Here is a 144,179-nt window from a genome sequence, read left to right as displayed (position 1 = left end):
CCACAAATTATGTTCTTCTACGTGTCTGACAATTTTGTTCTTTATTATAGTTTCAACCAGTTTGCTGGGAACTGAAGGCAGGTTTACTGGCCTGTAATTGCTGGGGTCATCTCTGGATCCCTTTTTAAAAATTGGCGTCACATTAGCTATCCTCCAGCCATTTGGTACAGAAGTTGATTTAAATGATAAGTTACAGACTACAGTTAGTAGTCCTGCAATTTCACACTTGAGTTCCTTCAGAGCTCTTGGGTGAATAACATCTGGTTCTGGTGACTTATTACTGTAGTTTATCAATTTGTTTCAAAACCTCCCATAATGACACCTCAATCTAGGACAGTTCCTCAGATTTGTCACTTAAAAAGAAGTCAGATAGGGGTCCAAAAAAGCCATTTTGGGGAAGCTCTGAGAGAATTTTTGAAGAGACTCTGAGTCTGGCAGATTGCTACATCTCTGCTTTTATTTTGAACCTACAAATTCTAATTTACCTGTAATGTATTTTATTTGCTTTAACCTTGCTATAACTCTCATTATTTTTTCTAATTAATAAATCTTTAGTTTTAGTTTACTATAGGATTGGCTACAGTGTTGTCTTTAGTGAAACTAGGGTAACTGACTGGCCCTTTGGGGTTGGAAGTAAACTAATTTTGGTTTTAATAACCTTTCATCATAAATTCCAGTTTGTGTGGGTGGTAAAGAGAAGTTACAGATCATAAAAGGACTGTCTGTGGCTCCATGGTAAAACCAATATTGTGATCCAAGAGAACATCGGTTCCTGGCTTGGTGAAATCTAATGATAGAATATACCACCTGTCTGAGGTGTCTACCCTGTTTTCTGAAAATCTGACCGGAGTTTGGCACCATTGCAGAGGGAATCTAGTATTTCATGGACCACACCCAGTTTAGATGCATGCCTTCCATTTTTTGATAGCCTTAGCTTCAAAATCCTTCTTTTCAGTTACAGTGTCCTTCCATTAACTTTAATCGTCCACCATTGCCTTTCTATGGGTCTTCCTGTGCTGGGTGCTTGGAATTAATTTTGTGCAAATAACTAGCCTGGGAAGTGCCCCTCCCTGTCTGATTGCTGTGAGGTAATGTAGTTGCACCCTTGTAACAATTATAGTGTTCTACACAGCTATACGTGCATAAATTCAAAACCATAGTCTGCATATGTATCTCCTAATGACCATCAAGTTCATTACACTACACACTTTAATAAAAGATCTTACTTGACATATTTATACACAGTAACATTGTATATAACACATTGATTCAATTACTTATTCTTTGGGGTTCAGACTCCCATTCTATCCTTAGGAAGTTTGGACCCTGATTGAGACACGGGAAGTAACTGTCCCACTCTCCTCAGCACTGGTGAGGCCATTTTTGGGTGCCACATTTTAAGAAAGATGTGGGCAAACTGGAGAGGGTCCACAGAAAGGCAACAAAAATGATGATAGGCCTTAGAAAATTGATTTATGAGAAAGGGCTTAAAAAAACCTGGATATGTTAAGGCTTAAGAAAAGACTGATAAGTCTTCAGCTTCATTAACGGCTGTTGTAAAAAGGATGGTGACTAACTGTTCTCCATATCCACTGAAGGTAGGACAATAAGTAATGGGCTTAAGCTGTAGCAAGGGAGATTTAGGCTAGACTTAAGGAAAATCTTTCTAGCTATAAGAATATTGGGATAGGCTATCAAAGAAGGTTGTGGAATCCCTGTCACTGGAGGTTTTTAAAAACAGGCAATCGCCTGTCAAGGATGGTCTAGGTATACATGGTTCTGCCTCAGCATGGCGAGGATGGACTGGATGACCTGTTGAGGTCCTTTCCAACTACATTTCTATGATTCCATAGCTCAGGCCATGGAGTTTCACCCAGTAATTCCTACATCAAACCCATAACTTTTAATTGTGATAACGCGTATCTTTTAGAAAAGCACCTAGTCTTGATTTAGACTCCAAATGTCAGGGAATCCACTACCTGTGAGGCAGGCCAGATTCTCTGGCCTGACTGGTAAGACCGACATTGACATTCAGCTTTTGTAAGGTGGTTGTTAAAGCTTGATTTAACCTTTAATGCAAACTTTTATTAATATGCTTTTATTTTTAAGATCTAGCTACCACTGCTACAAATCTTTCAATGGAAGTTTCTAAGAAGCACTGTATTAAAAGAAATGTCTATTTCTTTTTGTGTTGTAGTATAACTGGACTGTAGTTAGCCTCCTACTGTGGGTGGTGTTAAGGAGATTAATTGTTTTTAAAAATTAACCAAATTTTGCTGAACATTTTTCATGTTTATGTGGAACTGACAAAATTCTTACATTTGCTGGTGTTCAATATTGAGAAGTGAGGAACTGCAGAACTCCAAAACAAAAAAATCCAAAGGGCAAAGTATTTTTATAATCTACAAGCAAGGCCTAGAAATTGTGAATATCATTCAACCCACTGAAAAAACTATTGCCACATCCAGACAGAAAAGTAATAAGTCAAGTTGATTAAAAAACAAAGTAAAGTGTAATTGTGACAGAATGCACCCAGGTTTACAAGCTATACACTATTACAACAATCTTTGTACAAAGTATGCCTTTTTAAGGTATCATTTAAAAACTCATAATTTAGTCATGAGTATCATCCTGATGAACTATGTGTGGCAACATTGTATGTGAAGTTAGATTCTACTGTATGGTATTATTAACACCTTACAAACAGAAGTTGGCAAACAAGTGTGTCTCAAACAAAGGGATGCTCTGCTTAATTTGCATCTAAGCAGTAAACAGAATCATCAAGGAAGAAGGGAAACAAAAGAAGCTCAAATACATGAGGAAAAAGCAGCAGGGAACATCCATCCTCATAGACTTTTGGTCTCCTGGTGCCCAGCTAGAAATTTTTTTCAAGAGCGGGATTGAAACTATAAAGAGGAGGAACAAACAGCTCAAGCCACCCGCACCCCCCGCCCTCTGCCCCATACCACCACCCATTGATTCACTGCACCTGAAGTGACGAAGTAAGTAGTCGTTGGACTGGGGATAGGGTTCTGACCTAAGAAGTTTGGTCAGTAAGACTGCTGAAAGCCTGTGGTAATGAATTGAACATAATTTGTTATGATATGTGCCAATTGCATTTTAGCTTTATTTTTTCTTGTAATCACTTCTGACTTCTATGCCTCATTACTTGTACTCACTTAAAATCTATCTCTTTGTAGGTAATAAACTTGTTTTGTTGTTTTATCTAATCCAATGTGTTTAAATTGAAGTGTCTGGGAAACTCCATTTACGGTGGTAAGTTGTGCTCATATTATTCCTATTAAAGAAATAACAGACTCCATATAAACTTGTACTGTCCCAGAGACATACATTTCTGGGAGAAAATGTAAGACTGGTGGTGTGTTGGGGTCACCCTGTGGTATAACAAAGGCTGGTGAGAGCCAGAGTGTAACCCAAGTGTGGCTGGCAGGCTGCAGTTACACACAAACTCAGGGTGTGGCTTGCATGCTCAAAGGCTGTTTATGAGCCACGTGGGAGCTACTTCAGCAAGGCATTGTAAGGCACCCAAGGTGTCATGGTATAATTCCCCACTCTGAACCTTAGCATCCAAAAGATGGGGTACCAGCATGAATTCCTCTAAGCTCAATTACCAGCTTAGAACCTGTAGCGCTGCCACCAACCAGGAATTCCAGTGCCTGGTACACTCCGGTCCCCACAAAATCCCGCCCAGGGACCCCCAAGACCCAGACCCTCTGGATCTTAACACAAGGAAAGTAAACCCTTTCCCTCACATTTGCCTCTCCCAGGCTTCCCCTCCCTGGGTTACCCTGGAAGATCACTGTGTGATTCAAACTCCTTGAATCACAAAACAGAGAGGACAATTCACCTTCCTCCCTCCTTCTCTTTCCCCCTCCCAGACTCTTCCTGAGAGAAAGTAATACTGGCACAGAGAGAAATCAGCCTCTCTCTCCCTCTTCCCTCCTTTCTCCCCACCAATTCCCTGGTGAATCCAGACCCAGTCCCCTGGGGTCTCACCAGAATAAAAAAACAATTAGGTTCTTAAACAAGAAAAGCTTTTAATTAAAGAAAGAAAAAACAGTAAAAATTATCTTTGTAAATTTAAGACGGAATAAGTACAGGGTCTTTCAGCTATAGACACTGGGAACACCCTCCCAGCCTAAGTATACAAGTAGAAATTTAAAATCTTTTCAGCAAAATACCAGTTTGAACTCCTTTCAGTCAAGTGCACATTTGAACTCCTTCCAACCAAATACACATTTGCAAATAAAGAAAACAACCATAAGCCTAACTCGCTTTATCTACCTAGTACTCACTAGTCTGAACTTATAAGAGCCTGTATTGGAGAGATTGGAGAGAAACCAGGTTGCACATCTGCTCCCTCTGAGCCCCCAGAGTGAACAACAACCAAAACTAACAGCACAACACAAAAACTTCCCTCCCTCAAGATTTGAAAGTATCCTGTCCTCTGATTGGTCCTCTGGTCAGGTGACAGCCAGGCTCACTGTTCTTGTTAACTCTTTCCAGGCAAAGAGATATGAAGCACTTCTGTTCTATTAACTCTTACTTTTCTGTTTATGACACAAGGTTACGGAGCAAGGGTGGCACAACTGCTCCTTAGTCTAAATTGTACCCTGCTATGTCACAGTAATCATACAAAGGGTCTTGCTTTATTTCAGAAATAAATTTCAGAAATAGCTAGCGGCAGTCTGGTGTTTCAGTGTTAAAGTATTAATCTGATGTTTCAATATCAAAAGATCCTACTTTAGTACTGAAACATCAGCCTATCTGCTGCTGTTGTGCTTCTTGTCAAAATAAGTAAAGCCAGGTTTTTGTTACATTTTAACTCGTACCTGGATTGTCTTTTGGGTATAGAGGAAATTTGTAGGAGGAGATTACCTTTAGTTTTATTTCCTTAGACTTTTTATATTTGGCATAAATTTTATATCCATGTTTTCAACAAATATAGTGCTTGCAAGCAAACCTCCTAACAGATCGCTGTAATGCAATGGTTTTATGTTTATTTTAAGATGATTTTAATGCTGTGATATCTGGCCATGCTGTTTCTTATGGAAAGAGGAAAAAAGAAGGAAAAAAACATAATGAAAGATGCTGTTGGGGAAACTTTTTCCTGTTCACTGGCTTGTGACAAGCATTTTCCAGATAGGCCGTCAGTGGAGAAAAAGAAAGCGGAACAGTGCAGCTTGCAGGATTTGTTGTAACAGAACACCTGACATACAGATGGGCTAAAGCAATTTAATGTAAAATCTATGGTGGTGTAGTTTCTTGGTCAGCTACAAGGGCAGTTCTGTTGCACAAATAACTAACTGCACAAAGTATCAGTTATCTTTTAAGTTGCTTTTGATAAGAGAATATTTAGAACAATTTAATAAAGAAAACTACACCAAAACAGCTCCTTGTCCACTCCACGCACACACACACTCTCCTAATAGGCTCAGATCCAGCTTTTTTCCTTTCCCAGGATCATACAATCCAAAAGGCAACTGATCCAGTGCAGGCCTACTAAGCAAGGAGAATATGCGGTGTGAACCCATGCAAGGGGTACAGATGTCCTTATGTGCTTTGGAGAAGTATTTTATGGAAGTTTTATCAGTTCTATTCCTTTCAGGGAGTTAGAAACAGCAGCCACTGCACAACATGAAATCAATTAAATCAGAGTTGTGCATACACATCTGACACTGTTCTGTCAGAAATCAACAGTAGACCTTGCTATTTAGCTGTTGGTCAAGCATCTTGAAATATGTGTAAATGTTTAGATCTCGGATATTTATAAAACGAAAGGGTATGATTTTTTCACTTTCCTGTGATTAGTGTATTCATGTATACACATGCAAAGTGGGCGTCAAAATTATTTTACGCCTACTCTGCACTCATTTAAATGACTACACAACTAGTAGGGCAGCAGATAATCAGGTGTAATGTCACTTGTCATCTGTAACAACTGGAAGCATTTGACTAAGGATGGTGGGAAAGGCAAAATTCTGTGACTAGTGATTTGTTTTCAAATAAATAACATTTCTACTTTTTTAGCTCTATCCTCCAAAGTATTGGCAACCCCCCAGCTTTGTGTCATCTGCAAACTTGATCACTATGCTTACTATACCTACAGCCAAGTTGTTAATAAAAACCAGACCTAGAACAGATCCCTGTGGAATCCTACTTGAGATCTCCCTCTAATCTGACATCATTCCATTAATAGTTACTCTTTTTTTGCAGTTGTTTAACCAATTATATATCCACTTAATGGTAGTTCTGTCAAGCCCACATTTCTCCAGCGTATTTATCAGAATGTCATGTGTAACTGGGTCAAAAGCCTTGCTGAAGTCCAGGTATATTTTGTGCATTGCATTCTCCCTATCCAGCAGATCAGCCACCCTATCGAAGAAGGAGATCCAGCTGGTTTGGCATGATTGTCCTTAGTAAATCCATGCTGGCTTCTAGTGATTACCCCTTCATCTTCCAGATATTCACAAACTGAATGTTTCATTCCTTGCTCTAGTGACTTCCCAGGTATGCAAGTCAGGCTGGCTGGTCTGTAGTTTCCTGGCTCTTTTTTTCCCCTATTGAAGGATGGACATTATGTTAGCCCTTCTCCAGTCTTCTGGGACTTCTCCTGTCATCCATGAGTTTGTAAATATTATTTCTAGTGGCTCTGAGATTTCTTTAGCTAATTCCTTCAGTACCCTCAGGTTAATAGCATCTGGCCTCACTGATTTAAATTCATTCACATCGATTAGAAGATCTCTGTCATGTTCTTTACTTAACCCAATCTGCATCCCTTCCCCTTCATTGTCTATGGTAACTTTGCTAGTCATTCGGTAACATGTTCTTATTTTTGCGAGAAGATGGAAACAAAGTAGGCATTGAGCAGCTTTGCTTTCCTATCATCTTCTGATACCAGCTCACCTTCTCCATTGAGCAGTGGACCCACACCATCCTTGATCTTTCTTGTTTGTCTGACATATCTGTAGAACGCCTAACTGTTGTCTCTAACATTCCTTGCCAGCTGTAACTCATTCTTTGCCTTGCTTTCCTGATTTTCCCCCTATGCGCTTGTGCTGTTTCCATATTTACTTTCTTTGTGACATGCCCTTCCTTCCATTTCCTGTATGTATCTCTTTTGGGTTTTAGGTAGCTAAAAAGCTTCTTGTGCAGCCACATTGGCCTCCTGTAGTTTTTCTTCTTTTCCCTCTGCATCAGAATAGCTTGATACTGAGCCTCTAGTATTACATCTTTTAAGAACTGCCAGCTCCCTTCAACTACTTTTCTTCCTAATTGGTCTTCCCATGGGACTTTGCCTACTATTTCTCTGAGGCGGCTGAAATCTGTCTTCCTGAAGTCCTTATTTTGCTGTTCTCATGTCCTCCTTTCCTTAAGATCTTGAATTCTATCAGGTTGTGATGACTTCTTCCCAAGTTCCTGACCACCTTCACTTTCACAACTAATTCAGCCCTATTGGTCAAAATGGACTACTTGTTTCCTCAACTTTCTGAATCAGTAAGCTGTCCCCTGTACATGTTAAGAATTTGCAGAACGTATGATGTTTTGCTGCAGTCATCTTCCAACAGATATCAATCAAGGAAGTTAAAATCCCCCATTAATACTAGCTCCTGTGTGTTAGCTAATCTTGTTACTTCCTTGTAGAATGACCCATCTGTTTCCTATTTCTGATTTGGTGGTCTATAATAGACCCACACCCTAGCATCGCTACTGTTCTTTTCCCTTCTTATTGTCACCCAGAGACTCTCAGTAGGTCTGTTGCTCACTTCCCTTTGGCCCTCGCAGCAAGTGTACACATTCTTGATGTACAGTGCAAGACCTCCTCTTTTTTTCCCCTTGGACAAGCCATATCCCTCAGTGCTGGTACTCCAATCATGGGAATTGTTTTATCAGTTCTCTGTGATGCCAATTAAGTCATAATTTTCTTCATATACCATGACTTCCAGTTCATCCTGCTCGTTCCCTATACTCCTTACATTTGTATACAGGTATCAAAGATATTTTGCAGACTGCCCTGTTGTTTTTCTTTTTGCCTTTTTAATACAGCTGTGATTCCTAGAACCTTCTCCAGAAATTAGCCCCTTCCCCTTGTCTTCACTACTAGAGCCTTCATTAGGTCAGCTTGCAGCCATTGCAGTAATTACTGCACTGATGCATGTCCACGCTACCCTCCTTGGGTCAGTGGTGCGCATCTTCACCAGGAGTGCCCTCACCAACCTGCGAGGGGCAGTGTGGGGAGCTGAGAGCCCAGTCTCTCAGCTCAGCTGGCAGCTTCCTGCTGGGAGCCCAGCTACACAAAAGGCTCCCAGTGGGATTCCCCGCTTCCCATTCTCTGTTCCCCATGGGGAGCTAGGAGGAAGTTGTCTGGGGCTTCTCACCCTGGGGGGCAGGGTCCACCTGCCTCCGCATTTTGATTCCATCCCTCTTTCTCCTCCCCACTGGAAGCTGGGCAGCCTTGTCAATTTCTTGGCTCTGAGCCAGGAAATTGACAAGACAGGCCCCAGCTCCCACCTGGGAGTGGGGGAAAGGTGGGGAAGCAGCCTGGGCTTCTTGCCCCGGCTCCCTATGTGTAGACACTGCGTCACCCTAACTACACTGATGTACGTCCTACACCTCTCATGGAGGTGGAGTTATTATGTCTCTGTAGTAGTGCTCTTACATCGGCCGGAGCAAGACTGTAGTAAAGACACTCACATAATTAGGTCAACGTAAGCTGCCTTTCATCAACCGAACTGTGTAGTGTAGACCAGCCCTCTGAGTATGACTGTGAAAATACAGTGGGTTGCAGCCTGCTGTGCATATACATGTTACATGCATTTGTGTAATGTTGGACAAATTCAACTTCATTGATAAATTGCTATGTGCTCGTCTCTGTTGTATTTAGTGACAACAACATACTTTATCAATAGCATTTTAGTCGCTTTTGATGTGTTTCTATAACTGTAATTTAATGTCAGTATAGTGATAATAAAAGAACCGTCCTGTTTTTAACGCATCCCTTTAGAAAGATATATTTGCAGAAAAAAAAGAAGAGGCAGGAAGAAACAGTGAGTCAACACAGGATACCATCTGTTTTCTCACATAGTGTTCTGTATCCATGTTACATGAAAAATGATCAACTATTTAAATAAAAATATTAATCAGACAGGTGGATTGAACTGTCCTTTTGCATAGGGTCAATGGGGGGATATGCTTGCTCTTTATAGGGGGGATATGCTTGCTCTTTATAAATATATCAGAGGGATTAATATTAGGGAGGGAGAGGAATTATTTAAGCTTAGTACCAATGTAGACACAAGAACAAATGGGTATAAACTGGACACTAGGAAGTTTAGACTTGAAATTAGACGAAGGTTTCTAACCATAGAGGAGTGAAGTTCTGGAACAGCCTTCCAAGGGGAGTAGTGGGGGCAAAAGACATATCTGGCTTTAAGACTAAGCTTGATAAGTTTATGGAAGGGATGGTATGATGGGATAGCTTAATTTTGGCAATTGATCTTTGATTATCAGCAGATAAGTATGCCCAGTGGTCGGTGATGGGATGTTGGATGGGATGGGATCTGAGTTACTGCAGAGAATTCTTTTCTGAGTGCTGGCTGGTGAGTCTTGCCCACATGCTCAGGGTTTAGCTGATCGCCATATTTGGGGTCAGGAGGGAATTTTCCTCTGGGGCGGATTGGCAGAGGCCCTGGAGGTTTTTCGCCTTCCTCTGCAGCGTGGGGCATGGGTCACTTGCTGGTGGATTCTCTGCAGCTTGCTGTCTTCAAACCACAATTTGAAGACTTCAATAACTCGGACATAGGTTAGGGGTTTGTTATAGACATGGATGGGTAGGGTTCTGTGGCCTGCTTTGTGCTGGGAGTCGGACTAGATGATCACATTGGTCCCTTCTGACCCTGTAGTCTATGAGTTAATGATTTAATTAATGATATTAGTAAAATTCCATTCCATTTTAGTTACTGAACTAGCTTTTTTAAGGTTTTTTTTGCTTTGATCAAGTCTACCCAACAAAAAAGTTTCATGTATATATGCTGATTAGAAAAATGATATACTTGCTGCATTTGTTTTAATCCTTTGAAAATATCATGGGGTGGTGAACTAACTGAAAAGAACACCTATAACACGGATGAGGCTAAGCTATTTCCTTTGCTAGAACAATTCTGAGGAGAATCAAGTTCCAGGAGCCCAAAGTGCATGCACAATCATATTTTGAACTCCTGTACAGAGGCGCTGACTTCTTCTGGTGCCGGTGGGTGCTCAAACCCTCCTCTGCCCCTTGTCCCTCCCAGACTCCATCCCTGCCCACCCCCTCCTGCCCCCCTTCCAACACCTTCCTCAAAGTCTCCCCCAACTCCACCTCTTCCCTGCCTCCTCCCTGAGCGCACCACATTCCTGCTCCTCCCCCTCCTCCCAGACCTTGCTACAGCTGTTTGAAGGCAGCAAGTACTGGGAGGGAGGAAGAAACAGAGACAAAGATGCTCAGGGGAGGAGGAGGAGGTGAGGTGGTGGGGCGGGAGGGGGAGCTTGGCTGAAGGTGGGTGCAGAGTACCCACAATTTTTTCCCTTTGGGTGCTCCAGCCCCGGAGCACCCCTGGCGTCGGTGCCTATGCTCCTGTATAATCTCTAGTGAGTGGTGACTCATGTGGATGAAGTTTATTTTGTGGTCACAGCTTGGAAGTGTTCTACCATAGGTTTTTTCCTAACCTGGTCCCTATTGTGCATATGTAACCCACACACCTTCTCGGTGTGTGTTCTGTCCCATCTAGTGGCACTGAGACATCTTAGAGAGAAAGATAAAAATGAGTGTGCTCTGCAATCTTAGCTAATAGCTAGTTGGCTTTTAGCTCATGTGGTAGAGGCTCAGGCACTAAGCTCCAGAAATCCCAGGTTCAATCCCACTTGAAGACAACTGGTGTCTGTTGGTGTTACACATGCACGCACCCATATGTATGAATCAACTTTCAGGATTGGGGCCCCAGTTTCAACCACTGTGAACACTTGGTAAGTTTGCACCATAACAGATTTATTAATCACATGCCTAAATACCTTTAGAACCTTGTCAAATCTTCAGTTATGTGCACAAAGAATCAGAACGTATTTTATACACATTAGTTCTTTGAGAATTAATTTTGTGACATGGAATTAAAGAGCAGAAGGAAAATAAATTAATGGGAGAAAAAGAATCAAAAGTTTGATTTCTGTCAACACTCAAAAAAATTGGATAATTTGTATTGTTATTTTCATGGAATGCCAGTATAATAATCAAATTGCAGATCTTGAAGAGCTTTTCAGTTCCAGTGTTAATGCGGTTGACACGCTGTCCATTGGGATGTTCAACCTCAATCTAGATAAGAACTATGTGATTATCTTACAAATCTTGTGTGTAACTTCAGTATGAATGCTTTCAAAAGAAGAACTTAAAGGTCAGTTGAAAACTGCACTGTGTAGAAACAAGTATGTTCACTAGAAGGTAATCAATAAAGTCACTTTAGAGACATTCTGTTGGATCAACCAAGCACAAAACATCTGCGCTGGAGGTAACAGCTGTTGTACTACCATTGAACAAAACCATAAAATGTCACTCTCATTTGGCTTTGCTAATGAGTGAAAATGGCTGCACTAAGGGGGCAGTCTATAATGATCAGTTATCACAGAAGCCTGATAGGAGAGGTGGAGTTTGTGTGTATAATTAAAATTACTCTCAAATTTGAAAATAATATAAAAATGAAAAGACATGTACAGCTGAAAGTGTTTTCTTTTAGATACAATTTATTTTGCAGCTAAGCTGAGAAACTGTTATGAAGTGTAACTTTCCATCTGTCCCTTTTATATAATTTCATTTTGTAATATAAAGTGGAAAGACTAGGTGGGAGGGCACTTTCAATTTTAAGTTTGAATTGCAACTAGTTTCTACTTCCTTAAAATGTGCTTTTGGCCATATAGTTTTTAAAAAAGATAGTAATCTCTTTTGCACTAATTTCAAAAGTTTTTCATATAAAGAATGACAAAAAGAATGATGATTCAGCATGTTAACTTAGTATAGAATTATTCTTTGAAAAAATGATTCAGCTGACCAGTGCCTATGCATATCCACAGCTATAATGGTTTTAGTGACAAAATAAATTTTACTCCTTCTCACTCCGGTTAACACTACTGTGATTTTTATTACTAATTTGTATTAACATGGTGCCTAGGAGTCCTAGTCATGGACCAGTACCCCATTGTGTTAGGCACTGTACAAACACAGAACAAAGATTCGATTTTGACAAATAGGGAGGAACTGGTTGAGAATTTGAAAGTGGAAGGCAGCTTAGGTGAAAGTGATCATGAAAGGACTGATTCTAAGGAATGGTAAGAGGGAAAACAGCATAATAAAAAATGGATTTCAAGAAGGCAGACTTTAGCAAACTCAGGGAGTTGGTAGATAAGTTTTCCATGGAAAACAAGTCTAAAAGGAAAAACTGTTCAAGAGAGTTGGCAGTTTTTCAAAAAGACTTTATTAAGAGCACAAGAGAAAACTATCCCACTGTGCAGAAAATATAGGAAGAATGGCAAAAGGCGACTCTGGCTTACCAAAAGATCTTCAGTTATCTGAAACTCAGAAAAGACTCCAACAAAAAGTGGAAACTAGGTCAAATTACAAAAGATTAACATAAAGAAACAGCACACACATGTAGGGACAAAATTAGAGAGGCCAAGGTACAAAACAAGATTAAACTAGCTAGAGACATAAAGGGTAACAAGAAAATATTCTAAAAATACATTAGAAGAAAGAAGAAACTAAGGACAGGGTAGGCCTATTGCTCAATGAGGGTGGAAAAACAATAATAGAACATGTGGAAATGACAGAAGTGCTAAATGACTTTTTAGTTTCAGTTTTCACCAAAAAAATTCATAGCAATTGGACAGCCAACTTAATGAATGCCAGTGAAAATGATGTAGGATCAGAGGCTAAAATAGGGAAAGAAAAAGTTAAAAATTACTTAGACAAGTTAGAGACAATGGATTTCAGGAAGGCGGATTTTGGTAAGCTCAGAGAGCTGATAGGTAAGGTCCCATGGGAATCAAGACTGAGGGGAAAAACAACTGAGGAGAGTTGGCAGTTTTTCAAAGGGACACTATTAAGGGCCCAAAAGCAAGCTATTCCGATGGTTAGGAAAGATAGAAAATGTGACAAAAGACCACCTTGGCTTAACCACGAGATCTTGCGTGACCTACAAAATAAAAAGGCGTCATATAAAAAATGGAAACTAGGTCAGATTACAAAGGACGAATATAGGCAAATAACACAGGAATGCAGAGGCAAGATTAGAAAGGCAAAGGCACAAAATGATCTCAAACTAGCTATGGGAATAAAGGGAAACAAGAAGACTTTTTATCAATACATTAGAAGCAAGAGGAAAACCAGGGACAGGGTAGGCCCACTGCTCAGTGAGGAGGGGCAAACAGTAACGGGAGACTTGGAAATGGCAGAGATGCTTAATGACTTCTTTGTTTCGGTCTTCACTGAGAAGTCTGAAGGAATGTCTAATATAGTGAATGCTTACGGGAAGAGGGTAGGTTTAGAAGATAAAATAAAAAAAGAGCAAGTAAAAAATCACTTAGAAAAGTTAGATGCCTGCAAGTCACCAGGGCCTGATGAAATGCATCCTAGAATACTCAAGGAGTTAATAGAGGAGGTATCTGAGCCTCTAGCTATTATCTTTGGGAAATCATGGGAGACGGGGGAGATTCCAGAAGACTAGAAGGGGGCAAATATAGTGCCCATCTATAAAAAGGGAAATAAAAACAACCCAGGAAACTACAGACCAGTTAGTTTAACTTCTGTGCCAGGGAAGATAATGGAGCAAGTAATTAAAGAAATCATCTGCAAACACTTGGAAGGTGGTAAGGTGATAGAGAATAGCCAGCATGGATTTGTAAAGAACAAATCATGTCAAACTAATCTGATAGCATTCTTTGATAGGATAACGAGCCTTGTGGATAAGGGAGAAGCGGCGGATGTGATATACCTAGACTTTAGTAAGGCATTTGATACGGTCTCGCATGATATTCTTATAGATAAACTAGGGAAGTACAATTTAGATGGGGCTACTATAAGGTGGGTGAATAACTGGCTGGATAACCGTACTCAGAGAGTAGTTATTAATGGCTCCCAATCCTGCTGGAAATAAATAACCAGTGGGGTTCCGCAGGGGTCTGTTTTGGGACCAGCTCTGTTCAATATCTTCATCAACGATTTAGATGTTGGCATAGAAAGTATGCTTATTAAGTTTGCGGACGATACCAAACTGGGAGGGATTGCAACTGCTTTGGAGGACAGGGTCAAAATTCAAAATGATCTGGACAAGTTGGAGAAATGGTCTGAGGTAAACAGGATGAAGTTCAATAAAGATAAATGCAAAGTGCTCCACTTAGGAAGGAACAATCAGTTTCACACATACAGAATGGGAAGAGACTGTCTAGGAAGGAGTATGGCAGAAAGAGATCTAGGGGTCATAGTAGACCACAAGCTTAATATGAGTCAATAGTGTGATACTGTTGCAAAAAAAGCAAACGTGATTCTGGGATGCATTAACAGATGTGATGTAAACAAGACACGAGAAGTCATTCTTCCACTTTACTCTGCGCTGGTTAGGCCTCAACTGGAGTATTGTGTCCAGTTCTGGGCACTGCATTTCAAGAAAGATGTGGAGAAATTGGAGAGGGTCCAGAGAAGAGCAACAAGAATGATTAAAGGTCTTGAGAACATGACCTATGAAGGAAGGCTGAAGGAATTGGGTTTGTTTAGTTTGGAAAAGAGAAGACTGAGAGGGGACATGATAGCAGTTTTCAGGTATCTAAAAGGGTGTCATCAGGAGGAGGGAGAAAACTTGTTCACCTTAGCCTCCAATGATAGAACAAGAAGCAATGGGCTTAAACTGCAGCAAGGGAGATTTAGGTTGGACATTAGGAAAAAGTTCCTAACCGTCAGGGTAGTTAAACACTGGAATAGATTGCCTAGGGAAGATGTGGAATCTCCATCTCTGGAGATATTTAAGATTAGGTTAGATAAATGTCTATTAGGGATGGTCTAGACAGTATTTGGTCCTGCCATGAGGGCAGGGGACTGGACTCGATGACCTCTCGAGGTCCCTTCCAGTCCTAGAGTCTATGAGAGTCTATGAGATGTCTTCAAGTCACCAGGGCCTAATAAAATACATCCTAGAATACTCAAGATGCTGAGGAGATATCTGAGCCACTTGTGATTATCTTCAAAAAGTCATGGAAGAGGGGAGAGATTCCAGAGGACTGGAAAAAGGCAAATATAGTGGAAATCTATAAAAAGGGGAATAAGGACAACCCAGGGAATTACAGACAATCAGCTTAACTTCTGTATCTGTAAAGATAATAGAGCAAATAATTAAGCAATTAATTTGTAAACAGCTAGAAGATAACAAGGTGATAAGTAAAAGTCAGCATGGATTTGTCAAGAACAAAGTGTGTCAAACAACCTGTGACATTCTGTACCTCAGGGGAACACCCAGCACCCTGATGTTCATCCTTATAAAATGATTGTGTGATATCTAATGCAAAGTTTGTCATGTTGGGTGTCTTCGGAAGGCTCTTGATGCACTGAGTATGGTTGTTATAGTGATGTTATAGTAATTGTTGTTACAGTAATGTTATAGGTTGTAGTTTCATGTATATAGTTCTGAGGCTGAAAATGTGTCCTCATGGCTTAAAACAGGTCCAGGCAAAACTCTTCACGAGCAGAGGGGCAGTTCACACCTCATCAGGGCATGTATGGGACAAACCCAGCCCAGCCTCACAGGAACAAAGGACACTGGCCGAGGCAGCAACAAAGGATCTGTTGGACTCTCGAGTGAGTCACCTCCCCTTCCTTTGGTCAGTTTGGAACTACGATGAGGTAATGCTCACCTGACTCGGGGGGGGGCAAAGCTAAGAGGGAAGAAAGGACATGATAAAAGGGAGAGATGTTTGCTATGCTTTTCCTCTCTTTTCCACCTCCATCTACAAATATCATCACCAAGCGACTGAAGCACTGAACAAAGGGGAGAGCCTGGCTGAAGGGCAACCAGCCAGCCTGTGAAGAGAATCGTCTAAGTTTGTATGTGCATTGAAAGTGTTAAGATCATCTTAGAATGAGTTTTGATTTTATTTCATTTGGCCAAATCTGACTTGTTGTGCTTTGACTTAGAATCGTTTAAAATCTGTCTTTGTAGTGAATAAATTTGTTTGTCTATTGTTCATGAAGCAGTGCATTTGGTTTGAAGTGTGTCAGAGAATCCCCTTGGAATAACAAGCCTGGTGCATATCAATTTCTTCGTTAAATTGAGGAACTTATATAAGCTTGCAGCGTCCAGCAGGCATAACTGGACACGGCAAGATGGAGGTTCCTAGGGTTGTATCTGGGACTGCAGATATTGGCTAGTGTCATTCGATTGCACAATCCAAGAAGCAGCTTACATGCCAGAGGCTGTGCGTGACCAGCCCAGGAGTGGGGGTTCTCACAGCAGAGCTGGGTCCATCTGGCTCCCAGAGTCAAGGATTGGAGTGACCTAGCAGATCACCAGTCCAGATAACACCAGGGGAACGTAAAACCAACCTAATAGCTTTCTTTGACAGGGTAAGAAGCCTTACAGATAGAGGGGAAGTGGCAGATGTGGCATATCTTGACTTTAGTAAGGCTTTTGATACAGTCTCACATGACTTTCTCATAAACAAACTAGGGAAATAGGACCTAGATGGAGCTATTATAAGATGGGTGCATAACTGGTTGGAAAAGTGTTCCCAGGGAGTAGTTATCAGTGGTTCCCAGTCATGCTGGAAGGGCATATAATGTGGGGTTCCTCAGGGATCAATTCTTTTTCTGTTCAATATCTTCATCAATAACTTGGCATAGAGAGTACACTTATAAAGTTTGCGGACAATACCAAGCTGAGAGGGGTTGCAAGTGCTTTGGAGGCTAGGGTTAAAATTTGAAATGGTCTGAAATAATGAAGGATGAAATTCAATAAGGACAAATGCAAAATACTCCACTTAGGAAGGAACGATCAGTTGGACACATACAAAATGGGCAATGACTGCCTAGGAAGGAGCACTGCAAAAAGGGATCTGGGGGTCATAGTAGATCACAAGCTCAGTATGAATCAACTGTCTAACACTGCTGCAAAAAAAGCAAATATTATTCTGGGAGGCATTAGCAGGAGTGTTGCAAGCAAGACACCAGCAGTAATTCTTCCACTCTACTATGTGCTGATTAGTCCTCAAATGGAGTATTGTGTCCAGTTCTGGGTGCCATATTTCAGGAAAGATGAGGACTAATTGGAGACAGTCCAGAGGAGAGCAACAAAAATGATTAAAGGTCTAGAAAACATGACCCATAAGGGAAGTCTGAGAAAATTGGGTTTGTTTAGTCTAGACAAGAGAAGACTGAGGGGGGCATGATAATAGCTTATAAGTACATAAAAGGAATGAGGAGAGAGAAAAATTATTTTCCTTAAAGTGGGAGGACAGAGCAAGAAGCAATGGGCTTAAATTGCAGCCAGGACAGTTTAAGTTGGAATTAGGAAAAACTTCTTAACTATCAGGAGAGTTAAGCACTGGAATAAGTTGCTTAGAGAGGTTGTAGAACCTCCATCATTGGAAATTTTTAAAAGCAGGTTAGACAAACACCTGTCAGGGATGGTCTAGATCAGGGTTCCCAAACTTGGTTTGGGGCCTGTTCAGGGTAAGCCCCCGGCGAGCTATGAGACATTTTGTTTACCTGAGCATCCACAGGTATGGCCACTCACAGCTCCCAGTGACCGTGGTTCACCATTCCTGGCCACTAGGAGCTGCAGGAAGTGGTGGTCCGGCCCATGTCACTTCTCGCAGCTCCCATTGGCCAGGAATGGTGAACCAGTCAACTGGTCTAGATAATACTTAGTCCTGCCATGAGTGCAGGGAACTGGACTAGAAGACTTCTCAAAGTCCCTTCCAGTCCTATGATTCTATGAAAAAGATGGTACCTGCCCCAAAGGGGCGTATAATTTAAGAGACAACAGGTGATACAGACTGATATGATAGTACAGGATGAGGGAGACAATACTGATCAGCATGATAGGCAGTGATCTCTGTACTTCTGCAACTTAAATGTTCTCAAGTTATTGTAAGCATCATGAAAAATGATCATTTTAAGGAGGAATTTGAAGGTGATTGTCACTAATTAGAGCAAATGCACATGTGTTTCCCCTCACTGGTTCAGTGAGGGCACCTATGGCAATTTAAAACCCATGCTTTAATCCAAAAATCTTCTTGGTTGTCTCTGGAGAATCCAGTGTGAATGAGTACATGCACATCTCCTCATGGAAGATGGAAGTTGCTTCAAAGCTTAACTGAGTAATTTCATTAGCATCACTCCCTCTCTACTTGAAATAGTGTATACAACATACACTGTAGCAAGGCCTGGCCGGGAGGAGCCCATGCTATTAAGCTTCCCAGGGACTGATGGCCCCGATCAGGTAGGACCAGAGGGGGAGATAGGAAGTAGCCCGGGGGCAGCTGACCCCAGTCAGACTGCAAGTATGCCGGAACCAATGTCAGTGTGTTTCGGTCAGGATTCCCCACTGACCGTTGACAGCGTTAACTGCTGCTAGGGTCCTGGGCTGGAACGCAGTGGAGTAGGTGGGCCTGCGTTCCCCCTGCCCACCCTACCCCGGTGGCAGAATCCCCCTCTCCCCAGCCTAAGGAGGCCATCAATGCCTGAACTAATAACTGCTTGACCCTGAGTCACAAGGGTCTGAGCTAGTGTACCTGTGGGTTTGGTCCCCCGCCCGAACCAAGGGCTGGGCCCCCTTTGACTGTGCCACTGCTCGGTCCTCTCTACATGGCCTGAGCTGCCTGAACTCATAACTTCTTGGCCCTGAGTCACAAGGGTCTGAGCTAGTGTACCTGTGGGTTTGGTGCCCCGCCCGAACCAAGGGCTGGGCCCCCTTTGACTGTGCCACTGCTCGGTCCTGTCTACAGGGCCTGAGCTGCCTGAACTGATAACTGCTTGGCCCTGAGTCACAAGGGTCTGAGCTAGGGTACCTGTGGGTTTGGTGCCCCACCCGAACCAAGGGCTTGGCCGCCTTTGACTGTGCCACTGCTCAGTCCTGTCTACAGGGCCTGAGCTGCCTGAACTGATAACTGCTTGGCCCTGAGTCACAAGGGTCTGAGCTAGTGTACCTGTGGGTTTGGTGCCCCGCCCGAACCAAGGGCTGGGCCCTCTTTGACTGTGCCGATGTTCAGTCCTGCCTACAGGATCCGAGCTGCCCGAACTGTTGACCGTTCAACCTCGAGGGCAGAGGCCCTCAGACGACGCGTAGCGAGGCAGTGTGGCTCCCCTCCTCCCCAGGAAGGGTCGAGCCCCGGCCGCGCACCATCACAACACACAATTACCTTTTTAATACATTGCTTCTGAACACTGTAGTCCCTAATTCAGTAAGGATTAATTTAACTCAATAAAGCTGGTCTTAATTCCAAAAGGCTTGTACAGTATATTGTCAGTCTGTCACAGTGATAATCAGGTAGCTTTATGGATATTTACAGGGAGAGCCTTCTAAGCGTATGGGGCAGCATGGGAGAAAACATGAAGATGTTTGTTTGCAAATTTAACTAGTGGTCAGTGGAGGCTGGCGAAATCTCTCTCTCTCTTTTTCTCTCAAATTGAAACTATTCCACTGTATATAAATAAATAATCATTGGAGCAGGGGAATTGAGTGATGGTTTTCCTACTTCCCCGGTGGGGACCCTAACCAGCAGGCTATAAAGTCATTCTCACTTACTCTCTCTGGCCCAATGACTATTTAAATACTTATACAAAGTGAACATCTTCAACAGAAGAGATTGAGGGAGACCCACATCTGAACCTCCCATAGCTCAGTGGCATGGCCATTCTTCTCAAGAGTGGGAGACTCCCTGTTTCAATCCCTTCTAAGCTGAGACAGGCATTGAATTTGAGTTTCCCATATCCCAAGTGAGTGTTCTATTCTATGTATGGTTCTACACCACGCTCATCATCATAGCCTCTGAGCATAGATTTATCCTGAGCAAGGACGTGAAACACTGAACAAAACATGAATTCACAGAGCCTTGTAAATATGCAAAATATGAAGATATTAGAGAAAAGAAAGTAGGGAAGTTAGCAACATGTGACAGACAGCGTGTATGTGGTGTTTGAATAGCTCATGGTCTGTATGGAGACCAGTTCCCAGAAAATAATGAACCAGTCATAGGGTGCATGACCAAGAATAAAGGGCACATGTGGCAGGTTGTTTTAGAATGTGTTTATAAGCTAATTAATGATATTGTACTTGGAGTGTGGTATGCCCTTGGCTTTAGTCTAATCAACTCAGCATAGCTTTGCTGGATGCCGAATAAAGGAATCTGAGTGATGAAATGAGAGTTAAACTAAATTCTTGGGGAACCAAGTGGAAAAGGTCTCGGGAAACCCCAGCACTGGGTGCCTTTCAGCAGTGCATTAAGCAATGTGACTAAACATCTGTCATGTGTTTCTTCTCTCAACTTCTCCCCAGAGGGAGAAGCATGTGTAGTGGAGTTTCTTGTCTTGGTAGTTTTTTTTTATTTGTTAAACATGTTGCTATGTGTTTCTATTGGAGAAAACAAGATCAAAGAAATGTGCTTTGCCCTTGGAGCAGAAAGTGGTGAGGTTTGTGATGGCCCTTAGTTCCTGGAGGACTTCATTCCACAATCTTGGATCAGTCCCCAGAGAAAGTGTTGTCACATGCACAATGGGCCCTACTCTTATTGCTGAGCGTTCCACTGTGCCAGAGGAGGGAAGTTGTCAACAACAGTCTTTGTCCTAGAGTTTTAGATAGTCTTTTAGGTAACAGGGCTCAGGCCATGGAATACATTGAAGATAAGATCAAAATCTTGAACTTTATTTGATATTCTTTGGGGAGCCAGCGTGGAGTGTAGAGGACGGGCATGATGTGTGCACGGTAGCCTGTGTTGCTGAGAAGATGTGCTGAAGTGTTTTGTAGTAGCTGGAACGTCATAAGCATTGAAAGTTTCATGCCCAGCTATTCTGTACTGTTGTAGAGTTGATGAAGGCATGAATGACTGAGGCCAGGTCTTTGTCCACCAGGATGCGATGGAGGCTCCTAGCCTACTGGAGAAGATAGAAAACCTGTTACTTGCAGCCACTGCAAGGTGAAAGCTCAGCATTAGTGAGGACTCCAGGAGTATTCTTAGGCTATGGACTGAACTGACCAAGTGTGGATGTGGATTTTCAATCAAAGGAGGCTGCAAACTCCTTAGAATCCTTTTCTCTGTCCACCGGTGTCATCTCTATTTTTCTTAGGTTCAGCTTCAGCCAGCTGTTATTTAGCTACTGGGCTAAACTTTATAAGGGAAGCACGACCACCATTACCACGTCTGGCTGGATTTTGAATGGGGCCCAATCCAGTAGGGGCACTCAGAGCATGCCCTGCAGTAAGGTAGGTGCTCCTCTGCCTATCTTCCCCCTGGTCTGTAGATCACACTGATAGATAGGTGTCTGGCTGTATAGAGTGAGGGAGTAATGTGCATGCCCAGGGGGAGAAATTTAGGTGCCTAGGGAATTCTTTTTAGCAGAAATATAGGTGTAGAATGAATTTAGCCATGTACCACGTTAGGTGGGAGCCGAGTGGGGGTTTTGCGGATTGGAATGATGTTTAGAGCTGGGGTTTAGATGCCCAAGCACCTTTGTGGATGTGGGTCCTGGAGCCTACCCAGATGAACTTAAAAGCTCATGGATCCCGTGTGTGGGACAAAATACAGAATTCTGGTGAATGCTTAGCAGGGAGAGATTGACCAGAATTGTAGTGTGTGTGAACACATGTGTATCAACAACCTTTTACCCTCTGATTAAATGCCAGCATAAATGATTTGTGTGAAAGATATGTTAGGACTCTTAGTTTCTCTCCTCAAGATCATGATGCCAAAAATTATTGTTTATGTTACATCCATTGATGGGCACTTCTGAAAATTATCCCCATACTCTATGACCAGGAATAGCCTCAATCCCATTTTCAAAAGTGATTCAAGCATTAGGAGCCATTGACTTTCACTGAAACCAAGGCTCATGTGTGCCTAAGTCATTTTTGAAAATGGAAATTAGTTTTGCTCATGGAATAATAATATTGGCACTTATCATTGATGTCAGTTGTGCATACATATTGCAGGAAAAATATGGTCCTTATGCAGGCAACAACATATCATCAGCCTAAGCACTTTGCAGTAGGAATTAGGCATCATGTAGGAGGGGCCTGTACTGTGCTGCCTTATCACTACATATCAGTTATTTCGTTTCACATTTTAGTTCCTTTAGAATTCTTTTGTTCTGGAGATTTAATGCGCTCATTTTTCTCAAGATGCTTTCTGGTCTCTTCCTTAGAGACTTCAGAGCCAGATCCTCATACATGCTCTGGCCCTATTGTGCCACTGTAGGAATTATTATTATTGACCCACAAGAAGTACCACCAATACTCATTTTATTTCAGTGGTGGGTATGGAGCTCTTATGTAATCTAAGAATACTGATCTATAAAGATTTTGTGAATACTGTATGGGATCTGGTCAGTGAGTTAGACTTTCCTGGATGACTGTATTCTTCTTTCGTATGGATTGGTAGGTAGCAATAATTACAAATTTATATTTAAGTTTGATAGCCAGCACATTGCTGCAGCAGTGAGACAGTGAATGACCTTCAGGCCCCCGGCAAAAGAACAAAGGGGACATTCAGATATGCTGGTCTCCATGGTTTGTGCCTGGTGACCACAGTCGCATACAGGTGTTTGCCTCATTTTCCATTTAAAGAGGGTTTGTCCACACCTCCCATGGGATGTCCCGATGTGATTCAATCTGCACCAGTCTTCCCTACATAAATCAAAACCAGTGGTTCCTCAACAGGATCAACAACGAGCTGTTTGTTCTGTGTGATCAAAGTGCTCCATGTGACTCTCCATTGAGCCTCAGCATCAAAGTTGTGTGTAAGGATATTGATACAGTTCCATAGAGGGTTGCAGGATTTTAATCTTGTCTTTGGTGGGTTCTGCAGGTCATGATGTAGTGGGATCCTCATATTTCCACTGACATGATTAAGAAAATGAGATGTTGAGCAGCTCTTCTAATCTGTGGAGGCTAGATGTGCAATAGGACTGAAAGCCAGTCAACTGGAGTAGATTTGAGTGTCCCCGACACTACGCCCATAGCATTTTTGGTTGAGTGTCAAGGAGTTTAGTTTCAGAGTGATAGCCGTGCTAGTCTGTATCAGCAAAAAAAACTGGGAGTACTTGTGGCACCTTAGAGGCTAACAAATTTATTTGAGCATAAACTTTCGTGGGCTAGTACTTATTCTAATTGCTCTAAGGGTGCGGCTATACGTTTACTAGAGCAGCAGGCTAGACTTACAGAACGTAGAAAAAGAAGGGATATTGTTGACACTCTGCTGCATGGTGCTAACACTGCAGCGTCAGCCTGGACTATATATAAAACGCAGGAACATGAAAGTCATCTGGGACAATTAGACCAGGCTCAGGGGTTTATTTCCGGGGCTCAAATTACTGAGGAGAAGGCCGGTATAGGCGCACTCCACACTATTTCGGCACTAAGCGTTGTTACCCAGAATCTACTTACACAAATGGTTCACCAGGTTGCTACATCAGGTAAGGCATTGCAGTGGGACCAAGCGTGTTCAGAAGTACAGGACTGTCTCAATACTATCCTTTTCTCCTTACGCAAGGACCTTGAACAGCAGCGCTGGCCCACTGCCCTTACTAATACATCGGGTATACCCCTCGATTTGTGGCCATGGAGGCTTACGTGGAAGTTCTCTACATGGAGATGTTGGCGCTCACAATGTTCCTTCCGGGCTTATGGACCCGTGAAAGGATTTTGGGCCCCCACTTACCGCATCCTTCCAGGCCCTTGGGGTGGTTGTTTGTGGGACTGGGTAATTCATCGAGATGTTTGGGAAATTAAACCCCCTGGCGGTCCCAACCGCTTCTTAATTGGTGCCCTGGCTATAACCCCTGACCTTTGGATAGGTCTAGGTGATCTTTGGACCTACTGGCCTTTACAGCCCCCACAGCTGCAGTGTTCCAGAAAACTACACCCAGGGGAGGTAGTAACTGTTCATCATCGAGTATGTTGGGAAGGTCTTGGTACTTTACAAGACCTAGCCTCCCATGACCTACTATCTGCTATCAGCAGTTGCGTTCATGTTAATTCCTCAATCATACACGATGTGGCTTTTAATCTCCACACCAGCTCAGGTACTCACAACATTTACTGGCCCGCAGAAAAGGATTATCAGGTTTATCTAAAATTTCGGGTTCCCTTCAACTGGACCTCTGTTGTGCCCGACCGATTCCACTCATTGTTATCCCTCCTACCAGACATTCGATCCATTTCACATTTACAAACCCAAATTCACTATTTAGAAACTGTTTACCAGGAAGCTTTGAACGCTCTTCAAACGGTTCATTTAGTCTCTACCCTCTGTGTTAAAGGTGATGTTCTGTGTCAGTTCACAAAAAGTTTTCAGTCACCCCAAAAACACCCTTGGTATGTATGGCTTCTTTTCACCATTGGTACAATTGCCTTTGTATGTATTTGCTGTTGGTGTTGCTGTAATTGCTTGTCACATTGTACTTGCCCTAGTACAACTTCCCGTTCTTATCTCCCACCACAACTGGTCTCTATTAACCCTGTTAGACCTGAATCATATTTCACACCCACCAATGCCAGTGATGATATTTGTGTTACTTTCAGGGCCAACCTCCCTGCTAGCGTTCAAACTCCCTCCAACACTCCCCAGGAAGGTAATCCAGACCAAGAAACAGTGGATCAGCAACTAATTGAACAAATCGCACAGGAACTCATAAATATTTCCGACATTGATGAAGTGTTTGCTGCTGTGGGGGACCCATTAGCAGCAAACAAAGGAGGGAATTGATAAAGAAAGCTGACCCCAGGCCCAAAAGCCGGGTCTTAATCAAGCTAATAATTATATCAAGGCCTTAGTCCTCAATTATACTAACACGTAGCAAAGTAAGAAAAGTTGATTTTCCACTAACCCTCCTGAGGCTCACTCTCTGATTTTACTGCACACTATTATCATAACGCTATTTAATGTTGCTAAATAAGTAAATGCTGCTATATGGGGTTATACTGACATAAAGTCCCTGAAATAACCCATCCATCACTGCCAAAAGATTAACAGCTGTCGGGTCATTATAGTTTATCAAATAGCTCATGCAAGCATAAAAGATAACCCCTAATAACTTGGCCAAAAGAACAAACAAGTATTTTTGGACCCAAGTTCCTCAAAATTTGCTTGACAAAACAGCTGCTCAAACCGCAAGAGAAGGATAACCGGGGTGCCAAGGTCTTGGCGATAGAAGGAGCTTCCTAAAAGGAAGTACAAAGGAACAGCTTGGCCAGTTTTAGCTCTTTTTGCAATAATTGTTTTGAGAACATGTCATGTATCACCCAAATAAGGTAATGACAGATGTACAAGCTCATGTGATAATTTGCGGTTTTAGGCTTTATAAACACAGGTATCTCTGCTGTAAGGTAGAGCGACTTCCCCTTGCTAGGGGGCTTTGTCGTCTCTCCCTGCATATATGCTTGTATTCTCTGATTAATCAATAAAGGAGCCTCAGGCTGTCTGATCAACTCAACTCGTTGGTGGTCCTTTCCACGACAGAGTAACAATAGGGGGGAAAAAATTAGCATGGGGAAACATCATAGAACCTAATCACATCAATCACACTATCAGAAGCTTATTCACCTGCACATCTACCAATGTGATATATGCCATCATGAGCCAGCAATGCCCCTCTGCCATGTACATTGGCCAAACCAGACAGTCTCTATGCAAAAACAAAATGGACACAAATCAGACGTCAAGAATTATAACATTCAAAAACCAGTTAGAGAACACTTCAACCTCCCTGGTCACTCAATTACAGATCTCAATGATGCAATACTCCAACAAAAATACTTCAAAAACAGACTCCAATGAGAAACTGCAGAATTGCAATTAATTTGCAAACTAGACATCATTAAATTAGGCTTGAATAAAGACTAGGAGCGGACGGGTCATTATACAAAGTAAAAACTGTTTCCCCATGCTAATTTTTCCCCTATTGTTACTCACACCTTCTTGTCAACTGTTGGAAATGAGACATTCTGATTATCACTACAATTTTTTTTCTCCTGCTGATAATAGCTTACCTAATAGCTCACCTTAATTAATTACTCTTGTTACAATTGGTATGGCAACACCCATTTTTTCATGTTCTCTGTGTATATATATCTTCCTACTAAATTTTCCACTGCATGCATCTGATGAAGTGGGTTTTAGCCCATGAAAGCTTATGCTCAAATAAATTTGTTAGTCTCAAAGGAGTTTAGTGTGATTGCTGTGACACCACACTCGTGCACAATATTCAGCTGCAGAATACACCAAGGAAATTGTTGCGGTTCATAAAGTCTGTGGACTGGAGCCTCATGATATTCCAGACAATTTTCTGATAAGCACAACTCAAGACCTGACCTATCTTGAGGTGTTGTGGAAAGGTCAAACTCCAGTCCAGTGTAATGCCAAGATATTTTGGATTAGCCTCATGACTGATGCTCTCACCGCAGAACTGCACATCGTTTGGTATTAACCATTTTATTCTTCATATGGAAAGCAGTAACCATGGTTTTTTGGGGGAGGGGGCAGCTAGGCCTAAGTTTTCGGTATTGGAAATAATCAGCCATTGTGCTAAGATCTCAGGTTAGGGTGCAGCTGATGGTATGGAGGATTGTATGCTGAACAGCTAGGGCAATATCATCCACATACATTAATTTCCTTGACTCTGTTCCTGGTATATCCCTGGTGTATAGATTAAAAGGTACTGGGATCAGGATAGAGCCCTGAGATATGCCCAAGTTAAGAGTTCTTGGTCTACTGATCTTGTCATTAAGGTGTACCTTAAAGCGATGGTCCCCAGTCATTGCCACCAGGAAGCGGATCGTTCGCTGGCAGTGAATGACTCAGGAGACCTTGAAGAGGAGGCCCTGACTCCAGACAGTGTCATATGCTGAGGACAGATCAACAAGGGCAATTCCTACCTTCAACTTATGTTGGAATCCTGCCTCAGTGTGGCCAGTAAGTGAAGCGACTTGGTCACAGCAGTTCTTCTTCAGGCGAAATCCTGCCTGCTCCACTGGGAGGATGTCTTTGATGCTATCAGACAGTCAAAGGAGCAGCACCCATTCCATGGGCCTTGCTGGTGGTTGAGAGAAGAGAGATGGGGCAGTAGCTGGCTGAGTCCTCTGGGAGTTTTCCAGGCTTCAGTAGGGCAACCACTGGTGCTTGTCGCCAGCTTGTTGGCATTTCTCCAGGTCTATGCATGGCAGTAAAAAGTGCCACCAGTCCTTCCTGTGCCCGGTTCCCCAGTTTCCTGAGAAACTTTAGAGGAATGCCATTAATCTCTGCAGCTTTCCAGCTTTTTGTTTCCAACAGCGTAACATTGATCTCCTCAACAGAATATGGAGAGAAGAGTGGGGATTCCTTCAGGCATTGTTGAAGGTTTCTGCGGAATTCTCACTGGACCTCCTGAGGTGTAATCTTGTCCGTTGGCATCTTGTTGTTAGAAGGAAAGGCACCAGCATTTGATGTCATGTTGCTGAGCATTGTGTTACTGACTGGGATCCTCAATGTTGCTGCAAAAGAGCCCATGTCTTACGGCTCAAAATCAGGGCTTTCAACAATCTCTTTCCTCTTTCCAGGTGCACCAAATTCAAGGACTCAAGCAGCGCAGTGGCATTATTTGGGTAGCTGCTCTTTTCATATTCCCTCAAGAGAGACTTCTTAGCAGTTGATTTTAGGATGTTTGTAAAATGACCAAAGTTTCTAGGTATCGGTTCAAACTGTAGGATTCGAGATTCTGTTTCTGAAGTGTAGGCAGGCCAGTCAGCCTTGTGGAAATGCCAGCGCAGGCTAATCTGGAGGATGATTGGCAGATGTTGGCTATGCGGAAAGTGACTCAGGATGGTTCTTGTTATGGCTAATGGGACATGGGCACTATTATGGGTCACAAAACACAGGTCAGGGTTGTGATCCGTTGTCCACCTTGTAGACCGAAAATATCCAGATTGCTTCAAATCATAGAGCAGGTGGAAGTCTTTGAGGGGGGCATTCTGTGATCTGCTCCCTGGCTGTGTCATTTGAGCAATATCCCCAGTCTTCATGACGGCTGTTAAAGTCGTCTATGTAGATGGCTGGATGACGAAGGGAAGGTAAGATGGGATCAGGCTCCATGATGCTGGATGTCTTGTGTGTATTTACTATAGTAATGACCCTAATTCTAGCTATGTTGATCTCTCTTCCACTGGTCAATGATTCTTCCAAAACTTCCACATCCTCTAATCCATTTCGCATGTACACTGCTAACCCATGTTTTGGATGGTTGACAGCAATGATTTTGATATAGCCATAGATTTTATGTCTGGCAGCTTTATCTTCTTCTTTCACTTGTGTTTCTTGAAGGGCACAATGTCAATGTGATAGTTGTTAAGGCAGGGTCCTCGAGAGGTAATCCGCTTTTTCCCTTGGCATCCCTTCTGCATTAAGTTGGTATATTCACAGGACTGGCCCAACTGTTCTTTTTTGGTCCTGAAAGGTTGGTTTCAGGAAGTATAATTGTTGCTATGTTCACTGGGAGGTCATTAAAATGACAGCCAGTGGCCCATTGACGACATTGGTATGTGGTGGATTTGCACAAAACACAGAGCAGAAAAAAACACCAGCACTTAACAGAAGCACCATGTGAAGGTTGCTGCCTTGCTCCCGATGACGATATTGATCTAACTTAATAGGGAGCTGCTGGATAAACAAGCAGGAAAGGAACATAATGATTCATAAATAGGAACATTGCAGCATACACTTGAAAGTGCTGGGAGTTAACAGATGAAAGGGTTGCAAATAGTTAAAGGGACTTGTTCTCTGAGAATAGAGATGATAAAAAAAACAACTGAGTAGCTCCTGAATGAGACAGAGTGAACTGGCTTGTGAGTTAGGGGAAAAGACTCTTACCCAGATCCTAGAGGTTTGGAGTGCCTGTAGGAAGCTCCTCATGTGGAACATAATAATACATCTGGCAAGCTAGACATGCATAGTTATAGGCTTTTAAGGTGTCTCTTCTCTGAAATGTTTTTATTCAAAGAAATACTTTACTTTTGGAAAGACTGGTCACTGGGTATCACTGATCACATCTCAAAGAAGGAAAAGAACTTCAGGTGCTGAACATATATCAGGCCTGCTGAGATAATCATGATTAGTGCCCAGGGACTGCAGCCCAAGGCTTGGTCTGAGTGAGGGAGAATCGTATGATTCCATCCCAAAGGAGGTGATGGCATGAGACCTGATGGGAGGTGCACTCACAATGACCAGTAGGGATTAGAGGTGCAGTTCACAAAGGAACTATGACAATAACTTTCTCTTAAATTACTGCTTTTTAAAAACAATTATTTGAATTGCTCCGAAGTGCACAAGACTAAACAAATGACTTAAATAATCATATTGCTGTAATCTTTGTCTTTCTGTTCCTCAGGTCTGCTTTACTATTTGCTGCCGTCACTATTGTGCCATGTCTAACATATAGATGCTAATACACTCTTCAGTGCAGGGCTAGGTCTTTCTATCTCTTCTGTAAAAGTTGCAGCACAATTTGAATGCTATAAAATGCTGGTTAGTTTAATTATATATAACAGCTGCGAATGCAGCAAAAGTTGTGAAAAGTGCTAAAGCTCAAGGGTTGTAGGAAGCACAAATAACTGTATTTCTAGACATTCTAGCCCTTTGTGCCTTCGAAAATGTCCTCTGAAACAATACAAAAAGACCACTGGGTAAGCAAATATTGTGGCTTAAAGAATAAACTAAAATCGTGGGCAGCAGTTGGAAACATCTGTGGCTGCTAATAGAAAAACTAATTTCACTATAAAAAGAGCAAGTCCAAGAGAAAAAGAAATGTCCTCGTACTACAAATGAGTTAAACAAAAGCACGTCAGTGTTCATCAGGGCTGTGGTAATGAAGAAACACTTAAGATGTTACTAGGTCCTTTTCAAACCCACTCATAAAATCGAGATAGCAAACAGAGCTGAATGACAGTCCTTAAAAATGAATAACAGTGAAATTAAGCAGTGGCTTTGGTTTTGTTGGATGGCAGTTTGATACCCTGTAACCCAGTATCAGTGACAGCAGCTAGCTCTTAATGAAGACAAAAGGCTTCCCAGGAATACCCAGTTGACATTTTAAGTTTCATAATAAATCAGCTCAAGGAATACAATTTCAAGTGAAAACCCAATTCAAATATCACTGCCAGTAGTTAATCCCTTAGCAATACCCAGTGGAGCAACATAACTAAATCTCAAAAGCACAAAATTAATGCCAAGCCATAACTCTTCATCTTTTGGGAAACTTAATGATAAAATGGAACCCATGGATGCTAAGGGAATGAAGGATTGAACCCACAGTCACTGAGTCATCAACCAGCATTCAAAGCCTTAATGACCCAGGCTGAAATGTGAGCTACAGATTTACGCAAATGACACATTTTGTTGAAAAATCAAAACCTGGAAAATTTCAACCAGCTTTAGGGTCAGATCCTCAGCTGGTGTAAATTGTCATGGTTGAGGACGTGCCCCTTAATCTAGATAGGCCCCCTTAGTATCTGAGCATCTGATCATCTTTGATTAATATATCCTCACAACACCCCCGTGAGGTAGGGAAGAACTATTATCCCCATTTTACAGGTGAGGCACAGAGGGGCTAGATTAATGGGAGTTAGGTGCCTACGTGTTTTTGAAAACCCCAGTAGGTGCCTATCTACCTCTTTAGGTGCCTAAATTCATTTAAAAATCTGACTCTAACTTATTCTAGGTCACATAAGAACATAAGAACCATCATACTGGATAAGACCAAAGGTCCATCTAGCCCAGTATCCTGTCTTCCAACACTTGCCAATGCCAGGTGCCCCAAATGGAATGAACAGAACAGGTAATCATCAAGTCATCCATCCCCTGTCACCCATTCCCAGCTTCTGGCAAACAGAGGGTACATCTTCACTACCGGCCATAGTGGTGGGCAGCAATCAATTTCTCAGGGATTGACATATTGCATCTCATCTAGACGCAATATATCGATACCCGAACGAGCTCCTGTCGACTCCGGAACTCCACCAATGTGAACGGCGGTAGTGGAGTCCACAGGGGGAGCCGCGGGCATCGATCCTGCGTCGTGAGGACGATAGGCAACTCGATCTAAGATACTTCGACTTCAGCTACTCTATTCACGTAGCTGAAGTTGCGGATCTCAGATCGATTACCCCCCCAGTGTAGACCAGCCCAGAGGCTGGGAACCCCATCCCCACCCACCCTGGATAATAGCCATTGATGGACCTATCCTCCATGAACTTATCTAGTTATTTTTTGAACACACAAGAAATCTGCTCACAGCAGGGACTTGAGCCCAGGCATCCAGCTTCCTTCCTGACCACTGTATCATTCCTCCTTAGGGATGTCTACACTGCAATTAGACACTTGCAACTAGTTCATGCTGGCTGACTTGGGCTTGGGCTGCTGGGCTGTTTAATTGAAGAACAGACTTTCAGGCTCAGGCTGGAGCCCAGCCTTAGGAGCCTGTCGGGGGGGTGGATTCCAGAGCTCAGACTGCAGCCTGAGCCTGGAAATCTACATTGCAATTAAACAGCCCCAAAGTCTGAGCCCCACAAGCCTGAGTCAGCTGGCACAGGCCAACTGTGGATTTGCACTGTAGATACACCCTTAGTGCCCAAAGCCTAAACAGAACCAGCAGGTTTCCTTTTCTTTTCTACATTTATCTATTAACATTTGTGTATGTGTATTCCTTTTATGCCTGTGTAAATCTCTGAAGAGCAGAATTAAGCTGTGACAACCAGTTTTAGTTTATATGTATAAAGGATGTGCACTATATTTAACTACTTCCAGCAAGGAATTGTTGTTGTGAAGGTCACTTTTACAGGGGATTTACCACTCTTCTCAGACAAAGGGATTTTTAATATTTTTTTCTTAAGTGACAGGTTGATTTCTCTCCCTTCCCCTTTGCTTGTGTATGCAGTTAATACTAAAAAAGATTTTTGTAAGGTTGCTTCACCCTTTTTCCTCTTAGTCCTTTTGCCATAGTAAAACATCAGGAAAACCGCAAAATGCTAGGTGCAATAAAACTAAGATTAAGATCAAATTGATTTAAATCTTCTATCCTACTGCAATACACCATACTAACGGATGGCATTTATAGAAATGACAATTCAGTACAGAGGAAGATAAAAAGGGTCAGAAGAGTGTATCCAAAAAGTCTTTTTTGCCTCTGGTTTTGTACATCTGCATCCACAATGTCTCTTTTAACATGTTGGATTATTGCGACAGAAAGATTGAGTATTAAAGTACAGTAGAACCCCGATTATCTGACCCTCCATCATCCATCTGTCTGTATTAACCAAACAACCAGCACCCCCGGGTCCAGAGGCTGGCGGTCTCTCCTGTGGCTACCAGAGGGTGCTACAGCCTTGCATTTTCCCATTCTCCAGTTTATCTACATTTTTGATTATCCCATCTGGGCCCAGTGCCAATTAGATAAGTTAAACGGACTTCTGCTGTTCTTGCATTTGAGAAAAGAGTATTTCCTTAGAAATGAAGGCATCACCAATAAAGCAGGATTGCACTTATAGTCATAATTGACCTTTTCTGTTTTTTTGTTCACTTCAAGTAGTCTGAAGTTGTGTATTGTTCTTTCTATTCATTCTTTATTAAAAATCGTACATTCTTTATGCTAAATCAGATACACTTAGAAAATAATCAAAATCTTCCTGTTAGTTTGCTGAAAGCAGCTTCTCTGAATCCTGTGGCACCTTATAGACTAACAGACGTTTGGAGCATGAGCTTTCGTGGGTGAATACCCACTTCGTCAGATGCATGTAGTGGAAATTTCCAGGGGCAGGTATATATATGCAGGCAAGCTTGAGATAATGAGGTAGTTCAATCAGGGAGGATGAGGCCCTATTCTAGCAGTTAAGGTGTGAAAACCAAGGGAGGAGAAACTGGTTCCGTAATTGGCAAGCCATTCACAGTCTTTGTTTAATCTTGAGCTGATGGTGTCACACAAACTTCGATGCCAACTCTGCCCACATATCTACACCAGCGACACCATCACAGGACCTAACCAGATCAGCCACACCATCACCGGTTCATTCACCTGCACATCCACCAATGTAATCTACGCCATCATATGCCAGCAATGCCCCTCTGCTATGCACATCGACCAAACTGGACAGTCGCTACGGAAAAGGATAAACGGACACAAATCAGATATTAGGAATGGCAATATACAAAGACCTGTAGGAGAACACTTCAACCTCCACGGCCACACTATAGCAGACCTTAAGGTGGCCATCCTGCAGCAAAAAAACTTCAGGACCAGACTTCAAAGAGAAACTGCTGAGCTTCAGTTCATCTGCAAATTTGACACCATCAGCTCAGGATTAAACAAAGACTGTGAATGGCTTGCCAATTACAGAACCAGTTTCTCCTCCCTTGGTTTTCACACCTCAACTGCTAGAACAGGGCCTCATCCTCCCTGATTGAACTACCTCATTATCTCAAGCTTGCCTGCATATATATACCTGCCCCTGGAAATTTCCACTACATGCATCTGACGAAGTGGGTATTCACCCACGAAAGCTCATGCTCCAAAACATCTGTTAGTCTATAAGGTGCCACAGGACTCTTTGCTGCTTCTACAGATCCAGACTAACACAGCTACCCCTCTGATGCTTCTCTGAATAACTCTCCTAGTGCCATCTTTATTATATAGAAACCAGACAAAGAGAAAGAGGCAATTCTTTAGCCAATTCCTTCTTAGGGCCCAAATCCTGCAAAGCATTTAACATGTGTTTAAAATTTAAACGTATAAGTAGTCCCTTTGAAACAGTGGGACTAAGCAGATGTTTAAAGATGAGCATGTGCTTAAGCATCTGTAGGACTGGGACCTAATGAACTCTAAAAAATAAACTTAACTTAAATTTTATAAATGACAGTGTGATGGTCTGTGTCTCTGTATTCAATTCTTGCACACTATTGTAATAATCCTTGTACAGAGCATGCCTTGTGAGGTGTTCAAAACCTCATAATTTGCTGATTATTGTTGTCCTGGTAATATATGTGTGGAAATATTGTATGTAAAATTATGAGTCCACTGTACGGTGTTACTAAAACATATTCCAAGTCTGGGGAGTGGTCAACCCAGTTTTTCAGAGACAAAGGGAACACTGATGCCTCGGCCAGGTGTAAACAAGGTCAAATGGGCCATCACTGGCTAAGTGGATATTCACTGGCAGGAAAAGGGACATGGGTGAAAAATTTGCACCTTAGCAAAAAACAGCATGGAGTCCCCATCCACACAGTCTGCCTGTTGCCATGTTCCCAGCTGAAGATGCAGCAAAGAGTCCTGTGGCACCTTATAGACTAACAGACGTTTTGGAGCATGAGCTTTCGTGGGTGAATACCCACTTCGTCAGATGCATGTAGTGGAAATTTCCAGGGGCAGGTATATATATGCAGGCAAGCTTGAGATAATGAGGTAGTTCAACCAGGGAGGATGAGGCCCTGTTCTAGCAGTTGAGGTGTGAAAACCAAGGGAGAAAAAACTGGTTTTGTAGTTGGCAAGCCATTCACAGTCTTTGTTTAATCCTGAGCTGATGGTGTCAAATTTGCAGATGAACTGAAGCTCAGCAGTTTCTCTTTGAAGTCTGGTCCTGAAGTCTTTTTTGCTGCAGGATGGCCACCTTAAGGTCTGCTATAGTGTGGCCGTGGAGGTTGAAGTGTTCTCCTACAGGTTTTTGTATATTGCCATTCCTAATATCTGATTTGTGTCCATTTATCCTTTTCCGTAGCGACTGTCCAGTTTGGCCGATGTACATAGCAGAGGGGCATTGCTGACATATGATGGTATAGATTACATTGGTGGATGTGCAGGTGAATGAACCGGTGATGGTGTGGCTGATCTGGTTAGGTCCTGTGATGGTGTCGCTGGTGTAGATATGTGGGCAGAGTTGGCATCGAAGATGTTTCTCAAAGGAGAGAGAGGACTACAAAAAGGAGGGGCAGACACCCCAATGGATCTCTCCCTTTCTCTCTGCCGGTGGCATTCATGACACCTGAAGAACAAAAGAAGCAGCACTGGCCAGGCAGGATCCTGAGTGAAGGACGTTCAGCCAGTAGAACTTCTAAAATGTGGTGAGAGAAGCTGTGCTTTGGATTAACTCCAGTTTTTGTTAAATTAGGAATTAATTGAATTTAACTTTTATTTTCTCTTAACCATTTCTTTCTTCTATACCTCATTACTTGTATTCACTTAAAATCTCTCTATAGTTAATAGACTTATTTTATTTTATCTAATCCAGTGGGTTTAAATTGAAGTGTTTGGGAAAATCCATTTGAGATAACAAGATTTGTGCATATCGTTTCCTTTAATAAAATGATGGACTTTATATGATTTTGTTTTGTCCAGGAGAAGGTTGGGCAGTACAAGATATACACTTTTGGGGGGAAAAGTCTGGGACTGGAAGTATGTAGGGGTCACCCTGCAATAAACAAATCCAATATGCATCTGGCAGGCTGCAACTCACACAGACATAGCTGGGAATAATTTGCATGCTGGAGGCTGCTTGTGAGCAGACCAGGCAGACTTCTTAGCAACCACTTAAGTTTTGAAGAGCCAAGGACTGGAAAAGAGCTAGGAACCAGAAGATCAAAAAGACTATCCCAGTTTAAAAAGGGGTCCTCCTATCTCTTGAGTTTAGGTAGTTATTCAGGGGGAACCTGACTCAGATACTGATGAGGTATCTGCATAAATTAGGCCTGCATAGGTTACCATCCGGGAATGGTAACCTGTTGCTTAGCAAGATATACATGTTGTGACAGAATGCAGCCCTGTATTCATACCCTGTGCACCACTGCAATAATCTTTGTACAAAATATGCATTGTGAGGTATCACTGGAAAACTAATAACTCACTGGTCAATAACATAATAGTGAAGTGTATGTAGCAACATTGTATGTGAACTTATGAAAATAAGTTGCAATCACGACTGAAATGTGGCTAATGGAGAAGTCTGGGAAGGGGATAAACCTGTTTGTCTTGGAGAAAGGACAAGCTCTTACTTCTAGTCAGGTGTCATCAAAGTTGATGATGGACAATCAGCTATCAAGTGACCATTCTTTCCCAAGGAATTGAGGCAGGAACCAACTGATAGGCATTTTAATAAATAATGGCATGGAATTTCTTTCACTATGAGGTGAGATTCCATGACTCCATGCTTATCCTCAGGAAAATGCATTTCAAAGGGGGACTGGACTATAAAGTGAGGGGCAAAAACACCCATGGTTTCTCTCCCTCTTTCACCTAAGAAGACAAAATAAACAGCCATTTTGACTTGGAGAGAGATTTTGACCTGAAATTTGGTCAGCCCTGTTGCTGAGAGCATGTGGTAAGAATTTTATCTTGAACTAAGTCTAAGTTAAGTTTTAACACTAGAAAGCATTTTATCTTTAATGCCTGGTACTTGTAATCACTTAAAATCTCTCTTTTGTAGTTAAATAAATGTGTTTTATTCTTTAATCAAAACTAATCCAGTGTTTGTGGTTCAACTGGACTGCGTAATCATAGAATCATAGAATATTAGGGCTGGAAGGGACCTCAGGAGGTATCTAGTCCTATCCCCTGCTCAAAGCAGGATCAATCCCCAACTAACTCATCCCAGCCAGGCCTTTGTCAAGCCTGACCTTAAAAACCTCTAAGGAAGGAGATTCCACCACCTGCTTAGGTGATAACTCCATTAACAGTAGCAAACTGTTGGGATATCATTCCCTTAGAGGGCAACAGACCTAAAATATCTGAACTGACCAGGAGAAGGCTGGACACAGGTTTTAAGGAAGATTCAGAATAGGTAGGGTTGGGGTCACTCTGCAGGTAGTAACCAAGGCTGCTGAGGTCAGCCTTGCTGGCAGGCAGCAGCTATACACAGAAACTCGGGTGTGACTTGCATGCTGTTTGTGATGAGTCCAGGTTAGGAGCTATAGCAACAAAGCATTCTGAGGAATCCCAAGTTGCAGGACTCGTAATGAAACAGCACCTCACTAGTCTAGATTGCACCCCAGAATATCATACATGTAGATAGTTGTTTTAAAATTCTTTTTCTCCAAGAATTTTGTTCCTGTTGCTAAAATATTTTGTTATAATAAGGCTGTCTGATCATTGCAGCCCACTGGTCAGATCTCCTGAAGAAATGAATGGCAGGTGGATGAACTCAGCTGGACCTACTGGGTCAGCATGGTGGATACAGAGGGTACTATAGCCCAAGACCTGGTGGCAGAAATCATGGGATTGTACTGTAAGAAAGGTAGAGGCATAAGGCCTAGCATCTGGGGGGGGGGGGCAGAGAGTTTCAGGGTACACTCAGAGACCAGAAAGAGGACAGAGGTGGAGCTAGTCCTGTAACCATGAGTAGTCCACTTAAATTTGTAAGTTGGACCAATCATCAACTATTTTGCAGATAATTGTCTCAGTGCCTGTACTTGCACTTCAAGGCCACTGTGACATGATTTGGCAATGATTAACTATCTATGGGTAGAGAGTGGTACTACGGAAAAGGATGTGGGGTTTATAGCGGATCACAAATTCAATAACGGTGCTGTTATAGAAAAAGCACAGGTAATTGTGGCATGCATTAAGAGTCTCATATGTAAGATGTGGAAGTAACTGTTCTGCTCTGCTCGGCACAGATGAGGCCTCAGTTGGATTTGGCGTCCAGCTTTGGGCACCACACTTTAAGAAAGATGTGAACAAATTAGGGAGCGGGTCCAGAGGAAGATAACAAAAATGATAAAAGTTTCAGAAAACATGACCTATGTGGAAAGGTTGGATCTGTTTCTTCAAGAGAAGAGAAGGCTTCAAATATGTAAAAAGTTGTCATGACAAGGACAGTGATCAATTGTTCATGTCCACTGAGGGTAGGACAAGAAATAATCAGCTTAGTTGGCAGCATGGGAGATTTAGGTTAGATATTAAGAAAACTTTCTAATTATAAGGATAATTAAGCACTAGAACAAGTTACCATGGGAGATTGTGCAATCCATGTGCTTGGAGGCGTATAAGAGGTTAGAGATTATGGTTTAGCAATAAAATGCATATAGAGAATAATGAAAGAGCTCTCCAAAGTCGGGGCCTAAGAGACCATAAGGATAGTGGAGATGTAAATGGAGAGAAAAGGGAGGTGTGAGAGAAAGAAGAATGAGAAGAGTTTACATTTTGGGGAGGCCCAGTTTGAAATGACAGCTGGATTACTGCTTGAGATGTGAGATGGGATGCAGGGGAAAGAAGATTGGAGAAAAGAAGTGGATTTTGGCAATCATCAGCATGGAGTAGGTAGCTGAAACCATAGACAGATGAAGTTGCAGGGGGAAAGAGAAAGTAATGGGATAGATAGACGGCTTTGGGGAAAAATAGAAGGGGAGAGAAGCTATTATAAGGAATACTTAGAAATTGCATAGAGTCTGATTGTTCTTGACTTTAGAACAGGGGTCGGCAACCTCTGGCATGTGGCTCACCAGGGTAAGCACTCTGGCGGACTGGGCCAGCTTGTTTACCTGCCGTGTCAGCAAGTTCGGCAGATTGCGGCACCAACTGGCAGCGGTTCACCATCCCAGGCCAATGTTCTCTGAATCATCACAGGACAGCTTCTTGCTGACAGTGGTTGTTGGTCATGTGTCACTCTCCTAGTGTAGAAAGAGCCAAAGAGATAGCAAATCCCACGTCAGCCGCAAAGCTGGACATATTTTCAACAGGTACGTAGAGATTGTGTTATACTATTAGTAAGGTGTACTTGTTTCTAGATGTGAGCTGAACAAGATAGGTGAGAGAGAAGCAATTCCTTACACTTACTAGAGCTCAATCATTTTCTCTCACTTCTTTTGCATCCATATTTCCTAACTTATGTTTTCAGTTCTCTCTCTCACACACACACACACAAAACCCCTCCCCCTCCTTCTTATCCCCCCAACCCTTTCTCTGACTTAAGCAGACTGAAGGAGCATATTCTCAGCTGGTGTAAAACATGCTAGTTGCAGTGATTCCATTGGAGGTAGGCCGATGTATGCCAGCTGAGGAGCTAGTTGTGAAGGTGTGTACCAACCACACACTAGGCCAGACGGGATTAATGAGAGCATGTGGGCTTAAACAACCTCCTTTCCACTACACCTGGAGAGAGGAATTTAAAAAGCACAGTCCAGTTCAGGTGGGGACTGACCAGGAAGGGGAGCAGATTGATGGCTCCCACTCAATGAGAGAAGCCTGGCTGGAGTCAGGATGCTGAGTGGGACTGCTGGCAGACAGTGCTTCCTGAAGGAAAGCAGGGCTGCAATGCGGAGCCCAAGGCAGTTGGGAAGGAGAGTGGGAGGAAGTCAGTCTACTACAGGTTTTCCATGCTGCTGAAAGGGCCTGCAGGTAGCAGAACTTATGACTCCTGCTAAGTCAGGGACTGCCCTACCAGGCAAACAGAGAAACCTCTTCTTCAGCAGAGCCAGCTGGGTTGCAAAAAGTGCTAAGAAGCTCTGCAGTGACCCTGGGGAAGAGGCTGAAAGAGCAGCTGGTATGCTATGAGCCTGGGAAGAGGTTATGGCAAAGGTCCATGATAGTGCCAGGTAGGTAGTGAACCAGGGAAGCAGCAAAGGGTCTGTGGGAGTCAGGCTTGTTAAATGGCCCCAAACCAGAACCCAATGGAGAAGGACAGCCTGGATTCCTCTGCCAGCCCACTGAGGAAGTAGAGCCAACCTCCCCATGAGAGGTAAAGATTCTTGAAACTCCCTGGTCCAGGGGTAAAGGCTAGTGAGTCAATTGTCAGACCAAAGGCCTAATGTGATGCTGATGAGTGATTGTTTGTATTATTGATTCCATCTGGAAAGGTGGGGACTATGTGTGACCTGGTCGGATGGCCAAGCTGTATGAAGAAGCAAACTGAGACAGGGCCAAAGCAACTGTTAGCAGGTACCAAAGAAGGTAAGCCTTCTACACCAGACCCAGCCACAAGGTGGGAAGCCAGCTAGTGAGTCACATGCTTGTATTGATCAAAGACTTTCTTTGTGGATATCTATTGTATTTCATAGTTAGGCACAAAAATGTACAAGAGTGAAAAAAGAAGAGCTTTCAGTTAAACTAGACACAGCTATGGAACCTTTTCTAGGCCACCATGGTATGTTTACAGGGGAAAAGCAAGCAATACGTAGTGAAGTGATATCTAGATTTCCTGAACAAAAGCAGTCTAATTCTCCTATGAAGTGACTGGGTATTTTTTTATGTTAACAGCTAAATATTTACATAGCAAATACCCTGAAACTGTTACTGGGAGAGCCTGGCTTGTTAAAAACAGCAACTCATTTTAAAGCAAATCTTATTTATTTATCTGGATTTTTCTATATTTAGTAATGGCTAGCACATGTTTAAACCAATGCCTAGTCAATTTCATTTGTAAAAGGAACTTAGTTTCTGAACTAGAATTTTAATCTAATATACAGACAATGGATGATGTGTACAGATGACCAATAGAGCTAAACAAAAAAAAAATCGCATGGCTGAATAGATAATTAAATTGAATTCATGACATCTATCCTTGACATTATCAGTATTTTAAATGTCAAAGATTTGATGGCCGTACTGTGGCAGGCCTAAAGGTCAAAATTTGTGAAAAAAATATTTGCTGCTTACAGTAGGTGACATTAACATTCATCCCATCTGCCAAGTCTCTCCCACCCCCTTCCTTGGCCTAGCACCCGTGGCTCTAAGCATAGCCAGCATTTCTGTTGTCCCAAGGTGGGAGTTTTGGGAAAGCCCAGATGTGAAGTCTGGATGAGGGGCAAGCTGCAGACTGAGATCTGAAACTCTCAGCTGGATGCCTTGAAAGACTGTAAAGGCGTCACTAAAGATGTTTTGGGTAGTTCCAAAAGCTGTGTGTTTTGACTCTAAAATCCTTGTTTTCATCATATTCTCCAGGATAGACATAATCCTTGGTAGATGTCTCCTTGCTGTAGAGTGTGTTCTGGGTACATAAGCAAAATCAGAAATCTATATGCCAGCCCTCTTTAGCGCTCCTGGCAGTGACAATGCTCTCAGTGCAGGATCTGTTTAACCATTCTAATAAGGGTGGGGAGGTGGCATGGGTTTATGTAGAGCTCACCAGTATGTGCACAGAACCTTCTCCTGCAAAAGTCCCTCCAGACCTGCTGCTGGGAGGCTAAAGTAAACAGAGGATGGTGCATGATTGCAAAAGGAACACCCAGGAGGTCCCAGATTCTCACGTGCGTTAACTTGCTCTCATGGTTTTTCCAGTTCCCCTCAGGCTGTGCTTGGCAAATCCCAGTGCCCACCTTTTTCCACATCCTATCTGGAGGAAATCGAGGCCTTCGGACACAGCCAGGTAAGAGAATGCACTCAACCTACAAAGGAGAAAACATCTTGAGTGTAATCCTCTCCGGATGGAGATGGGAGATGTGAAGTGGAAAGTAGGGGGCTTCTTTAAGGATCATCATGATGGGACAGATAACAACAGCATATCCCATTGCTGACGTTATTAGGATGTGCTGAAAAGATGCACACGCGTGTTTTATTTCAAGGCTTTTCCACCAGAGGTAGGTCCCCGTCCCCGACCAACATTTTCAAATGTGGCTGCCTAAAATTAGTCCCAACATTGGTATAAGCACATAACTTCTGTTAGGTGCTGAGCACTCCTAATTCCCATTCATTTCAGAAGAGCTCAGAAACATGCAGTGCATGTTGGGTGCTGGGCTCTTTTGAAAGCAGGTGCTGAACTCTGTACAGGAGCTGAGCTCTTCAGAAAATCCAGCCTTCCTTGCGAGGGAGCCACCTAGCTATTCCAGCCACAGCCTTTTACGAGGTGGCATTTTCTTTAGGAGATTGAGCATTGAATATCTACGGTTTAATTTCCACTGGCTTTCTTCCTCAGTACAGGTGGGATTTATCTCTTGTGAAAGAAATGTTTTAGCTCCTCCCTCAGCCATGACATCATGTCCCGTCTTATAAAAGAAAGTGAAGATATAGGTACATTTTGGACTGTTTCTTTTTGAGAGCTGTGAGGCAGGTTTGACTAGTGTTCCCCTTTCTCCATTACTATTATCTTGATTCCTGTGTCCCTTAAAGGTCTTGGATCCTATGTAAGGCAGGCTAGCCTGGCTCTGACATTCATGCACATTTACTTGGATATTTGGGGCCACTGCCTGTAATCTCAGGATATTTACAGTGCGATAAGATTTCTTCCTAAGTAGAATATAGACTCTGTCAGTGCTGTCCTTTGCTTACTGGCTTTTGCATGCTCAGAGGCAAATCTTTGAAATGGGAATCGCTGGTAAGCGATTTTGGTCTCTGACTGAGAAGCCTGGTATGGGGAATCCCAGCTGTCTGTTGCTCAGTCCCATTATTTGGTCATAGAGGCCAGTAGGCATTCAGGAAGGATTAGCTCCTGGTGACATATTAAAGATGTTGATTCACGTCTTAGCAATTCTTCTCCTTTTAATGCTCAGAGACACCCCTCTGCCCCAAGGTCTCCAAACCCAAAGTTGTCAGAGGCCAATTCCCTGGGCAGTGTCCACCAAGTACTAGAGAGGGACTTTCTTTCACATAAATTGCTTCTCCAAAATTAAACGTGTCACTGTAGCTGCTGATCCTGGAGCCCGTATTCTTATAACACATAGTTTAACTCACTGTTTATGCACACTGTAGGCGGTCTGCACAGAACTGTGCATGGCTAACCACCCTAGATTGTGCATGCTCAAACTGTATCACCTTCTAACGGCAGCTGTATTGTTTGAATTAGGGATGTAAACTATGGAATGGTTAGACGGTTAACCTATAAGTATTCGTCTCACTGTTCATATAGTGCAGTTAATGCTGGGGTGAGCGGTGTCACATGATGGGATGGGGCTGCAGAAGCGGAACTATCCCAGCCTCTGAGTTCGAATGTTACTATGACAACTCGGTTGTCACCGGCCAGGAAGGGAAGGGAGGGGACGCATGAGGCTCCACCCAAGCTGTTGGTGGGACCTGATGTGTGAGCGTGAGAGTTTGCCAACCCCCTCCCCTGCAGGGAGAATCCCTATGACGGGGAACAGGGAGAAGCCTCCTTCCTGAGGCAACGATTGGCCAGGGAGAAGGGGCACCTGCTGCAGGGGGTCTGCTTCATGGTGCCACAGCCTGTCCCTGCCCCCCAACCGCACAGTTCAGATGGCTGCAGCCCATACCCCTCAGGAACCTCTGTGTGCTCAGCACGAGTGTGTCTGGGCACCCAGCCTCACCGTCCCCTTGGCCTCCCGTGGCTGCCATACAGGCTGGGGATCACTACCTCTATTTGCATGCCGCCTCCTCCTGGCCTGTTAGCCGTGTGTCTGCAGAGGCTTTCAAGGGACCCAGTCAGATCAAAAATACTATATATTGAAAGCACAGATCTTCACTTGGGTGCCAGTACTAGGCCAGTGTGGCCTCTGAAAAGTGACAAAGTTCATATATATGAGAGGTAGATTGTGAACTTGTTAACGATTAAATGGTTAACCTATATAATTTTAATAGTTTAAATAGGTACTTTTAAAAATGATATTTACATCCCTAGTTTGAATCTTTTCTCCCAGCGTCATTAGCATTTTAGATATGACATTCATTACAAAATGTTTCTTACTGTCCCTGAAAAGGGATTTCCCCTCATAACAGCTATCTTATAGAAGCAGAAAGCAATGCTGCAACAGGAAATAGTAAACAAAATCCAGTGTGCTGAGAGTTGTGGTGACACATTTCTGAATTGGATGATGATAAACAACACAACCTCAGAAATTTCCATCTGACATCCATCTTGAACTAACTGTCACGTTTATTTCTTGGCCTCAGATTTACTGGCGTAGAGGGCACTTAGCGTCAGTTTCTGGTTTTCTTATACTGATATAATCTGCTGGAACAAATGTTTTGAAAAGGTATTTTAAAATGTCTGTTAACCCTGTTGTGGGAGGCAGCTGCAGCTCTGAAGACAGTAACAGAAACACCCTTTGACCCTCTAAGAGCGGCAGGATAAAGATCTTTATCTTGGAAAATGACCTTTTTACAGTCATAACATGAACCAGATGAGTAGGAAAGCTTTGGACATTGATGATGAATGAGCCTTTTCTAAGATTTCCAGAGCTCGCAGTCTCTCTGTTACTAGAGCTTTCACATTTCTCCTATCTGCAATGGAGGCAGCCACGTTGTGGGTAAACAGTTTTTCCCTTTCACGCTCTCACTCTGTGTGATGACTTTCCCTGTCAGTACTCAGGAAGTGGAACAAGAATTCCTCTTGCTTTCAGCCTCCTCTGTACGTATACCCCATTGCCACCCTGGTACTCCCCCACATATGTGCTCTCCTATCTCTGCTCAAGAAGGAAAACAGGAGCTCCTCTGCAGATGGTAATTGCATCCTTATAGGAAGTGTACAATGAAGCTTGTGATTCTTTATTTTATCTTTCAGGTGCCGGAGAATCCACTAATCGATCCCATGACTGACGACACATTGTGGGCAGAATGGCTACTCTTTCAATTCTCAGCCAGTGGTCGAATGTAACTCGCACAGCGAGACTTTGTATGGTGATCTGCAGTTCTCCGCTGATTGTCTCTTTCTGGCCAAAAGAGGCAGTGAGATAACACAGTGTAGTTAACTGAGAAAGGAGACCTTGTCTAATTGTTACCAAGTTCATTTTGGCTACAGTTTTATTAAGAGTTTTAATAATAATACACAAAAGCAATGCTCCCTGAGGTTCTTGCAGCTCACAGGCTTTAACTGGGATAATGTGAAGCTGTGTAGCCTGTTGCAAGTATTTAGTGACTGGGTGTATGGAAGTAAAATTGTTCGGGTCACCCCATATTCATAACTGGGGTGTATCTGGACGAGATAGTTCTGGGTCCATCTGTTGTTGTTGTTTAATGAAGTTGTGTAAAAAGCCCATTATTTCAAAGGGAGTAAAACCTCAGAAATGTCATCTGCAGTGTAGATGCCCTGTGGGTTTGTTAGGGCTTGAGAATTTGGGACCCAGCTGAGTCTCAGTACAAAGCTGCCTCCTGCTGCCTCTGCAGTTCACCTCTGCTGGGAATTCTGGGGCACTCCAAATCCCATAGTGCCACAGATCACACAGTCTGGAGCACTATAGAATTCATAGCACCCAACAAAACTTTATTAGAGAGGATGAGATGGGGAAAACCAGATTGTCAGGGCCGAGTAGCAGGTGGACTTTGAATTTCGCATGAAGGTCAGAGGAGTGGAGAGGGTGGGGACATCTGAACCCTTTCAATTCACACTGAGAATTCCCAAGTCCAGCTGGACAGGAGCTCTGCAACTGGTCTTAATGGTTGCCTTTCCCACAGTCTGCAGAAGACTGAAACCAAAGACCTGATTCTCTACTGTCTTGCTCTTACACCTGTACAAAGTGAATGTAGAACGCTGCCATTTTCATTGGGTAGCATATTACATTGACTTTGCATTTATTTTATAGGTGCAAATGACTGCTTGAGGTGCAGGCAGTGGAGAAGCAGGCCCTGTATGTCCCCAAGTATCTTGCAAAGCAGCTTTTGGGTTGTGCAGCCCCAGATTCTGTCTGACTGCAGAAGTATGTGGTCCTAATAGAAATTGGTAACTGTATTCAGCTGAAGTTTAATACCTGTATTTTGGGCAAATATCTGAGGCTCCTCACAGCTCTGATCGGGGGAGTACACTGCTAACAGTTCCTCTATCCAGATAATTTATCCCAAACCAGCCTCCAAGCCGTCTGCTTCTGCTCCCTCTCCATTGTGTTTTTTTGTTATATCACAGCTCAGGAGCCCTGCGCTTTTCCTTTTATCTCACCCTGGGGCTAGAAAATGGAAATTGTGAGAGAAATGGGGTGCGGGGGGGGATGTTTAATTTGCTCCCAGGCTTAAAAACACTGAGGGGTAAATCATTGTTTAGCTTTTTAAGTATTTACCACAATTGTGTATATTTTTAAAAAAGATTCTGGCTCACAAAAGAGGATCCTCCCTGCCCAGAGTCCAGGCCTGGGGTTCACTGGTGGATGTGTTGTAATGAAGGAAGTTTGCAAATAAAGGTTATGAATGACATCTCTCTCCATGGTTCATTTTCCACAGAGTAGAATATTATGTGGTTATAAAAAGACTTTTAAAAAGCATAATTCCACCAGGCGTCATGCACATTTGTGGTGTGAACCTGCTATTGCGGGATATGCAGGGAGCTTTCTCAGGAGTCCATCTCTGTGGTCCTTACCTAAGTCTCAGTACCTGCTCTGGCATTTGATCACTTTTCCTAAGGTGGTTTCCAGACCTTTTGCATCTGAGAGACTTGTGTTTGGAGATTGTTGTTTTTTAACGAGAGGGATTTAGATTAATTGGAATGTATATGTGGTCAGGAGGGGAGCAGTCATTTGATGTAGTGGAGGCAGAGGGCCTCTTTCAAGTCATTTTGAAACGTGTTCTTCCTATCATACCAGACTGGTTTTGTGCTGTCATTTTCTATACTGACTGGCTAGTTAACCCATCCCTTCCATGTGTAGAACAGTCTTGCAGCATGGAAGGGCTGCCACAGGACACTTGTCATTTGTAAAAACTACACAAATAATAAAATGCAGTGAAGAAAATGCTGGTCCCTTTAGAGAGCTGATGTTTCAAAGCAAGTCTCAGTCCTGCGTCCTTCTGCCTCCTAATTGGGTGTGGCTCCTGGTCTGCCTTTAGCAACAGAGACAGATATATCCATCTCCTTTGCAATTGACTGTAGCATGCTGTTGGGGGGTGCAGGGCTCCAGGTAACTGGCAATATGGTGTGGGGTCGGAAGTTTACATTCTCAGGCCTACGACTGCCTTTCGAGCTAAACAATATGTTCCTTTAAAGTTAGCATGAGTACATGTAATCATTTATCATTATCTTGTGTTCTTTTGTTTATGGTACAAGATGTAATTGATCAAATGCGGGGGGTCAGTAGTATGGGTTAAGGATATAGTTAATTAAAAGATCCGGTAGTTAATGAATTGTAAATGATGAATTGTAGCACCTGTGAACATCTTTGTAAACAAGTAAGGTATATAAGACATGGCAACGGATAGTGATTCGTGCATGATCAGAGATTTTACATCTCCTTGCACCTTATTTGACTCAAATAAAGATACTTGCTTCTCCACTCCGGTGTGGTCATTGGGGATACGCACACCGGGCAAACGAACCCCAACTGTTGCCCCCTGCAACAATGCTGTCGAGCCATAGCAACAGTGGAAGATGGCTCTGTCTGACAGATACACTGCACTGTGATCTCAGTCACACTGGTGTCAAATCCAGAGTTGAAATGGACTTCTGTTTCCATTCATGAGGGATCCTGGTAAATGTAGAGCTAGGACACCAGAGAAGGTATTTTATCACTTACCCTAAGAGAATAAGTTTCCAATGTCATTCTCTATGATACAGTCATTCTGTGGTATCTGATGTATATACATGGAACCATGGAGGGTTCCATGTCATTGTTACTGAAAAAGCAGCAAAGAATCCTGTGGCACCTTATAGACTAACACACGTTTTGGAGCACGAGCTTTCGTGGGTGAATACCCACTTCATCAGATGCAACTAGTGGAAATTTCCAGGGGCAGGTATATATATGCAAGCAAGCTACAGATAATGAGGTTAGTTCAATCAGGGAGGATGAGGCCCTGTTCTAGCGGTTGAGGTGTGAAAACCAAGGGAGGAGAAACTGATTTTGTAATTGGCAAGCCATTCACAGTCTCTGTTTAATCCTGAGCTGAAGGTGTCAAATTTGCAGATGAACTGAAGCTCAGCAGTTTCTCTTTGAAGTCTGGTCCTGAAGTTTTTTTGCTTCAGGATGGCCACCTTAAGGTCTGCTATAGTGTGGCCATGGAGGTTGAAGTGTTCTCCTACAGGTTTTTGTATATTTCCATTCCAAATATCTGATTTGTGTCCATTTATCCTTTTCCGCAGAGACTGTCCAGTTTGGCCGATGTACATAGCAGAGGGGCATTGCTGGCATATGATGGCATATATTACATTGGTGGATGTGCAAGTGAATGAACTGGTGATGGTGTGGCTGATCCGGTTAGGTCCTGTGATGGTGTCGCTGGTGTAGATATGTGGGCAGAGTTGGCATCGAGGTTTGTTGCATGGATTGGTTCCTGAGCTAGAGTTACTATGGTGCGGTGTGAGCCAGGGACACATGGGGGAGCACAGGAGCGACAGGCCCGGAGTGGGGGGCTGGTGTAAAGGGGAGACTCCATGTTAGCCCTTGGGATCCTGATACCCCCTTGCCTGCCGCCCAGGCCTGGATGGGGCCATGCTTTGGCCCTCCAGGCTCTGCTACACTGCTGGGGGCGTGGCTAACACAGTGGGCGGAGCCCTTGGGAACCAGACCCCTGGCAAACAGCTTGGGGCAGGCTGCAGGAAGCTGTATCTGGAATCAGTTCTGGGACAGAGGTAAGGGCAGCTGGCTGGGGGCCTCTGGGAGAGGCCTGGTCTGAAATGCAGGGCTGGTGCTGCCTGCTCCCCAGCTGGTTTAAAAGCTTCCCTGGAGGAAGCAGCCCTGGTAGGGGTCTCTGGTTCTGGCTCCACACAGGGGGCTGAACCCATGACAGCTCCAGCCCCACATGGCCTGAGTCTTGTCTTGGGGGGCGCTGGACACTGTGTAACACTGGCAGGGCTGGAGCCAGGCGGCTGTGGGAGATGCCAGCAGGATGGGCTGGGTGCTGGGGGAAGATCAGCCTGGATTACCTGTCCCCAGCTGGGCCTTTGGTCCGAGTCTGGATGGGCTGGGGTGATTCTCCTGAGGGACCAGCTGGCTTCTGCTCTCCCAGCACCACCTGGTGAGGGGCAGGGGGTTGGAGCGAGCGAGTTAGGGGCCTGGGGCTCATGGGCTGTGCTTGTATAGGCCTCGCCCTGGCTTGTTGGTGTAGCTGGCCGCTGGGCTGCAATTCAGTCAATGCTGAAATGTCAGGGAATGTTCCAGGCACCCCCGGCTGCTCTGGGGGCACATGGAGCCCTGCCCCTGCCATCTCTTTAGCCCACCAGAGCTCCAGCTGCCTGGGCAGTTGCCTAGAGCTCAGACTGGCTGATTGCACCCATTAGCCCCTCGCAGGATAACAGTAGCTGGCCCATCCTCCTGCACACTGAATGCTTATCTCCCCAGGGTGGGGGAATGGGGGCGTGGCCTGGGCACACCCTACTCTGGCTGGGGGAGGCTGGTGTGGAGGGAAGCGGCCTGGGGGACCCAGAAATCTGAGAATGGAGGTGCACACAGACACCCGGGTCTGGGAAGGGGGGGTGCAGACAGCTGCTGGCATGAGCCTGGTATGGGAGGGAGCACGCAGCCCACTGTCAGGGGGAGTAGTGGGGAGTCCCTGAAATAATAGGGGGCAGGGAAGGGGGCTCCTGGAAGGAACGAGGAGATGCATGGCACCCCGGTTTTGCATTGAGCTCTGCGGCATGTGGCCCCCTGGCACTTTTCTGAGGGCATTAGCACCAGCACCTGCAGGCCTCTGAGCAGCCAGCCCCTGTGTGGGGATGAGAGTTGTGGGAGGCAGAGATACCTACGTCCAGGTTGGACTGCTCCCGGGAGGGCTTAGGGGGTTCATGGGGTGCACAGATACCTAAGTCCAGGCTGTAGGGGTCCCGGGGGGGGTTAGGGGGTTTGTGAGTGTCTCAGATACTTAGGTCCGGCCTGTACGGTTCCCGGGCGGATTAGGGGGTTCCTCTGGGGCACAGATATATACGTCCAGGCTGCAGGGGTTGCGGGGTGCTCTTGGGGGTTTGTGAGGGGCACAAATATTGACGTGGAGACTGGAGGTGTCCCTGGGGAGCTTAGAGGGTTCATGTGGGGCGCAGAAACCTACGTCAGGCTGTAGGGGTTCCTGTGGGGTTAGGTGGTTTCTGAGGGGCACAGAACCTATCTCCAGGTTGTAGTGGTCCCTGGGTTGCTTAGGGAGTTTAGGGGGTGTCCAAATACCTATGTCCAGGCTGAAGGGGTCCCTGGGGGTCTTAGGGGGTCTTCAGATACACAGATACCAATGTCCAGGGTGTTGGGGGCCCAGGGGTCATAGGGGATTCAGGGGGCATAGATACCTTTCTCCAGGTTGTAGGGGTCCCTGGGGGGCTTTGGGGTTTGTGGTGGACCCAGATATCTACGACCAGTCTGGAGAGATCCCTGGGTGGCTTATGTGGTTTGTGGGTTGTACAGATACCTACTTCCAGACTGGAGGGGTCCTGTGATACTTATGTGATATGTTGGGGGGCAGAGATAGCTACATCCAGGCCGTAGCAGTCCCGGGGGGGCTTAAGGGGTCTTATGAGACAAAGATACCCACGTCCAGGGTGTAGGGGTCCCAGGGAGCTTAGGGGGGTTTGGGGGGCACAGATACATACGTCCAGGCTGTAGTGGTGCCAGCGGGGATAAGGGGTTTTCTGAGGGGCAAAGATATCTATGTCTAGCCTGCAGGGTTCCCTGGGGGGCTTAGGCGATTATTGGGGGGCACACATACTTAGGTCCAGTCTGGAGGGGTCCCAGGGGGGCTTAGAGGGTTGTGGGGGATAAAGATACCTTTGTTCCGGCTGGAGGGGTTCTTGAGGGGGCTTAGGGGAGTTCGTGGAGGGCACAGATGCGTACATCCTGGCTGTAGGGGTGCAAGGGGGCTTAGGGGAGTTCATGGAGGGCACAGATACCGACATCCTGGCTGTAGGGGTGCAAGGGCGCTTCGGGGGGAGGGATACCTCAGTGGTTTGAGCATTGACCTGCTAAACTTAGGGTTGTGAGTTCAATCCTTGAGGGGGTCACTTAGGGATCTGGAGCAAAAATCAGTGCTTGGTCCTGCTAGTGAAGGCAGGGGGCAGGACTTGATGACCTTTTGAGGTCCCTTCCAGTTCTAGGAGATAGGTATATCTCCAATTATTATATTATATATTATAGGCTTAGGATTCCTATGGGAAGGACACTTGGAGCTAGGGTAAGAATTCCTATGGTTAGGGCTTTCCACCTGAGTGTAAGGGTTCCTAAGGGTAGGACACTTGGAGCTAGGGTTAGGGTTCCTATGGGTAGAGCACTTGGAGCTAGGGTTAGATTTCCTATGGTTAGGGTTCCCATCCTCGGGTTAGAGTATCTAAGAGTAGGGCACTTGGAACTAGGGGTAGGGTTCCTATATGTAGGGCAATTGGAGCTAGGGTTACAGTTTCTAAGGGTAGGGAACTTGCAGGTAGGGTGAGGGTTCATAAGGGTAGGACATTTGGAGTAAGAGTTAGGGTTTCCACAGCTAGGGCACCCCACCCTAGGGTTAGGGTTCCTATGGGTAGAGTTTCCTGCCCTAGGGTTAGGGTTGCAAAGGGTAGGGTACTTAGAGCTAGGGTTAGAGTTCCAATGGGTAGGGCTTCCCACCCTAGGATTAGGGTTCGAAAGGGTAGGGTACTTGGAGCTAGGGTTAGGGTTCCGGAGGGTAGGGCACTTGGAGCTAGGATTAGAATGCCTATGGGTAGGACTACCGGCCCTAGGCTTCTGGTTCCTATGGATATGGCACTTGGAGGTAGGGTTAGAGTTTCTAAGGGTAGGGCTTCCTACCCTAGGGTCAGGGTTCCTAAGGGTAGGGTACTTGGAGCTAGAGTTAGGGTTCCTGTCGTTAGGACACTTCGAGGTAGGGTTAAAGTCCCTATGGATAGGGCACTTGGAGCTAGAGTTAGGGTTCTTATGGGTTAGGCTGCCCACCCTAGGGTTAGGTTTCCTATATGTAGGGTACTTGGAGCTAGGGTTAGAGTTCCTATGCCTAGGACATTTGGAGCTGGGTTAGGGTTCCTATAGGTAGGGCACTTGGAGCTACGGGTAGGGTTCCTAATGGGTAGGTCTTCCTGCACTAGGGTCAGGATTTCTATGGGTAGGGCACTTGGAGCTAGGGTTAGGGTTCCCATGCGTAGGGCATTTGGAGCTTGGGTTATTGTTCCTACGGGTAGGGCACTTGGAGATAGGGTTAGGGTTCTATGGGTAGGGCATTTGGTGCTAGGTTAATAGTTCTAACGGGTAGTGCACCCTGACCTAGCGATTGGGTTCCTAAGCGTAGGGTACTTGGAGCTAGTGTTAGGGTTCCTATGTTTAGGGCTTTCCTTCCTAGGGTTAGTGTTCCAAAGGGTAGGGCACTTGGAGCTGGGTTAGCGTTCCTATCATTAGGACACTTCAAGTTAGGGTTAGAGTTCCTATGGATAGGGCACTTGGAGCTAGGGTTATGTTTCCTATGGGTAGTGCTTCACTCCCTAGGGTTAGGGTTCCTATGGGTAGGGCACTTGGAGCTAGGGTTAGGTTTCCTATGGGTAGGGCTTCACTCCCTAGGATTAAGGTTCCTATGGGTAGGGCACTTGGAGCTAGGGTTAGGTTTCCTATGGGTAGGGCTTCACTCCCTAGGGTTAAGGTTCCTATAGGTAGGGCACTTGGAGCTAGGGTAAGGGTTTCTATGGGAAGTGCACCCCGCACTAGGGTTATGGTTCCTAAGGATATGGTACTTGGAGCTAGGCTTAAGATTCCTTTGTCTAGGGCACTTGGAGCTAGGGTTAGGGTTCCTGTGCAAAGGACGACTCGCCCTAGGGGTTTGTTTCCTAAGAGTAGGGTAGTTGGAGCTAGGGTTTGGGTTCCTATGGGTAGGACTTCCTGCCCAAGGGTTAGGTTTCCTATGGGTAGGGCACTTGGAGCTAAGGTTAGGGTTCCTAGGGGTAGGGCACTTGGACTAGCATTAGGTTTCCTATGGGTAGGGCACTTGGAGCTAGTGTTAGGGTTCCTATGCATAGGGCTTCCTGCCCTAAGGTTAAGATTCCTACGGATAAGGCACTTGGAGCTCGGGTTAGGGTTCCTATGGGTAGGTGACTTGGAGATAGGGCTAGGCTTCCTAGGGGTAGGGCACTTGGAGGTAGAGTGAGGGTTTCTATGCGTGGGGCTTCCCACCCTAGGGTTAGGTTTCCGAAGAATAGAGCACTTGGAACTAGGCTTATGGTTCCTATGAATAGTGCACTTGGAGCTAGGATAAGGGTTCCTATGGGTAGGTTACTAGGAGCTAGGGATAGTGTTCCTATGGGTAGGGCACTTGGAGCTAGGGTTAGTGTTCCTATGGGTAGGGCTTCCCACCCTAGGGTTATTTTTCCTATAGGTAAGGCAGTTGGAGCTATGGTTAGGATTTCCATGGGTAGGGCATTTGGAGCTAGGGTTAGGTTTCCTACGGGTAGAGCTTCCTGCCCTAGGGTTAGGGTTCCTATGGGTAGGGCACTTGGAGCTATGTTTAGGATTCCCATGGATAGGGCATTTGGAGCTAGGGCTAATGTTCCTATGGGTAGGGCTTCCCACCCTAGGGTTAGTTTTTCTATAGGTTGGGCAGTTGGAACTATGGTTAGGATTCCCATGGGTAGGGCATTTGGAGCTAGGGTTAGGTTTCCTACAGGTAGGGCTTCCCGCCCTAGGGTTAGGGTTTCTATGGGTAGGGCACTTGGAGCTACGGTTAGGATTCCTATGGGTAGGGCTTCCTGCCCTAAGGTTAGGGTACCTAAGGGTAGGGCTTTTGGAACTAGGGTTAGGGTTTCTATGGGTGGGTGATTTGGAGCTAGGGTTATGGTTCCTATGGGTGGGTCACTTGGAGCTAGGGTTAGGGTTCCTATGGATAGAGCTTACAGCCCTAGGGTTAAGTTTCCTTTGGGTAGGACACTTGGAGTTAGGGTTAGGGTTCCGATGGGTAGGGCACCCCGCCCTAGGGTTAGGGTTCCTAAGGGTAGGGCATTTGTAGCTAAGGTTAGCGTTCCTATGTGTAGGGCTTCCCACCCTAATGTTAGGGTTCCTATGGGTAGGATACTTTGAGCTACGGTTAGAGTTCCTATGGGTAGGGCGTCCCAACATAAGGTTAGGGTACTTAAGGGTAGGGCACTTGGAGCTAGGGTTAAGGTTCCTATAGGTAGGGCACTTGGAGCTAGATTTGGGTTCCTATGGGTAGGGCACTTGGAGTTAGGGTTAGGGTTCCTATAGGGAGGGCTTCCTGTTGTAGGGTTAGGGTTCCTGTTGGTAGAGAGCCCTGCCCTAGGTTTAGGTTTCCTCTGGGTAGGGCACTTGGAGCTAGAGTTAGGGTTCCTGTGCTAGGGCTTCCCGCCCTAGGGTTAGGGTTTCTAAGGATAGGGCACTTGGAGTTAGGATTAGGGTTGCTATGAGTAGGGCACGTGGAGGTAAGATTTGGGTTCTTATGGGTAGGGCTTCCCGCCCTAGGGTGAGGGTTCCAATGGGTAGGCTACTTGGAGCTAGGGTTGGGATTCCTATGTGAAGGGTGCCCTGACCTGGGGGTTACGGTTCCTAAGGGTAGCGTACTTTGAGCTAGGGTGAGGGTTCCTATGGGTAGGACACTTGGAGCTAGGGTTAGGGTTGCAATGCATAGTGCACTTGTGCTAGGGTTAGGGTTTCTAAGGGAAGAACATTTGCAGTTAGGGTGAGGGTTCATAAGGGTAGGGCACTTGGAGTTAGGGATAGGGTTCCTACGGGCAGGTCGCCTGGCTGGAGTGTTAGAGTTCCTATGGGTAGGTCACTTGGAGCTAGCATTAGAGTTCCTATGGGTAGGGCTTCCCACTCTAGGGTTAGGGTCCCCAAGGGTAGGGCATTTGGAACTAGGGTTAGGATTCCCTATTGGTAGGACACTTGGAGCTAGGGTTAGGGTTACTATGGGTAGGGCCCTTGGAGCTAGGGTGAGGGTTCCTAAAGCCAGCCCTTGCTCTCCCATCCCCCACACAGAGAGTCCCTACTGTATCACAGTAAAGCAGAAAGCAATTCCCGCATGGAACAACAGTGTCACCATGTGGCCAAGCGGGGTAATGCACAGAGGCTTTCCCTCACACAGCAACAGTGTCACCGTGTGGCCACACGTGGTAATGCACAGAGCATTTCCCACATTGAGCAACAGTGACATTGGGTGGTCATATGCGGTAATGCACAGAGCATTTCTCTCACGGAGCAACAGAGACACCACGTGGCCACTACAGATAATGCACCAACGCATTCCCTCACAGAGCAACAGTGACACTGTGTAACCATTCAAGGAAGTGCACAGAGCATTTCTCTTATAGAGCGACAGTGACACCATGTGGCCACGCCAGGTAATACACAGAGCATTTCTCTCCTAGAAGAACAGTGACCCTATGTGGCCACACCTAGTAATGCACAGAGCACTTCCTGCAGGGTGCAACAGTGATACCTTGTGGTCACGCAGGGTAATGTACAGAGCATTTCCCTCACGGAGCTACAGTGACACTGTGTGGCCACTCAGGGTAATGCACAGAGCATTTCGTGCATGGAACAACAGTGACACTGTGTGGTCATGGATGGTAATGCACAGAGCATTTCGTGCATGGAACAACAGTGACACTGTGTGGCCACGCTGAGTAATGCACAGAGCATCACACCTACGTAGAGACTGTAGAGATCCCTGAGGTACTTAGGGGGCGTGGGGGGCACAGGTAGCTAAGTCCAGGCTGGAGGCATTCCGGGGGAGCTTAGGGCTTTCGTAGGGTCACAGATACCTATGTCTAGGCTGGTCGTGACCCTGGGGGAGTTAGGGAGGTTTGGGGGGCCATAGGTATCTATGTCCGGGCTGTAGAGGTCCCGGTGGGGATTAAGGGCTTCGTAGGTGTCCCAGGGGGGGTCTTAGGGGTTCGGGGGAGCACAGATATCTACGTCCAGGCTGTAGGGGTACCTCGGGGGCTTAGGGGGGTTGCGGGAACCACATATTCCTACATTCAGGCTGTAGGGGTCCCAGAGGGGCTTAGTGGGTTCGTGGAGGGCACAGATACCTACGTCCAGGCTGTAGGAGTCCCTGTGGGGCTTGGGAGGTTCGTGGGGGTCACAGATACCTACATCCCGGTTGGAGGGGTCCTGGGAAGGACTAAGGAGTTTCTGGGGGCCACAGATACCTAGGTCCAGGTTGTAGAGGTCCTTGGGGGGGTTTTGGCTTCGTGGGAGGCACAGATACCTATCTTCAGTTTGTAGTTGTTCCTGGGGGGGTTATGGGGTTTTGGGGGGGGGGACCAGATACCTACGTCCAGGATGGAGGGATCCCTTGCGGGCTTAGTGGGTTTGTTGGAAGCACAGATACCTACGTCCAGGCTGTACGGGTCTCGAGGGGGATTAGGGGTCGTGGGGGGCACTTGTACCTACATCCAGGCTGGAGGGCTCCCGGGGGTTGGTTACAGGGTTCGTGGGGGGCACAGATACCTATGTCCAGTTTATACAGGTCCCAGGGGGGCTTAGGGGGTCGTGGGTTTCAGAGATACCTACGTCCAGGCTGTAGGGATCCCTGGGGGATTAGGGGGGTTGTGGAAGGCACAGATATGTACGTACAGACTGGAGGGGTCCCGGGGGCCTTAGGAGGATTATGGTGGTTACAGATACCAAGGTCCAGGCTGTAGAGGTCCCTGGGGGGCTTACAGGGTTTTTTGGGGGCATAGATACCAATTTATAGGCTGTAGGGGACTGTGGGGGGCTTAGGGGGTTCGTGGGGGCCACAGATACCTATCTCCATGCTGTTGGGGGTCCTGGGGGCTTACGGGGTTTGTGGGAGGCATAGATATCTACCTCCAGGCTGGAGGGGTCTCGGGGGGGCTTAGGTGTTCGGGCATGAACCACTGTTGCTTGCCTCGGGCAGCCTCTGTGCCTGCAACAGTTTTTGGCATCCCTGGGTGGGCATCGAGGCTAAAATCAGCCTTGCTCGGACCCCTCTCAGCAGCTGACGGATCGCAATGATGACCGACACCCAGCGCGCACCGGTGACTTCATCGGGGGCGTTGGCCAAGACGCGGTTTGATCGACCCTGGAGGGCACAACGGTGCAACGCACTCGGACAGTGGAGAAGCAGCTGCGGGTGACGGTGCAGAACCAGTCCCTTGGATAAGGTAGAAAAGTCCAGTTATCTGGATTTTTTTGTCTGTTAGGACCTGGGGATGGCCAGTGTCACCCTAGGATATGGGGCAGGGACAGAGTACAGGCAGGGCACGGTGTACACCCTTAGAATGCATTCTAGCCAATTGGGAACTGTTTAGATCAGATCCACTAACTAAAAGCAAATTAAAAAGATTCTGTACAGTAGACTGGACTCAATATCAACTAGAAGGTCAGGAAAGGTGGCCAACGGAGGGATCACTTAATTACAACACGATCCTTCAGTTACTTCTGTTTTGTCAGCGTACGGGGAAATGGAATGAACATATGTATGCACAGCTGTTTAGGTTGTTAAGAGAAAGGTCAGATCTTTTGCAAAAGTGTAATCTGACTCCGGCAGGTCCAGTAGTCACTACTGGTATTCCCCAGAACTCCCCTCCAATTGTAATGGCAGATTCGGTGTCCCCTTCAGCTGTAACACCCCCACCATATAACGAGAAGGTGCCTAGAGCCCCAGGGACTGCCCCCCCGGTGGGATTCTATCCATTAGTTACAAATGCCAGGATAGCCCCCTTACCAGCGGGAGAGGAACCGGCCACTGTCCTGCAAGTTTACAACCATGTTCCTTTTAACCCCGTGGAACTGGCAGCCTTTAAAGCACAGGCTGGGGAATTTTCAATGAACCCAAGCCAGATTATCTCAGTTTTCGAGGGGTGCCTAGCTAGTCACAAGCCTAATTGGAATGACTGTCAAATCCTTCTAAGAACCCTGTTGTCCGAGATGGAGCGGAATCAGGTTATATCTAAGGCAAGGGAGGAGGCACAGCGGAGACATGAGCGGGACCAAAATACCCCCCATCCCAATGTGGCGGTCCCCCGGGCTGATCCCGAGTGGAACCCTAATGATGCCCCGCAATTCACCCTCCTCACTTCCTATAAGGATTTGATTTTATATGGTGTCCGGCACTCAGTGGTTAGACACAATAACTGGGCCAAGCCCTATGAAATCGTGCAGGAGCCAAAGGAGAGTCCGGTTGCTTTTTTGCAGCATATTCGGGATACAATCTGGCAACATACTAATGCAGATCCCGATGACCGGGCAACTGAGGCAATTGTCAAGGGCATCTTTACTAGCCATGCAGCCCCTGATATTAAAAGGAAATTACAGAAAAAGGAGGACTTAATGGGCATGACTATGGCACAAATTCTGGAAACGGCCAATAAGGCTTATAGCCTCAGAGAAGCAGAAAAGGAAAAGAGACAAGTGAAAATGATGGTTGCAGCAGTACAGGCCGGTGGCAAGAGAAGGTTTCAGGAAGGTGGTAGGGGCCGGGGAATGAGAGGCCATGGGCGTGGGTGCCCTGGTTCACAGGAAAGGCGTCTGGGTCGTAAGCAGTGTGCTATATGCCGGAAGGAGGGACACTGGAAAAATGAGTGCCCCGAGAGGGAAGGTACCCCCATGATGGCAGCAGAAAATCAAGACTAGGGGTGTCAGGAGAGACGGACCATCCTGCCCCCGGAACACCGAGTAAAAATGCGGGTGGGAAATTCGGAATTAGACTTTCTAATAGACTCTGGAGCAGCACAAACTGCTGTAAACCAACCCCTTCAGCTGCCAGTGGCAGATTCTCTCACGGTAGTGGGTGCTACAGGAAAAGGAGCTGAGTGTCCAGTGTATGCCCCAGCGGAATGTCCGTTGGGAAACAGAACTATATCTCACAAGCTGGTCTACCTCCCTGATTGCCCAACACCCCTGCTAGGACGGGATCTGCTTTGTCGCTTAGGAGCCACCCTGCATTTTACCCAAGACAAAATAACCCTCACCTTACCCCCTGAGAATGCTTGGATGATGGCCCTTGCAATTAAGCCTTCAGCTATGCAAGCCCCAGAGTGGAGCCAGTGGAAGGACCAGGTGTACCCCCTGGTATGGGCATCAGGGGTCCCAGGAAAGGCTACCCATCAAACCCCTATTAATGTTCAGCTCCTGCCAGGGAAAGGTCCGGTGCGAATCAAGCAGTATCCAATCAAGAGGGAAGCCAGAGAGGGTCTGCAGGGAACAATAGACCGATTTCTACAGTGTGGTGTGCTTCGAGAATGTCAGACAGCTTGGACACCCCCATCTTGCCTGTGCAGAAACCCGATGGCACGTACCGGCTAGTGCAGGACCTGAGGGCGGTTAATGAATGAGTTAAGACTCTGCACCCCCTGGTCCCGAAACCCTATACACTGTTGGCCTCTATAGGGGGACAGTATACCCATTTTTCAGTTCTTGATTTGAAAGACGCTTTCTTCACGATTCCTGTCGATACTGCATCTCAGGAGATTTTCTCCTTCGAGTGGGAGGACAGAAAAAGGGTTAAAAAGCAGCTTTGCTGGACAGTGCTAGCCCAGGGGTTTAAGAATTACCCCACCCTTTTCAGTCAAGCCCTGGCTAGAGACTTGGAGGAGTGGAACAATGAGGACGAAATTCTCCTCCTGCAGTATGTAGATGACCTGTTAATTGCTGCTGTGGGTCTCACCCTGTGCCTTAAAGCAACTGTGAGCCTTTTGAACTTTGTTGGACTCCAGGGATATCGGGTAGCACAAAGCAAGGCTCAAATTGCTCTCACAGAAGTGCAGTACTTAGGATTTCACCTAAGGCAGGGGGAGCGTCAGCTTTCAAACGAAAGGAAGGAAGCTATCTGTCAAGTGCCTGTCCCAAACAATCGTAAACGGCTCAGGGCGTTTCTGGGAATGGCAGGCTTCTGCAGAATATGGATCCCTGAATTCGAACTGTGGGCAAAACCACTGTACGAGTGTCTTAAGGAAGCGAATCACAACCCCTTTCACTGGTCCCCAAAAGCTGACAGGGCATTTAAAATTCTAAAAAGAAAACTGATGGAAGCCCCCAGCCCTGGGTCTGCCAGATCTCTCTAAATCATTTCAGCTGTATGTGCATGAAAGGAAAGGGGTGGCTCTGGAAGTGCTTACTCGGTTGTTGGGCACTGTCATAAACAGATAGCTAAGGGTTAATGTTCTTTTACCTGTAAAGGGTTAACACAGGGAACCAAACACCTGACCAGAGGACCAATCAGGAAACAAGACTTTTTCAAATCTGGGTGGAGGGAAGTTTTGGGTGTGAGTTCTTTGTCTTGGTTCGGTGACCCTCTCGGCTCTGAGAGTGATTTTTCTATCTCCAGGCTTTCTAATCTTCTGTTTCCAAGTTGTAAGTACAAGGATAGTAAGACAATAGGTTTATATTGTTTTTTTGTATTTACATGTGTGTAGTTGCTGGAATGTGTTAAATTGTATTCTTTTTGGATAAGGCTGTTTACTCATTTTTTTCCTTTAAGCAATTGACCCTGTATATTGTCATCTTAATACAGAGACTATTTTTAATGTCTTTTTCTTTCTTTTTTATATAAAGCTTTCTTTTTAAGACCTGTTGGAGTTTTTCTTTAGTGGGCACGCCAGGGAATTGAGTCTGCAGCTCACCAGGGAATTGGTGGGAGGAAGAAGTCAGGGGGAAAATCTCTTTGTGTTAGATTTACTAAGCTTGACTTTGCATACCCTCTGGGTGAGGGGGAAGAGATATTAGATCTCTCGGTACTTGTGTTTCAAGGACTGGAAGCAGGGAATCTCCTAGGGTCGTCCAGGGAGGGGAGCCTGGGAGGAAGTAACAAGGAAACAAGGGGAGGGGGTTATTTCCCTTTGTTGTAAGACTCAAGGCATCTGAGTCTTGGGGTATTCTGGGAAGGTTTTGGGGAGACCACAGTGAGCTAGGCACTGTATAATTCCTGGCTGGTGGCAGGAATTACCAGGTCCAAGCTGGTAACTAAGCTTGGAAGTTTTCATGCTAACACCCATATTTTGGATGCTAAGGTCCAGATCTGGGAAGAAATGTTATGACAGGCACCTGGAAACATCCCGTGGCTTACTTCTCCAAACAACTGAATCAGGTTGCCAAGGGGTGGCCGGTGAGTCTACAGGCGGTCGCTGCAACTGCCCTAGTACTTGAGGAAGCTGAAAAGCTAACTTTGGAAGGGACTGTGCAGGTGTATACTCCCCACATGGTTCAGGCCCTGCTGGATGCCAAGGGTGCTCTCTGGCTCACACAGGCTCAGGTGGCTCAGTATCAGGCTAAACTTTTGAAAACCCCCGAAGTCACCCTGCAGGCTTGCCCATCCCTTAACCCAGCCACTCTGTTGCCAGAGACAGAAAAGCAGGAACATGACTGTTTAAATGTCATAGATGCCCAATACTCTAGCCGCTCGGACTTAAAAGATCAACCACTCCCAAATGCAGATTATGAGTGGTACACCGACGGCAGCAGTACTGTTACAAACGGACAGAGGAGGGCGGGCTATGCTGTTGTAACTCTCCACGAGACAGTGGAAGCAGAGAGTTTGCCTGCCAGGACATCAGCCCAGCTGGCTGAACTAGTAGCCTTAACCCGCGAGCTTGAAATGTCAAAAGGAAAAAGAGTTAACATTTTTACTGATTTCAGATATGCCTTTGGAGTGCTGCACGCTCATGCAGGTCTGTGGAAGCAGAGGGGGATGCTGACCGCCAAGGGCTCTCCGGTCAAGCATGGGCCCCAGATTCTCTGGCTTCTAGAAGCAGTACAGCTCCCCTCAGTGGTAGCAGTGATACACTGCAAGGCTCATCAAAAAGAAGATCATGATGTAAACAGGGGCAACACCAGAGCGGATAGGGAAGCCAAGCGAGCTGCTACCCTGGAACCACTGGAAACTGAGGATGCCCAGATGCATGCCCTCATCCCATCAGTAGGGGAGCTTCCAGCCCCTCAGTACTCTGACGAGGAAAGAAACCTGGCCGACACATTTGGACTCCAGGAAAAGGAGGGATGGCTTCACTCCACGGAAGGAAAAATCCTCCTACCAAAGAACCTAATGCAGCCAGTGCTACAGAGACTACATCAAACCACTCACGCTGGCAGAGTGTCTCTAACCCAGCTGGTGAATAAATATTTCCTGACCTCTGGACTAAGTCCTCTGGTCTCCCAGGTACAGGCCGAATGCTTAATCTGCCAAAAGAACAATCCCAGACCAGGACTTTCAGTGCCACCTGCTACTCTGGAAGCCACCCCGGGTCCAGGACTGGTTTGGCAAATAGATTTCACTGAGTTCCCTCGAACTCAAGGGTACAGATACCTCCTCATCTTAGTGGACCGATTCAGCGGATGGCCCGAAGCTTTCCCATGCCGAAATAATACTGCGAGAACAGTGGCTTTGAAGTTTGTCAAGGAGATCATTCCTCGATTCGGACTTCCTCAGTGGTTGGAATCTGACAATGGACCACACTTCACATCAAAGATCATTCAGACTATCTTGGATGTCCTACAGCTCACCTGAAAGCTCCACACTCCATGGCGACCGCAGGCCAGTGGAGTAGTGGAACGCACCAATCAGACACTCAAGCGACATCTCTCAAAGGTCTGCCAGGAGGCTTCTCTTCGATGGCCCGATGCTCTGCCCCTTGTCTTACTCCGTGTCCGTGCTCTCCCAAAGGGTAGATTAGGGCTTAGTCCCTTCGAGATTATGTTCGGAAGGGCATGGCCTATGAAAGGTACACCGGTTCTGTTAGGGCAGTGGGAAGAGGAGTGTGGTTTCTTGTCTCAGTACGTGCTCTCTGTCTGCTGTTCTCTGTTCTCTTCACAGGTACACCAAAGATTTGCATCCTCTCCCGCTAGATGAACCTATCCACTCCCTGCAGCCAGGTGACTCCGTCCTCGTTCGTACCTGGAAGGACGAGCCTCTCCAAGAGAAGTGGAAGGGACCCCACACCGTCCTGCTGACCTCCCACACGGCGGCCAAGGTTGAGGGACATAAGAACTGGATCCACCACTCTAGACTGAAAAGAGTGCCAGCTCCTGAGCAGCGGACCATCCAGCCAGCACCAGAGACTGCCAGCAACGATCTGGGACTTAAACTGTTGTTTAAACGACATAAGGGCCAAGCCTCAACCTCTCCAATCACCTAGGCCCTTATATGGCTGGAAGCCCTTTAGTGTGGTCTCACATCCCTCCTATTTGTAGACCACACTATTGCTCTCTTCACCAGCGGTGGGCGGTGCACGTAGTGGTACACACAGTACACAGGGGCCCCAGCCAAAGGGTTCACGGGTTTTTATCACCCTGCTTGCCTCCTGTGGGTCCCACCTGGGTACAGGTCCATGGGCAACCCCGCTATTATTTCCACCCTACCGGTACGGAATAATAGATGCAGTGTTTCCCCTTTGGGCGCCCTGATTCCCTACCCTGGGAAAACCCTGAAACCTGGTTATGTTTGTTTTCAGAAGGCTGGCCTAACCTGTTGGCCTGGTCCCTCCTGTTCTTAATTTGCCTGCTATTAATGATTGTTATTTTGTGGGTATTTGGGGAATTGTAGTTGTTAGGCCCTAAGGTCACCTGCTTGGTATGGGTCCAGGTCCAAAGTTTGCTATAATGTTACTTTTTGCCATGGAGGCACTTCTCTTGTTAGTCCCCGCTTCCCTCCCAGCCCATGCGGGGTGGAGAGGGAGTCCCACTAATCTGGAGACAAACACCTATGAAGCCTTAAAGATCTCCTTTGCCCAAGAGTTTAACCTTTCTAACTGCTGGATATGCTCCTAGATCCCGCACCACGCGGCAGGATTGCCATGGAGAGCGGTTCCCCAAAATTGGTCTGATATTTGCCAGGTATGGCAGAGCACTAATGGCTTCCAGCATCCCCCACCCATCCCAAGAATCGCCCCTGGATGGCCTACTCTAGCTGCAAACTGTTCCAAGGAAGCCCAGTTTAGCCCCACCAATTATCCTTAAAAGCCCATCTGGAACAGCGCTGTTATCCCTCAGCCCACCAGGCTTCGTGCCGTTCCCCCTGGCCTCCTCTGTCACACACAAAATAGGACGGCCAACCACACATGATTTGATAGTAACAGCACCTGTCAATATTATTTGACCCCAACCGCTAACGTGTCCATTCCGGTTTATAACAGCTCCGGACAGAACTCTGGGAAAGGGTTTGCATATTGGACCCCTATAAAGCCTGCACAAATGGCTCGGGGATATAATAGTTTGTTGGGAAGTGGCCTGCTCTATCACATATGTGGCCAGAATGCCGATAAGGGCTCCCTCATGGGTGGTATGAAAGCTGTTACAAGGGGTTTCTTGCCCCTCCGCTACGGGTCCTGGCCCAGCCCTGTATGGCCACCCAGACAGCGCAGGTCTCTACACCACCCCAGTGCCCATTGGCAAGGGAAACAGGCTTGGTATAATCCTCCTTCCATCATATGGGGCGGAACGAATGGCCCAACTCTACTGGAGACTTTCTGTGTTCCTCACCAAGTTTGCCAATAACACCCTGGCTATGAAAAAAAAGCATCAGCTCTGAGCTTTATCAGCTCCAACTGCTGGCCCTGCAAAACCGCCAGGCCCTAAATTATGTTCTGGCTTCACAGGGCGGGGTGTGTGCCCTTACTGGAAATAAATGCTGTACTTATGTCCCCAAAAATGCACAGGACATTAACAAACACATCCTGTCTGCCGAGCAAGCTTTAAAGCAGTGAAAGGCCCAAGAAAGGGAACCTACCACTTTTGATTCCCTTTGAAGTTGGTTGCCCAACCTGGGAGAAATAGGAGGGGGCCTCATGCGGCTCCTCCTCACAAGGGTGATGCTGTGCCTGGTCACCCTCATCCTGATTGCTTGTTTTAAGATGCTCCTCCATAAGCTTTGTGCCCCCCGTTCCCCAGAACTCCCGATGTACCCTCTTATTGATAACCCCAGCTCTATGGCATTTGTCTGCAGAGTATGAGAAAACTCAGCCAAAAGCTTGTTGAGTATTCTCAAAAGAGGGAATTGTTGGTGTCACTAAGCATAACCCTAAGTAACTTGGAAAGGTGAAAGGCAATAAGGATATAGAGTCTCCCTGTTTTAGGCCTCAGGCAAGCAAAAGTCCCTCCATGTTAGAACTCTAATCGACCTAACAGGCCAGTAGATAGGAAAGGCCAGGTGCAACATCTGTTATCAGTTGCAATACAGCTCAAACCGGTATAAGGCAGGACTAATGAGGCCTGCATGCTTCTGGCCAAGGGAAGGAGATAACGGTTCACGAGAAGAAAGGACAAGATCGTAATTCAAAGGAATGGGCCTAACGAGCTAGACTTGTAGTCGCCAACTTTGATTAACTGTTTAGTGTAACTGCTTGATGTAACTGCTACAAGGGGGAAAAGGGGGAGGGAGGGAAGAAGGGACGGGCTTAGCTAAAAGTAAAGTATAAAAAAGGTAAAGTGCTTGTATTAGGTGTGCTGGATCTGAGGCGTGCCAAGTCTCCCAGCACCGCTTTGAGATCTCAAATAAACTTTGCTTGCTTCTCCACCCTGGTGTGTTTATTGGCGCTAAGCACTCCGGGCACAAAGCACTGTTGCTTGCCTCGGCCAGCCTCTGTGCCTGCAACAGTTGTGAAGAAAAGCTTGAAAAACGGCCCAAGCATGGCCAACATAGCCCCCATCTGCCTGAGTCTGCAGAGAGCCTGAGCCTACCACTGTGAGGGTGGAGCTGCCCCAAGTGACTGATGTAGCGATGCTGCCCGACTCTTTGGACAGCCCAAACAGGGAGGAGTGCCCAGTGAATCTCAATGGAGTGATGTAGCAAGCCCGATTGCTCTGGAGGCACCTACCTCACCCCAGCAGTGACAGCCCAGCTCCTGGGGGAAAGAACTGGGGGCCCCTGCTGCTCCTAGCGGGAGGGGGACTCAGCTACCCATCCTGGGGGGAAGAAGGAACCCTGTGCAGCTTTCCCTGCCTCTCCAAGATGTTTAACTGAAATCGATTAGGAACAGGTTGGAACTGGTCTGTCCCGAGCCCTCTGAAACCCAAATCAGAGCATCCACATGGGCTTTGCTCTGGTTTCAATTTGCCCCATTGGTCAAACTGGTGCCAATTTCCCATGCAGAGAAGGCCTGAGAGTAAAGGCTTGAAACCCCAGGGAGCCCCTGGCTCAGTGAGGGGGCTGGCTGTTCTCAGAGTGCCTGAGAACCACAGCCCCACGAGTCCCGATGTCCCTCTTCTTTGCCCATGGGGACGTACAACTCTGAATCCTGCTGAGCATGGGGTGAGCCGGGTGGGCCAGGCACACATGGGGGAGCACAGGAGCGACAGGCCCAGAGTGGGGGGCTGGTGTAAAGGGGTTACTCCATGTTAGCCCATAGGATCCTGACACCCCCTTGCCTGCCACCCAGGCCTGGATGGGGCCATGCTTTCGCCCTCCAGGCTCTGCTACACTGCTGGGGGCGTGGCTAACACAGTGGGCGGAGTCCTTGGCAGCCAGACCCCTGGCAGGCAGCTTGGGGAAGGCTGCAGGCAGCTGTATCTGGAGTCATTTCTGGGACAGAGGTAAGGTCAGCTGGCTGGGGGCCTCTGGGAGGGGCCTGGTCTGAAATGCAGGGCTGGTGCTGCCTGCTCCCCAGCTGGTTTAAAAGCTCCCCTGGAGGAAGCAGCCTTGGTAGGGGTCTCTGGTTCTGGCTCCACACAGGGGGCTGAACCCATGACAGCTCCAGCCCCACATGGCCTGAGTCTTGTCTTGGGGGGTGCTGGACACTGTGTAACACTGGCAGGGCTGGAACCAGGCGGCTGTGGGAGATGCCAGCAGGACGGGCTGGGTGCTGGGGGAAGATCAGCCTAGATTACCTGTCCCCAGCTGGGCCTTTGGTCCCAGTCTGGATGGGCTGGGGTGATTCTCCTGAGGGGTCAGCTGGCTTCTGCTCTCCCAGCACCACCTGGTGAGGGGCAGGGGGTTGGAGGGAGCGAGTTTAGGGGCCTGGGGCTCATGGGCTCTGCTTGTGTCGGCCTCACCCTGGCTTGTTGGTGTAGCTGGCCGCTGGGCTGCAATTCAGTCAATGCTGAAATGTCAGGGAATGTTCCAGGCACCCCCGGCTGCTCTGGGGGCACATGGAGCCCTGGCCCTGCCATATCCTTAGCCCACCAGAGCTCCAGCTGCCTGGGCAGTTGCCTCGAGCTCAGACTGGCTGATTGCATGCATTAGCCCCTCGCAGGATAACAGTAACTGGCCCGTCCTCCCGCACACTGAATGCTTATCTCCCCAGAGTGGGGGAATGGCGTGGCCTGGGCACACCTTACTCTGGCTGGGGGAGGCTGGTGTGGAGGGAAGCGGCCTGGGGGACCCAGAAAGGTGAGAATGGGGGTCCACACAGACACTCGGGTCTGGGAAGAGGGGTGCAGACAGCTGCTGGCATGAGCCTGATATGGCAGGTAGCATGCAGCCCCCTGTCAGAGGGAGTTGTGGGGAATCCCTGAAATAATAGGGGGCAGGGAAGGGGGCTCCTGGAAGGAACGGGGAGATGCATGGCACCCTGGTTATGCAGTGAGCTCTGCGGCATGTGGCCCCTGGCACTTTTCTGAGGGCATTAGCACCAGCACCTGTAGGCCTCTGAGCAGCCAGCCCCTGTGTAGGGATGAGAGTTGTGGGAGGCAGAGATACCTACGTCCAGGCTGGACGGCTCCCGGGAGGGGTTAGGGGGTTCATGGGGTGCACAGATACCTACATCCAGGCTGTCGGGGTCCCGGGGGGATTAGGGGGTTTGTGGGTGTCTCAGATACTTAGGTCTGGCCTGTAGGGTTCCCGGGCAGATTAGGGGGTTCCTCTGGGGCACAGATATATACGTCCAGGCTGGAGGGGTTGCGGGGTGCTCTTGGGGGTTTGTGAGGGGCACAAATACTGACGTGGAGACTGGAGGTGTCCCTGGGGAGCTTAGAGGGTTCGTGTGGGGCACAGAAACCTACGTCTAGGCTGTAGGGGTTCCTGTGGGGTTAGGAGGTTTCTGAGGGGCACAGATACGTAGATCCAGGCTGTAGGGGTCCTGGGCGGGCTTCGAGGGTTTCTGGGGGTCACAGATACCTACGTGCAGGCTGGAGGTGTTCCGGGGTGCTTAGCGGGGCTATGAGGGGAACAGATACCCACATCCTGGCTGTAGAGGTCCCTGGGTTGCTTAAGGAGTTCGTGGCGGGCACAGATTCCTACATCCAGGCTGTATGGGTCCCTGGGGGGCTTAGGGGAGCTGTGGGGATACAGATACCTATCTCCAGGTTGTAGTGGTCCCTGGGTTGCTTAGGGAGTTTGTGGGGTGTCCAAATACCTACGTCCAGGCTGGAGGGGTCACTGGGGGTCTTTGGGGGTCTTCGGATACACAGATACCAATGTCCAGGGTGTTGGGGGCCTGGGGGTCTTTGGGGTTCAGGGGGGCATAGATACCTTTCTCCAGGTTGTAGGGGTCCCTGGGGGGCTTAGGGGTTTGTGGTGGACCCAGATACCCACAACCAGTCTGGAGAGGTCTGTATGTGGCTTATGTGGTTTGTGGGTTGTACAGATACCTACTTCCAGATTGGAGGGGTCCTGTGATACTTATGGGATATGTTGGGGGGCAGAGATAGCTATGTCCAGGCTGTAGCAGACCCAGGAGGACTTAAGGGGTCTTATGAGACAAAGATACCTAGGTCCAGGCTGTAGGGGTCCCAGGGAGCTTAGGAGGTTGTGGGGGGCACAGATCCATACATCCAGGCTGTAGAGGTGCCAGCGGGGATAAGGGTTTTTCTGGGGGGCAAAGATATCTACGTCTAGCCTGCAGGGTTCCCGGGGGGGCTTAGGCGATTATTGGGGGGCACACATACCTAGGTCCAGTCTGGAGGGGTCCCGGGGGGCTTAGAGGGATGTGGGGGATAAAGATACCTTTGGTCCGGCTGGAGGGGTTCTTGAGGGGGCTTAGGGCGGGTTGTGGAGGGCACAGATACCTTCATCCTGGCTTTTGGGGTCCAAGGGGGCTTAGAGGGGACGGATAGCTCAGTGGTTTGAGCATTGGCCTGCTAAACCCAGGGTCGTGACCTCAGTCCTTGAGGGAGCCACTTAAGGATCTGGGGCAAAAATGAGTACTTGGTCCTGCTAGTGAAGGCAGGGGGCTGGACTTGATGACCTTTTGAGGTCCCTTCCAGTTCTAGTTGATAGGTATATCTCCAATTATTATATTATAGGCTTAGGATTCCTATGGGAAGGGCACTTGGAGCTAGGGTAAGAATTCCTATGGTTAGGGCTTTCCACCTGAGTGTAAGGGTCCCTAAGGGAAGGATACTTGGTGTTATGGTTAGGGTTCCTATGGGTAGAGCACTTGGAGCTATGGTTAGGGTTCCCATCCTCGGGTTAGGGTATCTAAGAGTAGGGCACTTGGAGCTAGGGTAAGGGTTCCTAAAGCCACCCCTTGATCTCATCCCCCACACAGGCAGTAGCTACTGCATCACCGTGAAGCAGAAAGCATTCACCGCATGGAGCAGCAGTGACACCGTGTGGCCACGCGGGGTAATGCACAGAGGTTTTCCCTGACAGAGCAACAGTGTCACCGTGTGGCCATGCGCGGTAATGCAGAGATCATTTCCCACATTGAGCAACAGTGACACTGGGTGGTCATATGCGGTAATGCACAGAGCATTTCTCTTATAGAGCGACAGTGACACCATGTGGCCACGTCAGGTAATACACAGAGCATTTCTCTCCTAGAAGAACAGTGACCCTGTGTGGCCACACCAAGTATTGCATGGAGCATTTCTCTCCTAGTGGAACAGTGACACCATTTGGCCACACCAAGTAGAACAGAGCACTTTCTGCATGGTGCAACAGTGACACCTTGTGGTCACGCAGGGTAATGTACAGAACATTTCCCTCACGGAGCTACAGTGACACTGTGTGGCCACGCAGGGTAATACACAGAGCATTTTGTGCATGGAACAACAGTGACGTTGTGTTGTCACGCTGAGTAATGCACAGAGCATCATACCTATGTAGAGACTGTAGAGATCCCTGAGGTACTTAGGGGGTGTGGGGGGCACAGATAGCTAAGTCCAGGCTGAAGGCATTCCAGGGGAGCTTAGGGTGTTCGTAGGGTCACAGATACCTACATCTAGGCTGGTCGGGACCCTGGGGAAGTTAGGGGGGTTGGGGGGCATAGGTACCTATGTTCAGGCTGTAGAGGTCCCAGTGGGGATTAGGGGCTTCATAGGTGTCCAGGGGGGTCATAGGGGTTCGAGGGGAGCACAGATATCTACGTCCAGGCTGTAGGGGTACCTCGGCAGCTTAGGGGGGTTGTGAGGACCATATATTCCTACATTCAGGCTGTAAGGGTCCCAGGGGGTTTAGGGGGTTCGTGGAGGGCACAGATACCTACGCCCAGGCTGTAGGAGTCTCTGTGGGGCTTGGGAGGGTTGTGGGGGTCACAGATACCTACATCCCAGTTGGAGGGGTCCCGGGAAGGATTAAGGAGTTTCTGGAGGCCACAGATACCTAGGTCCAGGTTGTAGAGGTCCCTGGGGGGCTTTTGGCTTCGTGGGGGGCACAGATACCTATCCCCAGGCTGCAGTTGTTCCTGTGGGTTTTATGGGGTTTTGGGGGGGACGAGATACCTACGTCCAGGATGGAGGGTCCCTTGCGGGCTTAGTGGGTTTGTGGGGAGCACAGATACCTACGTCCAGGCTGTACGGGTCTCGAGGGGGATTAGGGGTTGTGGGGGGCACTGGTACCTATGTCCAGGCTGGAGGGCTCCCGGGGGTGGTTACAGGGTTCGTGGGGGGCTCAGATACCTACATCCAGTTTATAGGGGTCCCAGGGGGGGCTTAGGGGGTCGTGGGTTTCAGAGATACCTACGTCCAGGCTGTAGGGATCCCTGGGGGATTAGGGGGGTTGTGGAAGGCACAGATATATTTGTAGAGACTGGAGGGGTCTCGGGAGCCTTAGGAGGATTATGGTGGTTACAGATACCAGCGTCCAGGCTGTAGAGGTCCCTGGGGGGATTACGGGGATTTTTGGGGGCATAGATACCAATTTATAGGCTGTAGGGGACTGTGGGGGGCTTAGAGGGTTTGTGGGGGCCACAGATACCTATCTCCATGCTGTCGGGATTCCTGGGGGCTTACGGGGTTTGTGGGAGGCATAGATACCTACCTCCAGGCTTGAGGGGTCTCGAGGGGCTTAGGTGTTTGGGGGGGCACAGATACCTATGTCTAGGGTGTATTGGTCCCGGGGTGTCTTAGGGAGTTCGTGGGGGGCACAGATATCTACGTCCAGGACCTAGAGGTCCTGGGGGGTTTAGGGTGTTGTGGGAGTACAAATACCTACGTCCAGGCTGTATGGGTTCCTGTGGTGTTAGGGGGTTTCTGAGGAGCACAGATATCTACGTCCAGGCTAGAGGAGTCTCACAGGGGCTTAGGGGTTTCTGGGGGTCACAGATACCTACATGCAGACTGGAGGGGTCCCGGGGGGCATATGGGGTTTATAGGGGGCACAGATACCAAAGTCTTGGCTGTAAATGTCCCTGGGGGGCTTAGAGGCTTTGTGCGGGGCACAGATACCTACCTCCTGGCTGTAGAGGTCCCTGGGGTCTTAGGGAGTTTGTGGGGTGCCCAGTTACCTACGTCCAGGCTGGAGGGGTCCCTGGGAGACTTAAGGTCTTAGTGGAGGGCAAAGAAACCTACGTGCATACTGGAGGGGTCCCGGGGGTTTAAGGGGGTTTATGAGCGTCACAGATACCAACGTCCTGGGTGTAGAGGTCCCTTGGGGCTTATGGGGTTCGTTGGAGGCACAGATACCTAAGTCCAGGCTGTAGGGGTCCCGAGGGGATTGAGAGTTGTGGGAGGCAGAGATACCTACATCCAGGCTGGATGGCTCCCGGGAGGGCTTAGGGGGTTCATGGGGTGCACAGATACAAGTCCAGGCTGTAGGGGTCCTGGGGGGGATTAGGGGGCTTGTGGGTGTCTAAGATACTTAGGTCCGGTCTGTAGGGTTCCAGGGCATATTGGGGGGTTCCTCTGGGGCACAGATATATACATCCAGGCTGGAGGGGTTGCGGGTGCTCTCGGGGGTTTGTGAGGGGCACAAATATTGACGTGGAGACTGGAGGTGTCCCTGGGGAGCTTAGAGGGTTCATGTGGGGCACAGAAACTTACGTCCAGGCTGTAGGGGTTACTATGGGGTTAGGTGGTTTCTGAGAGGCACAGATACGTAGATCCAGGCTGTAGGGGTCCTGGGCGGGATTCGAGGGTTTCTGGGGGTCACAGATACCTACGTGCATGCTGGAGGTGTTCCGGGGTGCTTAGCGGGGCTATGGGTGGCACACGGGGATGCTGGGTCACCGGGGCACACAGGCATGCTGGGTTCTGGTGGCACACGGGGCTGCTGGGTCTCAGGAGCACACGGGCATGCTGGGTTCTGATTGCACATGGGGCTGCTGGGTCGCAGAGGCACATGGGGCTACTGGGTTGCAGGGGCACACGGGGATGCTGGGGCACACGGGCATGCTGGGTTCTGGTTGAACACGGGGCTGCTGGGTCATAGTGGGCACATGGGCATGCTGGGCTGAAGGGACACACGAGGATGCTGGGTCTCCGGGCACACAGGCATGCTGGGTTTTGGTGGCACACAGGCATGCTGGGTTATGGTTGCACACGGGCATGCTGGGTCACAGAGGCACACGGGGATGCTGGGTCGCAGGGGCACAAGGGCATGCTGGGTCGCAGGGGCACAAGGGCATGCTGGGTCACAGGGGCACACGAGCATGCTGGGTCGCAGGGGCACACGGGGATGCTGGGTCGCAGAGGCACACGGGGATGCTGGGTCGCAGGGGCACACGGGGCTGCTGGGTCGCAGGAGCACAAGGGCATGCTGGGTCGCAGGGGCACACAAGCATACTGGGTCGCAGGGGCACACGGGGATGCTGGGTCACAGGGGCACACGGGGATGCTGGGTTGCAGGGGCACACAAGCATGCTGGGTTCTGGGGGCACATGGGCATGCCGGGTTGCAGGGGCACACGGGGCTGCTGGGTCACCGGGGCACATGGGGCTGCTGGGTCGTAGTGGGCACTGAAGGGCATGCTTATGTTCATTTTGGGTAAAATGTGCTTTGCAGGGTGCTTATGCATAGGGAAGCAGGTTGTTGCTCACTGCCCTAGCAACATTCTAGAGAAGGCCAGGGGGAGGGGTGAGCTCAGCATGTGGAATGCAGAACTATGAGTATGTGATAAACAACCCCATATATGGAAAGATTAACTCTGATTGGTTAGAGGTTGTGTTATGTAACTTGTTATGTAAGTGCCATGTGCTCTAAAATAGCAAGGGGAGGGGCTCCTTGCTGGAGGGATGCTGCCTGATCTTTGTACCAGGGGCTCTCCTTTTGTTCACACAGGTGTGTGCGGAGGGGCATCCGGGCCAAACCTGCATGGCACTGCCATGGGAGCTCTGCAGTTCCAGCAGGCTCTGTGCTCCAAACATTTCTCCTGTTGCTGGCAAATGCACTTTGACACGGGATTCTGGGGCAAGGGAGGGGCTGTTTATGAAGTGACACACCTCCTTCCTTGAAGGGAAGGGCACGAGCCAGGAGCTGAGGGGATCCCAGAGGATTCTTTACCGAGCACTGCCAGTAAGCTCAGCGCTGCATGAGGCCATCTCTGTCCCAGGCCCCCAGACCAGCCACGCAGCTCTGCCCCGGGTTTCACTTCCCACCAGCCGCGAGGAGGGCTGCGGGGGAGCGGGTTTGCAGGTGTGATCTGACCACAGAGAGGACGGTCACTGGGCCTGGCCATCGAGGCCCAGCAAGAAGCAGAAGGCGGGGAGTGTGGGCTGGGGGCAAAGGGCTGACACCACCTTTAAAATGGTGTGCTGCTCCTGCTGCTGGAACCCGACTCCCTCCCCGTCAGCTCCCTGGCAAGCTTTCTTCCCTGGGACACAGCCCGGCTCTGGCCTTGCTGTGGGTGGCTCCCATGTGATCCCCAATATGAGAGCAAATGCCTCCAGTCACTCACCCAGGGAGTTCACAGGCCACTCACCTCTCCAGTTCCTTGGGCACCGGTTTTTACTGATCCATGAGCTGCCCGCAGGGCAGGATGACTCCGCACGTCCCTGGGCACCAAGCAGGGAGGGAATGGAGGAAATGGAGAAGTATTTACCCAGGGTATTTATCCAGCTCCCTTAACTGGCTAAGCATCTATCCTGGATTTAAACCCATGCCCCTGTAAGGTGGGGCAGCGCCCTTCTCCCCTGTACAGATGAGCGCTTGTGGTTGCGAAGAAAAGCTTGAAAACTGGCCCAAGCATGGCCAACATAGCCCCCATCTGCCTGAGTCTGCAGAGAGCCTGAGCCTATCACTGTGAGGGTGGAGCTGCCCCAAGTGACTGACGCAGCAATGCTGCCCGACTCTTTGGACAGCCCAAACAGGGAGGAGTGCCCAGTGAATCTCAATGGAGTGATAATAGCAAGCCTGATTGCTCTGGGGGTACCTACCCCACCCCAGCAGTGACAGCCCAGCTCCTGGGGGAAAGAACTGGGGGCCCCTGCTGCTCCTAGTGGGAGGGGGACTCAGCTACCCATCCTGGGGGGAAGAAGGAACCCTGTGCAGCTTTCCCTGCCTCTCCAAGATGTTTAACTGAAATCTATGAGGAACAGGTTGGAACTGGTCTGTCCCGAGCCCTTTTGAAACCCAAATCAGAGTATCCACATGGGCTTTGCTCCGGTTTCAGTTTGCCCCATTGGTCAAACCGGTGCCACTTTCCCATGCAGAGAAGGCCTGAGAGTAAAGGCTTGAAGGGACTGGCTGTTCTCAGAGTGCCTGAGAACCACACCCCCACGAGTCCCGATGTCCCTCTGCTCTGCCCATGGGGACGTACAACTCTGAATCCTGCTGAGCATGGGGTGAGCCGGGTGGGCCAGGGACACATGGGGGAGCACAGGAATGACAGGCCCGGAGTGGGGGGCTGGTGTAAAGGGGAGACTCTATGTTAGCCCCTGGGATCCTGACACGCACTCGCCTGCCGCCCAGGCCTGGATGGGGCCATGCTTTGGCCCTCCAGGCTCTGCTACACTGCTGGGAGCGTGGCTAATGCAGTGGGCGGAGGCCTTGGGAGCCAGACCCCTCGCAGGCAGCTTGGGGCAGGCTGCAGGCAGCTGTGTCTGGAGTGAGTTCTGGGACAGAGGTAAGGGCAGCTGGGAGGGGCCTGGTCTGAAATGCAGGGCTGGTGCTGCCCGCTCCCCAGCTGGTTTAAAAGCTCCCCTGGAGGAAGCAGCCTTGGTAGGGGTCTCTGGTTCTGGCTCCACACAGGGGGCTGAAGCCATGATGGCTCCAGCCCCACATGGCCTGAGTCGGTCTTGGGGGGTGCTGGACACTGTGTAACACTGGCAGGGCTGGAGCCAGGTGGCTGTGGGAGATGCCAGCCGGATGGGCTGGGTGCTGGGGGGAGATCAGCCTGGATTCCCTGTCCCCAGCTGGGCCTTTGGCCCCAGTGTGGATGGGCTGGGGTGATTCTCCTGAGGGGCTAGCTGGCTTCTGCTCTCCCAGCACCACCTGGTGAGGGGCAGGGGATTGGAGCGAGCGAGTTAGGGGCCTGGGGCTCATGGGCTGTGCTTGTATAGGCCTCGCCCTGGCTTGTTGGTGTAGCTGGCCGCTGGGCTGCAATTCAGTCAATGCTGAAATGTCAGGGAATGTTCCAGGCACCCCCGGCTGCTCTGGGGGCACATGGAGCCCTGCCCCTGCCATCTCTTTAGCCCACCAGAGCTCCAGCTACCTGGGCAGTTGCCCAGAGCTCAGACTGGCTGATTGCACCCATTAGCCCCTCGCAGGATAACAGTAGCTGGCCCATTCTCCCGCACACTGAATGCTTATCTCCCCAGGGTGGGGGAATGAGAGCGTGGCCTGGGCACACCCTACTCTTTCTGGGGGAGGCTGGTGTGGAGGGAAGGGGACTGGGGGCCCAGAAAGGTGAGAATGGGGGTGCACACAGACACCGGGGTCTGGGAAGGAGGGTACAGACAGCTCCTGGCTTGAGCCTGGTATGGGAGGGAGCATGCAGCCCCCTGTCAGGGGGAGTAGTGGGGAGTCCCTGAAATAATAGGGGGCAGGGAGGGGGGCTTCTGGAAAGAAGAGGGAGATGCATGGCACCCCAGTTACACAATGAGCTCTGCGGCATGTGGCCCCTGGCACTTTTCTGAGGGCATTAGCACCAGCACCTGCAGGCCTCTGAGCAGCCAGCCCCTGTGTGGGGACAGGCCAGCCCCCGCCGCATGGCTGCACTGCCCGTGTAATCCAGGGCGTGCCCCTCCTTGAGTCCCAGCGTCTCCGCTGGTGGCTTGCCCTGCAAGCTCCCTGGGTGCAGACACCCCCTGATGCTTTCCTGCCTCCCCCACAACAGCAGCTGCTGCACCGTGGCCCCATGAGCCAGACTCAGCTCCAGATCCTGGTGCTCGGCCCCGAGGCCTCTGGGAAATCCACCATGATCAGACGCCTGCTCTGCGAAGGGGGCGACAGCTGGAAGAGTCTGGAGACACCCCAGAAAGAGGTAACCACGGCCGGGGGTGTCCGCAGGCAGACAAGTGTCCTTTAGCCCCATCCCCCACCTCTCACTCCCAGAACCTGGGCTGGACAGCGTGGGCGGGAGCTCTGCCATGAGACAGTCCATGAGGTCCCTCGGCCTAACGCCCGTTCTATGGTGGACCCACAAACAGTGGGGCTGGGGTTAGGCCCCTCGCCGCTGCCTGGACAGGCAAAGTGAGCCTCAGCCTCCACGTCAAAGAGAAGTGTTTCCACAGCACCCCCCTTGCTGGCAGAGTGACCCGGGGTCTCCCTTCTCTGGGCAGCTGGAGGACACAGTCCTGCCGAGTGAGGATTTCTCAGCCCTCACGCCAAGGGGAAGGGGAGTGGGAGCCTGACAGAGCTCTTGTCTTACACAATTGCAACCCTTCCAATGTGGCAGGCAGCTAGTCTCAGCCCGAGAATACTGTCAGTGCAACTGTACTGACAGCTATTCTCTGAGGGAGCGAGTAACTGGGGTTGTGCCCAGGGGCGGCTCTAGCCATATCGCCGTCCCAAGCACGGCGACACGCCGTGGGAGGTGCTCTGCTGGTCGCCGGTCCCGCGGCTCCGGTGGACATCCCGCAGACGTGCCTGTGGAGGGTCCGCTGGTCCTGTGGCTCCGGTGGATCTCCCACAAACATGCCTGCGGATGCTCCACCGAAGCCGCGGGACCAGCAGACCCTCCACAGGGATGCTTGTGGGAGGCCCCCTCCCTCCCGGCGACCGGCAGAGTGCCCCCCGTGGCATTCCACCCCAAGCATGCGCTTGGAGTGCTGGGGTCTGGAGCCAGCCCTGATTGTGCCAGTGTAACTGTTACGGTCAAAATCACCCCTCGCTGGCAGCAATGCCCCAGGATGAGGGCTGTGCCTAGAGCAGGCTAGTGAAACAGACGGGCCAAACAAAAGTGGGTTAGGAGCTGTGAAATCGACTCCCCTCCCGGCCTGAGCTGGGGGTCGCTTCTTTGGCCTTGGAGTTCCAGGAGCTCCCCAGTCGCCCAGAGGGATTCCCAGGGAAATGAGGCTTCCCTTTCTAGTGTAACAAAACTGAACACATGGTGCTGGAACACCCTGCCCAGCCTCCATCCAGCACAGCAGCGAGTAGCCACAGGAGCCCCGTGATTCCCCTTCTATGGAGCTTTGCAGCCCCAGCCCCTGGCTGGGTGAGGAAGGTCCATGTGCTCTCTGTAGCACATGGGGAGGGGCAGATCAGTAGTTCTGGGTGCCGCAGACCTGGCTGAACTCCTGGGGGCGTGACTCCAAGGTCCGCACTTGAGAATTGAGCCCAGGCATGTCTCAAATTGCATGCCCCGAACCAGTGCCCATCTCTGGGAATTCAGCCCCAAGACCAGTGCTTCATTTGGGCCAGGGCTGAGCCCTGACACCTCTTCGTTTGCTGCATCAATTATGAATGTAAAACAACTGCTTAAGCCCCAGCACCTCTTTCCTTACAAATTAAGCACTGCCCAAGGCCAGCAGCTGGTGGCAGAAGCAGGAGTAGAACCACCAACTCCCAGGCCCACGTGTGTTCCTCAGCCAAGCTGCCCCAGCGTGAGGTCATTGTCCCATAGTGAGAGAACCTCCCAGTTGTGCCGGGTGCATCAGACAAAGGGCAACTGTCCTGAGGAGATCGGTCTCTGGGACACCCATAAGGTCCCCATTCCCAGAGATGCCTGGTACGGAGACACCATGGGTGGCATGTCTGCTGCATGCAGGAGGTGGGGGGTAATGCACAGGGGAGCGAAAGGAGGCTGAGGTTTGCTGTGGCTGGTTGCTCTGTGAGCACATCATCTAAGACAGGTGGCTCTCATTGGCTTGTACGAGAACTGTAACCAGCTTCCTCCCCATGCAGACAGGGAAGAGCCCCCCCATGCCTGCCCGGATGCTGGACAGGCCGAGAGCAGAGCAGCGGCAGGGCACAGCCCCTAGTCACCTCCTGCAGCCCTTCAAGACCCCAAAGTACGAGGTCATTGTTGTCGATTCCCTGGAGCCCGGGGGGCTGCCCGGTAACCCGTTCCCAGGCAGCGCTCCAGTAAGTGCCAGGCCGGAGGGTGCATTACCAGAATGGCTGGGGCTGGCTGGTTGGTGGGGAGCTCACTGACAAACCCAGGATCAGCTGGCTGGGCGCTGACACAGGATAGAAACTCACCCAGGGCTGTGGGGGCGAGGGGCGTGGTTTTCCAGTATTTGGAGGCTGTGTGAATGCTGGGTCTCCAGCAGGAGGCAGGATGGGAAGATTTAACCATCTCTTCCGGCCTCAAAACTCTAGAACTTGCTTTAAAGACTTCCCGCCGCTAACCCGCTTTAACCCGTGTCTGTGGGCTGGTTATCGGAACGCTGACCAAGGCTCGGTCAGATGCTGGGCCGTAGCCACCCGGGTACCTCGCACTGCTGAAAAGGGGGCTCGGCTGTGGTGCCTTTTGTCTGACCAGCCATCTCTTGGCTGACGGTAATTCTGCTGCTGCCCTTTAATTCCCCCCCGGGAGGTTGCGGGGCACGTCGCCCTAGCAGTAACTAAATGTTCAGGGCTGATGTGCAGGGTGCATTGTCAGGCCATGGCTGGTGGCCCTTGGCTTCTCTACTGCTCCCTCCCCGCCACACACCTCATTCCTGTCTCCTTCCTCTCTTTCCTCTTCTCTGGGGGAAGAAGAGGTTTGCCCCCCTAGTCACTGTGCCCCTCACCTAGCACCCCCAGCCCACCCCAAAGAGGGTATCTGCATCCTGCCCTGCAGCGGAATCCCTTCACCTGCCTCCCTGCCCCGTGGCCATGCCCGGCACCAGATCAAGCACCCAGCCCCAGTGGGTGTGGGCCACGCACCCACCACGAGGCCCCAATGGGCGTGGGCTGCTCTGTGCTCTGGATGGGCAGCTGTTACGTAGTTGGTGCGTTACCCCAGTGCTCACATCTGAGGTTCCCTGGCTTCGTGTGCATTGCGTCTCTAACACTCGGGTTGCTCTGGGCATTAAGCAATTCTTGTCTCCCCTAGGCCAGCGCTGCCGTGCTGCTGGTCCCTGCGGCTGGGGGACAGCATGAGGCCAGCTGCGTTGTCACCTGCCAGCAGGTCCTCTTGGCCCGCAATCTGCCGGCCAAGCAGCTCGTCGTCTGTGTGAACAAGATGGATGCCACGGAGCCTCCCTACAGCCGCCAGCGCTACCAGGAGATCACCCAGGCAGTGTGCGCCTGCCTCCGCCAGCTGGGCAAGAACCCAGCAACTGTGGCTTTTCTCCCAATCTTGGGCTTGCATGGGGACAACCTGCTGGAACCCAGCTCCAGGGTAAGTCTGGGGCCTAGCCACCATGGGAAGGGCTGCAGGGCATTGGGCCAGACGGTCCCCCTTGTGGGAATGGCTTAGCCAGGCCGCTGGCTTGTCCATCCTAGCAGCTGTCTAAGACCAGCATTTGTGATGCCACGTCTCTTTGCCTGCAGGCCCGGTGCCTTGCGGAAAGCAGGGGCTGGTACCATGGTTCCCAGGCCAGCTGCATGCAAAGGAGGTGGTGCCGTGGGCCCAGACCCACTGAGGCATTTGGGCGTTTAGCACTCACCAAAATCAGTGGGTGCCAAGCAGCAGGGTTCCTCTGGCAGCAGGACCGTAATGCCCAGGCTGTCTCCTGTCCCTGGTCCTCCAGGCCTCAGCATAAAACTGGCCCTGCTGTGCCAGCCAGCCCACCAGCCAGGGCCCAGTCTCTCCTGTCCCAAGCACAGGAGGCCTGTGGCTCTGAGGGGAAAGCAGGTTCCTTAGCCTGGCTCTCGGCTGGCCACCCTTCTCCCTGGTCACCCTCCGCAGTGTGTCCGCAGAGCTTCCTGGGGCAGGAACTGTCTGGGCTGTGTCTGTGATGGGCCTTGGGCCACCGCTGGGGCTGCTAGACGTGCCAGGGAGTCAGTAGTATTGTCTCCTCTCCCTCGCCACACAGAGGCCATTAAACCCCAGGAGAGGCCAGGGGCATAACTGGCTTCGGCTGCCTTGTAAGCCCAGCTCGAGACCCCAGGAGCCTGATTTCTCAGGTGTCCAAAAGCAGATGCACCTGAGTACCAGGGCTGTAAACCCAGTGGGACGGGCTGTGTTCCCAGGCGGCTCAGTCGGGCCTGAGCCTGCCTGGGGCCTGCAGGCATTGTCGTAACACAGCCAGCCTGTGTCCGCGCACGATCACTAGCTCCTGCTCTGGATCCTCACCCCGGTCTCTGCTTCTCCTCTGCAGGACTGGAGGGTGACCCTGTGAGAATGAGCAGCACCTCCATGTCTTGCTTAGAGGAGCCCCTGATCCTCCCATCCTCCCTCGACGGTACCACGTCAGCCGGCCTGAAGAGGAAGGACTCGGACAGCCCCGTCCTGCAGCTGCCGAAGAAGCTGCGAGGGGAATCCCTTCACACTGGCATGCAGCCGCTGGCACCATCCCAGGCGAGTGACCTTGACACAGCACTAAACTGGCAAAAACAGATCCTGGAGACCCAGTGCCCCCTCGCTTCCGCCCCGCTCACACAGCCCTCCCACTGGCTGCAGGCCCCACCCCTCCAGCTCCCATCCTCCCCCATGTGCTGGCCGCAGGCCCCACCCCTCCAGCTCCCATCCTCCCCCACCCACTGGCCGCAGGCCCCACCCCTTCAGGTCCCATCCTCCCCCACCTACTGGCCGCAGGCCCCACCCCTCCAGCTCCCATCCTCCCCCACTCGCTAGCCTCAGGCCCCACCTCTTCAGCTCCCATCCTCCCCCACCCGCTGGCTGCAGGCCCCTCCTCTCCAGCTCCCATCCTCCCCCACCCGCTGGCCGCAGGCCCCTCCTCTCCACCTCCCATCCTCCCCCACCCGCTGGCCGCAGGACCCACCCCTCCAGCTCCCATCCTTCCCCACCCGCTGGCCGCAGGCCCCTCCTCTCCAGCTCCCATCCTCCCCCACCCGCTGGCCGCAGCCCCTCCCCTCCAGCTCCCATCCTCCCCCACCTGCTGGCCTCAGGCCCCACCCCTCCAGCTCCCATCCTCCCCCATCCGCTGGCCTCAGGCGCCACCTCTCCAGCTCCCATCCTCCCCCACCTGCTGGCCTCAGGCCCCACCTCTCCAGCTCCCATCCTCCCCCACTCGCTAGCCTCAGGCCCCACCTCTTCAGCTCCCATCCTCCCCCACCCGCTGGCTGCAGGCCCCATCTCTCCAGCTCCCATCCCTGCACCTTCAGCCCTGGCACACCCCTCCGCTGCAGCCCCCATCTCTCTGGCTTCCATCCTCTGTAGACTGGACTTTGCCTACATCTTGACCAAGATATTTGGACCTTGATAAAAAGTAATTAACTATCCTTGAGCTATAGTAAAGAACACAATTGTCAGACACACAGTTTCAGTCAGTTTGCCTGATTGTGATGTTAGGCTTACCAGCCTGTAATTTCCAGCATTGCCTTGAGGCCTTTTATTTTTTTTTAAATCAGTATTGTTAGCTACTTGCCAGACATCTAGTGCAGAGGCTAATTTAAACAATAGGTTACATACCACAGTTGTTACCCTGCAGTTTCATGCCCTGTCACAATTTGCTGCTTCTGTCTTTCCCCACCCTACAGCTCCAGGGCAGTAAGCTGTGATGGATGGAGACATTCCCAGCACAGTTTGGTACCTCTCACCTTTCCCCACTTTCTGCTCCACAGGTAACAGACTGTGATGGATGGGGTTCATGTAGCATCGTTTTCCCACCTCGGCCTCTCTCCATCCTTTGGTCCAGGGCTGGTAAATTCTGATGGCTGGGTACATTCCCAACACAATGACCTTTCCCCATTCTCTACCATCCCCTATTTTCTAGTCCAGGGGTAGAGAGTTGTGATCGATTGGGGATATTGAAGCCTATAGGGCTAGCTTGCTTACTTGCCTATATATCTTTTCTTATGAGTTTGACTATTTGTTTTATTATAATAGGTTATAATATGTTTAGAGATGTATATTAGAGTGTTTTGGCTGCAATGCAAAGGACCTACAGGCCACATCCTGTATGTTGTTCTAAGGCAAAGTTAATGTACATGTGTTTAGGGCTTTCCACCTCGAGAGGTGGTGATGAGTAAAAGCATAAGGTCCATATATGGTTGCAGCCTTTAACAGAGCTAGATAAAGGATGTGTCGAAGCAGGGTGGTCTGGGGGGCTACCTCAGTGCATACCCTCTTTCAACTGACCAGGTTCGCCTCAACTTGGAGAGGAACCGAAATGACCAGGTAGGGCAGAAATCGGAGAATGAGCTAATGCCATTAATATGTGGGTATATGTTATCAGTACGTATAGACACACCAGCCCATGGAGTGAGGGCACCCCAGCATTTCTGTGGGAGAGGAAAAGAAGTTTGGACATAGAAGGAGGGTTCAGGTGTTCATGTTCTGTGGCAAGGGGGACCCATCATGCCTAAGAGACTTCTTAGTTCTTTGTTTATCGCCCTTTGCTTGGTTAGTCCGTTAGTTCTGAGTTGTAAGTTTTAAGTCAGCCAGTTCTGTAAAACTCTGAGGTTATCTTGTTCAGTCTTCTCCAGCTCTTGCATCTCCTAAGCTCTGTCCTTCCCACTCGAGAGCTGAGGGATCTGGACTCTCTTGGCATGCCAGAGGCGAGGCTGGTTCTTGGTCTCTGACCTCCAGGTTATAACCAGGGCTGCTGGGGGTGGGGTAAAGGGGGGCAAGTGCCCAGGGGCCCAGGTGACTTAAAAGGGACCAGGGCTGTCAGGGTAGCAGCAGCTGGGGGCTCCCTGTTGCTTTTAAAGAACAATAGCGGTGCCCCTGGCAACCCGGTGCTCCTGGACGCTTTTAAATCGCTGGCCAGGCCAGCAGCTGTATGGGGCACCCAGAGCTGCTGATGGGTGGAGGGGGGAAAAGGGAGGCTACCAGCTAGCCCCTACAGTTTCACCCCTTCCAGGGGCACAAAGCCCTCCCCCCCTTTGCCCAGGGGCCCGGCAATTCTGTCAGTAGCCCTGGTTATAATGCAGGACTGTGAGTATATTAATCAAAAGCTGGATAGTGCATCATATCACTTACATCTCTAGACCAACGTTGTTGCCTTGGTAACTCATCATTTTACCACTTGATTGCTGTTTGGTTACTATTCCATTGATCTCTGGAAAAGTCTTTAAGGCTACATGTGTCTCCATGTGTGTGTCCTTGTCATACATCCCAGGGGTCCTCGCAAACTCTGTCTAGTCTGATTCTGGGACAAGAATCTTCTTATCCTCTGATCTGATCAACTGGCAAACCTATAACCCTTATTATCTAACTCATAATATTAACCTCCTAAAATCAGGCAACAGTGTCCTGTCATAATTTGCAACAGTGTCCTGCCCATCAATGTAGTGTTGCCAATTTGAGGAGACCAAAAATCGTGAGTCAAACCTCCAAAAATCATGCGATTGGCCCAGAAATCATGAGATTTTAATAAAAGTTTATACTGAGTTTGTAGGTCAGTCTTGTTTGAACTCCCCTCCCCTGCTCATCAGAGCTCAGGGTGTGTGATGTGAGATTTAGTGTCGCCCACTCACTCACATACTGGATAAGGTGATTTTGGTCCCTGCTACAGGAGCTCTCGGCCCCACAAGTGCATGTCTCCTGCCCAGCAATTAATCCTTAGCCCCAACCCCCCGTCAGTTCTATCCCCACCCAACACCCCAATTCAGCCTCCCCCAGTCACCAACATCCCCACCCCATTACTCCAGTCGCCCCACCCCACTGACCCCCACCGCACTCAGTGAACCCTCCCAGCACTCACCCCATCTGCTGAGAATCCACCATCAATGCAGCCCCCCCACCCCACCAGCCCCCACCTGCCTCAGTTTAGCCCCCTAACGCCCCCAGCCTCATCTCTGCTCCTTAGGGTTCTTCCCCCTTCCCAGGAAGGGGGTGAGGGGGGCTGCACTGTGTTCCCCTCTCCCATGTCCCAGGACAGCAGGGGAGCAGCCACCTGGGCCTGGTAGCTGGAGCCCTGCCACGTCTGGGGCAGCTGACAGGATTTCAGAGTAACATTTAAGCCTCACTTTTAGAATGCGCCGATGTCAGGATTCCCTTCCCCCCCAACCAGCAGGTGATTAAATTGCTTGTTGGAGGGTTGGCCCCTCCCTGCTCCTCTCTCTCAGCTGAAGTTACACACACACACACACACACACACACACACACACACACACACACACACACACACACGGTTGTTATCTCTGTTTACCTGCTGTGTAAGAGGTTTCTCATTGGCTTTCCAAGTGCTGTGCAGAAAATGCCTCATGGAGGAAGCACATTCCTTTGTGTAGGGCAGGTCTCGACTGTTTGCCTGGAAACCCATTTTAAGAATGTGCCTCAGGTGGAAAAAAATCCTGCCATTTGAGAGTTCTACCAGGAGATCTTGACGGAGGCTTAATTTCACTCAGAAATAGAGTCTTCCTCTTGGGATCAATTCGCAAAAGCTGGTGTGTCTGCTCTGCCTGGTCTGGATTGCACCTGAGATGTGGCAGCCTCTTCCCCTGAGGCTCCGCCCTCACCCCGCCTCATCCCGCCACCGCTCCGCCTCTTCCCCAGGCCCTGCCCTCACTCCGCCTCATCCCTCCACTGCTCCGCCACTTCCCCCAGGCCCCACCCTCACTCCGCTTCATCCCTCCACCGCTCCACCTCTACCCCTGAGGCTCCGCCCCCACTCCGCCTCATCCCGCCACCGCTCCGCCTCTTCCCCTGAGGCTCCGCCCTCACCCCGCCTCATCCCTCCACTGCTCCGCCTCTTCCCCAGGCCCTGCCCTCACTCCGTCTCATCCCTCCACTGCTCCGCCTCTTCCCCCAGGCCCTGCCCTCACTCCACTTCATCCCTCCACCGCTCCGCCTCTTCCCCCAGGCCCTGCCCTCACTCCACCTCATCCCACCACTGCTCTGCCTCTTCCCCTGAGGCTCCGACCTCATTCCGCCTCATCCCTCCACTGCTCCGCCTCTTCCCCTGAGGCTCCGCCCTCACTCCACCTCATCCCACCACTGCTCTGCCTCTTCCCCTGAGGCTCCTCCCTCACTCCGCTTCATCCCCCCACTGCTCCGCCTCTTCCCTTGAGCCTCCGCCCTCACTCCGCTTCATCCCTCCACTGCTCCGCCTCTTCCCCCAGGCTCCGCCCTCACTCCACCTCATCCCCCACTGCTCCGCCTCTTCCCCTGAGGCTCCGCCCTCACTCCACCTCATCCCACCACTGCTCTGCCTCTTCCCCTGAGGCTCCTCCCTCACTCCGCTTCATCCCCCCACTGCTCTGCCTCTTCCCTTGAGCCTCCGCCCTCACTCCGCTTCATCCCTCCACTGCTCCGCCTCTTCCCCCAGGCTCCGCCCTCACTCCACCTCATCCCCCACTGCTCCGCCTCTTCCCTTGAGCCTCCGCCCTCACTCCGCTTCATCCCTCCACTGCTCCGCCTCTTCCCCCAGGCTCCGCCCTCACTCCACCTCATCTCCCACTGCTCCGCCTCTTCCCTTGAGGCTCCGCCCTCACTCTGCCTCATCCCTCCACTGCTCCGCCTCTTCCCCCAGGCTCTGCCCTCATTCTGCCTCATCCCTCCACCGCTCCGCCTCTTCCCCCAGGCCCCACCCTCACTCTGCCTCATCCCTCACTGCTCCGCCTCTTCCCCTGAGGCTCCGCCATCACTCCACCTCATCCCCCCACCGCTCCACCTCTTCCACCAGGCCCTGCCCTGACTCCGCCTCATCCCTCCACTTCTCCACCTCTTCCTCAGGCCCCACCCTCAATCCGCCTCCTCCCTCCACCGCTCCGCCTCTTCCCCTGAGGCTCCGCCCTCACTCCGCCTCATCCCTCCACCGTTCCGCCTCTTCCCCCAGGCCCCACCCTCACTCTGCCTCATCTCCCCTCTGATCCACCTCTGCCCCTGAGGCTCTGCCCTCACTCCACCTCATCCCCCACTGCTCCGCCTCTTCCCCTGAGGCTCCACCCTCAATCCGCCTCATCCCTCCATTGCTCCGCCTCTTCCCGCAGGCCCTGCCCTCACTCCACCTCATCCCTCCACCGCTCCACCTCTTCCCCCAGACCTGGTCCTCACTCCGCCTCATCCTGCCACTGCTCCGCCTCTTCTCTCAGGCCCCGCCTTCACTCTGCTGTGCTACATCCTGTCAAACTAAACTAACATCAAACAATGGGACCAAGCAGCCTCGAGGAAGAGAGAAAACCCAACACTACAAGGTAGGCTTCAGGACACTTCCAGGTCCATAAAGTGAAATCTCACACCATCATAACTCCCCAAAGAAGGAAAACAAATTCGTCCATTTTCTTCTAAATTGGTTAAACTTGCTGTACTCAGCACCTCCTCATTATCTGGTTGTGTCATTTACAGAAGTTTTAGCATCATCCTAATGAACAAAGGAAGAAAAACAAACTATTGCCAAAATCTGCCCATCTCCAGGTGTTCTGGACTTGGCTGGAAAAAGCCCAAGAGCCACTTTAAAAATAGATGGAAATAGGGAGTTAAGCTCAGAAAGCTCAGACAGCTTTGGGGTTCATTTCAGTTCCCTCTCCAGGTCTGGGATGCTTCCATCTGTAGCCCTCAGGTGTCTGAGTCAGGGTCAAAGAAATGAGAGTGTGATTCCTAAGCACGGAGAGCACAGAACGTTGTGGCAAGTGCCATGCTGGGAGATGGCGGGTAGAGTGGGGAGAGGATGAACTCTCCAAGGCTCGGAGAGATGCTGCTGTGTCGGAGTGGAGCATGACAGTGAAGGGAGGAGGAGAGAATCCCTCCAGCTCACTTCATCACCCTCAGATAACACAGAACCCAAACCACCATGTTTTCCTATCCCTGCTTCTGGAGGAGTTTCTCTCTCCCTTCCCCCAGCTGGTTAGGAGGAGGGAGAAAGGCCCAGGGCTGCGGCAGGGAGGAGGGGCTGATTGGGGCTTCTCCTCCTCTGCCTGCCATTATCTTAGACCAGGCAAAATCAGAGGGTCACTCCACAGCTCTGGTCAGCTGCTGCTGGAACCTGCCCCCAGACATGGGCAGCTGGATACTTGGGAGCTAAATACCACCAATCTGTGTGGGAATTAGGAAATGGAGTTTTTCCTATGGCCAGCTCTAGTCAGGGCACTGAATTTCTCCCTTGTGTGGAGGAGTCTCTGGTGTCCAATGTGGTGTTAGCTCCAACTGAAGCATTTTCCATGCTGAGAACATCTGAGAGGGCTCTTCCCTGTATTGAATTGCTGAGGCTTGGTGCCCTGCAAGCACCAGATAATGATTCCCACACATTCAAGGTCTTATTTCTGTGAGTTTTTCAATGGGGAACAAAGTGTGAGCTCAGATTAAATGTTTTCATGCGATGGTTGAAGCTTTTCCCACAGTCCAGTTATTTATGGAGTTTCTCTCTTGTGTGGATTGTCTGATGTCTAATAAGGTTTGAGCGCTGACTGAAACTTTTCCCACAGTGGAGACATTTATAGGGTTTTTCTCCTGTGTGGCTTCTGTGATGTTTAATGGGTCTTCATCTGTCAGTGAAGCTTTTCCCACACTCAAGGCTTTTATAGGGTTTCTCTCCCATGTGGGTTCTCTGATGCGAAATGAGATTTGATCCATCAATGAAGCTTTTGCCACACTGAAGGCATTTATACGGTTTCTCTCCTGTGTGCAGTCTCCAATGAGTTTTAAGACTTGAGCTCTGACTTAAGCGTTTCCCACAGTCCAAACATTTATACAGTCTCTCCTCTGTGTGAGTTCGCTGGTGTCTAACAAGCTGTGATCTGTTGCTGAATCTTTTCCCACACTCGATACATCTATAGGGTCTCTCTCCTATGTGCAGTCTCGGATGGATAGTAAGAGCTGGGAGCCAGTTGAAGATTTTCCTGCAGTCCAGGCATTTATAGGGTTTCTTTTCCTTGGGATTTGTCTGTGGGGTTGTGGTTTCTTTGGGATCCTTGTCTCCTCCCTCACATTCTAAGGATTCATTCACTTGCTTTCTTGGGTGGTTTCCCAGCTTCTTCTCTGACCTGTCCCAATTACTGCAGACTTTTCTTTGTTCTCAGCACTGGGAAAAATTCCCATCTGCTCTTCTCAGAAACCTCCCCTGCAGTTCCACGTGCTCAGGACCTTCCTGCTGTGGATTCCCCTCCTCATTCTCACTCATTGTCTCGTATCAGTGGGGTAGCCGTGTTAATCTGGATCTGTAAAAGCAGCAAAGAATCCTGTGGCACCTTATAGACTAACAGACGTTTTGGAGCATGAGCTTTCATGGGTGAATACCCACTTCTTCAGATGCATGACATCTGAAGAAGTGGGTATTCACCCACGAAAGCTCATGCTCCAAAACGTCTGTTAGTCTATAAGGTGCCACAGGATTCTTTGCTACTCATTGTCTCGTCACCTGCTGGGGGAGAGAGAGAGAATCCAGGCAGGAGTCAGTGCCTGGGCTGGCAGAAAGGACACAAAGGGGAGTAGCAAAGAGGGAAAACACAATGCAGTAACTGTTGTGAGACTGAGAAATTGGGTGGCGTGTAGAGACAGAATCCAAATACTCACAGGGAAGCGAAGTCAGGGAGAAAACTCCTGATTGCGAACAGGGTATGTGGGAAGCCATGAGCTATATCTGCCATGATGATACAACACATGCTGCTGAGCAGAGCCTGACCTGGGTGAGATGATGCTGAACTGAGGGAGGCTCATAGCACATTTTGGGGATTTTCAGCTTTTTCCTTCATTTTCTGGATAGTTTCTGTGTCAGTGTCACTGACTCCTCACCTGTGGAGGTGCCTCTTGTGATGCTGCTTTCCTTGGTGGCCTGGAGATCTGGGACCCACGGATCTTCCCCTGCTTCCAGCCAGGCTATCAGGTCAGGTTTGGAAATGGGGAGTCCTGCTCAGGAGGTGAAATCAGTCATGAGCAGAGTGCACGGAGTATTTGTCACAAAAGGCACATCTTCAGTTTTGAACGACTGCATGATTTGCTGGGGGTTATGGATCTGAACAGATGGAAACATGGGCATTGCGCCCTCATGGGAGAGGCCAATATCTGGGGGAGCTGAGAGCTGTCACACCTTCACTAGGAGTTCTCAGGGTCTGTGGGCTTTGGGGGACTTCCTGAGGCACACACAGCTCTGGTGTTAAACCCCTGCCTGTGTCAGAATCCCCAGAGCCCTCCCCACACATGGAGCCAGTCGCAGGAAGGGAGGTGCACAGAGATCCTGTGTGTGAGTGAGAATTAATGCAGAGAGGAAAGCTGGGATAGGTGGAGGGATGGGGATGAAATGAGCATGTCCGTGGAGGTGAATGGCTCTCTCACACTGGAGCTGTGGACTATGTGACTGTAGCAATGAGATGTGGCCTCCCACAGAGAGTGCAAGGGAGGGATCGCAACATGGCCTCTCTCGTGCAGAACCATGCAAGCCATGCCCACCCTGCTGGAAGCCGAGGGGTGGGACAGGAATCGGAAGTACAGTAGGCGGGTCCTGCAGCTCTGTTGAGCTGGAACCACCAAGGAACACAGATGCATCCCACCTGCTGCTGGAACGTGCAGAGCCCGCACCCCCAGCCAGAGCTTGCACCAAAAAGTTTGCCCACCCCTCCCCTAGGTCTTGCCCCTTTCCTTTGTTTCTTGAATCTCAGTGAGTTAATAAAAAAAAAGCTTGAGGAAAAGTGGGTGGCCGTATTTTTCAGTGCTTGAGGAAGCCCCCCTGCCTTGTGCAGTGAGAGAGAGGAGGGGTAAGTAAAATGGCAGCTGAAGCGAGGGGAGGGGGGTGGAGCTGGGGAAGAACAGCTATTGCAGATCGTGACAGTGGTTTGAGGCCTAGGGCAAGGGTCGTCAAATCTATTTTGTCAAAGTCCAAAGGTCTTGGTCAAGGTCAAGACTCCAGAGAAAATAATATAGAAAATAACACCGCTAATGGTGACAATAAGTACATAAAAAGATGGTGGGGTCTGTTCAAAAGCCTCTGGTGGGCCAGATTTGGCCCATGGGCTTCCTCTCGACTACCCCTACCTTAAGGCATGGGAACTCCTGCAGCTGAAGAGAGGGCAGGCTGGGAGAGAATCCACCAGCAGCAGCTTCAGAAGAGGTCAGAGGGATATATGGTGCCATGAAATTTAGTCTGGAAGAGGGGAGAGCAGACCACTCTCACTTGCTTTTCTTTATTAAGAAAAACATAGCCAAGAACTAAACCCATCACTGTCCAAGTGGGGTGCAGGTGTTTCCCCCTCTCCCAGTTCTAGCTGGATGTTCTTGCAAGGAGTTCAACAGACTGCCAAATGATGCACTGCCGTCGTACTGTTTCTTAAGAACTATAGATGTTCTTTAAAAATTGTGAGCATTTGGAGCTACTGATGGCACCTAGCTGAGTTTAAAAACATTCATTCCTAATTTTGAATGGTGCTTATGTTCTACCAGATGTAACTTCAGGAATTACCATTTGTACCTCTGTGGGTAGCAGCATGCTTGTCGCAGGGCGTTGCCTTTTGGAAAGGATTCCTTGAAGGGGTCCTTTTACAAGCAGCTGATGATAAAGCAGACAGTGGTATATAACGAAAGGACATCCTATCCTGGGCACGTTTTTACCTAACAGATGCTGGATGAACTAGAGTGGGTTTGTTTGTTTTTTTAATCTTCTCCCATGCCAAAGCCTACAGCATGGTTTCTCTCAGAATTCATTCATGTGCCAAATAAATGCAGCTTCTGCAGCATGTATTGTGTAAACAGTGCATTGCCAATATGGGTTTTTAGTGTAAAATAATCCTGCACTGTACAGGATTATTAAATGGTTGGGCAGTCTAATAATTTAGCAGGTAAATGTGTGACTTTGGTTTTTTGGATTAAGACAGAGAGAAAAATCCAGAATACTAAAAAAATCCCCTCATGTAAAAAACCCATCTGTAGTTGCAAAGGAGAAGCCCAGTTCAGCTGTAAGTACAGTTTCTCGTACAGAAATGAGTAGATCTATATGATCATTATCCTAAACTTGATGACAAGTCTCCTGTTTCAATGTCCCTTTAATGTCTGGGACATGACAGCTTTTGGTGAGGCAGCACTTTCTCCCAACAGGAGCTGTCTTCTTGGCACTAACCCAGAACACTGTCTGACTGAGACTCTCAGACTGGAACGGCTTCACATTCTGCAGCAGAACAAATCCAGTGTGTTTAGTTTTCTGGCTCCTTTTTGATCAAGCAAGGGAGGTGTTGTGATATTGTGTGTGCGTGCATGAGTGTGTGTTTTGTGTGTGCACGCATGCATGTGTGTCTGTGCCTCAGTTTGATGGTTAAAGTATAAATTAGGGCATTTTCTCTAATACTGTTTCTTCTAGTGTGTTTATTTGGGTTGCACCTTCTTGTGTCCTCCTATTGTACAGCTTGAAAGTGCAGAAAACTAACTGTTTTTGGGTTCTAATTTAAATTTTGCAGAGATACCCACTTATTGTGTCTGGGTGTGAGTGTACGCATTGTGTGTGTGTAACTATCTATCTCCTCTCTGTAGAGAGTTAGTATATGCATCCTATTTTTATCTTCAGTTACTGCATTGTTGCTTTTAGTGTGTATTTTGAACACTTGAAAAGCTCTGGCTTGCTGTTTGTCCTGAGAATCCACACAGATATGTTATTAATTTTTAAATATCAAGATCCTGTGTGAATATAGTTTGGAGAGAACTTTTATATTTTGTATTTCGAAAGATGAGGAAGAGGATGAAGTGGAAGACACTGAGGTTCTGGCAGTGGAGAAAAGGCACTTTTCCTCCAAGAAGACTGTTATGAATGTTGTTCTAAAGCAGTGGTCCCCAACCTTTTTCATTTGGCAGGTGCCAGACAATAAGCCACAGAGGATCATGGTGGTGAACGAGTATCTGCCGAAATGCCGCCGACAAGCGGCGTCATCCAGAGGTGTCTCCACAGAAATGCTGCTGAATTTCGGTGGCATTTCGGTGTTGACGCCTCTGGATGACGCTGCTTGTCGGCAGCAAGCGGCGTCATCCAGGGGCATCGCTGCTGAAATGCTACCGAAATTTGGCGGCATTTTGGCGGATACTTGTCCGCCAGCCAGTAAACGGGCACACTTAGGTGCCCCAGTGGGCACCATGGTGCCCACAGGCAATGCGTTGGGGACCCCTGTTCTAAAGCATTGCACCCCAATTCACAAGTGTTATTATTACCCTTCCCCATACTTTGAAAGTGAAGATGCCCCACTGCAGGAAAAGCTAAAAAAGGAGGTGCCCCATGTCATAAAACCTGTGATCTAACCAGATCCTAAGAGTTCAAGTCCTTGAAATGCAGAGTCAGAGAATAGCAAACGTCTACGCCACAACAGTCTGCAACATCAGTGGAATAAGGATCTGCGGTCTAGTTTACTCACGTTAAGGGACCATGTACCTGAACTGGTTAAAGATGAGAAAACTGCAAAAATACACATCTTGACTAAAGCCATTGATTATATCCATTCCTTTCAGGCAGAGGAACACAAGTTATGGCTAGAAAAGGAAAAATTCCAAGCCAGACAACAGCAGTTGCTAAAGGAAATAGAACACATGGAGACTTCCTAAACTTTTTTTTCCTGCCCTGAAGAGTCATTGCCTGTCATGCTATAATTCCCACTCTGAACCTTAGCGTCCAAAAGATGAGGTACCAGCATGAATTCCTCTAAGCTCAATTACCAGCTTAGTACTTGTAGTGCTACCACCAACCAGGAATTCCAGTGCCTGGTACATTCTGGTCCCCCCAAAACCTTGCCCGGGGACCCCCAAGACCCAGTCCCTCTGGATCTTAACACAAGGAAAGTAAACCCTTTCCCTCACCGTTGCCTCTCCCAGGCTTCCGCTCCCTGGGTTACCCTGGAAGATCACTATGATTCAAAGTCCTTGAATCTAAAAACAGAGATGAAAATTCACTTTTCCCCTCCTTCTCTCTCCCCCTCCCAGACTCTCCCTGAGAGAGAAAGTATTCTCTCCCCCTTCCCTCCTTTCTCCCCACAAATTCCCTGGTGGATCCAGACCCCGTCCCCTGGGGTCTAACCAGAATAAAAAAAACAAACAGGTTCTTAAACAAGAAAAGCTTTTAATTAAAGAGAGAAAAACAGTAAAAATGATCTTTGTAAATTTAAGATGGAATATGTTACAGGGTCTTTCAGCTATAGACACTGAGAATACCCTCCCAGCCTAAGTGTACAAGTACAAATTAAAATCCTTTCAGCAAAATACAAATTTGAACTCCTTCCAGCCAAATACACATCTGAACTCCTCCCAGCCAAATACACATTTGCAAATAAAGAAAACAAACATAAACCTAACTCGCCTTATCTACCTAGTACTCACTATTCTGAACTTATAAGAGCCTGTATCGAAGAGATTGGAGAGAAACCTGGTTGCAAGTCTGGTCCCTCTGAGCCCCAGAGTAAACAACAACCAAAAACTAACAGCACACACAAAAAACATCCCTCCCTCAAGATTTGGAAGTATCCTGTCCCCTGAGTGGTCCTCTGGTCAGGTAACAGCCAGACTCACTGATCTTGTTAACCCTTTACAGGCAAAAGAGATATAAAGTACTTCTGTTCTATTAACCCCTACTATCTGTTTATGACACTGCCACTTTGTACGATTGATTCCTTTTAAAAAAATTGTGTTTTCTGATGTTAATGTTGGTTTTACTTTTGATCTGATCCTTGAAGTAGTTGAAGAACTACATTATCCAGGTACAGAGCACATGGATGTTCTTGCAAGGAGTTCAACAGACTGCCAAATGATGCACTGCCGTCGTACTGTTTCTTAAGAACTATAGATGTTCTTTAAAAATTGTGAGCATTTGGAGCTACTGATGGCACCTAGCTGAGTTTAAAAACATTCATTCCTAATTTTGAATGGTGCTTATGTTCTACCAGATGTAACTTCAGGAATTACCATCTGTACCTCTGTGGGAATTTTCTGTCAACATGACGTCCACACTTGCCTTTTGTACATGTTTTGGATTATGAGAGGTGGCTCTTGCTACCAGTATTCGACTGGAAGTCCATACCTAAGTATAGTAATACCCCAGTGTTTGAGGAGCATGTTTTTGTATACAAATATATTGTTAATCCAGGCAGGGTAAGAAGTACTACAGTGCATACTTTAGTATGATGCTGAGACATAACTACATTTGATACTTATATTTTCATATGAAAATGAGTTCTGAAAGTTGGGAGCAGATATTACTGTGTCACTTTTTTGAACTAAGAAAACTTTTGTAAAGAAATTTACTAAATATGCCTTGTCCTAGCCTGTTTCTTCCAGTTGATGTATTTGTTAACGTTTGGTGCATAGAACTGGCTGGCTGCAAAGTTCCATTTTTAATTTCTTCCAAGGAAGTACATTTAGTGCTGCTTCTTAGAGCATTTTGAAATACCTCATGTTTATGAAAATAAATAGTGGTTACATGATGTGCTCTTCACCATGTATTTGTCAATGTAGTTATTCTCTCTTATTCTAAGTTCTATTACTGTACTAGTGCCCACCAGACATAAAGACATGATCCCAGCTCCTACACACTTACAATCACAGGATAGAACTCATACTCCAGGAGGGATGAGATGCCAGCCAATTACCATTTCTCGTAACAAAGTAATTGTAATGGGAACAATTGTAATGTACTCCTGTCAATCCATATTCAGATCTCTCCTCCGATACAGTGATCTCTCTAGGGCAGTGGTTTTCCCTGGACCCCTGTGGTCTGCAGACTGTCTAAGCTTTCCAAAGAGATCTGCACCTCCATTTAAAACATTTTAGGGATCCTCAGATGAAAAAAGGTTGAAAACCACTGCTGTATAGGCCTTATGCAAAGCCCATTAAGACTTTTGTTGACTTCAGCAGCGTTTGGGTCAGTCACTGAATGCACAGCACTCTCAGGGCTAGGATGCAATGCTGATTTCCACCAGCTGGTGATCATGCTCCCATGCCTCAGGTATATCATGAGAGCAGAATATTAGAGGAAGGAATTGCCCTAGGGAGGAAATTGTACCAATTGGTGAGGATATTATTCTCAAGCCTCCCCAGGAAAGGGGGTGAAGGGACTTGGGGGGAATATTTTGGGGAAGAGGAACTGCAAGTGGTTCTTTTCCTTGAATCTTTGTCTAACTCACTTGGTGGTGGCAGCTTCCCATCCAAGAGCAAGGAAGAATTTGTGCCGTGGGGAAGTTTTTAAGCTAAGCTGGTAGAAATAAGCTTAGGGGATCTTTCATGCGGGTCCCCTCAATTCTACCCCAGAGTTCAGAGTGGGGAGGTAACCCTGACACAGTGTAGTGAAAATACAACTAGTTGCAAAAGGGGAGGGTTGCTGTTTGTATCTCACACTCCTTTTCCGTACCTTTAACCCATATGATGTCATTCATGTGTCCCAGCCAGTTTTGTGGTTCCTGGTCCCCAGAGGCCTGAAAACAGGTCGGGGTGTAGTATTGCTAACAGAACGCAGACAGTAGTATCTGTTAAAGTGTAGGTGTCTTGGCATTTAGACACCAATGCCATGAGGCGGTGTGCCTCAGTTTCCTCTTCTACACAGCAGCATGGGCCTGTTGTACTTTTGCTATTGTGCCAAGCTTCCAGTCTGTTTACAGGTATAGGTTGAAAAGTATCATGCTTGTGGGGCTGTCTTGTCACCATCCCTAGCATGTACAACAGTTTCTTCTACAAATCAGGTATGTCCCACATTGTAAAAGGCTTTATGAAGTATGAATTCCTTTGTTTTATCCCATAGATGAATTAGCAAAAGACACAAGGTTAACAGCAAATCTACGCTGGACAGGCTTCGTTCATTCAATTTGACTTGTTTAGTGTCTGTTGCATTTTCCCAGTTCTCTGTGCCCTCTAATACACACTCTGATGCAGATTCTTCTGCCCCTTTGAGAAGGATTCTAATTCAGGCCTGCGTTTGGGGCGTTGGCCAGGAAAGGGTGCACTGCAGCCATGCCTGATTTCAGCCCCTCCCTCTGGAATTTCTCTGTGCTGGACCCCTGTCATAGCATTCCCTCTCAGATCTGAACCTTAGAGTTCAGAAAATGAGATACTAGCACCTGAATCCTCTAAGCTTAATTACCTGCTTAGATCTGATAGCACTGCCACCACCCAAAAATATGGTGTTTTGGGGCACTCTGACCTCCCCAACCTTCCCTGGGGACCCCAAGAACCCAGATCCCTTGGGTTCTTAAAACAAGGAGAAATAAACCATTCCCCCACCTTTCCCCCTCCCTGAATTTCCCTCCCTGGGCTATCCTCAGAGATACTGATCGAACCTCTTAAATCACCATACAGAGAAGCATCTCCCTTCCCTTCCACAAAGAGGCAAACAGATTCAAGGAAAACAGAGAGAGATTCTATCTCTCCCCCCTCCCATCTCCCCCACCTGTCCTGGTGAGTTATCCAATCCCCTGGAATATAACAAGGGAAACAAGAAAAAAAATCAATCAGGTTTTCTAAAAAGAAATCTTTTAATAAAAGAAAGGAAAAAGCAAAGAATTATCTCTGTAACTTCAAGATGTAAATATTACAGGGTCCTATAGCTTATAGACACCAGAAAGAGACTTTCCCCCCAGTACCAATACAAATCAAAATATTCCCAGCAACTACACATATAAAAGTTAACTAGCCAGATCCACAATTGCAAATAGAGTAAAACAATCAAAAAGCCTAAACCGCCTGTTTTTACTTACTATTTGAAAAGAAACTTAGAAAGCCTGTAGTAATGTCTGGTCTCTCTCAGACCCTCCGAGAGAAGAACACACAACGGACAAAGAACACACACAAAAGCTTCCCTCCACCCAAATTTAAAAGTATCTTGTCTTCTGATTGGTCTTCTGGTCAGGTGTCCAGTTCCCTGCTTGTAACCCTTTTCAGGTAGAAGAGACATTAACCCTTAACAATCTGTTTATGACACAGCAAATCTACGCTGGACAGGCTTCGTTCACTCAATTAGACTTGTTTAGTGTTGTTGGAGAAAAGAAATGGCTCCTATGTCAATACTCTTTTGTCTGCCCTGCAACTGCCTTCTAACATCGCTGTGGTCAAATGTCCTGTTCACCGAAAACCCAACAACAACATTATTCAAAAAAATGCCCTGGCAGACACTGCCGCCAGGCAGGCGGCCCTTTCTGGGTCTCCGGCTCCTACTAAAATAGTTACTCTTTGTCTGTCCCAATCTTCTTCTCCAATTAATTCCTTGCAAAATTTATCGCTTGCCCAAAAATCAGCGTCAAAAAAAAAAAACCATTAAAAACAGTCTGGTTGCTCCAAGCATCCAAAAAATGCCTTGTGGTGTACGCCAAACGGCCGCCCGGTAGCGCCCTTGGCCTTGCTCCCTCACCTTGCCCGTCTAGCCCATGGGCTGGCACACATAGGCAAAAAAATAATAATTGTCTCTGTAGTCAAAAATTGGTATGCTCCAAATTTTTCCACCATGGCTCAGCAGTATTGCCGTTCTTGTCCTATATGCCTAACATACAACAAAAAACAACCAGTTCGTACCACCCAGGCGGCGCATCCACCGCCATGGGAACCTTTTGTAAACATCCAAGTAAATTTTGTAAGCTTGCCTAAATGTTGCTCATATAAATATGTGTTAGTCTGTGTTAATATGTATTCGGGGTTGGTAAAAGCATACCCTTGTGCGAAGGCAAATTCTATAACTGTTGCTAAAAAACTACTAAAAAATTTCATACCCCACTTTAAACTTCCTGCCTCTATAAATAGTAACAGGGGTACCCATTTTACTGGCCAAGTTACACAACATATCTGTAAAGCCCTTCAAATTAAACAACATCTACACTGTGCACACCACCCCCAAAGCGCTGGGGCGGTAAAACATAAAAATAAAAATCTAAAAAATAAACTTGCAAAATTATGTGCAAAAACGGGCCTTAAATGGCCAAATGCATTACCTCTGGTATTAATGCAAATAAAAAGCACCCCTATGCGTAAACATAAATTGTCTCCTCACAAAATTCTCATGGCTAGGCCAATAAAAATGCCTGTAACCCCGCCCATAAATCCTAAGGTACTAAATTTGCAGTTATGTAATAACACAGTATTAAAATATTGCAAAGCACTAATTCGCCATGTTAAATCTGTTCACTCACAGGTTCAAAGCACCCTACCGGACCCCACAAAGGCTGCGTGTCACCCCCTGGAGCCTGGCGACTGGGTTTACTACAAAGCCTTCCAGCGTAAGTCGTCTCTGGAGCCCAGGTAAAAAGGCCCGTACCAGGTTCTGCTAACTACGCTCACCGCAGTAAAGTGCCGAAAACTGCCTAACTGAATACACGCGTCCCACTGCATAAAGGTGAGGCCGCCTCTAAATCCAACCACTGCTCCCTTTGTTCCACAAACTCAACCGTCGTCTGCTGCGTGTACGCCTCAACTCCAGTCCAAGTACCACCTCAGAAGCCGGCAGGTTACCTAAAGTCACAATAAGTAACCCAAAAGCCAAAATTAAAAAAACCACCATAATACAAAAATGGTTGTTGCCCTCCCCATGGCTAATCACTGCTTTAATGTTCCTTTTGTTCCTTTTAAATCTTTATAACTTTATTATACTCTCAAAAACTCTTTGCAAAACTGATCCAGCACCTTCCCCTCCAGCACCAATGTCAAAAACTAAGCTCAAACCAAGTCCTTCCTTACGTAACGTACAAACTGCCGTAGTCACAAAAAAAACCCCAAAAAGTCCCAAAAACTCAAAATAAAAAAAACAAAAAAATTCACCGTTAAAAACATAAAAAACTGGCCGTGGTATAAAAAACGTTACATTGTATGGTGGCAAAAAGAGGGGTGTAAAAAAGGTAAAAAGTATCACTGTAAAATAAACTAAAGTTATATTATTCCTTATCCGGCCATTTGCCCAGCACCTTATGTTCCTCCTGCATGCTTAACCATTCCCAAAGTGCTTAATGTACAACCCCCTACCATACTCCCTATGCCAACACCCCCTATTCCTACCCCAACCTCTCAAACCCCGCAATCTACCCTTACAAAACTTCTAACCCCATCTCCTTATTACCAACCACTTCTACCACAATACAGTGGCCCAAACCATCCCCCTCAAGCGACCTATTCTCGTATTGTGCAACTAAATTGTTTTTCTAAATACAAGGCCACGTATACAAACGTACAATCAATTAAAATACATCCAAAAAGGTTTCCTTTTCTTATACAAACATAACTACAGCCGTCAAGTACACTGGCCCCCCTTATACAACCATAAAACCCGTAGCCCAGCGGGCAGCCACTGTCAATCTCACATTAGTTCCTAGCCTGTGCCACACCACTAACGCCCAAAAACCCAAGTGCTTTTTAGTCACTCATGTAAAAAAAACCAATAGTTTTACTAAAAAGTTATGCCCTGCCCCACCCTTCTTTACATGTAAAAAAACTGTTCCCATAACTATCAAAAATATAATGTGCACCCTAATTCAAAATACGTCTTCTCACTCAGTTAATGTCTCAAAGGTCAAACGGGAAATTGTAGTACATAAACAACAGCTGTGGTATAAATCTCCAAAAAAGCCTAAACCCTCTAAATATAAATAAACTGTGTTAAATGCCACACTAGGTGCTATTCGGTTTTCCCTCCCTTTAATCCATTTTCAAATTACAACCACATATCCAAATTGCTCCGAAAAAGCGGCCAAATGCCTAGTGCAGCAACAATTGTAAATAAAAAAAAGTAATAAAAAAAAAATCTAACTTTTACTCCAATACTAAAAACTAGTACATCGGCCCTGGCTTAAACTATTTACAAAACCCAGCCTTATAAAAATCAATTAAAAAAATTAAAACAGGTGGCAGGTTTCATGTCTGGGGTCCAATTAATTCAACAAAAAACCGCAATAAACGGGTTACATACTAACGTTACCCTAAAAATTGTTACCCAAAATCTGCTAAAGCAAGTAATCCAAAACGCCACTATGGCAAAAAAGGCATTGCAGTAAAACCAGGTATGTTCTATAACACGAAATTACCTAAACACCATTCTTATTTCCATTCATACAAACCTAAAACTGCAAAACAGGCCCACTGCCCTTACTAATACATCAGGCGTCCCACCCAACTTGTGGCCTTAAAGGCACACATAAAAATTCTCCCAATGGAAGTGTTGGTGCTCACAATGCTCCTTCCAGGCGTATAAACCTGTAAAAAAAATGTGGTCTCCTGCGTACCACTGCAAAAAGGTAACGCCGCCTCTAAATCCGACCACTGCTCCCTTTGTTCCACAAACTCAACCGTCGTCTGCTGCGTGTACGCCTGAACCCCAGTCCAAGTACCACCTCAGAAGCCGGCAGGTTACCTAAAGCCACAATAAGTAACCCAAAAGCCAAAATTAAAAAAAACACCATAAAACAAAAATGGTTGTTGCCCTCCCTATGGCTAATCACTGCTTTAATGTTCCTTTTGTTTCTTTTAAATCTTTATAACTCTATTATACTCTCAGGAACTCTTTACAAAACTGATCCAGCACCTTCCCCTCCAGCACCAATGTCAAAAACTAAGCTCGGACCAAGTCCTTCCTTACGTAACGTACAAATTGCCATAGTCACAAAAAAAAAAAACCAAAAAGTCCCAAAAACTCAAAATAAAAAAACCAAAAATATTCACCGTTAAAAACGTAAAAAACTGGCCGTGGTATAAAAAACGTAACATTGTATGGTGGCAAAAAAAGGGGTGTAAAAAAGGTAAAAAGTATCACTGTAAAATAAACTAAAGTTATATTATTCCTTATCTGGCCATTTGCCCGGCACCTTATGTTCCTCCTGCATGCTTAACCATTCCCGAAGTGTTTAATATACAACCCCCTACCATACCCCCTATGCGAACACCCCCTATTCCTACCTCAACCTCTCAAACCCCCGCAATCTACCCTTACCAAACTTCTGACCCCATCTCCTTATTACCAACCACTTCTACCACAATACAGTGGCCCAAACCATCCCCCTCAAGCGACCTATTCTCGTATTGTGCAACTAAATGGTTTTTCCAAATACAAGGCCACGTATACAAATGTACAATCAATTAAAATACGTCCAAAAAGGTTTCCCTTTCTTATACAAACATAACTACAGCCGTCAAGTACACTGGCCCCCCTTATACAACCATAAAACCCTTAGCCCAGCAGGCAACCACTGTCAATCTCACATTAGTTCCTAGCCTGTGCCACACCACTAACGCCCAAAAACCCAAGTGCTTTTTAATCACTCATGTAAAAAAAAACAACAGTTTTACTAAAAAGTTATGCCCCGCCCCACCCTTCTTTACATGTAAAAAAACTGTTCCCATAACTATCAAAAATATAATGTGCACTCTAATTCAAAATACCCCTTCTCACTCAGTTAACGTCTCAAAGGTCAAACAAAAAATTGTAGTACATAAACAACAGCTGTGGTATAAATCTCCAAAAAAGCCTAAACCCTATAAATTTAAATAAACTGTGTTTAATGCCACACTAGGTGCTATTCAGTTTTCCCTCCCTTTAATCCATTTTCAAATTACAACCACATATCCAAATTGCTCCAAGGAAGCGGCCAAACGCCTAGTGCAGCAACAATCATAAATAAAAAAAACTAATAAAAAAAAATCTAACTGTTACTCCAATACTAAAAACTAGTACATCGGCCCTGGCTTAAACTATTTACAAAACCCAGCCTTATAAAAATCAATTAAAAAAATTAAAACAGGTGGCAAGTTTCATGTCTGGGGCCCAATTAATTCAACAAAAAACCACAATAAACAGGTTACATACTAACATTACCCTAAAAATTGTTACCCAGGATCTGCTAAAGCAAGTAATCCAAAACGCCACTATGGCAAAAAAGGCATTGCAGTAAAACCAGGTATGTTCTATAACACAAAATTACCTAAACACCATTCTTATTTCCATTCATACAGACCCAGAACTGCAAAACTGGCCCACTGCCCTTACTGATATATCAGGCGTCCCACCCGACTTGTGGCCTTAAAGGCACACATAAAAATTCTCCCAATAAAAGTGTTGGTGCTCACAATGCTCCTTCCAGGCATATAAACCTGTAAAAAAAATGTGGGCTCCTGCGTACCGTATCCTCCCAGGCCCATAAAAAGGCTGCTTGTAAACTTGGGTAACCCACCAAAATGTATAAAAAATCAAGCCTCCCGGCGGTCCCAACCAATTTTTGGTTAGCGCCCCAGTCATCACTCCTAATCTTTAAATTGGCCTTGGCAACCTTTAAACCTATTGGCCTTTACAGCCTCCCCAGCTCCAATGCATTCAAAAATTAAATCCTAAAAAAATAGTCAATGTACACCACCATGTATGCTAAAAAGTTGTTAAACACCTACAAAATTTGGCCTCACATACCTTCTTTATCACCAACAATAGCTGTATTTATGTTAATTCCTCCATGCAATACAATGTGGCATTCAGCTTACATACCAACTCAGGTAATCGCGCTGTTTATTGGCCTACAAACAAAACCCACCAAGTTCCCTTACAGTTCAAAGTCCCTTTTAACTAAACATTAATAGTTCCTAATCGTTTTCAAACCCTCTCATCCCTGTTGCCCAAAGTACAGTTTATATCACAATTGCAAACACAAATCCATTATATCAAAACCATACATCAAAATAATTTACAAACAATGCAAACCACTCATTTAATAAAAAGTAAAACTTCCTGCCAATTCACCAAAATGCTATGCCCTTCACAATACCCTTAATATATGTAAACCCTTTTAAAAATCGGTATATTCATTGCCCTAAGCCTCTGTTGTAAGTGTTGCTGTTACTATTGTAATAGGGGTCGTACATGTTGTAGTAAAACACGTCCCATATGTCTAAATTCCAACCCAACATCATATACCCCACCCCCAACACCTCTAACCTCTATGGTAAACCTTAACGCAACAAAAACCACAGGTAACCGTAGTCCTGGCATCAAAAAAAGGTCAGGCCGCCGTGCTAGCCAAACCAAAAAAGGTCAAGGGCCTCCGTATGGTATCACTCTCACAATGTTCTTAATGCTCCTTATAAAAGGTGTAGTGCCAGCAAATAGTCCTCCCGCCAACGCCTGGGTACTGTTAGCACAAACAGCCATTAATGCAACCTCTTTTTGTCTGCCCAAAGTACATGCTGTAAAAACTGTAATAAAAACTTGTTTTCTTGGTGTTAGTGCCACCCCGGCAGCAATGCAGTCATACTATACTACTACTATCTATAAAAATTCCAATTATAACATAACAACCAAAAACATATTTAACTTGTGCACTATAAAATATGTACGTAATGCTATCATGTATCCCTTTCGCCTGGCAAAGGTTACCCCAGCTACTAACTGTATATATTTTGTAAATGCTACATGCACCAAGGTAAATCTTGTTAATAAAAAAGTAAAATGTCAAAATACTGCTAATATAACCTCCGCTAAAGTCCACTGTATATTGCCAACCAAATGGTTCTTATTGTGCGGGCAAACTGCATATGCTTATATCCCTGCATATGCAAACAAAAAACCATGTACTCTCGGCCAAATAACCCCTCTAATGGTTCACCATCGCCCAGCAAATTATACTCGTCACAGACAAAGCACTATTCCTTTAAATTCTAGCTGTAAATCAAAAGTAAACCTTTACTCAAAAGGGCAAGCAGCAGCTTTATTGTTTTCTCTGGTAGGTATCCCAGGCATGGTAGTCCATAATTATCATGCAATTGCCCACCTTGCCTGTACTGTAGCTAAGTCTATCAATGTAACTTCCACGGCTATAGCTTTACTCGCATAAAAATTAGGTAAGGTACGCCAGGGTATGTTGCAAAACCGTTTGGCTGTTAATTATTTGTTATTGCAACATGGCCATTCATGCAAAAATTTTGCTGGTATGTGTTGTTTTAATATTACAAATGCTGAAACTAATATTGCAAAAAAGGTGCAAAAATTGCATCATTTAGCAAAAGGTATTGGTCAGCAAAACGGGAACTCTTGGCTATGGTCCTGGCTCACGTCCCTTCGTGGGTGGGCTGCACATCTCGTTCAGGGCCTATGTATTGGGTTAATTAAAATTTTCAGTCTCTTTGTAAAATTCACTACTTTAAAGGCATATTTAGAATCAGTATAAATGGTGACAGATGCACTGGTTGCCAGATAACAAGCTTTAGTCAAGGCGAACAGTTTGGCAACTTGGGCTGACCGCACTGAGGGAAGAGAGAAAGCTTTTATAATACTATGTTGATTACACACAGCATAGCCTGCCACCAGCTGTTTTTTTGCATTTTTTAAACAGGAACCATTTACATAGTAAATTAGCTCTGGGTTTTGCAGGGGAATATTTTGCAGGTTAGGTTTAGGAGCAGACAATTTAGCAGTTAAGGATAAACAATTATGGGGTTTTCCATTGGTTGCCGTAGGGAGAAGGGAAGCAGGATTAAGTACTGGGCACCTAGTTAAAGTAACGTTTGCAGCATTTAAGAGAAGCATTTTATATTTTGTGAGCCGAGAGTTAGACAGATGCTGCGTTTTATTTTTAGTGAGAAGGGCTGTAACGGCATGGGGAACTGCCACGGTTAAAGGACTGCCTAAAACAAGAGAAGCAGAAGCTTTAAGTAGCATGGCGGCAGCCGCTACTGACCAAAGGCACGGGGGTAATGCTGCAGCTACTGGATTTAAAGAAGAACTGACATACGCAACCGGTTTGTTTTTTTTGTGTGTGTGATTGTGTAAGGACACCTTGGGCAGAACCCTCCTTTTCGTGGCAGAACAGGGTAAAAAGTTTTTTATAATCTGGAAGACCTAAGGCAGGAGCCTTAGCCAGGGCGTTTTTGACTTGTTGGAATGCTGTTTTTGCCTTTTTGGGCCACGGAATGGGATTAGTGACCTTATTGAGGGTTAGATTTTGCAAGGGTTGTACAAGGGAAGCATATTTAGGAATTTATTGCCTGCAATAGCCTGCCATTTTTAAAAACCCTTTAAGTTGTTTTTTTGTAATAGGTTTTGGAATTTGTTGAATAGCTTGAATTTGTGAAGAGGACAGACCACGCTTTTTAGCAGAAATATTATGCCCGAGATAGTGGACTGTTGGGAGACAGAGCTGCAGTTTTGATTTAGACACTTTGTGACCTTTTTGAGCCAAGGCCTGAAGCAGCGCGAGCATATCAGCCTTAGAGGCTTTTAAAGAATTAGATGCTAGCAATAAATTGACATATTGGATTAAAACAGACCCCTGAGGAACTGAATGTCATCCAGATTTTTTTTTAAGATTTGAGAGAATATAGTGGGTGACTCGGTATAGCCCTTTGGCAATTTGATCCAGGTATACTGGGTACCCTGATAAGTAAAAGCAAAGAGAAACTGGCTATCTATGTGGATTGGGATAGAGAAAAAGGCTGAACAAAAGTTTATAACAGAGAAGTACCGTGCAGTTGGGGGTATACAAGAAAGAATGGTAGCAGGATTGGGGACCACCGGGAAAGTTGGAAGGACAGCGGCATTAATGGCATGCAGATTTTGTACGAATCGCCAGGTATTTTTTTTAGGTTTTTGCACAGGTAATATTGGCGAATTACACTTACTTACTGTTGGTATAATAACTTCTTGGTCGAGTAGGGCAGAGATTACTGGAAGAATTCCCTCTTCCGGCTATCGGGAGAGGGGATATTGACGAATTTTGGGAAGGGGTTTTTTTGGATTTAGCCGAATTTTAACAGGTTGAGCAGAGCTAATATGCCCTACTTGGTTGGCATGCTCGGCCCACAGTGTGGGGGAAACTTTAGCCAGCAGTTCCTGTTGCAACAAGGAAGGGCTGGGGTCAGTTTTCCTGCCTTGGACAGGATCTGTTTGTAAGAAGCCGAGCACTTTATTGTGGGCCGGATTGGGTACTTTTAGGTATACCCCGTTAGGGGAGCAAAAGATAGTACAATTTAGCTTGCATAACAAATTTTTTTTTAGGAGATTAACGGGAGAACAAGGGCTGAGAAGGAAAGCATGATTAGCAGAGAGGGGTCCAATAGAGATTGACAGAGGGGGAGATACTGGGTGAGGGAGAGGGGTGTTTCCCACTCCGATGGCTGTAACGACATTAGAAGACAGGGGCACAGCGGGAAATTTTTGTGCCCTAAGAGTTGACCTAGAAGCTTTCGTATTTATTAGACAGGGAGTGGGAACACCATTAATTAGACAAGAAACTGTTGGACCAGTTTGGTCCACAGAAATAAGCAGGGCAACGACGACGTTATTAGTTTTTTGGCACTTTTAACAGTTAAGAGGTGGAGGGGGTGGCACGGGAAAGAATGGGATGGCGTAAGGTTGTCCTGCAGCTTCCCCCATTTTTGGGTTAGGTTTCGGGGGGCGCGTAGGGCAATCCTTAATAAGATGTTCCTTTTTTTTACAGTAACGGCAATAAACATTGCTTAACTGCGGGCAATTTGCTTTTTAATGCCCCTTTTGTTCGCATAAGAAGCAAGCGGTTGCATTTTCCCAGTTCTCTGTGCCCCCGGTACACACTCTGATGCAGATTCTTCTGCCTCTTTGGGAAGGATTCTAATTCAGGCCTGTGTTTAGGGCTTTGGCCAGGAAAGGGTGCACTGCAGCCATGCCTGATTTCAGCCCCTCCCTCTGGAATTTCTCTGTGCTGGACCCCACACACTTGTGAAGCTCCACCCATGCAGAGATCCCTCCCACCCCCAATCTTGGAGGAAGAGTTTTATCTCTTACAAGTGTAGCAAGAACATCTTTCAGTGAGGTGCTCTGGACCCCTTTGGGCACCCCAATTTCTGTTCCCAACAGAACAGCTGGATGGACCCCCCCACTCCAGGAGACCTGACCCCCTGGTTTCCCTTAAAACCTGATCCACAGGAGAGGGGGCTGGCATTTGAAATGCAGACTTTTCATCCTCCCCCTGGGAAAGTCCCTTCCTACAAAAGGTGAGTGGAACCTCCACCTCTCCCCCTCATCTTCTGGCTGGGCTTCCCTCTCAGGGCTCCCCTCTGCATCAGACACCCCTGTGTCCCCCAAAAGGGAAGGTGATCCTGGTCCAGCTGTGGGCTCACAGCTACCAGCTATCACCAGGACCCCAACCCTCACCTTCAGGACACATGTCTCTGTGCACCCCGGGACAGGCCCTGCCCGCTGCTGACCTGCAACTTCCTGGCAGTCAGCAGCCGAGGTGGCTTCCTTGTTACAAGATGGTACTTCCCCCTTCCCCGGGGAGATCATTACGGAACAAGAGCTGGCTTTGTCCAGCCCCTCCCTCTGGAACTTGCCTGGAGCCCTCGGGCTGCAGGAACTGGCCACAACCATTCTTGCTCCTGAAGCTGCATCCTTTACTGCTGCAGAAGAATCTAAGGGTACGTCTACACTACTGGATAATTCCAATTTAACATAAACCGGTTTTAAATAAAACAGATAGTATAAAGTCGATTGCACGCAGCCACACTAGGCACATTATTTCGGCGGTGTGCGTCCATGGTCCGAGGCTAGCGTCGATTTCTGGAGCGTTGCAGTGTGGGTAGCTATCCTGTAGCTATCCCATAGTTCCTGCAGTCTCCCCCACCCCTTGGAATTCTGGGTTGAGAGCCCAGTGCCTGATGGGCAAAAATCATTGTCGCGGGTGTTTCTGGGTACAGTCTCACCCCTCCCTAAGTGAAAGCAGCAAACAACTGTTTTGCGCCTTCTTTCCTGGGTGAACTGTGCAGACACCATAGCACAGCAAGCATGGACCCCGCTCAGATCAACACCGCGATCGTGAACATTGTAAACACCTTGCGCATTCTCGTGCAGTCTGTGGTGAACTATGAACTGCAAAGCCAGGCGAGGAGGAGGCAGCGGCTACGGCAACGCGGCGACGAGAGTAATGAGGACATGGACACTGAATTCTCTCAAACCGTGGGCCCCTGCACTTTGGAGCTCCTGCTGGTAATGGGGCAGGTTCTACCCATTGAATGCCCGGGATTTTAGGCCCGGGAAACAAGCACAGACTGGTGGGACCGCATAGTTTTGCAGGTGTGGGACGATTCGCAGTGGCTGCAAAACTTTCGCATGCGTAAGAGCTCTTTCATGGAACTTTGTGACTTGCTTTCCCCTGCCCTGAAACGCCATAATACCAAGATGAGAGCAGCACTGACAGTGGAGAAGCGTGTGGCAATAGCCCTCTGGAAGCTTGCAATGCCAGACAGCTACCGGTCAGTCGGGAATCAATTTGGAGTGGGAAAATCTACTGTGGGGGCTGCTGTGATGCAAGTAGCCAAAGCAATCACTAAGCTGCTGCTACAAAAGGTTGTGACTCTAGGAAACATGCAGGCCATAGTGGATGGCTTTGCTGCAATGGGATTCCCTAACTGTGGGGGGCCATATATGGAACCCATATCCCTTTCTTGGCACTGGCGCACCAGGCCACCCAGTACGTAAACCGCAAGGGGTACTTTTCAATGGCGCTGCAAGCACTGGTGGATCACAAGGGACGTTTCACCAACATCCACGTGGGATGGCCAGGAAGGGTTCATGACGCTCGCGTCTTCAGAAGCACTGCTCTGTTTAAAATGCTGCAGCAAGGACTTTACTTTCCAGACCAGAAAATAACAGTTGGGGATGTTGAAATGCCTGTAGTTATCCTGGGGGACCCAGCCTACCCCTTGATGCCATGGCTTATGAAGCCATACACAGGCAGCCTGGACAGTGGTCAGGAGCTGTTCAACTACAGGCTGAGCAAGTGCAGAATGGTGGTAGAATGTGTGGAGTGGCCTTTCTCGATCATGGCCTTGGAAATTTTTTCAAATGTTTTTTTTCATTTCGTCTTTTGGAACGGAGTTCTGTTAGCACTGAATCCTCTCCCCATACAGCGATCAGATCCAGTACCTCCTGTGCGGTCCATGCTGGAGCTCTTTTTCGATTCTCAGGAGACTGCATTGTTACCTGTGCTGATGAGCTCTGCGTGGTCCCCTGTGCTGATCAGAGCTCCACTCTGGCCAAACAGGAAATGAAATTCAAAAGTTCGCGGGGCTTTTCCTGTCTACCTGGCCAGTGCATCCGAGTTCAGATACCTGTCCAGAGCCGTCAGTGGTGCACTGTGGGATACGGCCCGGAGGCCAGTACCATTGATTTGCGGCCACACTAACCTTAATCCGATATGATAATACCAATTTTAGCGCTACTCCTCTTGTTGAGGAGTACAGAAACTGATTTAAAGAGCCCTTTATATTGATTTAAAGGACCTCGTAGTGTGGGCGGGTGCGGCGTTAAATCGGTTTAACGCTGCTAAAATCGATATAAACACATAGCGTAGACCAGGCCTAAGAGACACCCTCCTATTCCCCCAGCAGTCCCTGTGACTTCAACTCCCCCCCCAACTCCCCGGCTGTTAGCACAAGATTCCTGCTCCCTGCTAACCAAGCCTGGGACAGATTCTACCACATTGAAGAAATCATTCCCAAGTAGAAATGGTGCAAAATTGTGTGCCACCGTTGCAACAGGCAGTTCAGCCTGCAAATCCTGAGTTTGCTTGTGTCCCTTAGCTAAAGCTGCAAGGACTTTGTAAACTCCAACCAGCTCTAATTCTGCCATTTTACCTGGCAACGAATACTTCTCCTGGATCAGGTCCCTCCTGACCACGGGAATCTCAGCACCTGTGTCCCTCAATCCCAGAAGCACTTCACCATTCAATTTAATAGCGTGCATATGCTCATTGCTTGGTTGTGTGGAAGCAAGCTTTACAAATCCTGTGTGGAGAGAGGCAGCAGCTGGGCTCTGAGAAGCAGCAGCTTCATGAGTTACTTGTTGCTTGTTCTCACTCAGCACGGGACACTTACTCCTCAGGTGCTCAGTGGACTTACAATGCTAGCACCTCTTGGCCTCCTCTGCTTGCACAGGAAATTTGGGACCAGTACCAGGGGAATGGGGAGGTGACCGCCCAGCCTCCTCCATCCCAGGGGCAAAACGGTCATTCTGCTTCACCCCAACCCTGGACCCCTCTGCCAGTGCTTTATGTTTGAGTGCAGCTTGTGCTTGCTCATAAGAGTCTGCAAGCCCAGCTAATTCTCCCACTGCATCCACCTTTTACTTAATAAGTAAAAAGTGATTTTATTAAAAACAGAAAATAGGATTTAACTGGTTCCAAGTAGTAACAGATAGAACAAAATGAATTACCAAGTAAAATAAAATAAAACCTCACACCGGCTCTTTGGAGGGCTTAAAAAGGATCAAAGGGGGAAATCACAGTGGGGCGGCTGTCAGGGTCTGAGCAGGGGGCAGAAATGTACTGGTCGGGGGTATCAAGCTACTGTAGTGTTACCGAAAAATTACAGTTTAATTTAGGTTTTTTTATTTTTATTATATTGACCGCTACAGGGGACGGGACAGAAGGATTTTAATTTAACCTTAGAGCTTCCTCGCACGCATGGCTTTCACTCCGAGGAATTACGAACGAGAGGTTCAGTTCCGCCCACACTCCTAACGCTCAAATGTATACAGAGCAGAAAAACAACAGTAACCGGTTAAACAGAACAGAACTAGAACCAGATAACCAGATAAGAGGTTCGCCTCTAATCAGAACCAGATAGTATTTTTTTATTTTATTAGGGCTCACCTTATCGGATCATGAACCCCAGGGGCTGCGGAGAAGTGAGGAAGAGGGGTTAAGCACTCCAGTGGCGCCACTTCTAGTTCGCCGCAGCCGTCCGGAGACCAATGTCCAAGCTAGGAGAGTCCCGGCGGAGTCGCCAGAAACTGTTACCAAAATATTGGGTTTGCCTAGCTGAGAGCCAATTAACAGCCTGACAGGGATAAGGAAAAATGCTTTATTCTTCAGAAAAAGGAGACCCTGTACCTTGGTACAAAAGACTCTCTCTTACACAAATTTCACAAACCTTTTATACACATTCAGACAAAGACCCTTGTGTGTTAATACTTAATTGGTAAGTGTAAAATCTCATGTTCCCCTTATCTGGGTAGTACTGACTGGTTTGGAGCAGGATCTTCCTGCTTTGAGGCAGAGGAAAAGAGATAGTGAAAAAGTTCAGGCTACTGTGTCCATGAGCAGTACTCACCCCTCCCACCTACTGGCCGCTTGTAATCTATTAAGGGAGGTCAGCCAGCTTTCACAGTAGGTAGAGGCAGAAGAGGGGCTAGAGGGGAAAAAGCAGGGGTGGGATGTGAGAGCCTGGCTCAAGCCCAGGGGGGAGATGCTGCCAGATCCTGTATGGGAACAAAACCCCCATCCAGGGAGGGCAAGAGGGGGGAACAGTGACCCCATGGGATGAGCCACCTGCTGTGCTTGCAGATCTAGGGGTTTGGGGGCACAGAGGCTTTTTTCGGTCTCCTCACAGGATGCTTCATGTCAGCCCCTGAGCAGAGGGCAGGTTCCTGGGGCTGGGTTCTTAAAGGCACAGGCCTCCGAATTCCTAGACTGATTAAGAACAAGCAGAAAGCCTACAAGGAGTGGAGGAGGAGAGCAAGGCCACCCAGAGGATTCAGGGGCCCTGGGGCAAAGCAATTTTGGGGGCCTTTCATAAAAAAAAGTTGCAATACTATAAATACTATATTTGTGTGGGGACCCCTGCAGCCCCGGGGCAAATTGCCCCACTGGCTCCCCTCTCCCGGGCGGCCCTGGGAAAAATAAACATTTAAAAATCTTCTGCATCTCAGCACAAACCCAGTTTTGAGAAAACTTCTTTTCAAGTCACCTTTACAAAGTATCACTGGTTCTCAGCATCAGCTAGTGCTAAAAGGTACTAAAGCTCATTAAAGGGGTTGGACAAATATTTTCTGTCAAAACTTTTTTTGGATCGAAAACTAGGGGGGGTTTAAAAGCAGAAAAAAATCAAGGAAATGTCTGCTTTCCTTCAAAATTTGTTGTGTTTTTTTAATTGAAAATCTGAAATTAGTCTGCCAAAACCTGAACATGGTTTGGGGTTTCAGAACTGTGTGGTCAAATATTTACTGCTTGCTGTGTTTGATTGTTTAAAGAAACAATAAAAAAAATCTGCTTAAAAAAAATCCAAAACTTTTGAACCACCTCAGCTTGTGACCAAACACCTGAGCCCATCCAGTCAGAGATTTTCCCAGGTTTCTGATACTCTGCTGGCTTCCTTGACTCATATCTCTCTCCATAACTTTGGGTTCGTTTAGATTAGAATGTAAGAACATAAAAATGGCCACACTGTGTCAGGCCAAAGGTCCATCCAGCTCAGTGTCATGTCTACTGACAGTGGCCAATGCCAAGTGCCCCAGAGGGAGTGAATCTAACAGGTAATGATCAAGTGATCTCTCTCCTGCCATCCATCTCCACCCTCTGGCAAACAGAGGCTAGGGACTCCATTCCTTACCCATGCTGGCTAATAGCCATTGATGGACTTTACCTCCATGCATTTATCTGTTTCATAGACTCATAGACTCATAGGTCAGAAGGGACCAATATGATCATCTAGTCTGACCTCCTGCACAAGGCAGGCCACAGAACCCTACCCATCCACTTTTATAACAACCTCTAACCCAGGACTGAGTTATTGAAATCCTCAAAATTGGTTTGAAGACCTCAAGCTGCAGAGAATCCACCAGCAAGCGACCCATGCCCCATGCTGCAGGGGAAGGTGAAAAACCTCCAGGGCCCCTGCCAATCCGCCCTGGAGGAAAATTCCTTCCCAACCCCAAATATGGCGATCAGCTAAACCCTGAGCATGTGGGCAAGGCTCACCAGCCAGCACCCAAGAAGGAATTCTCTGCAGTAACTCAGTTCCCATCCCATCCAACATCTCCCTGCAGACCACTGAGCAGGCCCATCTGGTGATAATCCAAGATCAATTGTCCAAATTAAACTATACTATCGTAACATCCCCTCCATATATTTATCAAGCTTAGTCTTAAAGCCAGAAAAGTCTTTTGCCTCCACTACTTCCCTCGGAAGGCTGTTCCAGAACTTCACTCCCCTAATGGTTAGAAACCTTCGTCTAATTTCAAGTCTGAACTTCCTTATATCCAGTTTGTACCCATTCGTCCTCGTGCCTACATTAGTACTCAACTGAAATAATTCCTCTCCCTCCCTAACGTTGACACCCCTGATATATTTATATAGAGCAAGCATATCCCCCCACAGCCTTCTTTTGGCCAGGCTAAACAAGCCAAGCTCTTTGAGTCTCCTTTCATAAGGCAGGTTTTCCATTCCTCGGATCATCCTAGTAGCCTGTCTCTGGACCTGTTCCAGTTTGAATTCATCCTTCTTGAACATGGGACACCAGAACTGCACACAATATTCCAGATGGGGTCTCAGCAGCACCTTATATAACGGTACTAACACCTCCTTATCCTTGCTGGAAATACCTCGCCTGATGCATCCTAAAACTGCATTTGCTTTTTTAACAGACGTATCACATTGGCGGCTCATAGTCATCCTGTTATCAACCAGTACCCCAAGGTCCTTCTCCTCCTCTGTCGCTTCCAACTGATGCGCGCCCAACGTATATCTAAAATTCTTATTATTAATCCCTAAGTGCATGACCTTGCACTTTTCACTATTGTATTTCATCCTATTACTATTACTCCAGTTTACAGGGTGGTCCAGATCTTCTTGAATAGTATCCCTGTCCTTCTCCCTGTTAGCAATACCCCCCAGCTTTGTGTCATCCGCAAACTTTATTAGCACATTCCCGCTCTTTGTGCCAAGGTCAGTAATAAAAAGGTTAAATAAGATCGGTCCCAAGACCGATCCTTGAGGGACTCCACTAGTGACCTCCTTCCAGCCTGACAGTTCACCCTTCAATACGACCCTCTGGAGTCTCCCCTTTAACCAGTTCCTTATCCACCTTACAACTTTCATATTCATCCCCATCTTTTCCAATTTAACTAACAGTTCCCCATGTGGAACCGTGTCAAACGCCTTACTAAAATCTAGGTAAATTATATCTACCGCATTTCCTTTATCTAAGTAATCCGTCACCTTCTCAAAGAAGGAGATCAGATTGGTTTGGCACGATCTACCTTTAGTAAATCCATGTTGCAATTCATCCCAATTACCATTGACCTCTATGTCCTTAACTACTTTCTCCCTTAAAATTTTTTCCAAGACCTTACATACTACAGACGTCAAGCTAACAGGCCTATAATTACCCGGATCACTTTTATTCCCTTTCTTAAAAATAGGAACTACGTTAGCAATCCTCCAGTCATACGGCACAACCCCCGAGTTTATCGATTGCTTAAAAATTCTCACTAACGGGCTCACAATTTCACGCGCCAGTTCCTTTAATATCCCCGGATGGAGATTGTCTGGGCCCTCCAATTTTGTCCCATTAAGCTGTTCAAGTTTGGCCTCTACCTAGACACTGGCTCCATGGGGACCCTCACAAACTGGAGATGGTTACCGTGGGTTTGTCTTTAGTATAGCTTATGTACATACTCCATGAACAGAGGATTTCAGCTTGTTCCAGAATCTGGGATGAGCCTATGTTGTGAAAACTGAAATGCTCAAAATAGCACATGCATGTGAATGGACACAGGGTGCCAAAATTAAATTAACACAGGGGTTCTCAAACTGGGGGTCAGGACCCCTCAGGGGGTCATGAGGTTATTACTGAGGGTTGCGAGCTGTTAGCTTCCACCTCAAACCACACTTTGCCTCCAGCATTTATAATAGTGTTAAATATATTAAAAAGTGTTTTTAATTTATAAGGGGGGGTCACACTCAGAGGTTTGCTATGTGAAAGGGGTCACCAGTACAAAAGTTTGAGAACCACTGAATTAACCCCTCTGGAGCCTCGGGTCTCCCTTGGTAGGGTTGGGAAGGTTTAGGTGGTGTAGGATATTGCTCTTATGTGATCCCTCCCTGTGGCTCTCCTGGCTCTATCACTGTTAATCTAAAGTGGCTACTTTGAAATGAAACTACCCTCCCCTGACATGAATCTCCCTGTGGCACTGAAATTAAATGTAGACTATAATTTGGCATTTGAGAAGTGAAAGGGATGGTAGCCCTAAGGGAAAAGATAAAAGCTTGGCTCTTTGTGTTAAATAGCTGTTTGCAAGCCTCAAACTGCTGAATGAGCTTTAGGGTAGGGAAGGCTGTGCCCCCCCAAAAAGCCTGGACCTGTCCCCTATCTGACCCCCACCCACTTCCTGCCCCGACTGTTCCCCTCAGAATCCCCAACCCATCCTGCTCCTTGTCCCCTCACCGCCCCCACAACCACCACCCAGCATGAAGCTGCAGGACCAGGGGTCCCTCTGCAGGCAAGCCGCTGAAGGCAGCCTGCCTGCCATGCTTGGAGAGGCAAAATGCCTAGAGCCGCCCCGGTGTCGACCTAACTCTGTAAGCATCTGCACTAAAATGTAGCTCCCACTGATGTAAATCACCCACTATAAGAACTTAACGCCAGGGGGTGGGTATGGCGGGGGGTGGGGGGTGGGCATGGCAGGGAGCAGGTGGTTTGAGAAAGCCCGGATCTGCAGTTCCAGCAATCCTGCCCCAAGGGACGCTCAACACAACTTGACAACTCAGTCAGTTCCATTGAGAGCCTTGCGTGGCCAGACAGGGTCATCCTTGGCAGCGTGGTGGAGAAAGGTGTCCAGGTTTCATACAGAGTTCTCTCTCTTGGTTCTGAGAGGCAGCCACTCCTGGGGTGGAGGCGGTTTACACTGGGATCCCTCACCTGGTGCTGAGATGCAGCCCCTCTGGAGTCGGGCACAGAGCCCTTCCTGATACCCTTCAATTTTCTCTGTACGGTGCTAATTTGATCCCAAACACTTGTGCTTCTCCCTGCTACTCAGAGACACCAGCTCAGTGATGGGCTATGTAGGGGCCAGCGCTCCAAGACAGTCTGTTGCTGCTTCTATAGGAACTGGCCTGTTGAAAATACAGGCCGTTTTTCACCTCAGTTCCAGCACCCCTGAGCCAGCCAGGCCTCATCCTGGGGCTGGATCAGAGCCAGTGCCCCCTAGAGGGGAAAGGCCCCATGTCCCATTCTCCAATCCTTTAACTTTCCCAAATCCTCCAAGTAAAGTCCTACCAAAATATAATCCCTCAAACCACAACGCAGCTGAAATAGGAACAAAACCTTTATTCACAACTGCAGAGAACTCAACCAATGCCAACTGGTCCTAAGTTACATTCAGTTACAGTTATTATGAAGCCTCCTCAGAACACAGCCGATATTGACATCGTGGGGGTCCCACTGTGGTCGCCGTCTCCCATCCTGAGAGATCCAACACTGGTCCCCTTTCAAGACAAAACACCCAATTCAACTCTTGGGCTTTTGCTCTGAAGATCTGAGGTTGCTTCTTGACGCAAACCACACACATGAGCCCAATGCTTTTTTTAAAACAAATCGCCAAACACCGTAACCAAAGGGTGACGCTTTGCTTATTGGATTTCAAAAGGACAGGTTTCATGATGAATCTGAAAGCATCTTTTGCTCTTAATACCTCACGGCCTCTGTCAAAAATAACCCCCCAAGCCATAATCCAATAATAATGCTCCCTGGTGTTCATACACATGGATCTTTGATGAATCATTCTCTGAGGTCAGACGCCATTGCTGGAATATATATTCACATATGCAGTATAATTTCTCTCCACTATACAAGGAGTTAAACAGTGAATTTACTTATTGCTAAAGATGCACATATCACACATAATTTCTCTGTGCTATACATTCAAATGGGAAATTTGACTGCAGATATATGATGACATAATATGCAAATAATATATGCAATATGTCTATGCATAGGTCAAATTCACCTTTTTTAATCTCTACATAGCACAGAAATTATATTGCATATATGTTGAGATCATAGCAATATAATTTCAGTGCTAGATATATCATATATGTGATATAATGTATATATTAGATAGAATAAAATGGTGAATTTCCATTAATGCATCTATGTCATATTTGCAATAAGTCATATTAACATTTTAATTTACACATATCACAAGATATAGTTCTATGTGCAATATAATTTGTCTGGGGTACATATGCAGTAATACAAAAATAAATATATATGCAATAATTCACATTCACTATTCTAATCTCTACACATGGCACAGAAATGGTTTTAGGTAGAATTATTTTTCATATAGATAACAGCAATACAATTTTTCTGTGCTCTCTCTCTCTTTATCATATGCAATATAATGTCTGGGCTATATAGATTAAACTAGCAAATTTCTATTGTTACACCTGTATGTCAGATACGCAACCAATCATATTGAAATTTAACCTCTATGTCGTTCTAAGTGCAATAACATTTCTCTGGCATACAGAGAGGTGAAAATGGGCAATTTGAATGATTGATAAACCATAAATGTAGTACGTTAAATTCACAATTTTTTCCTTTGTAGTGCACAGAAGTTACATTGCAGATATGACATATACAGCATATGTGATTAATTAAATTCACTTTTTAAATCTCCATACAGTCAAGAGAAACTGTATTGCATGTCTAACATCTATAGTTTAGCTATCAGTCAAACCCTTCACTTTACGCTCTGATTTCCGGTGTAGCTATCAGGTCAATACAGACTGATACAGAGAGCTGAATTCAAAATGTTAAATTACCCCCGAGACAAACATTGCCAAACAGAGAAACATTTCAACTTATTCAAACAACTTGAAATCCAACTGTATTTACAAGCACAACTTAACACTTTCAGGTGAGCAACTGTAGTAAGACTGCAAAACACCCTGGTTCTTTGGGTGTTTTTTTAAAATCTAGAAAGAAAACCACAAATCTTGAGAAATTCCAAATGTGATGATACAAAATCAGAGATGGGTGGGGAGACTGGTAAAAATACATGGGATATTTGGGGCGGGTTTTAAACCAGGACTAATCCCCAGATCTCTGAGGTTAAAAATGTAGGCCCTAATCTTGAAAAATTAGGCAGGAGTTAACTTGAGTGCCCTGGGTAACACGTCCACTAAACACATGCTAAGTATTTGCCATCTGGGAGATTTATAAACCTGTAAACCACATTGTAAATTAGCAGAATATGGGGCACTCATTCGAGCTTCATTTTCTAACCTGAACAGAAAAGCAAACCTTCGAGTTTCTAACTAAATGATACAAACCCCCACGAACTGACACTCTGCTAGGGGAGAATATATGGGATTTGGGTTTGGCGTTTACGGTTTTTTTAAACCAAATCTTGGAATGAAACAAATTAAGAGAAACAAACAACAGAAATCTGGATCTAGTTTTTGTTTTTTAGGCACGTCTCAGTTTTAAACCTAATTCAACATCAAAATCTTTGGACAGAGAAAAACAGAGGTTGGGAATGGAGGATCGTGAGTAGAAGGCAAGGAATGGATGGAGGGTCTGAAGGATGAGAAAGAACTTGGTTATTAACAAACCAACCCTTGGTTGAAACTGTCCCCAGCCCAGTGCTGGGGCCTTTGGGCTGAGCCCAGCAGGTTGGTGGAGCTGTCAATGGATGTGCAGTTTAACAGGAGAACCACAAGATCCCATCTTAGGAACAGACACGAGCCTTTCCATGGCCCAGGGCTCACAATCTGTCCTCGTTCTCCATGGCAGAGCAGAAGGGTCTACATGCCTGGATGGGAAAAATCACCAAGCTTGGCAGACACCTGGCCATGTTGTCCTCCTTCTTCTGGGGAACGTATCCCACTTTCAGCAGCGTCCTCGTGGGGCTGTCTCTCCAGGCGTGGATCTGAGACGGTGCTAGACTTCTTGGGCAGGTCAGTGAAGAGGTTCTCGAGATAGTTGTAGTAGCTGTCTTTGCTAGGTGGTAGGGGAGTTGTCTTCTCCTGGAGGGGAGCTGTTTGAGCCTTTGAAGCCACCTCTGGAAGAGGGGGAATGGCTGGTGCTGATTTCGGGGGCTCTCAGTACTCTTCATATTCCATTTCCCAGTCGTCTTCTCCTTGGGAAGCTGGGAGGTTGGGTTGGGAAGACGTGGCTTCCTCCAAGACACTCCCTCGGGAGGCGGACCCCTTGTAATCCCCCTCCCAACCTTCCCCCGTGGCTTTGGCTGGCTCACTTTCTTCTGCTCCAGAGTCCCGTCTCCCCGGCCATCTCTTGGTCTCTGCGGTGCCCAATGGGTGGCCATTGTGTTTCCGCTTCCTGGGTGCATAACCTGAGCCCTGGACCATTCCATGAACCCCCAAGTCCTGCCTTCTATGGGGTGGAGCCCACCTTGCCCCATGGCTTCCAGCGCCCCAAGGGCCAAATAAAATCTTTCTGCCCCCCTGTTCCCCAATTATCCCCACAGCCAAGGTAGACCCACGTTGATCCCATCTTGGAAAGCAGTTCTGCAAATCGGCATGGCCCCTGGATATCTCTGGGGAACGAGTGCTGCTCTGCCCCATGGATCCAGACCCACAGAAGCCCACCGAAGGTGGCTGGGTGCCACTGGGCTGCAGGGGATTGGTACAAGGCCACTGGGGGCTGCAGCAGTAGTGTGGCTGGCACCTGCTACCTATCGCATGTGGCGTAGTTCCACCATGGCCTCCAGCCAGTAGCCCTTGGCCATCAGAGAGGGGCACCAGGCTCCTGGGCACGGAAGCCCCCAGGAGGGCCTGGTTGAGCAGGAAGGTGAGAGAATCCAGCTGGATAGGCACTGTGATGGAAGACAGGCCCCTGGTGGATGGGTGATCCAGGATCCAAAGTGTGGCAGAGATGGGGAGGGGGTTGGAGGGCAGAACGGGCATCGTCTCCACCATGTCCTGGTCCGAGGTGGGTGGCCCTGTGGGGCTGGGCTCTCTGGGCTGGAGGGAGCTGTGGGGGGAACAGAAAAGAGGGTAATAGAGAGAGTGATATCACCCCCTCCAACAGATGGGAATTCTGGAGACAGGGGATTGCGGCTATGGGGTGAAATGGGTGTCTGTAGAGAAAGGGGCAGTGGTCTGTATGGGGGTTTGTGGGGCATATGAATTTGGCAGGGGGCTGTCTCTGTGTGGAAGGCGAGAGTCTGAGTATGTGTAGGATTGGGGATGGCTGTGTGGATAGGATGGGGTTTCCCTGTGGGGACTGTGGGGGAGGGTGGTCCTGACTAAGGGGGCTGACAGATGGGGTGTTTGTGGGAGGAGGTGGCCTGGCTTGGTGGGGCTGGAGGAGGAGAGTCTATGAAGCTGGAAGGAGAGTTCCCATGTGGGGCAGGGGGTCTATGGGGCGGGATGGGGGTTCTGATGACAGGCAGGAATGTCTCTGGGAATGGAGGAGAGGGTTCCATGGAGAGTAGGTGGTCCATGGTTGGGGGGTCTAGGGCATGGAGGAAGGGGGGTCCTGTGCAGGGCAGGGAGTTCCTGGCTGGGGCTGTATGGGGCTGGAGAGGGGTCATGTGGTCTATGGTCAGGGGAGTCTATGTGGTGGAGGAGGGGATCCTCTTGAGGCCTGGGGGTTTATGGGGTAGAGGGGGGGGTCCCAGGAGGGACTGAAAATTCCCTGGCTGGGGGTTCTCATGAGGCACTGGAGGGTTATTGGGTGCAGGGGGTCCCATAGGTGACTTGTGGGGTTATGGGTGGGGTCCCAGGAGGGACTGAAGATTCTCTGGCTGGGGGTTCTCATGGGGCACTAGAGGGCTATTGAGTGCAGGGGGTCCCATAGGTGACTTGGGGGGTTATGGGGGGGTCCCGGGAGGGACTGAAGATTCCCTGGCTGGGAGTTCTCATGGGGCACTGGAGGGCTATTGGGTGCAGGGGGTCCCATAGGTGACTTGGGGGGTTATGGGGGGGTCCCGGGAGGGACTGAAGATTCCCTCGCTGGCGGTTCTCATGGGGCACTGGAGGGCTATTGAGTGCAGGGGGTTCCATAGGCGATGTGGGGGTTTATGGGGTGGAGGGGGTCCCAGAATGGACTAGAGGACCTGGCTGGGCTGCTCCATGGGAGGCCAGGGGTCTATGGGTTGGAGGGGGTCATGGAGCACCAGGGGTTTTTTGGGTGCAGGAGCCCGTAGGTGGCTCTGGGATGGAGGGGAGGGCAGCGCCCCTCACCCCTCGCTCTCGGCGGCCTCGCTCGGTTTCTCCACGGTCGCTGATGCCGCAGCACCGCACACAGCAGAAACCCGCTCACAGGGGGGGGGGGCTGGGACAGGGGTGTGGTCATCGGGGAAAGGGGCGGGGCCTATGCAGATTCGGCTCCATTCAGCTTCCCGGCCCTGTCCTGGGGCTGGGGCGGGGGCGCGGGCGGGGGGGCAGACCGCACCACGTTGGAGGGGGGGCGCGGGACTGCACCACCCGGCTCACACCCTGGGGGGGAGCGGGACTGCAATACTCAGCTGACACGCTGAGTGGGGGGGGCCGGGGAGTGGTGTTGCACCACGCAGCTCACACGCTGTGGGGGTGGGGGGAAGCACAGCAGCCGCTCACCGGGCTTTCCGGAGCAAGCCATATGGCCCGGAGGGGGTGGGGGGCTGGGGAAGAAGGGGCATGCCGCCCTAGGGGCTGGGGTTCACTCGCTGCCCCCCCACACCACTGGTGGCAGAGATTGAGGCCCCGTCGGGCCAGGCGCTGCCTCCCCCCACACCCCCGGCAGCCAAGATTGGGGCCCCGTGGGGCCAGGCGCTGCGCACGCACACACGGCGACCGAGTTTGGGGCCCCGTTGGGACGGGTACCTCCCCCACACCCCCGGTGGCCAAGATTGAGGCCCTGTTGGGCTGGGTGCTGCCCCCAAACCGCGCCTGCAGCCAAGATTGGGGCCCGTGGGGCTGAGCGCTGCCCACGCACACCTGGCAACCAAGTTTGGGGCCCCGAGGGGCCGGGCACTGCCCCCACACACCCCCATCACGCTGGGCACTGCCCCCACAGACTTGGCGACTGAGTTTGGTGCCTCGTTGGGCCGGGCGCTGCCTCCCCACACTTCCGGCCCCGTCGAGCCGAGCACTTTCCCCACACACTTGGCGACTGAGATTGGCGCCTCGTCAGGCCGGGCGCTGCCCACACACACGCGATTGCTGAGATTGGGGCCCCATTGGGCCGGGCGCTGTCTGCAGACACCCGACGGCCGAGATCAGGGCCCCGTGGGGCTGGGCGCTGCCCACACACACAGGGGCCAAGATCAGCAACAAAAATAATGAAAGGTCTAGAAGAAATGAGCTGTGGGGGAAGATTGAAAACACCGGGTTTGTTTAGTCTGGAGAAGAGAAGACTGAGGGGGACATAAGTCTTCAAGTACATAAAACACAGTCATAAAGAGGAGGGTGATAGATTGTTTTCCTTAACCACTGAGGACAGAGCAAGCAGTAATGAGCTCAGAAACTTCAGCAAGAGAGGTTTAGGCTGGCCATTAGGAAAAACGTCCTAACTGTCAGAGTACTTAAGAAGTGGAACAAATTAGCTAGGAAAGTTACAGAATCTCACTGAAAAAAAAAAATCTGACACTTGGAAAGGCAACTCCCATCTTTTCATGTATTTATACCTGCTTCTGTATTTTCCACTCCATGCACCTGATGAAGTGAGTTCTAGCCCACAAAACCTTATGCTCAAATAAATTTGTTAGTCTCTAAGGTGGCCGTTGTTTTGGCTGATACAGACTAACATGGCAACCCCTCTGAAACCGATTCTCACTGGAGGTTTAAGAGCAGGTTGGACAAACACCTCTTGAGGACGGGCTAGCTCAGTAGTTCTCCAACTTTTGTACTGGTGACCCCTTTCACATAGGAAGCCTTGGACTGCAACCCCCCCTTATATTAAAAGAAGTGGTTTTAATTTATATTTAACACTATTATAAATGCTGGAGGCAAAGCAGGGCTTGAGGTGGAGACTGACAGCTCATGACCCCCCCTTTAATAAACTCAGGACCCCCAGAGGGGTCCCAACCCCCAGTTTGAGAACCCCTGGTTTAGATAATACTAAGTGCTGCTTCAGGGCAGGGGATTGGACTAGAGATCTCTCAACACCCCTTCCTGTCCGTGGCACAATCCTGCTCGTGCTCCCTCCCCCGCAACAGGATAGTGCAGAATTCAGTGGGGTTCAGAGCCAGGCTATGAGAGCGAGTAGGAGGCCTGGAAAAATGCCCATGAAAATGGTTACTTTTTAGTTTGAGGCCAGGTCGACACTATACACTGCTACCACCACAGCCCTGTAGGTCAGGGGTGCTGGAAAATATCCATAGTGCAGATGCAGTTAGATTGTCTCTGCCCTAGCTGGTTTCGTTTGGGCGTACGCACAATAAGCTGGCCTGGTGAGAGTGCAGCAGTGGCAGTCTAAGCTGCAGGCACACCAGGAGTGCTTTCCTGGTAACGTCCTGTACCACCCTGCCTACCTGTGTCAGTGCTCCACAGACAGACATGGCCTTAGAGAGGGGATCTTACTTCTCATCATGGACACGTCTAGCGAAGGGAGATCAGAAATGGCCAGCCTGCATGCCTCCCACACAACAAAGTGGGAATTTGAGAATCGCTCAAAGGACATTTTCCTACCAATGTGACTAGACTGTGGAACTCTCTGCCTCAGGAAGTCGGACCAAGATTAGCAAGATCCCAAAAGAAATGGGACATTTTATCTCCAAAGCTATCTAGAGTTTTAATGTTAATTAGTTTTGGAAAGGTGATCAAATGAAACCTGTCAGGTTGAAGTGAACAGCTAGTGATCAATTAGAAAACTATGATGTCAGGGGTGGATTATCCCTCATTTGCTTACGGTGGCATTTCTTGCCCCTTCCTCTGAAGCAGCTGCTCTGGTCCACTGTCAGACAGGATACCAAACTAGATGGACACCGGAGCCGGCCCAGTCTGGCAAATTCTTTATTCCCACCCTTTTTCTTTCTGTTTTTAACAGCAGAGGAGACCTTGTCCTTGTGTCAGAGCTGCTGCTTAGGCAGAGATGCACGACTTTCACTTTCTAGTTCTTGGGCTGTTAAAAATAAAGCCAGCCAACCTGGCAGCCCTGGGGCTAGTTTCCAGTCACATTTCTGGTTAGTGATCTTGAGTTCCCCTCCCCACGGCGAGAAGAGCCCACACACTAGTAATAAAAGCTCCAGCAGCTTGAATTCAATAGAGAAGACACACAAATATTTACAAAGACTCTTACTCTGCCCCAGTGGTTTGGGATGTTTTCTGATAGGGCTCCTGGTTGTGAGTAGGGCTGTGAGCTTGGGAGTGTGACCACAGATTGTGTCCTTCCAGATGCTTCCAGCGAAATGGGGACCCAAATCTAGAGCAACCCCAGTGGGAAAAGAGAGAGAGTTCTGGCAGCCCAGCAGCCTTAGCCAGACAAAGTGGTTTAGAGGCTGTGCTGGGTGGACAGTGCTGGGTTAGTGGCAGTGATCAGGGAGGATGGGCTGTGTCTGAGGAAGGGCTGCCGGTGGCGTGATGGGCACTGGTGTGTGTGTCGGGGGAGGAGGGAGATACATTGGCATGCACAATACGTAGGCAACGACAGACATTCAGGGGCTCCGTTGCAATGCTCTTTACAAGCCAGAGCCCAAGTCAGCTGGGATACAGTAAGATAAAATCCACAGTAAAACCAATATCCTCCTGTGTCCAGGCCAGCTCTTCAGGGAGGCGGCTGACTACCGGATGGTGTGGCCACGCTGCCATTCCAGAGGCTCAGCCTTGCGTCCATGCCCTGCAACGGCTACAGCCAGTACTGCTTGCTGCAGGTGAGAGGCAGCTGGGGGGGCCGGCAGAGCCCGGCTTGTCTCTTCTTGTAGCTTGGGTCATGGTAGTCCCACTCCAGCCCTCCCAAGGCCTGTGGGCACTTCCCCACCATGCCAGCACCCGCCTTGCTGTCCGATGACACAACCCGCAGTGAGACACCTGCGGGACACAAGGTGGAGATGCCAGAAAGGCAGGTGGGCAGCCACCCCCCTCCCCTAGTTCTCATCCCTCCCAGCTTGGGCTGTAGGCAAAGGGTGGGGCCCGCACAGCATTGATGCTGGCAATTACAGCTGTGCTAGCTAGGACAGGCAGACAGCAAGAGAGTCACACCCTGTCCTGAGCAACACACGTTACATCGGCGAAAGTGGTACTGCAGACAAGCCCTTAGATACCCAAGTCCACAGGATCCCTTTAAATCCAACACAGGCAGCCAAGGATCATTTAAGAGTTAAAATCCCCATCTCCTCTCTTGCCCCAAAGAGGAGAGATTCTGCCAAGCCCGACACTGGCTGGCACAGCTCTTGCAGGACTCCAGCCCCAGCCAATGAGCTGGGCTCATGGGGGAAGACAGCCCGCCAGGAGGCCAGACAGCATCCGCCCATGGGCTAGGAAGACCCAAGCCTGCTAGCTCCCAGGCAAGCCCCTTTCCCCACCCCCAGCTCAGGGCTGGTGAGCAGCTCACCGACACTGGCTCCAAAGTCTCTGTCCATGCCTGGCGGTGAAGTCGGCAGAGTTCAGTGAGGCCGTCTCCTCATCCCCCTGCCAGATGCTGCTGCCACCATACTTAAAAGGCACTGAGCCCACGGGAGTGGGGAAGGTGGGGTGGGTGGTGCAAGCCTCTCTCTGGGGGAACGTCCCCTGTGGGGTGACCTGCCGCGGGAGCAGATGGGATGTAAGATACAGCTCTGGGGCCAGGACAGCATGGCTGGGAAGTGAAGGCCCGGTGCCTTGAAGAGACCCAGCACCCCCCAGCTCTGGAGCAAATGGCAGTGGTCCCTGGGGGCAGATGCAGAGTGCTCCCCATGCACCCCTCTATCCAGCAGCCAGTACATGCGTGTGCCCAGTCCCACCCTCCAGCCAGCAATTCAGGGGAACATGTTCTGGGGAGACAGGCAGTGTCTGGATTAGATTACAGCCAGGACCCCAAGGAGTGTTGGGGTGGGGAAGATGCCAAAAGACAGCCCACCTGCCATCTCAGTACTGAGCAACCCACCTCCATGAGCCTGTGCAGACAGGGGGCAGGTCAGCAGCTGCCCTGTCTGCTGCCCCCTTCCCCCATGACAGGGATCCTCAGGGCAGGCGCAGAAATAGTCAACCACTTCCCATAACCCAAGACCAATAGGACACTCCACAAAACGCAAAGGGCACATTCCAAATGGACGAAGAAACGCCCCCCCCCCCGCCCAACAGCCAACTGGCCTGTGCTACTCATTGCCACAGGATGTTGTGGAGGCCAAGAGCGAGGTGCAGTTCGGAGAGGGAGCAGGGTGCAAGAGTGAGGTGCAGTTCGGAGAGGGAGCAGGGGTTTGCATGGACACAAGACTAGCCAGACGTTGCATAGCAATGACTTAGACTGCAAACCCTTTGGGGCAGGGATCTCTGCACAGCACCACAGGGCCTTGGCCATGACTGGGGTTCTCAGGTGTTACAATGCTGGGAAGGGCTGGAAGCCTGATGCTTTAGGGCTTGGCTGGGTTTGGGAGGAGACTCCCTGGGGTCAGATTAGCCCACTGCTGCTCCCACAGGGGGTCTGGCACCTTCCTCCAAAGCAGTTGAGGCTGCCACTGTCAGAGCAGGGCCCCTGAGCCAGACAGACCCCAGAAGGAGAGGCTGTCATTTACCACCTGAGGCCGAGTTCTGCCAGCTCCCTTCGCTACGCCGCCCACCCCAGCTTTAATAGCTGCTAAGCCTCCTCCCCTGCAGCCAGGGAAAGCCAAGCTTCAGGGTTCCCAGAAGGTCCCCAAGCAGCCAGCCCCCTGCCCCCACCCCAGGTTCTGAGACAGGGGGCTTACACCCCAAATGGCATTGGGGCTGCCCCTGGTTCAGCCCACCAGCAGGGGGCAGTGCTAGCCACAGCCAGGGAACCGAAGGGAGCAGGGCTGGTACCCGACAGATGTGGGAGGCTGGGAGCAGCTACCCCAAGGACGGGCTGGGGGTGGAACTGAGACAGGACCCAGGCAGCACCCTGGGATGTGGGCCCAGGAAGGGGAGCTGCAGAATAGACAGGAGCTAGGCTGTGCAATCCCTGCTCCCCAGTGGTTATTTACCCCAGAGCCCAAGGCCATGGCAGGGGACATGCATCTGGGTCACTGGAAGAGACAGTCTCTTGAGATGCCCTGATCAGCCCTTTGCTGAGCCTGGCTGCAGCAGGTTTCCAGGAGGCCTCCTAGAATTGCAGGGCAGCCTCTGGGAGCACCCAGCCCTTCCTCAGAGCAGGGAGTGCTGCCCCTGAGACCTACAGCAGGGCCTGGGCCATGGGAGCAGACACTGCCCTAGCTAAAACCTCTCCAACGCATCATCAGGGATCTACAACCCATCCTGGACAATGATCCCACACTTTCACAGGCCTTGGGTGGCAGGCCAGTCCTCGCCCACAGGCAACCTGCCAACCTGAAACATATTCTCACCAGTAACTACACACCGCACCATAGTAACTCTAGCTCAGGAACCAATCCATGCAACAAACCTCGATGCCAACTCTGCCCACATATCTACACCAGCGACACCATCACAGGACCTAACCAGATCAGCCACACCATCACCGGTTCATTCACCTGCACATCCAACAATGTAATATACGCCATCATATGCCACCAATGCCCCTCTGCTATGTACCTCAGCCAAACTGGACAGTCGCTACAGAAAAGGATAAACGGACACAAATCAGATATTAGGAATGGCAATATACAAAAACCTGTAGGAGAACACTTCAACCTCCTTGGCCACACTATAGCAGACCTTAAGGTGGCCATCCTGCAGCAAAAATACTTCAGGACCAGACTTCAAAGAGAAACTGCTGAGCTTCAGTTCATCTGCAAATTTGACACCATCAGCTCAGGATTAAACAAAGACTGTGAATGGCTTGCCAATTACAGAACCAGTTTCTCCTCCCTTGGTTTTCACACCTCAACTGCTAGAACAGGGCCTCATCCTCCCTAATTGAACTACCTCATTATCTCTAGCTTGCCTGCATATATATACCTGCCCCTGGAAATTTCCACTACATGCATCTGACGAAGTGGGTATTCACCCGCGAAAGCTCATGCTCCAAAACGTCTGTTAGTCTATAAGATGCCACAGGATTCTTTGCTGCTTTTACAGATTCAGACTAACACAGCTACCCCTCTGATACTTGCCCTAGCTGGGAGGCTCTTGTCTCCCAGCAACCTCTGCCAGTGCAGCCACCTCCCCTTCTGACAGGCAGCAAGCCAGTGGAGCAGGAGAAGAGCAGAACCACACAGGGGATGAGCAGGCAGAATAGGGGCTGCAGGGCCCCCAGGAGCACAACTCCCCCCTCCCCAGCTGGGCTAGGAGCAGCCCCTCCAGGAACCATCCTGCTACAGGCCTGGTTGAATCTGGCCAGGCCTGTGCAGGGGAACAAATGGCTGTGAGCTGGGAGGGGCTGGTAGTGGGGCCAGCGGTGCACCAGAGGCCTGAGGACCTGCACCTGGGGTGGGGGCGACCATCTGAGGAGCTGCAGATGCCTGCAGTTTGTCAACCCCAGAGAAGCAGGGACAGGTACCCGGTATGTGTGGGGCAGCTCCTAGGTTTGGGTTCCCCCTGCAGATGTGAGCAGAGGGCAAAGTATCCTCAGTCAACGCAGAGCCCTACTCCCACAGCCGCTGAGATCCCTACCCGTGAGGAGCCCTGGGGGAAGGGGGATGCCCCTGTCCCAAGTGGCTCTACCACAGGAAGGGGAGAGCTCACAGCGTTCTATAGGGGAGAAAGGGCCATGTTTAACCCTGGCTGCTCCCGGAGCACACACAGGCCTGCCCTGCTCGCTGGCTGGAGTCCCACTGCAGGCATCTCTGCCCTGACCTTAAAGTACCTTCAGTTCTTAAAGGGCTGGCCAGTGCTGAGCCATCCCACTGCTTGGCTAGAGCTTTCCAGAGCATCCATACTCCCGGCCCCCTGGGGATGTGTGTGATAGAGGGGCACCCCAGGGTCCCTGGCTGTTCTGCAGAGCAGCTGTGGGTTATGCCCATCTGGGGCCTGGCCCTGAGTGCCATGCTGGGTGTGTGCTGCAGGACCAAACCCAATCCCTTTGCTGCTGGGACAGGACTTGGCTTGGTTCTCACTTGCCTGATCATAGAATATCAGGGTTGGAAGGGACCTCAGGAGGTCATCCAGTCCAACCTCCTGCTCAAAGCAAGACCAATCCCCAACTAAATCATTTTTCTTCTATCTGATTCTATCCTTAAGGACTATAACATTATACCAAGGGCAATGCAAAGTTTTACATGAGGCTTTGATACAAAGTTTTCATAGAATCATAGAATATCAGGGTTGGAAGGGACCTCAGGAGGTATCTAGTCCAACCCCCTGCTCAAAGCAGGATCAACCCCAACTAAATCATCCCAGACAGGAAAAACCTCTAAGGAAGGAGATTCCACCACCTCCCTAGGGAACCCATTCCAGTGCTTCACCACTCTTCTAGTGAGAAAGCTTTCCTAATATCCGACTAAACCTTCCCCACTGCAACTTGAAACCATTACTCCTTGTTCTGTCATCTGGTACCACTGAGAACAGTCTAGATCCATCCTCTTTGGAACCCCCTTTCAGATAGTTGAAAGCGGCTATCAAATCCCCCCTCATTCTTCCCTTCTGCAGACTAAACAATCCCAGTTCCCTCAGCCTCTCCTCATAAGCCATGTGCTCCAGCCCCCTAATCATTCTTGTTGTCCTCCGCTGGACTCTTTCCAATTTTTCCACATCTTTCTTGTAGTGTGGGGCCCAAAACTGGACACAGTACTCCAGATGAGGCCTCACCAGTGCTGAATAGAGGGGAATGATCACATCCCTCGATCTGCTGGCAATGCCCCTACATATGCAGCCCAAAATGCCATTAGCCTTCTTGGCAACAGGGGCACACTGCTGACTCATATCCTGCTTCTTGTCCACTGTAACCCCTAGATCCTTTTCTGCAGAACTGCTTCCTAGCCACTCGGTTCCTAGTCGGTAGCAGTGCATGGGATTCTTACATCCTAAGTGCAGGACTCTGCACTTGTCCTTGTTGAACCTCTGTGATGAACTGGGACTATTCTTAATGTGGTCTGTGAATGCTGAGTGGGGAGTGTTGTCCTGGGAGGCTGGTCTACATTGGGGGATGGGAGACTGGCCTGGAGGGAGACTACCTGAGCATGTAACATGAGAACCCAGGAAGGGGTTAGAGGCCAGGTGACACCTTTGCCTGGGAACTGAACAAAGGCTGAGTGAGAGGCTGGGGGGAGTTTTTCAGTTTGGAGCTGGCTGGGAAATGGAGAGTGGCACCTGATGGGGCTCGGGCCTCTCAACGGGGCTGTGGCCTCCCTGGGGCCCCAGATGGACCTAACTAAAGGGGGTCCTGTTGTCTGTACCCACAAGACCTGTTTTGAACTGTGTTCATGTCATCTAAATAAACCTCTGTTTTACTGGCTGGCTGAGAGAAACGTCTGACTGCAAAGTGGGGGTGCAGGACCCTGTGGCTTCCCCAGGACCCTGCCTGGGCGGACTCGCTGGGGGAAGCGCACGGAGGGGCAGAGGATGCTGAATGCTCCTAGGAGTGACCCAGGAGGTGAAGCCATGTGAGCTTCTTGCCCTGAAGACAGTCTGCTCCGAGGGAGAGGAGGCTCCCCAAAGTCCTGACTGGCTTTGTGGGGAGCAGTTTCAGAGCATCGCCCAGGGACTCCATGACAACCTCATCAGATTTCTTTTGGCTTAGTCCTCTAATCTGTCTCGGTCCTTCTATACCTATCCCTACCCTCCAGTGTATCTACCACTCCTCCCAGTTTAATGTCATCTGCAAACTTGCTGAGGCTGCAATCCATGCCATCCTCCAGATCATTAATGAAGATATGCCTGTAGGACAGCACAGCATAAGAATGGCCACACTGGGTGAGACCAATGGTCCATCCAGCCCAGTATTCTGTCTACAAACAGTAGCCAGTGCTAGATGCTTCAGAGGAAATGAACAGAACAGGGCAATTATCTAGTGATCCATTCCCTGTTGCCCACTCCCAGCTTCTGGCAGCCAGAGTTTTAGGGACACCCAGAGCATGAGGTGGCATCACTGACCATCTTGGTGAATAGCCATTAATAGACCTGTCCACCATGAACTTACCTAGTTCTTTTATTAACCCAGTTATACTTTTGCCCTTCACAACTTCCCTTGGCAAGGAGTTCCACAGGTTGACTGTGTATTGTGTGAAGAAATACTTCCCTTTGTTTGTTTTAAACCGGCTGCCTGTTAATTTCATTGGGTGACCCCTGGTTCTTGTATTATGTCATGGGATAAAAATACTTCCTTATTCACTTTCTCCACACTGTTCATAATTTTATAGACCTCTAGCATATGCCCCCTTAGTCATCTCTTTTCCAAGCCATACAGTCCCAGTCTTATTAATCCCTTTTCATAGAGAAGCTGTTCCATACCCCAATTTTTACAGAGCAACCAAAACTGCATGCCTATTCAAGATGTGGGTGTACCATGGATTTATTTACTGGCATTATGATATTTTCTGTCTTATTATCTAGCACGTCCCTAATTGTTCCTGACATTTTGTTTGCTTTCTTGACTCCCGCTGCATGCTGAGTGGATGTTTTCAGAGAACTAGCCACAAAGACTCCAAGATCTCTTTCTTGAGCAGTAACAGCTAATGTAGACCCATCATTTTATATGTACAGTTGGGATTTTTCCAGTGTGCATTCCTTTGCATTTATCAGCACTGAATGTCATCTGTTGTGTTATCCAGTCACGTGAGGTCCCTTTGTAACTCCTCGAAGTCGACTTTGGACTTGACTATCTTGAGTAACTTTGTATCATCTGCAGCCTACCCCAGTTGACTGTTTACCCCCTTTTCCAGATCATTGATAGCTATGTGAACAGCACTGGTCCCAGTGCAGAGCCCTGGGGATCTGTCCCCTTGCATGTGAATGATTGATAGATAGATAGACTGGTGGCCTGCTCCAGGGCAGGCCAGCACTCCCTGGCTGGCACAAGAAGAGCTGGTGTACAAAGGGTTAGAGCAGCCAGCTCTCCCCAGGCAAAGCATGGAGGGATTTGCACTCACATCCCCAATGATTCCTTCAGCCCTTCCCCCAGCCACAGGAACAGACCCATGGGAGGGTGAACGGTGCCACTGGGTTGTGAACTCTGGGCAGGGCCCATTTGCTCATCTCATTAAGCATCAACATAGCAGTAGGGCCAGCAAAACCATGGTGTAACTGAGGGGGAAACTGAGGCACAGCCCCTCTATGCAGCAGGCTGTTTGGCAATATGCCCACTCTAGGGCTAGGTGTCTGCCGTTAGGCACTCAGCTCTCACAGGGGCAGCCAGGGTGGCAGAGGCAAAGAGCCAGGCATAGGGAGGGCTCAGCCAGACCCTTGCAGGGAGGTTTGTAGTTGTTCTCCTTAGTACATCTCCCAGGCTGGTAGCCCGTGGCAGCTGGGTGCACAGACACAGCCATGCCCTGCAGACCACTCCAGTGCGAAGAGCAGGACCCAGGAGTCCTGGCTCCCAGCCAAAAGGCACCCCAGCTCTCCGCCAGCTGAACCCCCTTTGTTCCTGCACAGGAGCACAGCAGAGAGCATGGGGCAGCTGGACTGTGCTGCCATCGAAAGGCCTAATTTGAGAGGTGCTGGTCCTCACAGGTGGGTGCTCAGCACTGCTGAGTCCAGCCCTAAGGGACGCCCGTGCCAGTAGCCGTGTGTTTTGCAGTGACAGCTAGAAGCCTCCTTCAGGAGTCCAGCCCCCTTCAGTGACCACAAGTCCCTGCCCGACAGCACTTACCCTCCAGCTCAGCTTCTGGCACTCATCGGCCAAAGGGGCAGCCAAACCCCACCTCTGTCCCACATGTGAACACTTGGTGGCTGCGCCGGAGGCCTGGCCCCTGTGATTGTCTCTATCGTGGCTAGGGCTGAGCAAGCCTCTATTTGCCCTCAGCTGATGTGGGATAGAGTGGGGCAGAAAATCCCAGAGCCAGGACTTTGGAAAACACTTTATTGTCACTTACCAACACAAAGCACAGCTGGAAGCCACCAACCTGCAGGCCTGAGCCGCAGCTGTCCTGTGGCCATTTGCGACCAGATTCACCAGCGTGGAGTACCCCCGCCCGGCCCAGAGCCAGCTCCAAGAGCCCCTTCCCCTGGCTAGAGCCCAGGGGGCCTGAGCAGGACTGGAGGGATGCAAGGCACAGCCCTTGGCTGCCTGTGGGGGGCAATGCCCTGGCAAGCCAGCCTGCGAGCCAGCACCCAAGCCATCAGGCCAGGTCAGTGGTACTGAGTGACCAGCAGAGTGCCTGCAGCAAGGGGCGGCTGTCGAGAAGGGATGGCGAGCAGGCAGGCCTGGGCTGCGGGTGCTGGGGCGGCGGGGGAGACAGGGCCAGCTGGCAGGGCCGCGGAGGGGACAGATACTGGAGAGTGGAAGCCGCCAGCTGCAGCAGATTGGGTGGCCAGGATGGGACTGGGAGCAGCTGCATGTACTTGGGATGCATGGGAGGGGCCTACTGGTGCTGCTCTGGCTGCGGGGGCAGCTGCTGAGGTGGGGCCTGCCAGTGCTGCCTTGACCAGGCTAGGAGCAGGGAGGTGCACTGGTGGCACAACTGAGGGGCCTGCGGCCAGCGGGTGGGGGAGGATGGGAGCTGGAGGGGAGGGGCCTGCGGCCAGCGGGTGGGGGAGGATGGGAGCTGGAGGGGTGGGTCCTGCGGCCAGCGGGTGGGGGAAGATGGGAGCTGGAGAGGAGGGTCCTGCAGCCAGCGGGTGCGGGAGGATGGGAGCTGGAGGGGTGGGTCCTGCGGCCAGCGGGTGGGGGAGGATGGGAGCTGGAGGGGAGGGGCCTGCGGCCAGCGGGTGAGGGAGGATGGGAGCTGGAGAGGAGGGGCCTGCGGCCAGCGGGTGGGGGAGGATGGGAGCTGGAGGGGTGGGTCCTGCGGCCAGCGGGTGGAGGAGGATGGGAGCTGGAGGGGAGGGGCCTGCGGCCAGCGGGTGGGGGAGGATGGGAGCTGGAGGGGTGGGTCCTGTGGCCAGCGGGTGGGGGAGGATGGGAGTTGGAGAGGTGGGTCCTGCGGCCAGTGGGTGGTGGAGGATGGGAGCTGGAGAGGAGGGGCCTGCGGCCAGCGGGTGGGGAAGGATGGGAGCTGGAGGGGTGGGTCCTCTGGCCAGCGGGTGGGGAAGGATGGGAGCTGGAGAGGTGGGTCCTGTGGCCAGCGGGTGGAGGAGGATGGGAGCTGGAGAGGAGGGTCCTGCGGCCAGCGGGTGGGGGAGGATGGGAGCTGGAAAGGAGGGTCCTGTGGCCAGCGGGTGCGGGAGGATGGGAGCTGAAGGGGTGAGGCCTGCGGCCAGCGGGTGGGGGAGGATGGGAGCTGGAGAGGAGGGGCCTGCGGCCAGTGGGTGGGGGAGGATGGGAGCTGGAGAGGTGGGCCCTGCGGCCAGCGGGTGGGGGAGGATGGGAGCTGGAGAGGTGGGGCCTCCGGCCAGTGGGAGGGCTGTGTGAGTGGAGTGGAAGCGAGGGGGCACTGGGTCTCCAGGATCTGTTTTTGCCAGTTTAGTGCTGTGTCAAGGTCACTCCCCTGGGATGGTGCCAGCGGCTGCATGCCAGTGTGAAGGGATTCCCCTCGCAGCTTCTTCGGCAGCTGCAGGACAGGGCTCTCCAAGTCCTTCCTCTTCAGGCCGGCTGACGTGGTACCGTCAAAGGAGGATGGGAGGGTCAGTGGCTCCTCTAAGCAGGACACGGGGGTGCTGCTCATTCTCACAGGGTCACCCTCCAGTCCTGCGGAGAAGCAGAGACCGGGATGAGGATCCAGAGCAGGAGCTAGCGATCATGCGCGGACACAGGCTGGCTGTGTTACGACAACGCCTGCAGGCCCCAGGCAGGCTCAGGCCCGACTGAGCCGCCTGGGAACACAGCCCGTCCCACTGGGTTTACAGCCCTGGTACTCGGGTGCATCTGCTTTTGGACACCTGAGAAGTCAGGCCCCTGGGGTCTCGAGCTGGGCTTACAAGGCAGCCGAAGCCAATGGCCGTTTTCGGATGGCACTGGCCTGAGTTTCCTGTCAGTCACAGGCAGAGGCAGGCAGGGGCAGCTCTAGGTATTTTGTTGCCCCAAGTACGGCAGGCAGGCTGCCTTTGGCAGCATGCCTGCGGGATGTCCCTGATCCGGCGGATTCAGCGGCGCGCCTGCGGGAGGTCTGCCGAAGCGCGGGATCAGTGGACCCTCCGCAGGCATGCCACCAAAGGCAACCTGTCTGCTGCTCTCGCGGCGACCGGCAGAGCGCTCCCTGTGGCTTGCTGTCCCAGGCACGCGCTTGGCATGCTGGTGACTGGAGCCGCCCCTGGAGGCAGGAGCAGGAGCTCAGCCTGCCGTGTCCTGTCCCTTGCTGGGACATGGCCCCCTGCCTTCCTACAGCCACCTGACAAAGGCCCAGTTAAGTCGGGGGCTTCCCTCCCAGCTGGCAGCTTTGGCCAGGGTGCCATTAAAAGCCAGGCCCAGGCTGGGGGTGGGGTTTCCAGGTGCAGTTCCCCGGGCTGATTTTGCTGGGGTGTCCTGCCCCTTGGAGCGCCCAGCCTCGCAGGCGAGATTTGATGGGGCACATGAGCAGACAGTCACAAGAATTGCCTCAGAGCAAGGCCCTGGGCCAGGCCTGGCTTCCCCCGCTACTCCACAGGGGTCCCAGCTGCAGGGCCCACTTGCTCAGATCTTTGCCTGGGGCTGGCACTTCTCTGGGAGCCTGGTGTCAGTCAGTGCTCGTGGGACTGTCTGGGCTTGGTACGTACATGGCCAGAGTCTTCTGAGGAGAACAGCAGGCAGCCACCCCCGCCGTGCCAGCCATCTGTCCCTCCACATATTAATGCCAGGTCATAAACGGCTTGTCTCCACTGAGAAGTTAATTCAGATTAAGGGTGGGTGCAAATTTAAGGCAGAATAGTTATTCTGGTTTAGCTTCCCATGTGAATGCTCTTATTCTGAATTGTGTAATTTATTCCAAGTTTAGCTTTGGAAGTGAATGAAGCTAACTGGTGATATAACACCTCTAGGCTCACGGGTGGCCACGTCAGTCACTTCAGCCCAAGCAGACTTTCCTGTGAGCATGTGCGACTCAGGCCCATCCCCAGCACTGTGCAGGAGACCCCCAATCCCCTCCCGCCAGCCTAACAAGGCAAATTACCACCCACCTCCACATGTGTAGTTGGAGTCCCACTGGGGCCACCCAGGGGCAAGAGAATTCAGGACCTGCCGCAGGCTGGTGGCCATGGTACCACCTCGCTTCCTAGTGCCTGCCCAGCCTCGGAACCAGGGCATCTGCAAAGGGCAGGATTTCAGGGTTACTGTCTGGGTAACGAGGGCAGATTCCCGAGCTTGAGGGGAACCTCGCCCAGTCGATCTCGTCTCCTCCGCCTGCTGGAATGGCAAAAATGGCTGCAGGTCGAAGCTAGACACATTCAGATTAGAACAAGGTGTATGTTTTTGACTGTGAGGATTATTAACCATCGGAACCAAGGGTCGTAATGGATTCTCCATCACTGACCAGTTTCAAATCCAGATTGGATGCTTTTCTTCTCATAAACACAAGAACCAGGGACACCCAGTGAAATTAATTGGCAGCAGGTTTAAAAACAAACAAAAGGAAACTCCTTGCCAGAGGATGTTGTGAAGGCCAAGACTATAACAGGGTTCAAAAAAGACCTAGATCAGTTCCTGGAGGACAGGTCCATCAATGGTCAGTGGCACAGCCCCATGCTCTGGGTGTCCCTAAAATTCTCACTGCCAGAAGCTGGGAATGGGCGACAGGGGATGGATCACTTGATAAGTTGCCCTGTTCTGTTCACTCCCTCTAGGGCACCTGGCCTTGGCCACTGTCGGCAGACAGGACACTGGGCTCGATGGACCTTTGGTCTGACCCAGTCTGGCCGTTCTTATGATCTGCTGTAGGAATTATTTCAAGGCAGGTCTCTTGAGGTCACAGATCACAGTGGTCCCTTCTGGCCTTGGAATCTAGGGATCTATTAACCCACGGAGGTTTCCATCCCGTGCCCATCACCATAGTATCGAGCTCCTTCCAGCCATGCGTTATGCCCCTGACCTCTCCCGGGGTTTAATGGCCTCTGTGTGGCGAGGGAGAGGAGACAATACTACTGACTCCCTGGCACGTCTAGCAGCCCCAGCGGTGGCCTAAGGCCCGTCACAGACACAGCCCAGACAGTTCCTGCCCCAGGAAGCTCTGCGGACACACTGTGGAGGGTGACCAGGGAGAAGGGTGGCCAGCTGAGAGCCAGGGTCAGGAACCTGTTTTCCCCTCAGAGCCACAGGCCTCCTGTGCTTGGAACAGGAGAGACTGGGCCCTGGCTGGTGGGCTGGCCGGCACAGCAGGGCCAGTTTAATGCTGCAGCCTGGAGGACCAGGGACAGGAGACAGACTCGGCATTACGGTCCTGCTCCCAGAGGTACCCTGCTGCTTGGCACGCATTGATTTTGGTGAGTGCTAAGTGCCTAAATGCCTCAGTGGGTCTGGGCCCGCAGCACCACCTCCTCTGCATGCAGCTGGCCTGGGAACCACGGTACCAGCCCCTGCTTTCACCAAGGCACCGGGCCTGCAGGCAAAGAGACGTGGCATCATGAAAGCCGGTCTTAGACAGCCGCTAGGACGGACAAGCCAGCGGCCTGGCTAAGCCATTCCCATAAGGGGGGCCGTCTGGCCCAATGCCCTGCAGCCCTTCCCAGGCTGGCTAGGCCCCAGACTTACCCTGGAGCTGGGTTCCAGCAGGTTGTCCCCATGCAAGCCCGATATTGGGAGAAAAGCCACAGTTGCTGGGTTCTTGCCCAGCTGGCGGAGGCAGGCGCATACTTCCTGGCCAATCTCCCGGTAGCGCTGGCAACTGTAGGGAGGCTCCGTGGCATCCATCTTGTTTACACAGACGACGAGCTGCTTGGCCGACAGATTGCAGGCCAAGAGGATCTGCTGGCAGGTGACAACGCAGCTGGCCACATGCTGTCCCCCGGCCGCAGGGACCAGCAGCACGGCAGCGCTGGCCTGTGGGAGACAAGAACTGGTTAATGCCCAGAGCAACCCGAGTGTCACAGATGAGATACACACAAAGCCAGGGAACCACAGACATGAGCGCTGGGGTAATGCACCAGCTACGTAACAGCCGCCCATCCAGAGCACAGGGCAGCCCACGCCCATTGGGGCCTCGTGCTGGGTGCGTGGCCCACACCCACTGGGGCTGGGTGCTTGATCTGGTGCCGGGCACGGCCACGGGGCAGGGAGACAGGTGTAGGGATTCCACTGCAGGGCAGGACGCAGATACCCTCTTTGGAGTGGGCTGGGGGTGCTGGGTGAGGGGCACAGTGACTAGGGGGGCAAACCCCTTCTTCCCCCAGAGAAGAGGAAAGGGAGGAAGGAGACAGGAATGAGGTGTGTGGCGGGGAGGAAGCAGTAGAGAAGCCAAGGGCCACCAGCCATGGCCTGACGACGCACCCTGCACATCAGCCCTGAACATTTACTTACTGCTAGGGCCACGTGCCCCGCGACCTCCCGGGGGGGAATTAAAGGGCAGCAGCAGAATTACCGTCAGCCAAGAGATGGCTGGTCAGACAAAAGGCACCATGGCCGAGCCCCCTTTTTGGCTGTGAGAGGTACCTGGGTGGCCACGGCCCAGCATCTGACCGAGCCTTGGCCAGCGTTAAAGTGGGTTAGCGGCGGGAAGCATTTAAAGCAAGATCTAGAGTTTTGAGGCTGGAAGAGATGGTTAAATCTTCCCAGCCAGCCTCCTGCCGGAGACCCAGCCTTGACAGATCCTCCAAGTGCTGGAAAACCACGCCCCTCACCCCCACAGCCCTGGGTGAGTTTCTATCCTGCTTCAGCACCCAGCCAGCTGATCCTGGGTTTGTCAGTGAGCTCCCCACCAACCAGCCAGCCCCAGCCATTCTGGTAATGCACCCTCCGGCCTGGCACTTACCGGAGCGCTGCCTGAGAACGGGTTACCGGGCAGCCCCCCAGGCTCCAGGGAATCGACACCAATGACCTCGTGATTTGGGGTCTTGAAGGGCTGCAGGAGGTGACTAGGGGCTGTGCCCTGTTGCTGCTCTGCTCTCGGCCTGTCCAGCATCCGGGCAGGCGTGGGGAGGCTCTTCCCTATCTGCATGGGGAGGACGCTGGTTACAGTTCTCGTAGAAGCCAATGAGAGCCACCTGTCTTAGATGAGGTGCTCACAGAGCAACCAGCCACAGCAAACCTCAGCTTCCTTTCACTCCCCTGCCCATTACCAACCCCCTCCCCCGCATGCAGTAGACATGCCACCCATGGTGTCTCCATGCCAGGAGTCTCTGGGAATGGGGACCTTGTGGGTGTCCCAGAGACTGATCTCCTCGGGACAGTTGCCCTTTGTCTGATGCACCTGGCACAACCAGGAGGTTCTCTCACTATGGGACAGTGAGCTCACGCTGGGGCAGCTTGGCTGAAAAACACACGTGGGCCTGGGAGTCGGTGGTTCTGCTCCTGCTTCTGCCACCAGCTGCTGGCCCTGGGCAGTGCTTAATTTGTAAGGAAAGAGGTGCTGGGGCTTAAGCAGCTGTTTTACATTCATAACTGATGCAGCAAACCCAGAGGTGTCAGGGCTCAGCCCTGGCCCAAATGAAGCACTGGTCTTGGGGCTGAATTCCCAGCGGTGGGCACTGGTTTGGGGCATGCATTTTGAGACATTCTTGGGCTCGATTCTCAAGCGCGGACCTCGGAGTCACACCCCCAGGGGCTCAGCCAGGTCTGCGGCACCCAGAACTATTGATCTGCCCCTCCCCATGTGCTACAGAGAGCACATGGGCCTTCCTCACCCAGCCAGCGGCTGGGGCTGCAAAGCTCCATGGAAGTGGAAACACCGGGCTCCTGTGGCTACTCGCTGCTGTGCTGGACGGAGGCTGGGCAGGGTGTTCCAGCACCATGTGTTCAGTTTTGTTACACTAGAAAGGGAAGCCTCATTTCCCTGGGAACCTCCCTGGGCGACTGGGGAGCTCCTGGAACTCCAAGACCAAAGAAGCGACCCTCAGCTCAGGCCAGGAGGGGAGTCGATTTCACAGCTCCTAACCCCCTTTTTTTTGGCCCGTCTGTTTCACTAGCCTGCTCTAGGCACAGCCCTTGTCCTGGGGCATTGCTGCCGGTGAGCGGTGATTTTGACCGTAACAGTTACACTGGCACAACCAGGGGTGGCTCCAGACCCCAGCACGCTAAGTGCATGCTTGGGACGGCATGCCGTTGGGGGCGCTCTGCTGGTCGCCGGGAGGGCAGCAGGCGGCTCCGGTGGGCCTCCCACAGGCATCCCTGTGGAGGGTCTGCTGGTCCCACGGCTTCGGTGGAGCATCCGCAGGCACGCTTTTGGGAGGTCCATCGGAGCCGCGGGACTGGCGACTGGCAGAGCGCCCCCCGTGGCGTGCCACCGTGCTTGGGGCAGCGAAATGGCTAGAGCCGCCCCTGGGCACAACCCCAGTTACTCGCCCCCTCGGAGAATAGCTGTCGGTACAGTTGCACTGACACTATTCTCAGGCTGAGACTAGCTGCCTGCCACATTGGAAGGGTTGCAATTGTGCTAGACAAGAGCTCTGTCAGGCTCCCACTCCCCTTCCCCTTGGCGTGAGGGCTGAGAAATCCTCACTTGGCAGGACTGTGATGAACTGGGAATGTTCTTAACATTTTCTCTGAATACTGTGTTGGTGCCTCAGTGTCCCCTATGCAGTTCTTAATATCTAGGTGGTGGAATAAGGGTGTGTGATTGCTGCAGAGGAAGGGGCCAGTGCACCTAAATGCCTGACACTCTGTCTTCTAGCAACTGATGGCCTGGGCCCCTCCCCTGCAAAGATGCCAGCTGAAGGTGTTGGAGACAAAGAGGTCCGGTGACCTCCTGGCCTGGGAAAGGAGCTGAGCAGAGAGGAGGGGCTGGAGGGGGTTATCAGTGTGGAGCTGGCTGGGGATGAGGAGTGAAATGCAGATGTGGGGGTCTGGCTCACTGCCCCCCAGAATGGACCCGGCTGAGGGGTCCGGTTCGTTGTATCTACAAGTTCTGTTTTAGATCGTGTTCCTGTCATCGAATAAATCTCTGTTTTACTGGCTGGCTGAGTCACATCTGACTGCAAAGTGGGGGTGCAGGACCCTGTGGCTTCCCCAGGACCTTGCTGGGGCGGGCTCGCGGTGGGAAGCACACGGAGGGGCAGAGGATGCTGAATGCTCCAAGGAGAGACCCAGGAGGTGAAGACGTGGGAGCTTCTTGCCCTGAACAAGTCTGCTCCAAGGGAGAGGAGGCTCCCCAGAGTCCTGCCTGGCTTGGTGGGGAGCAGTTCCAGAGCATCGCCCGGTGATTCCAGCTGCCCAGAGAAGGGAGACCCCGTGTCACTCTGCCAGCAAGGGAGGGGCCTGTGGAAACACTTCTCTTTGACGTGGAGGCTGAGGCTCACTTTGCCTGTCCAGGCAGCAGCGAGGGGCCTAACCCCAGCCCCGCTGTTTGTGGGTCCACCATAGAACAGGTGTTAGGCCGAGGGACCTCATAGACTGTCTCATGGCAGAGCTCCCGCCCACACTGTCCAGCCCAGGCTCTGGGAGCGAGAGGTGGGGAACGGGGCTAAAGGACACTCGTCTGCCTGCGGACACCCCCTGGCCGCGGTTACCTCTTTCTGGGGTATCGCCAGACTCTTCCAGCTGTCGCGCCCTTTGCAGAGCAGGCGTCTGATCATGGTGGATTTCCCAGAGGCCTCGGGGCCGAGCACCAGGATCTGGAGCTGAGTCTGGCTCATGGGGCCACGGTGCAGCGGCTGCTGTTGTGGGGGAGGCAGGAAAGCGTCAGGGGGTGTCTGCACCCATGGAGCTCGCAGGGCAAGCCACCAGCGGAGACGCTGGGACCCAACGAGGGGCAAGCCCTGGATTACATGGGCAGTGCAGCCATGCGGCGGGAGCTGGTCAGTCCCCACACAGGGGCTGGCTGCTCAGAGGCCTGCTGGTGCTGGTGCTAATGCCCTCAGAAAAGTGCCAGGGGGCCATGCCGCAGAGCTCACTGCGTAACCGGCGTGCCATGCTTCTCCCCGTTCCTTCCAGGAGCCCCTTCCCTGCCCCCTATTATTTCAGGGACTCCCCACTGCTCACCCTGACAGGGGGCTGTGTGCTCCCTCCCATACCAGGCTCATGCCAGCAGCTGTCTGCACCCCCTTTCCCAGACCCGAGTGTCTGTGTGCACCCCCTTCACACCTTTCTGGGTCCCCCAGGCGCCTTCTCTCCACACCAGCCTCCCCCAGTCAGAGCAGGGTGTGCCCAGGCCACACCCCCATTCCCCCACTCTGGGGAGATAAGCATTCAGTGTGCGGGAGGATGGGCCAGCTACTGTTATCCTGCGAGGGGCTAATGGGTGCAATCAGCCAGTCTGAGCTCGAGGCAACTGCCCAGGGAGCTGGAGCTCTAGTGGGCTAAAGAGATGGCAGGGGCAGGGCTCCATGTGCCCCCAGAACAGCCGGGGGTGCCTGGAACATTCCCTGACATTTCAGCATTGACTGAATTGCAGCCCAGCGGCCAGCTACACCAACAAGCCAGGGCAAGGCCTACACAAGCACAGCCCATGAGCCCCAGGCCCCTAATTCACTCGCTCCAACCCCCTGCCCCTCACTAGGGGGGGGCTGGGAGAGCAGAAGCCAGCTGGCCCCTCAGGAGAATCACCCCAGCCCATCCAGACTGGGGGCAGGGAATCCAGGCTGATCTCCCCCCAGCACCCAGCCCATCCCGCTGGCATCTTCCACAGCCGCCTGGCTCCAGCCCTGCCAGTGTTACACAGTGTCCAGCGCCCCCCAAGACAAACTCAGGCCATGTGGGGCTGGAGCCTTCATGGGTTCAGCCCCCTGCGTGGAGCCAGCACCAGGCACCCCTACCAGGGCTGCTTCCTCCAGGGGAGCTTTTAAACCAGCTGGGGAGCAGGCAGCACCAGCCCTGCATTTCAGACCAGGCCCCTCCCAGAGGCCCCCAGCCAGCTGCCCTTACCTCTGTCCCAGAACTGACTCCAGACACAGCTGCCTAAAGCCTGCCCCAAGCTGCCTGCCACTGTCTGGCTCCCAAGGCCTCCGCCCACTGTGTTAGCCACGCCCACAGCAGTGTAGCAGAGCCTGGAGGGCCAAAGCATGGCCCCAGCAGGCAAGGGGATATCAGGATCCCAGGGGCTAACATGGAATCTCCCCTTTACACCAGCCCCCCACTCTGGGCCTGTCGCTCCTGTGCTCCCCCATGTGTCCCTGGCCCACCCGGCTCACCCCATGCTCAGCAGGATTCAGAGCTGTACGTCCTCATGGGCAGAGCAGAGGGATATCGAGACTCGTGGGGGTGTGGTACTCAGGCACTCTGAGAACAGCCAGCCCCCTCACTGAGCCAGGGGCTCCCCGGGGTCTCAAGCCTTTACTCTCAGGCCTTCTCTGCATGGGAAAGTGGCACCAGTTTGACCAATGGGGCAAACTGAAACCGGAGCAAAGCCCATGTGGCTGCTCTGATTTGGGTTTCACAGGGGCTCGGGACAGACCAGTTCCAACCTGTTCCTCATCGATTTCAGTTAAACATCTTGGAGAGGCAGGGAAAGCTGCACAGGGTTCCTTCTTCCCCCCAGGATGGGTAGCTGAGTCCCTCTCCCGCTGGGAGCAGCAGAGGCCCCCAGTTCTTTCCCCCAGGAGCTGGGCTGTCACTGCTGGGGTGGGGTACGTGCCCCCAGAGCAATTGGGCTTGCTATTATCACTCCATTGAGATTCACTGGGCACTCCTCCCTGTTTGGGCTGTCCAAAGAGTCGGGCAGCATTGCTGCGTCAGTCACTTGGGGCAGCTCCACCCTCACAGTGATAGGCTCAGGCTCTCTGCAGACTCAGGCAGATGGGGGCTATGTTGGCCATGCTTGAGCCATTTTTCAAGCTTTTCTTCACAACCACAAGCGCTCATCTGTACAGGGGAGAAGGGCACTGCCCCACCTTACAGGGGCATGGGTTTAAATCCAGGAGAGATGCTTAGCCAGTCAAGGGTGCTGGATAAATACCCTGGGTAGATACTTCTCCATTTCCTCCCATCCCTCCCTGCTTGGTGCCCAGGGACGTGCGGA

This window comes from Gopherus flavomarginatus, chromosome 13 (assembly GCF_025201925.1).
Source record: "Gopherus flavomarginatus isolate rGopFla2 chromosome 13, rGopFla2.mat.asm, whole genome shotgun sequence".
Classification (NCBI taxonomy): domain Eukaryota; kingdom Metazoa; phylum Chordata; order Testudines; family Testudinidae; genus Gopherus; species Gopherus flavomarginatus.
This window is presented reverse-complemented; position numbering follows the sequence as displayed.